We start from the raw sequence: 138,547 nt of genomic DNA, 5'->3' as shown, positions 1-138,547 counted from the left end.
CAAATCCCTGTGAGTCCCAGCCCTGAGAATCAGGTGTGCATCCCTGTCTCAGGGTGAGAAAAGATGATGGAAACATCCCAGCTTGAGCTGCGAGGCAGAGGCAGGCACCGACCGGCTAAGCTCCTCCTTCCCCTACCTTTGGTTCTGATTAGGTCCTGGGTGCCTTGGGTGGTGCCTGCCTACACTGGGGAGGGCCACTGGCTTTAGTCAATCTGCTGAGTCTAACCCAGAATCCATCCCGAGTGTTCTCAAAGACACACCTAGGGATGTCGAGAAGCCAATAACACATCCTTCATCACCATGTAGACACTGGTAGCTCTATGAACACCAGTAGGGAGGCTTTTGTAGCATGTAAGGCAGAGCTCACACCTGGGGCTGGTGCCGTGGGGCAGCACCTTAAGCTGCTGCTCGTGATGCAGGCATCCACATCCAAGCTCTAGTTCAAATCCTGGCTGTTCCGCATGTGACCCAGCTCCCCGTGAATGCTCCTGGGAGGGCGGCAGAAGATGCAAGGACTTGGGTCCTGACCATCCATGTGGGGGACCAGGATGGAGTTTCCGGCCCCTGGGTTCAGTCTGGCCCAGAGTGGCTGCGATGGTCATTTGGGTGGTGAAGCAGCAGACAAAAGGTCTCTCTCTTTCTCTGTTGCTGTACTTAAAAAAAGTATGTATATCTATATCCATATCTATACCTTAATATATATCTTTAAAAAGGTACTAGCCACTTCTATTTCCTCAGCAAGGTGGCGGGTACATATATGCTTTATTAGTTTTTGGTACAGTAGACATATGTTACAAATATTCTTCCATAGAAGAGTGAATAACACTCACTAAAAAGGATATGCGGGTACAACAAAAAGTTCTTGGAAAACGGAATTAAAAGATATTGGGCCTTTCCCCTCTTCAATGAAAGAAAAAAAACTCTTGCCCAAAAATATATGTGTTCTAGGCTGTGGTCCTAGGGTTCGCCTGGAGCCTGGGTGTGTGGCTGCAGTGCCGCCTTCTCTGCCCAGTGATTGCCACCGGCTCCCAGTCTCTCCTTTGGCATGGCTTCCAGGGTCTCAGTTCCTGCCGCTCTGTCCATCCCGGGGTGGGGAGTGAGCTATGACCCCAGTGCCAGGACATGGTGCTTCTTCCCACTTCTGCTTTGCACAGTTTAGTTACTGGGCCAGCCCTACCTGACACTGCCGCAGGTGAGAGCAGTCAGCCGAGTCCTCCTGCTCAGGGCAACGGGGCAGTGATGTGATTGCAAGATAGCCAGACCATCACAGAGAGGCAAGGGGCTATGGCCATTGGGAGCAGAAGGAAGTGGCTACATCAACCCCACTCCCTCCCTCCAGCCAGAAGGAGAGGACTGTCCCTCTGTGACCCCTAGGAGGAGAGGGTGGCCAGCACGGAGGAGGAGCTTGCCTGAGCAGGTGCCAGAACCTGGTTGTTTCAGTTTCACTTGTGGCCTCAGCCTCTCACACAGAAGCTGCTGTTTTGCTAAGAACCTGCAGAAGGTAGGTTGTGAGTTCTGGTTTGCCCATCCATACGCCCTCCACTTGTGGACACAGGGCAGGCTGCCTCTCTGAGTCCTGCCCACCCTTTCCTGTCCACTGGGCCTGGGGGTGTTGGCTGGGATCGGCTATCTGGAGACGAGAACTTATTTGGGGTTTGGGTGAGGGTGCTGTGATTCCGTGCCTTTCAAAAAGCAGCTTCCGCACAGCCACCTGTCCTAGATTTTGACTCTGATTGGCACCTGGGAATGGGAGGTGGGAGAATGGTTCCTGTCTGTCTTCTGGCCAGGCTCACTTGCTTTCCAGTTGCTTGGGTGGGGAGGGGCCAGGGCGGGGACCACACCCGTGTTCTGGTGTCTTCTCTCATGCCATCAGCTTTGCAGTGCATGGCAGTGAGGCAGAAGACGGCTAAGGGAATCCGAGCAAAGCCTGCGGTCTCTGTGTTTCTATGATTCCCTCCCGGCTCTGCCTCCCTTTTCCTGGGCTTGAGGCAGGAGCAGAGAAGGGCTGCTAAAGCTGAGAAAATTTCAGAAATGGTTCAGTTAGAAGCTGTGTCTACACAGCAGGTGGCCCCTCTTCCCCTGTTGTCTCTGGGCCTGGAGGCTCAGCCTGGCTGTGTGATTGTTGGCCCCTGCTGCTCTCTCATGAAGCATACCATCTTTCCCGTATTTGACTTGGGCTGCTCTGCTTGTTGTTCGGACCTTGTCCAAGTCATGACCCCAGGTTCCAAACACCCCAGTCCCTGCCTTCCTACGCTGCATGCCCACGGCAGATGTGCTGGCCTCTGGCTGACTCTGCAGTGGACACTCCCTTGGGAAACTCTCCCTGTGGGCTCCAGGCTCTCCCCCTTGCCCATCCTCTGATCTTGCTCACTCCCCTTTCTTTCCTCTCTATTTGCAACTTGGTGACTTAAAAAAAAAAGATTAAAAAATGTATTTGAAAGATAGAGTTGCAGAGAGAGAGAGAGAATCTTGCAGTAGCTGGTTCACTCCCCAAATGCCTGCAGCAGCCAGGATTAGGTCAGGATGAAGCCAGGAGCCTAAAACTCCGGCCTGTCTCCCACATGGGTGCAGCGACACAAGCTTTGTGTCATTTCTGCTGCCCTTTCAGACACTTGGCAGGGAGTTGCACTGGAAGTGGGGTCCCTGGCACCCGAATCGGTGCTCTGGTCTGGGATGCTGACACTGTCGACTTTGGCTTAACCCACTCCTGACCACACCTGTACCCATTCCTTGGAGTTTCCCTCTTGAACTCTGGTTTCCTCACTCTCCTGCCAGTTTCCATAGCTGCGCCCTGCCCTTGTTTGATGATTAAATGATTTGTGTATGAATCTTGGTCTTTCATTTGGCGTATTTCCATGTTCGAGCAGGTGAAGGAGGGAAAACAAAATTCTTCATCGCCAATAAGAGACTGCGCCTGCGGCCGCTGGACACAGGCCATCTGCCGGACACAGGATGACTTCGGTGAGTCCCCAGACACAGCATCAGAAGGGAGGGGTCGTTCTGTGAGGATACCAGTCTGTTGGGAGCTCTGGCACACGCCAAGCCCTGTGGGCTGGCTCCCTCAGATGCAGTCCGTATAGAACCCTGGCCCTGGAACGAAAGCCCAGAAGGTGTCTTGGTTTCAGCTGCGATGGGGGTCCTGGTTCACAGAGGCAGGGGAGGGGGTGGTGGCACCTGCCAGGTGGTGGCATCTGCTTTTCCAAGTGTCCTCTGGCTGCATTTCTAGTGGCTTCCTGGCTTCTCAGGGTGCAGTGTGGCGGCAGGGTGTGGGGAGCCTGTGTTCAGGATGATGGCCCACAGCTGTGTGGGCAGTGGTGGAGGTCCTGGAAGGAAGCTGAGGATGACAAGGACTAAAACACTTGGTCTGGCACCTGCTGCATCGTGGGGTGTGCAGTAGCAGAAAGCCGGGTAGGTAGCTGAGTAATCAGAATTTAAACCAAGTCCTCCAGTAGGGGAGGCAAATAATTCTAGAAATGATTTCACCTCTGTGGCACTTGTCTGCCATTGGCTTTAAGTTTTGTTGTGTGATTGATTGATGTATTTATTTATTTAAATTGGAAAGGCAGATTTACAGGAAGAAGGAGAGACAGAAAGCTCTTCACTCACTGGTTCACTCTCCAAGTGGCCGCAACGGCTGGAGCTGTGCTGATCAGAAGCCAGGAGCCAGGAGCTTCTTCCGGGTTTCCCATGCAGGTATAGGGTCCCAAAGCTTTAGACCACCCTCCACTGCTTTGCTAGGCCAAGAGTAGGGAGCTGGATGAGAAGTGGGGCAGCTGGGCCATGAACCAGCATTCATTTGGGGTCCTGGGAGTGTATAAGGTGAGGATTAGCCACTGAGCCAGGCCCCGCTGCAGTTTTTAATCTGGTCTCTTGACTATAGTTTATATAGAATATTCTTGATTCTTTTTCCTTATTTCTCAGTTTTTGGGCATAAAATGGTGATTCATTTGCATAATTTGGTGATGCCTTGTGAGTTTTATAAATATTGTTATGGGCCTAGCGTGGTAGCCCAGTGGCTAAAGTCTTTGCCTTGCATGTACCAGGCTCCCACATGGGCACCAGTTTGTGTCCTTGTGGCCCTGCTTCCCATCCAGCTCTCTGCTTGTGGCCTGGAAAACAATAGGGGATGTCCCAAAGCCTTGGGACCCTGCACCAGGTCTTCATGGGAGACCCGGAAGAAGCTCCTGGCGCTTGGCTTTGGATGGGCTCAACTCCGGGCATTATGGCCACTTGGGGAGGGAATCAACAGATGGAACATCTTTCTCTCTGTCTCTCTTCCTCTCTGTATATCTGACTTTCCGATAAAATGAATCTAAAAAAAACATTGTTATGAACACCTGGGTTTCAACATATTTGATAGGATGTAGCCATGTGTGGCCCCAAGCTTCTGATAACTCAGTCTGTCCTTTTGTCAAGCTAATTTTTTGGGAAAAAATAATTTGTTTTTACTTTATTTGTAAACAAGAGGTGGGGAGGAGAGAGCAAGTCTTCCATCTGCTGGTTCACCTCTCCAAATGCCTATTAACCTGGTTGAAGTTAGGATTCCAGAACTCCATTTGGGTCTTTTGTGGTGACACGGATCAGAGTGCTTAAACCATCAACTTCTGGTTCCCAGGAGCTGGAACGGAGAGCAGAGATGAGACCCAAGTCCAGACACCCCCAAAAATGGGATGCTGGTGTCCTGGATGTCTCTTGTCTCCGGTGCCCAAATGCCCACTCCTCCAGGTGGCCCTTGATCTGGCCATCAATGTCTTGCCAGCTGTATCGGATCTCAGCTCCCAGTCAGTGGTCTTTGCATCACCCAGCCATGGTTTAGCTTCCTGATCAGGGTGGACCTGACCTTTGTGGCTTGGCTCAGCCTAGTCAGAGGGTGGAGTGGTAATTGCTGACCTCAGAGTGGTCCAGAAATAGAACGCTTGTGCCAAGGGCAGCATTCCTTCTGCTTGAGCTGAAGCGCACTGCCCCATTAGGAATTGCAAGCACACCTGCCATCTGTCACCCTGCTTCTGGCCTGAGCCCAGATGTCAGCCGTCTCAGGCTTCCTGGGATGGTCTGGATTGCTAAGGGCACAAATATAGAGAGAAGGAGGGGCAGGAGAGAGAGAGAGAGAGAGAGAGAGAAGCTGAGAGAGCAAGTGAGAAGAGAGAGAGATCGCTGGTTCACTTTCCAGATGCTCACAACAGCCATGGCTGGGTCAGGCTGAAGCTGAGAGTCAGGGAGTCTGGCCAGGCCTCCCACACGGGAGGTAGGAACCCAGACACTTGGGCCATCACCTGCTGCCACCCAGGGTGCACATTAGCAAAAGGCTGAGTAGCAAGCAGAGAGCTGGGACTTGAACTAAACCCTCTGATATGGCAGATAGGCATCCTAAGGGGTGGGTTGCCCCACTGCACCACAACGGTTACCTCCACCAAAAGTCATTTAGACTTAACTGTTTGCTCTTCTCTTCCTGAGACCCATTCTGCTCCTCTTGAGGTGGAGCAATGCTCTTCTCCCCCAAAGATGCGATGGGGGACATGAGTTGAGTGTTCCACACTGGGTTTGGTGTCGTGGACTTTGAACATTGGAGCTCTGTGACTCACAGGAATGACCCAGGCTAACATGTGTGACAGGTGGTCATCACTGAGATGTTTCAGGTGTCACCTGCTGACACACATGCTGGGCACTTCAAGTGCGTTCATGCCCAGCTCATATGCACAATTTCTCACACTCCTGATTCCTATTGACCATCATTCCTTTCATTGTCTCCAGGTCCCCTGTGGAACACCATCATGGCCCAGCAGCCTTAGCAAGTGGAGGGATTCTTCCCGGTGTGGGGAGTTCTCCCTTGTCCCTGTAGTCTATGAGCAAAGTGAGACTACAATCTGGGTCAAGAGTTCTTACAGGTCAAGTTCTAGAATGTTCTTTCCAAATCTTCACCCCTACCTGTCTCTGGCTTTTCTATTGTAGGCTTCACAGACACCAAAAATTGGAGATATGATTGAGATTTCTCGCATTGGCTACTCACACTGGGCCATCTATGTGGGAAGTGGCTACGTGGTCCATTTGGCTCCCCCAAGTGAGTAAGGGTTCTCCTCCTAAGTACACTGAGATCAGGAGGGTAAACAGAGTCATAGGAACATGTTTGTCGTTTCTTGCCTGGTGGAGTTGGCACTCATGAAGTCTCGGTTGAATGAATCATGCCTTTCGTTGATGGGTGTATCAGAGGCTGCCTGTTCTTATCTGTCAGTTGGTGGCAAGATGGTTCTGGACCTTTGTTCCCTTTTATGGGAGTAGGAGGGGTTCAGCACTGGACAACCCTTCTCTACCTGCTGAGCATCCCCCATATGCCCCAGAGCCTACATGTTGGTTTTTCAGGAGGTGCAAGTAACAGCCAACAGCAGTCATTTCCTTCAAACAGTTCACCCAGGCTGGCTGTGCTGTGTGATGCAAGCAGAATGCAGGGGGATCCTGGCTGCTCTGCTCACGGACTGACTTGGAGCATGTGGCTGCACTCTGTGGAGCCAGGATAAACTTCCCTTCCTCCCAGGAGCAGGTACAGGTGCAGGGTTGGAGCATGATGGCTTCAAGGAGAATGGTGGACCCTGGAAGCCACTCACCTGCTGAACAGCAAACACTTGAATGAAATAGATCACCCCTGTATCCTCTGGGCTGCTACACGGCAGGTGTGTGTACACACATGTATGTATATTTGAGAGGCTTATTGCAGATTGAAAAGAAGAATTCAGAATTGAGGGGACTTCAAGCTGAAAATGGCAAGAAGCTTGGCTTGGAGCAGACATAGCATGAAAGAGGAAGTATAAGGGATCTTTGAAAGGCCCAGGGAATCCTAGGATAAAAGAAATGAAATCCATGCATAGTTTGTTCATGGTTTGTGTTTCCCATGAACTTTTTTTAAAAAAGATTTGTTTTATTTTTATTGGAAAGTCGGATATACAGAGAGGAGAGCCAGAGAGGAAGATCTTCCGTCCGATGATTCACTCCCCAAGCAGCCACAACGGCTGGAGCTGAGCCAATCCGAAGCCAGGAGCCTCTTCCTGGTCTCCCATGTGGGTGCAGGGTCCCAAGGCATTGGGCCGTCCTCGACTGCTTTCCCAGGCCACAAACAGGGAGCTGGATGGGAAGTGGAGCTGCCGGGATTAGAACCGACGCCCATATGAGACAGTGGCTTGTTCAAGGTGAGGACCTTAGCTGCTAGGCCACTCTACCAGACCCAAATTTAAAGCATTTATTAGAGAAATGTAGATTCAGAGGCTGGAGCATCAGCTATGTTTTTGTTTTTTCATTCAAAAAATTTATTTACTTTTTTATTTTTTCTTTTCCGCTATCTGTAATAAAGGGAGTGGATCTCAGAATTCAATACAAATTATACATTTACTTGAGACGTAAACACACACACACACACATACACACACACACACACACAGAGTTGAGCGCAAAAGTAGTCTCATCTACTGGTTCATATCCCACACGCCTGCTGGGAAAGGGCAAATGCACCTTAGCACCCACGGAGAGCCCAGCTCTCAGCAGGCCTGCTTGGTCTGTGGCCCGTGGTTCATCTGCTCCCCACTGACTTAGTCTCGGTCACTAACCATTGTTTCAGCTCAGCTTCCCAGTAGCTAGGGTGAAACTGAGGAGGTGGGACCTCCCGGGAAAGATGAATCATAAAACTGGAGGCTTGGATGTCACAGCCCTCAGCTATCTTGGACCCTTCCAATTACAAGTCATAGAACAGGGTCCAGGGCCTGGTTGGGGGACGAGTGGGACAGGGCTGGCTAAGGTTGATGGGGAGTGATTATTCTGAGGGTGGGCCTTGGTCATGCTCACACTATTGCAAATGTGCCCTCATTTGCAGGTACTCCCATGGTGCTGGTTCTGGTCCGGGAGCCAGTGACTTTTTCTAGGCTGGTGATGGAGACCTGGCTATCTACCAGCTCAAGCCCTGATTCTTTCAGGGACATGTGAACCTACCTGGTGCTTGAAAACCGGTTTTTTTTTTTTTTGTTTGTTTGTTTTTTTTTTTTTTAAGACTGGAAGAAACCAGAGACCTGGGATCCCTTGAGACTTCCCAAAAAGCCATTTAGGCTTGGGTTTGACCTGTTCTTGAATTTCAGCCTATGCAGATGGACAGGTCCTTGGGGATGGGGCCAAAGGCATTGAGGCTGCCTTAGCTGGAACCTGCTCTCAGCCTCAGCGACCCTGCGCCGGGCTGACGTGATGGTTTCCACAGGTGAATTTGCAGGAGCTGGGGCATCCAGTGTCATGTCTGTCTTGGCTGAGAAAGCCATAGTGAAGATGGAACTGCTATCCAAGGTGGCTGGGAAAGACAAGTACCGGGTCAATAACAAGCATGACGACAGGTACCCACCACAGCCTCCCAACAAGATTGCCCAGCAGGCCATGGAGAAGGTGGGCAGGGAGGTGCCCTACTCGTTGACCCATGACAATTGTGAGCACTTCGTGAATGAGCTGCGCTATGGGATCTCCCGCAGTGACCAAGTGAGTGCTCATTGGGGTTCCCTTGACCCAGGAGCAGACCATGTCGTCAGGACAGGTGCTGGTCACCTGCTGTGTCTGTGCTAGGGGTGCAACAGGGAACATGGACAAGACAGCAGAGAAGGGCTTCTCACCTTTGTGGCTATCACATTTGGTTGGGGAGAGTGACACACGTGTGGATGATCCAGACCAGTGGAGGTGACGGCCATGGAAGGGAGTGGCAGACTTGGCAATTCCATGTTCCCATGACAGGTCATGTCTCTACATTTGTATTAGAGAAGGGCACAGCGGGCTGGATCCTGTCCTGGGGTGTAGCTTACCAACTCCTGTTTTAAAGTCACTTGAAGAACCAATGACTCTTCATCTGTGCGTGGTAGTATTGGATTTTTTTTAAAGCACCTTCTGATATTCTGAACACTTAGCAGAGGTTGGAATCTTTGTCAGTTGCAGATGGCGTGCATGCGTCCCTCATGAGCTCTCTCCACATTCTCGGCTTGCACATTCAGCTCACTCAGCCAGTGAAAAATGTTGCTGTGCAGTTTACACACAATTCACCTCTGGATACTGGGCAGTGGGAGACAGAACGCCAGAGCGAGAGCTGCCAGGTGTGGGAACTGCCCTGTTGTGCCAACAGTGGTCCTTAGGACCTGGCCTCCCTCCCTTGGGGCTGAGCAGGCGCAGCGGTGGTGTGCTTGGTGGGCAGGCTAGCGTTAAATGCACTTCCAGAGGTGGTTGTTAGGTTTGAGTTCAGGTCCAGAACCAGGCAACCACACAGAATAAAGTTCAGCTCAAAGTAAACTTTACTGGGAGTGCTTCCAGGTGAGGTTCATTGGTTCAGCACAGGCAGTGGGCCAGGGAATTTGCACCTGGAGGTTGTGAGGACGATAGAGAGACATAGGCAATGGGAGGGGAGAGAGAATGAGAGAATGAGAGAGAGAGAAACAGGGTCTGATGTACTGCTCCCTGGTGGGAGACAGCTCCTACCATGTCAACATGGCAGGGTGACCCTGTGAAGGAAGTGGCCGCCCAGGGTTTACAGCACTGGGCTTTTGCACATTTTAGGTGTGGGGGATGGGGGCGTTTGCAGCTCCTAGTTTATGCGTGCTTGTGACATGTTGTGATGGTGGATATTGGTCTTATGCACAGACTCAGCATCTGCATCATTTCTGGATGGGAATATCTGCTTGACCTTGGCAAAGATGGCATTGAGGCTAGGAAAGCTCTCTTGTGTTGTTTGTGGCCAGAGGGAGGCAGGAAGGAGAGGGAGCAGTGGAACCCGGCTGGCTACTTGGTGTTCCAAGGTTACTGGGTGTTCCTGGCTTGGGATAAGTTTCCCTGTACTTCAGCAGTTCCTTCTGTTCAGCCTTTCATTCCAGCCTTTTTGTGTTACGGTGCCAGTCGGTGGAAGAGCGGCTGCTGAGAGGGTTAGGCTAGACCATGAGTGAGTGGAGGCTTCTATTGGCCTAGGAAGAGTTGTTTAAAAAAATTGTCTAGTGAGGCCTGAGAAACAGACAGGGTGCAACGAAGAAACAAAGTAGCCTGCATGGTGTGGCAAAGAAAAATGTTTTGATCATATAGTGTGTACATTCTAGAACAGGGCTCTGGTCTGAGATAGTCCAGCCCGCTTCTTCTCCTGAGTGCCCTCATTGCCTCCCTCTGCTTGTGGCAAAGGAGGAACCTGCAGTAAAGCCAGGGCTCCAGCAGAAGGCAGCAGTGAGAGCCACAGCGCCAGCTAGCAGAACTGCCCATCTCTCTGCTGTCTCCTCCCCACAACTTCTGGGTGTGCTGGACCAGTGAACCTCCCCTGGGATGGCTCCCAGTAAAGTTTACTTTGAGTTGAACTTTATTCTGTGTGGCTGCCTGCTTCTAGAACCAAACTCGAACCTAACAGTTGTATTCTTCCCAAGCACTGGCCTTGGAGCTGGGCCTCCTCTGTGCTTCCAAGGGTTACAGCTCAAATTGGTGGGATGCCTTGGGGAGGACCTGTCTTCCACTTCATTCCTGACTTGCCCTGGTGCCTCTGCTCTTGTAGGAAGCTCAGGAGCCTGGCTGTCCCTCTTCCTCTCCCTGCCTTCTCATCAGACTCTGCCGGTCTGCAAGCACCCTTCACTGTCAACCGGTTGCTCTGTCTTTTTCTTATTCTCTCCCTTCAGGAACACAAGGCTGTAGGCACTGTATATCTAAGGACATGCCCAACCCCATGCACAGCCACGCTGGGGCAGCCAAGGCTGCGTCCCTCAGGCCAGCTGCTGAGACAGCCTCGCCTGGCAGGAGGGTGTGCTCCAGACACCTGTCCTGGGCCTCTGACTTCTTCTGCTGATGAGAGGGTTGCCCAGGTGCCACCCACAGTGCTGGCATCTTCCTCAGGGACCTGGGCAGGATCAGCATTAGAAAGGCTGCCGATCGCTCGACCTCATGCCTTGCATTTTCCTGTGTTTCTGACTCTGCTGAGCCCAGGCTGGTCCCCTGCCCCGCCCTGCCTTCTGCCCACGGGCCTCTGCCTCAGTTTCCCCTCTCCCATCACTGGTGACTCAGGTGTCTTTGCAGGTTCTATGAAATGATGTCTGGCCACAATCACGCAGGTCACGGGAGGTGAACTTGGTCTTTGGAAGAAACGGGCTATACTGTGCCTGCTTCCTTGTCCCCGGCCATGCGTGCTTTCGAATTTGTTGACACCTGCTGTCCGTGGGATTTTGTTCTTGACAGGGTTCATCGTCAGGCTTCACCTCTGGAAGGTGGTACTAAAATGCCTGCAGTGCAGAGCGACGGGGCACAGCAAGCAAAGTCCAGGCCTGGGGGAAGTCTGGCATGAGGCTAACCCCAGAAAGCAGCGGTTCTCAAAGGCTCTCCACAGATCTCTCAGAAACAGGGTCCCAAAGGCGCAGGGCAGCTGTGTTTGGGGGTTTTCCTCCAGTCTCTGTGGTTTCTCAGGATGTCTGTTTCCTGTTTTAAAGCGTTTATGTGTTTGGATGGCAAAGGTGGGGAGAGGGAAGGGAGAGGAACAGGTCAGGGGAGAAGAGAAGGGATAGAGAGAGGGAGAGATAATGGGAGAGGGGGAGAAGGAGGGGAGGGGAAAGGGAGAGAAGAGGGAGAGGAGGGGAGTTGAGAAGGGGAAATAGGCGGGGAGAGAAGTGGGAGGAGAAAGGAGAGGAAAAAGGAAGAGGGAAGGGAAGGATGGGGGAAGGATGAGGGGGAAGGGCAGGGGAGACAGAAGGGAAGCGGGGAGGGATGGATGCCCCGTTCTCTGTGCCCTTGTGAGTGGGCACAGTGGACAGGGCTAGGCAGCTGAAGTGTGTTCCCCGTCAGACCCCTGGCACTGACCCATGCCTCTCCTTCTTCCACTGCAGGTCACGGATGCGGTCCAAACATTGGGTGTAGCAGCAGGAGTGATAGCAGGCTTGGGTGTCCTGGGCCTCCTGGGGCTTGCAGTGAGCAGAAACCGGCGGGAGAGACACTAACTCCAAGGCCCTGCCCTCACAGCCTGTCAGGGAAGCCCGCCTGCCTAGCCTGCGCACATGCACGTGGCTTGATTGATTTCACGTGTTTTGTGCTGCTGGAAGCTTTGCCGGCAGCCTTTCTGTGGGAGGAATGCAGCTGAGGATGAAGTCCCGCTGTCAGGTTCCTCACCCTTGTGCCCTTCGCACTCCCTTGCAGTGCACGAAGAAGCAATCCTGGTGTCAAACACACCTGGAGGGAAACCAGCTCCTGTCCCCGGCAGGATAAGCTGTTGGGGTGTGAGTGTGCTGGGGTGCAGCCAGTTGATAACTAGTACCTGCTAACCAGGTTAATTGACAGTGGAGACTGTGAGAACATGGAGGTTTGGCAACTCCACCTTTCCTACTTCCTTTAGGCCATTCAAGGTAATTGACAGCAGGGAAAGGTTCCAGAGGCTCAGCACACTCCTGCCCCCTACCGTGCCGCTTATGTTGGTTGACTACACAGAAATTTTGGCTTCTGGCAACTTGCTTCCTGCCACTTAGCTCACTGAATGCTTAGAACCTGTGTTTGTGCCGTGGGCCACTCAGGATGAGAGCTTACAGACCCCTGACTTTGGCTGTGCTGTGCAGTGGCTCCCGGAGTGTAGCAGGAGCTGTTGTCGCCAAGCTTGGCCAATAAAGACTCCTCCTAACTTCCTACCCTGTGTCCTGTGTGAGCGCTCTCTCTCTGTAACAGCGAGCTTCTGATAAGCTGGGCCCAGAGCCTTGGTCCCTGTCCCTCCATGGTGCACTGTCACCATGGCCTCTTCTGTGTGTCCTTGGGCTCCAGGGCCCTTGTGGGAAGAGCTGGGCCCAGTGGATGCCTGCTTAAGATCTCCAGCAGCTCAGATGACCCTGAAGAATGGAACTTTGGGTTGTAATGAACTTAAACCAAAGGCTTCTGGGAACCTCCCTTCTGCTCAGAGACTGGCTCCAGGGGAAATTTCATGAACCTGTGTGGCTTCCCCAGAGAGCTCATCCACCGGGGAGGGTTGACTCCAATGACTGGCAAGAGACTGAAGCTCCACAGCTCATCCTGCGAGAGTGGGGCATTGCCCAGCACCTGTTCCTGTGAGCGCTGCCACCCGGGAGACTATGTTTGTGCTATCTCCTTCAGTCCCCAGCTCCTCCAGGCCAGGAAGTCTTGAATGCCTAATTCTTTGTGTGTTGGTTTTTAAAATCCACAGTAGAAATTACATATGCTCATGGCATGGCATGCGATGCTCCGATGCATGTAGATTTGGATCATGTTCCAACCAGGAGATGTCTGTGTCTCCTCCAACCTTTGTCATTTCTTTGTGATGAAATACACAGCCTGTAGCTGCCATGTGTAGTCACACTGCCAGGCAATGGCGTTCCAGGACTTTTCCCATCTTGCTGGGACTTCCTACGTGCTGGCCAACTTCTCCACAGTCCCCTGCCCTGGTCTGCCCAGGCTCTGGCAGATGCTGTTCCACCTTTAGCTTTTACAGGTGCAACAGAGGCAAGATGCCAAGCACTTTGGAGTTCCAAGCCTGGCTTCTTTCACTGAGCACAATGGTCTGCTGTCCCATCTTGTCACAGTGGTGAGATTTGTTTTTTCTGATGGCTGACTAGTATTCCAGAGTATTCGGAGTGTCAGGTTTTAAATGCACTTAAAGCAAGAGAGAAGGAAGGGAAAAGTACCTCCTGAGAGAAAGCCAGGCGGTGGGGTGCCTCTCAAAAGGGGAGAGAGACACCAAAGATCTGAGAAAGCGTGTTGGGCATTTTAAGTGCTCCTTGACCCCTCCTTGTTGGGCAGGAGCCTACAGGGAAGATGTCCCCCATTGGTGGTCTCTTATTCAGGAAATGGGTGGGCAATGCTAGTGCCGCCCACCTGGAGGTGTGGCCAAGACCTCAGCAGACCTGGATAGTCTCAGTGTCTCTTCATTGGGACACTGAGTGTCCATTGATAAATAACCTCTAAATAATAATGCAATTGCTGACTAGTTACCTTTATTCCACTTTTCATTTCACTAAAAATTTCTGCACAAGATAGATAAAAGCCTGCATTCTACACTGATTCTGGCCCATTATTCCCACTTACCCATTTCTGTGGGAGTCTCTGTTGCACCTTCTGTTTTTTCAAGTCCCTGCTCAGGGATGCCACTTGTTTGCTGTCCTGCATGCATGTGGACTATTGACTGATAGTCAATAACTGAATTTTGCTAACAGTATGAGACTTTTCAAAGATGGTTGGTCATGAAGGCATGAAGGGGGAGGGTTTGGTACTTTAGAACAGCAAGAGGGAGTCTCCTTTCTTTGGTCTTCTAGTTCCTCAATACCTCTCAATATCTCTCTTTGCTGTGTATATACAATCAATTGTTCTCATTCAAATGACATCCAATCAATTGTTATCATGCAAATGATATCAAATCAATGGACCTCCTGTGACCCTGTCCCCACGAGCTTGAGCTTCCTCAGAACCCCAAATTGAACATTCTCTATAAAGAACTCATTACCCCATCCACAGACCCAGTAACAAAAACAGATACTATTTTGTTTGAAAAGCATTAGTGCCACATGGCTGAGCCCAGCTATACTTCCTGCATGGTGGATATCATTCTCCCCATCCTGTGTGAAGTGGGGCTGTAACTGAATCCTCACTATTTGACTTCAATATTCTATTACTTGAAACAAAGTAAAAATCAAGTATGGTCCAATGTTGACATTGGACAAAACTGAGTGGGGAGGACAGAAATCTCTCTTCCATTCCTCTCTGGGCTCTCCTGTTAACTGTTTCACAAACACCACATGATGGCCATGCATGTCCTTCTGGGGGAGGCTGAGTAATAACTTCCAAAGATGTTGATGTCCTCGTCCCAGAACCTGTGACTGTCACCTTGTGTGCCCTGTGAGACCGTGAGGATCTAATTAAGTTACAGGGTTTGAGATGGGAGAGATTTAGCCTGGATTACTTGGGTGTGCCTGTTGAAATCCCAAGAAGCAGGGATTATTCCAACATTTTACCATGGAGCCTGCGCCATTTCCTCTTCCTCACAATTCATGAAATTCACGCTGGTTCACCTGTCTACCCTTTAAATGTAACCTGGCATTTCACCTGAGAATCCTACCCCCAAATCTCCCAGTCCCTTCCCCAATGCTGCCAATTTACCAATGATCCTTAGGCATTCACTTGCAAGCACCAATCCCCGCCCAATCCCCACCCCCCACAACTTGTGTGCTCACCGGAATGGCATAAAAGAACCCCTGGTGTGGCTCTGCTCTCTCTTCTCCTTCTGGCCTTCCCCCTTTCTTCCCTCTGCCTTTCTCATCTCTCAATGCCTCCGTCTGTTCTGGAATAAACCTCCTAAAGTGCTTCATTGTGTCTGATGTTTTTGGCTCACCTGGTAAAAGAACCAGGCTGCGGGAATTAGCTGTGCCTAATAACATAAAATGTAAGAACTCTAAGTGTGCTAAATAACTAAGAGCAGGCAGAGGGTTCATAGTTAAAGGTGATCTGAAGATGGATGCAAATCATCATGACACGGACACAGTCAGTCCATGTCCAGCGAGGGGTGGCCTCTGGAAGTTGGGGTCAGCTCCCTCTGGAGTCTTCAGAAGGAACATGGCTCTGCTGACTTCTAACTGCCACAGGCCATCGGTCTGCACTGTTGGGGCCACATCTTCATGGCAATTTGTTGCAGCAGCAATGGGCAACCTGCATGAATGAGCAAGCATACTAGGCAATGATGGTGATTTCTAAGCATGGAGCAGTAGGCTCAGGGAAGGTATCCCTAGCCCAGGATGGCAGAAGTGGTATTTCTTTTTTTTTTTTTTTTTTTTTATTATTGTTGCTTACATTGTATTGTGTAGTACAGTTTCATAGGCGCTGGGGATTCCCCCCACCCCTCCCATACCCCTCCCCCCATGGTGGATTCCTCCACCTTGTTGCATAACCATAGTTCAAGTTCGGTTGAGATTCATTGCTTGCAGACACATGCCTAGCATAAAGTTCAGCGTCTTATTGTCCAGATAAGTTCAGTGGCCTCTTGGGGAGACCTTCTATGGTCTGAAAATAGGTCTAACAGAGTAAAGATCCAGTCAGTTAAAAGCCCCAACGAGGCCACAGTATCAATATACAACATTATGGAATTAATTGACATAGTATTGGGTAAACAATATGTTAAAAATAATGCAAGTTCCCTTCTTCGAAACATCTGGGTTGAGACAGTATCAATGACAGGTTCAAAAAAAAAAAAAAAATAACAAACAACCAAACAAAAAATTACAGGTTAAATCAAGGCAAACATGTGGTATCTAATCTTTTGGGATTCGCTCATTTCCCTTAGCATTATAGTTTCCAGTTGTACCCATTTAGCCACAAAGAACTGCATTTTGTTTTTTTTAATAGCTGAGTAGTATTCCATGGAGTAGATGAACCAAAGCTTTCTTATCCAATCTTCTGCTGATGGGCATTTCGGTTGCTTCCATGTTTTTGCAATTACTGATTGTGCTGCAATGAACATAGGGATGCATGTTGGTTTGTCGTAAAACAGGTGTTTTGGATATATTCCTAGGAGTGCTATTGCTGGGTCATATGGTATGCAGATTTTGAGTTGTTTGAGTGTTCTCCAGACTGATTTCCATAAAGGCTGTACCAATTTGCAGCTCCACCAGCAGTGGAGTAGGGTTCCCTTTTCCCCGCATCCTCGCCAGCAAGCGTCGTTGGTGTTCTTGTTTATGTGGGCCAATCTTACTGGTGTTAGGTGGTACCTCATCGATGTTTTAATTTGGATTTCCCTTATTGCTAGGGAGCTGGAACATTTTTTCATATGTTTGTTTGCCATTTGGACTTGTTCCTTTGTGAAATGTTTGCCCATTTCCCGTGCCCATTTCTTGAGTGGCTTGTTTGTTTTGGTTTTTTGGTTGTTTTGAAGTTCTTTATATATCCTGGAAATTAGCCCCCTATCGCCTATATCGTGTGCAAAGATCTTCTCCCACTCTGTGGGTTGCTTTTTTACTTTGTTGATTGTTTCCCTTGCTGTACAGAAGCTTCTTAGTTTGATGAGGTCCCATTTGTTTATTCTGTTCTCAACTGCTATTGCTTTTGGTGTCCTTCTTAGAAAGTCGGGACCTACTCCTAGGTCTTGCAGGGTATTTCCTACATTTTCTTGCAAGAGTTTGAAGGTTTCTGGATGTAGGTTTAGGTCTTTTATCCATGTAGATTGGATCTTAGTGTATGGTGATAGATGTGGGTCTATTTTTTTGTTTCTACAGGCTATCAGCCAGTTGTCCCAACAACATTTACCAAAGAGGCCTTCCCACTTGCTTGAGCTGTCATTGGTCTTTTTGTCAAAGATTAATTGGCTGTATTTGTGTGGGTTCCCTTTTGGTGCTTCTATTCTATTCCATTGATCTTCCTTTCTGTCTTTGTGCCAGTACCAGGCTGTTTTGATAACCACTGCTCTATAGTATGTCCAGAGGTCCGGGATTGTGATTCCCCCTGCTGACTTCTTATTTTTCAGGATGGTTCTAGCTATTCGTGGTTTTTTGTGCTTCCAGATGAACTTTTGAATCATTGTATCCAGTTCCGTGAAGAATGTTTTGGGCAATTTGATTGGAATTGCATTGAAAATGTATATTGCTTGTGGTAGTATAGACATTTTAATGATATTGATTTTGCCTATCCAGGAGCACGGGATGTTATTCCATCTTTTGAGGTTTTGTTCAATTTCCTTTTTAAATAGTTTGTAGTTTTCTTCGAATAGGTCTCCTACGCTTTTGGTTAGATTTATTCCCAAATACTTCATACTTCTCTCTGCTATTTTGAATGGTATCCTGTTGGTTAGATCTTCTTCCATCTTGGTGTTATTTGCGTACACTATGGCTGTTGATTTTCGTTCGTTAATTTTGTACCCCGCCACTCTGCCAAACTCTCGTATAAGTTCTAGCAGTTTCTGTATTGAGTCTCCTGGTTTTTCTATGTATAGGATTATGTCATCTGCATATAGTGAAAGCTTGACTTCTTCGTTTCCTATACGTATGCCTTTGATTTCTTTTTCTTGTCTTATGGCCTCTGCAAGTACCTCTAGGACTATGTTGAATAGCAGTGGTGATAGCGGGCACCCTTGTCTTGTTCCAGATCTCAGTGGGAAGGGTTCTAGCTTTTCTCCATTCAGTATGATACTGGCGTTGGGTTTTTCATAAATTGCTTTGATTATGTTGTGGATTTTCCCATCTATGCCTACTTTGGCTAGAGTTTTTAGCATGAAGAGGTGTTGGATTTTGTCGAAAGCTTTTTCTGCATCTATTGAAACTATTATGTGGTTCTTGTTTTGCTGTTTTTGGATATGGTTTATAACATTTATGGATTTCCGAATGTTGAACCATCCCTGCATCCCAGGGATGAATCCTACTTGATCCGGATGAATGATCTGTCTGATGATTTTTTGAATTCTATTGGCTAGGATTTTGTTGAGAATTTTAGCATCAATGTTCATCAGAGAAATAGGTCTGTAGTTTTCCTTCTCTGATGGTTCTCTGTCCGGTTTTGGGATTAAGGTGATGTTGGCTTCATAGAATGAGTTTGGGAGGGTTGCTTCCTCCTCTATTGTTTTGAAGAGCTTGTAGAGGATTGGGGTTAGTTCTGTTCGGAATGTTTTGTAGAATTCTGTAGTGAAGCCGTCTGGGCCTGGGCTTTTTTTCGTTGGGAGATCCTTGATGACTGTTTCAATCTCTACCTCGGTTATGGGTTTATTTAATTCTGCAGTTGCCTCCGGACTGAGTTTTGGTAAGTGGTGGGAGTCCAAGAACTTTTCTATTTCTTGGTGGTCCTCAAATTTGTGGGAGTACAGTTCTTTGTAGTAATTTCTAATTATTTTCTTAATGATTGCAGTGTCTGTTGTTATGTTGCCTTTTTCATCTTTAATGCTATTAATTCTCACTTTCTCTTGTTTTTTTTTGGTCAATCGGGCCAGTGGAGTGTCTATTTTGTTTATTTTCTCAAAAAACCAACTTTTTGATTTGTTGATTTTATGTATAGTTTTTTTGATTTCTATTTGGTTTATCTCCTCCCTTGTTTTGATGATTTCTTGTTTCCTATTGTGCGTGGGACTCTTCTGCTGCTGTTTTTCCAGATCCTGGAGGTGTGAGGTTAGTTCCTGTATTTGGCGTCTTTCTTGGGCCTTGACATGCGCTCCGATTGCGATGAATCTACCTCGTAGCACTGCTTTGGCGGTTGTCCCACAAGTTTTGGAATGTTGTATCAGAGTTTTCATTGGTTTCCATAAATTTTTTGATCTCATCTTTGATTTCTTCTCTGACCCAATGTTCGTTTAATAGCATATTGTTCAATTTCCAAGAGTGCGTATACTTCTTGGGGAGTTTTGAGTTGTTGATTTCCAGTTTCATCCCATGGTGGTCTGAGAGGGTACATGGTATGATACTAATGTTTTGGAAGTTGTTTAGATTCGCTTTATGTCCTATCATGTGGTCGATTCTGGAGAAGGTGCCATGCACCGCTGAGAAGAATGTATAGTCTGTGGCCTTAGGATAAAAAGTTCTATATATGTCTACTAAGTCCAGTTGTTCTATTGTTTGTGTGAGCTCTGTTGTTTCTTTGTTGAGTTTTTGTTTCGTAGACCGGTCCATTGTTGTTAGAGGTGTGTTGAGATCGCCTACAAGAATTGTGCGGGTGTCTATGTCTTCCCTTAAGTCTGTAAGTAATTGCTTTACGTAACTAGGTGCATTAAGATTCGGTGCATAAACATTAATGATGGTGATTGCTTCTTGATGGATCATTCCTTTCACCAGTATAAAATGGCCTTCCCTGTCTCTTTTGATGTTAGTTAGAATGAAATCTATCTCGTCTGAAATTAGGATAGCTACCCCAGCTTTTTTTTCTCGTCCATTAGCGTGAAATATCTTTTTCCATCCCTTCACTTTCAGTTTCTTTGCATCCTTTCTGGTTAGATGCGTTTCTTGTAGGCAACAGATGGTTGGGTCTTGTTTGATGATCCATTCTATTAATCTCTGTCTTTTGATTGGTGAATTTAGACCATTTGTGTTGAGAGTTAAAATTGAGAGGTTGCAATTTTGCCCTGCCATGTGTTTGTGTTGTGTATGTGTTGTTGCCTATGTAGTTGTCTTGTTTGTGCGGCCTTTAGTTTGGAGACCTTCTTATTTGCCAACTTTGTTTGTGATTTGCCTCCTTTTTGTCCGGGACTAGCGCATTTCTAAGGAGACTTTGCAGGGCTGGTTTTGTGTAGACATATTCTTCTAGTTTTTCTTTGCTATTGAAGTATCTGATTTCGTTCTCAAATACAAATGAGATCTTTGCTGGGTAGATTATTTTTGGTTGACAGTTGTTTTGTTTCAGGACTTGGAAGATCTTTGTCCATTCTCTCCTTGCTTGTAGGGTCTCTTCGGAGAAGTCAGCAGTAATTCTGATGGGTTTTCCCCTGTATGTGATCTTTTCTCTACTTCGTACTTGTCTCAGGATTCCTTCTTTGTCTTCATTGGAGTAGAACTTGAGCACCGTGTGTCTGGGTGAAGATCTCTTTGGATCATGTCTGTTGGGAGTTCTCTGTCCATCCTGTATGCGGGGTGGATTCGTGTTCCAAGTGTTTTGGAAGTTTTCCTGTATAATTTCATCAAGCACTGCTTGCATCCCAGATTCTCTTTCTACTCCCTCGGGGAGGCCGATGATCCGAATATTCAATTTTCTAAGGTAATCCTTCATCTCTTGCATCATTTTATTAGTTTTGCTGAGGTTTGTCTCTAGCTGTTTAATTCGCTGGGCACTTTCATTTTGTGTGTCTTCTGTTTCAGAGATCCTTTCCTCTGCCGCATTTATTCTGTTGATGAGGCTTTCAATTTTATTCTCTTGGGCATCCAGTTTGGTTTTGATTTGTTGTATTTCGGTGATTATGCGGTTCTGGTAGTCTTCCAGCTTTGTGTCCACGTCTCTGAGAAATTTTAGCATTATTTTCATCAATTCCTTTGCTGGTAACACGTCCATGTCTTCATCTCGCATCGCCGATATTGATAATGGCTTTTGGCCCATGTTTGGTGGGGTGCTGGCTCTTTCATCTGGAGCACAGCTCTTTCTAGTGGTTTTTCCCATTGCGTTGGTGTATTCTGGTAAGGCAAATGGACCCGTGTGTTGAGGGGCTGTCAGGTGCTTTCCTGTAGAGATTGGAGCCTGCAAGCGTGGTGTTGCCGGGCGTGGTAATTTTCAAGGCACCGTTGGTGCGTTCTCAGGGCCCGGGGCTGTAGAGCACCACCTTGGGGGCCCAGTGGATTCCAGGCACACTCTGGGCACCTCTTCTACAGGTGTGCCACCGCAGGGCGTGGAGGGATGGAGGCGCTCTCTGGGCGCGCCCCCTGCACGGGAATCCACAGGACGTAGAAGGTTTTATGTGCTTTCTCCCTGCGTTCTCCTTGTCAGGGACTGCAGGGTTTTTCAGAGCCCGCCTGGTGTGTCTCCCACACACAAGACTGTGGTTGAGGCACTTTCTGGGCGTGGCTCTTGTGCAGTGATTCCACCACTCGTGGTGTGTGTGTGGCTCCTCCTCACAGGACCGTAGAGGAGGTGTGACCCAGGCGCCCTGTTAAAATAACTTCTCAGCGGGATCGCACAGTGCCAGTGTGGCACAGGAGATTTCAGAGCTCTCCCGGTGTGTCGCCTACACTCAGGACTGCGGGGTGGGAGGCGAGGAATGGACAGTTCACACTATGGGAGTGGCATCTGCGTGTCAGGGACACACAGCGCTACACTTCCCAGTTCAGCACCCTCCTGACTCCTGCGCTACGGAGGCGGCTGCTGCAGGCGGGACCGCCTAGCCCAGCCCGGCGCGGCGCTCAGAGTCCTCCTGGTGCTGTCGCCCACCCACAGGGTTTCAGGGTGTCGGGGATTCCAGACTCCCACCAGCAGCCTCCGCGCGCTGAGATGCACTGGCCCACTTAGCGCAGGAAGATCTGAGGCGCTTTCCCGGGACCTTTTCAGCCACCAACACGCACCGCTGTTCCCAAGGCACAGACCTGACAGTTTCAGGTTGCGCCCCTTGTGTTCTCAGAGGCTGGAGCCTCAGCAGGGGGTGGGGAATGCGGAGGCTGCCACGTTAATCCCCAGCTCACCAAAGTCCGGCTGCTGCAGTCTGCTTCTGCTGTTGTTGAAGAATTCCGCCGGCGACGATCCCTCCGATTTCCCTGTCTCCAAGCTGGCCGCGTCTCCCGTCAGGCCGCTCTCAAAGGTGACTCAGCAGGTCTGGAGTGGGATGTCGGCTTCTCTACCTTTGCCCTGCTCCGTTCTCGTTGTTCTTCCGAGTTGTGTGGAACTTTTTGGCTCCACACTGTCCCAGGGAGTTTCACGGACCTCTCCCTACGGTTTCCTGCCGCTCCTCTTCGCTGCCTCTGCAGCACTCTAACCTTCTCTCACTGAACTCTCCCTCATAGCCTTTCTCCTACGTCGGCCATCTTCCCTTCCCTCCAGAAGTGGCATTTCTTACTCTGTTTATCAGTCTTGCCTTGGATTAGGGTCTAGACAGCTCTGTGTAACTGCTGGATGAAAGCAGATGTGGAAGTCTTCCAAGACCAAGCATGTAGCCAGAGGCAACACCATAGGATAGTTTCATTTGTCTGTTTTCCACTAACAATATATTCGGGGCTGGGCACTTGTGAAGTTTTGAGTATCTAAGCACATGGTGTCAGTACCTGCTTGGTTCCGATGAAGGTACCCGCCCTTGACTGGGTACCAACATGATAGCTGTAAGGAGTTATTTGAATATCCCACCCCGGACCCTACACCAGTTCCTCTTCCTCACAGCTCACGAAATTCGCGCCAGTCCAGCTATCCACTGATCAGCCATTTCACCTGAGAATCCCAGCTCCAACCTTCCAGCCTCTTCCCCAACCCCGCCCACTTGCCGATCATCCCTAGACATTCACCTGCAGGCACCAATCCCCTGGGACCTGCCCTCAAACCCTCCCAATCCCTGCTCCCCACACCTTGCAGACAAAAAGGCTCCCAGGTGTGGCTCTCTTCTCCTTCAAGCCTCCCTTCTCCCCTCCCCATTTTTTCCTCCTCGCCTCTCCCACCTCCACCCCTTTCCTGCCCCACTGGAATAAACTTCCTAAGATACCTCCTTGCGACTGGTGTTTTTGGCTCACGGTAAAGAACCAGGTTGCAGGAATTAGCTGTGCATAATAATATCATAATATTGTATGAACTACAACTAAACTGTTTTAAATAACTAACAATAGGAATGGGGAAACACAAGTAAAAAGTATCCTTTCCATTAAATGATAATGCCCCGGCCAGTTGAGTGTTAGTGGTACCAACATGAATGTCGATGCTTCTTTACAGAGAAGGCTATATGAGGCCAGAGAAGAGCAGTGGAGACTTTTCAGAACTGGGGCTCCTGCTGTCTCCAAGACCCTCAGAACTGTGCTGGGAGAGGTACTGGGGCATTGCCAGCCACGGGGATGCTGGAAGTGGTGGGGAGTGATATTGAAGTTAGAGGGTATGCTGTCAGAGTTTTGAAGGGGGAAAAAGGACAGACTGAGCAAAAGTCTGAAATTGATAGAATTTACACACCAATCTTGAACCTGGTGATATCCAGGTGCCAGGGTGAAGGAATAGGAAATTAGCTAGGGTTTATTTCTGACAAGTTGAACAGAGGGCTTTGAATTTTGGGATCTAGAAGGCCCAGGAGAGTGGAGGACTCTGTTGGCTGAGCAGTGGGGAGTGCTGATAGCTCAGGTCCCTGTGTGGCACCTCCCCAACCCTCCAGAGTTTTTGTGACAACAGCTCTGTGTTGCTGGTCTAGTTCCAAGGGAAACTCCCAGGACTCAGTTAGCTGCACCTCACCTCACCCAGCGGCTCAGATGATGGAGAGGTTCTCTTTTCTATGAAAAGCATCAGCACCCATGGCTGAGCCCCAGCTACACTTCCTGGGTGCTGGATGTCATTCTCCCCATCCTGTGTGGAGTGGGGCTCTTCTGATACTGCCCTGGTTAGACAGCCAGTCAGCATCACCCAAACCTAGGAAAGATGGAATTAAAGTCCTGGCTAAAGTCCTCGGATGTCAGGGTGTGAGCTAGTCATGCCCCCAGAGAATGACAAAGAGTCTCGCTGGTAATGCAAACAGCAAACAGAGTTTATTGCACCAGCATGCTGGGGTCAGTCCATACATAGGGCATGCAGGTCAGCCAAGCTGTGGACGGACCCCAAACGAGCCCAAGACAGAACATTATATAGGCCTTTTGGGCTGAGAAATACATCAAAAGTAACATTAGAAATGTTAATTTTTATGGCCTCCTGGCATGGCAGACTATTCAGTTCCCATGGCCATTATCTTTATGGCTCATCCCATTCTCACACCCTTATCTTCCTCCTGTTCCTGGGACTGGAGAAGAATTGAGCCCTTGCCCTCCTGCACCTGGGTTCACAAAGTTGCAGGGCAGTAAAGAACAGATTTATCACTAAAGCAGAATCCTCCCAAAGTCCAGGCTCCTCCTGGCCCAGCAAAGTAGCAGTTATTTCAGCACAAAGGAATCTCACACTGCACAACAAAAACATTCCATTCTAGCATTCTAATATACTATTATTCTAACACAGCATTCTATTATTTTAACATTTACCTATACTCTAACACTCCCCGCTTTTTTTGTTATACAGTGAGGAATCTTTCTCAGTGCAGGGCAGCTGCTGGAACTGCTGTCGGAGGACCAGCAACTGGATGGTACTGACATAGTCCTTTACAAATTTTATTAGTCCATTCAGGATACAGGGCCCAATTGTAACTAATAGAAATAGGATGAATATAGGTCCTGCTAAGGAGGACAATAGTGTAGTTAGTCATGGGCTTATGTTGAACCACAACTCAAGCCACCCTTGCTGGGATTCTCGTTCCTTTTTCCTCTGTGCCAGACCTTCCCGGAGCTCAGCCATGGAGAGTCTCTCACTACCCCAGTGTGGTCTGCATAGAAGCAGCACTCTTCTCCCAGGGCAATGCAAAGACCGCCTTGCCTTAGGAACAACAGGTCCAATGCCCTACGATTCTGTAGGACCACTTCAGAGAAGGAGGTGAAGGATTTTTCTAAATGGCTAATGGATTGTTCTGTGCACTACAGGTCTTCATCAATTGCTGTCTATAAGGAGTTGTTCTCTCTGGTCTGGGTGATTAAGGACTCACCCCCTGTTCTTGTGCCCACCAGTCCCAGACTTAACAGGGCAGCTATGGTCAGGACAGTTATGGGATCTCTCTTAAACCTCAGGATAGAGTCAGGTTCCCAGTGTTGGACTACATCATTCTCAGTGTAATACAGGACACGAGGAAGAACAGTCACAATTATACAAAATTCAGTAGTTGCATTAAAAACAGCAGTAGATTGGTGTGGGGTTAATCCAGTGCGAGAGCAAAACCACCAGCCCAGTTTTAACTGAGCCAACAAAGTTTGTTATTGGGACATTCCTCACCAGCTTGTCTCCTGTGGCTCTTGTGGCCGAAGGCCGCTGTCTTCCTCCCCTTTGATGACCTCGGGGTCTGTTGGCAGGTCTAAACCCTGAGAACTGGTGCCATGAACAGGGACCCCAGAACTTCAAGACAAAAAACCTCAGGACTTCAGAACAGGGACATCAGAACTTCAAAACTTTGGGACTTCAGGACCTCAGAGAAGTCAAAGATGGCCGACCAAGGAGGGCAGGCATAGAGGAGGATGCGGTGAAAGAGGGACAAAGTGTAGCTGAGGGGAGAGCTGCAGACTAGAGAACTGCAGGAAAGGGTGCCTGAAGCTCCCTGGACATCAAGCAGCCAAGAAGAACCACACAACTTGGAAGGACGGCCAGAGAAAGAAGTCAGGGAACACGCAACCCGCTCCAAACGTGGTGAGTCGCCCCAGGCAGGAGCACCAGTGGGAAACCTAGCTGACCCAGAGGAGATGGAGAGAGCTGGATGGTTTACCTTTTGCAAATATTCCCACAGGCAGCAGCAATGGTCCGCGGGAGGGCCCCAGTGGAGGGTGAACCAGGGGCTCGCTTCCTGAGAGTGTCACATGGAGCCCGATCCCACTAGTGCCCCTCCCCCGGCAGAATTTCCGGTGATTAAAGCTGTGAGAGTGCCTGACATTGCAGGCAACACAAGCCTCAGGCGGTACTGCTCATGAAGACCCCTTGCACTAGCGCCAATGACGTGGGGCTCCCAGGGTCCCAGTGAGGCAGGGATGGCTGGGGCAAAGGCCCCTCAGATCTCACTTCCTGAGAGAGTCACACAGAGCCTGATCCTACTCGGTGCCCCTCCGCCCCTAGTGGAATTCTTGAAACTGTGTGAGAATCTGACACTCCAGTTGGCATAGGGACTGGACAGAATGTGCCTGTAGGCCCCCCAGCAGCATGGTGCCAGAGGCGTGTGCTGACTCAGGCCCAGAGGAACCTCAGTGCACCAGTGCCTGGGTTTCACTTAAAGACAGGGGCACAGGACCACGCTTGGAGGTTCCTAGGTGGCACGGGGCTGGGAGCGTGTGCTAGCTCAGGATTTGTGCAGGACTGTGCCTAGACGCTCCACAGCACACGGGAACCTGGGTTTCATGTCAAGACAGGGATGCATGGGACCACTACTGGAGGCTCCTGGGCGGCACCTGCGCTTAGGTTTTGCATTAACAATGGGTCTGAGTATACCGTGCCTGGAGGCCTCTCAGTGGCACTGGCGCCTGGGTTTTGCATCAATTCAGGGCTGTGCAGGACTGCACCTAGAGGCTCCTCAGTCATATGGGTGTCTAAAGTCCCCATCAGCATAGGGGATAGGCAGGCTGTGCCAGGAAACCCCTTGGTGACACCAGCAGAGGCAACATGTGGGCGCCCAGGGCCCTGGCAATCACAGGGGCTGGGCAGAAAGAACATGCCTTGAAATTGTAGCTGCGCTAGCATCAGTAACATGAGGGTGCCTAGGGCCCCAGTGAGCATACAGGCCGGGTGGAGGGCGCCTTGAACTATCACGATGGTGGGGGCACCAGGGAAAGTAATCCCCAGCAGAGGCTGCAGAGAAAGACAGTGTGTGTATGTGTGTGTATGTGTGTGTGTGTGTGTGTGTGTGGAGGGGGTTAGAGGCCTTAATTGGCCATGGTTCCAAGGCCTATAGCTAGAGCCGCTGGTGGCCTGATGCATACTCCTTCACGTGAAGGCCTGAGGTGTGCTAAGGGTCTCCCAAATCTGCCCCGACCAGAGACACGGAGTCCTGAAGCTACCAAGTGCTGCTACTGTGCCCTACCCCTGAAGACGCACATGGGATGATACAATAACCAACAGACTGTAGGGAAACCCAGCAACAGAGGGTTATACAAATCCAGGGGTAAACAAAGCTACTCTACCTCCGACCCCTGCCAAACGTTCCCAATAGAACTCAGAGAAATTCTCTTCCATATGCAAACAAAATAGCAATAGCAGACCCACACCTACTCCAGACTACAATACTGAGACCAGAAACAGTGGATAAACAAATCAGAGAATATATCCCCCAAATCAACAAGAAATAATAATACAATGGGAAGAGGTATCAGAAAAAGTAATCATTCAGATGAGCGAGCCAGCTCCCTCCCTCTCCGCCCCCCAAAAAGACCAAAAGCCAATATCTATTTTGAAGTTGCGAGATGAAGACATTGAAGTTCTACCAGACAAAGAATTAAAAAAAAAATAATGATAAAATTCGTCAGACATTGGGGAGACTTCAAGGAATTCAAGAACCACATAGTCGCAGAAATACAAGTCAAAAGTGAAATCCTTGACTTAGAACACAAAGTTGAGAGTCTAACCAACAGAATAAATACAGCAGAAGAGAGGATCTCTGAAACTGAAGACTCTGAATGAAGGTACCCAGCTCATTAAACAGCTGGAGACAAGTCTGAACAAAGCCAACAAGACCATTCAAGAAATGAATGACAACCTCAGAAAATAGAATATCAGGATTATAGGCCTTCCTGAAGGAGTGGAAAGAGTCAGAATGCAAATGGTGCTCAATGAAATTATACAGGAAACCTTCCAAAAACATTTGGAACAGGAACCCAGCCCAAATCCAGGATGGACAGTGAACTCCCAACAGATATGATCCAAAGAGATCTTCACCCAGACATATGGTGTTCGAGTTCCACTCCAACAAATACAAAGAAAGAATCCTGAGACAAGTACAAAGCAGATAAAAGATCACATATAGGGGAAAACCAATCAGAATCATTGCTGACTTCTCTGAAGAGACCCTACAAGCATGGAGAGAATGAACTAAGATCTTCCAAATCCTGAAACAAAACAACTGTCAACCAAGAATAATGTACCCAGCAAAGATCTTATTTGTATTTGAGAATGAAATCAGATACTTCCATAGCAAAGAGAAATTAGAAGAATATGCCAGCACGAAACCAGCTTTACAAAATCTCCTCAGAAATGTGCAATTTCCAGAAAAAAGGAGGCAAGCCACAAAGATGGCAAACAGGAAGGTCTCCCCACTAAAATCCAACAAAGAAGGGCAATTAAACAGATACTAACACCCACCAAAAAACACATGCATGGCAGGGCAAAATCGCAACTGCTCAATATTAACTCTTAATACAAATGGCTTAAACTCACCAATCAAAAGATATAGATCAACAGAATGGATCGTTAAACAGGACCCAATTATCTGTTGCCTACAAGAGACACATCTAACCAGAAAAGATGCTATGAAACTGAAAGTGAAGGGATGGAAAAAGATATTTCATGCCAATGGATGAGAAAAAAAGGCTGGGGTAGCTGTCCTAATTTCAGATGATATAGACTTTAATGTAAAAAACATCAAAAGGGAAAGGGAAGGACATTTTATATTGTTGAAAGGAATGATCCATCAGGAAGTAATTACCATCATAAACGTCCATGTACCAAATTCAAATGCACCTAGCTACATGAAGCAATTACTTCTGGACTTAAGGGGAGACATAGATACACATACAATAATTGTGGGTGACTTCAACACCCCATTAACGTCAACAGACAAATCGAGGAGACAAAAACTCAACAAAGAAATGACACAGCTCACACAAATAATAGAACAACTGGACTTAGTAGACATTTATAGAGCCTTCTATCCTAAGGCCACAGATTATACATTTTTTTCAGCATTGCATGGAACTTTCTCCAGGATTGACCACATGATAGGACACAAAGCAAATCTAAATAACTTTAAAAAAATAGGAATCATATTATGTACCTTCTCTGACGAACATGGAATGAAACTGGAAATCAACAATTCAAAATGCTCCAGGAAATATGGAAACTCTTGGAAGTTGAACAATATGCTATTAAACAAACAATGGGTCAGAGAAGAAATTAAAGATGAGATCAAAAAATTTATGGAAACCAATGAAAACTCTGATACAACATTCCAAAGCTTGTGGGACACCACCAAAGCAGTGCTACGGGGTTAGCTCATCACAATTGAAGCTCATGTCAAGGCCCAAGAAAGGCGCCAAATAAAGGAATTAAGCACACACCTCCAGGAATTGGTTAAGCAGCAGCAGAAGGACCCCATACACAATAGGAAACAAGAAATCATCAAAACAAGGGAGGAGATAAGCCAAATAGAAATAAACAAAAAACTATACACAAAATCAGTGAATCAAAAAGTTGGTTTTTTGAGAAGATAAACAAAATAGACACCCCACTGGCTTGACTGATTAAAAAAAAAAAAAAGCAAGAGAAAGCGAGACTTCACAGCATTAAAGATGAAAAAGGCAACATTATAACAGACACTGCAACCATTAAGAAAATAATTAGAAATTATTACAAACAACTGTACTCCAACAAGTCAGAAGACCACCAGGAATTGGAAAAGTTCTTAGACTTCCACCACCTACCAAAATTTAGCCCAGAGGCAACAAAAGACCTGAACAAACCCATAACCGAAGCAGAGATTGATTCAGCGATGAAAGATTTCCTAAGAAGGAAAAGCCCAGGCCCAGAGAGTTTCACTACAGGATTCTACAAAACATTCCGAACAGAACTAACCCTAATCCTCTACAAACTCTTCAAAACAATAGAAAAGGAAACAACCCTTCCAAACTCATTCTATGAAGCCAACATCACCTTAATTCCAAAACCAGATAGAGAACTAACAGAGAAGGAAAACTACAAACCTATCTCTCTGATGAACATTGATGCTAAGATTCTCAACAAAATCCTAGCCAATAGAATTTAAAAAACCATCAGACAGATCATTTATCTGGATCAAGTAGGATTCATCCCTGGAATGCAGGGATGGTTCAACATTCGGAAATCCATAAATGTGATACACCGCATCCAAAAACTGAAGAATAAATCAATAGTGTCAATATAAGGAGAAAAAGCTTTTTGACAAAATCCAACACCACTTCATGCTAAAAATTCTAACCAAAGTAGGCATAGAAGGAACAATCCACAGCATAATTAAAGCAATATATGAAAACCCAATGCCAGCATCATACTGAATGGAGAAAAACTGGAACCCTTTCCACTGAGATCTGGAACAAGACAAGGATGCCTGCTATCACCACTACTATTCAACACAGTCCTAGAGGTACTCGCAGAGGCCATAAGACAAGAAAAAGAAATCAAAGGAATTCAAATGGGAAGTGAAGAAGTCAAGCTTTCACTATACGCAGATGACATGATTCTTTACATAGAAGAACCAAGAGACTTAATACAGAGACTGCTAGAACTTATACGAGAGTTTGGTAGAGTGGCAGGGTACAAAATAAATGAACAAAAATCAACAGCCATAGTGTATGCAAACAGCTCCAAGATGGAAAAAGATCTAACTAGCAAGGTATCATTCAAAATAACAGAGAAAAGTATGAAGTATCCAGGAATAAATGTAACAAAAAATGTAAGAGACCTCTATGAAGAAAACTACAAAATACTTAAAAAAGAAATCGAGGAATATGTCAAAAGATGGAGAAACAGCCATGTTCCTGGATGGGTAAAATCAATATCATTGCCAGCCCTACCTTCAGACTAGAGATGGTCTCCCCAGGAAACCGTTGAATTTATCTGGACAATAGGATGCTGGACTCTATGCTTGGTATATGTATTCAAAGAAAGAATCTTTTCTTTTAATAATCTTACTTTTTTGATTAGGGTATAAAGGGTCAAGGACTACAGGGTGAAAGTGGGTAATACCATTGTTTCCACACTAATATTATCATTTTCCCCTGTATCTGGGGTCAGGGGAGAAACAAAGGGAAAGCCCTCCCCAACCTCCCATCCATCCCAGATCCCCAAAGGTAGGCACACTCTAAGGGTCTTGCTCAGTTTTGATAGTTCATCAGTTCTGGATTGCTGTCAGTCTCGCAGTTCCAATCTGAATGAAACCTATTCAAGGTCCACTGGCTGACAGTCTCTTCATGGTTGGGGTTCTAAGATCAGCAGTTCAGTTGGAGGGATCTCCAAAGAAACTTCATCTGAGATGATCCCAGACCTGATTATTGCATGAGTTTGCTAGTACAGAGTCTGACACTATCTGTCACACAAATCAGCTTATGTACATGCTAGTTGTTGTGATTGCTGGGTCTGTTCTGTTTCCAGCCCTGTCTTCTGTGTGAACCAACAGGTGTTGTCATCCAGCTGAATCCTACCTACTTCATACTCAGTCCTCACGCAAACCAGTGGGAGCTGCAGCCTAGTTGGGGTGACTCCCCATAAGCCCCACCAGTTCTGCCCCCTACCCTGGTTCCCATGCTTGCCAGTATGTACCGCAGTCTTGTTCAGTCTGTCCCACATCCCATTTAGCTCTCGCACATGTCAATATGCATTGAAGCCTAGTTCAACCCAACCAACCTACTATCCAGCCCATACACCTACTGGCAGGTGCCTTTCTGTCTAGCTACCCCTACCCCATCCTGGTTTTTGTGCTGTCCAGTGAGAGTGGTAACCCACAAGGGAGGTGCCCACTATCTCCCTACTAGGCCACTCCCACTCCCAGATTATGCACTCTCCAGGTGGTTCTGGCATTTGACTTGGCAGAATTAGCTCCCAGTGCCAGCCTCTGCTAGCTAATGCTGCAGCTAAGCTCAACCAACCCTCACCCACTCTAATTTTTGCTTGCACCAGTTGAAACAGTCAGCCCACTGTGGCCCTTCCCTTATCTAGCTCACACGAGGGCCACAGGTATTATAGCCCTGCCTAATCTAATCTGCCCCCAACCTGACTCACACTTTCCAATGGAAGTAGTTGTCCAGCAGGAGAGCCCACATTCCCCTTTTGGCTTTGCCTCCTCCCCCTGATTATCACAGGTGCTGTTTGGGCATTGCAACCACATCTGGCATGGCTCATCTCATCTTGGCATTCGTTAATGTGTACTGGTATATGTCACAACCGAACCTGGCTCAATCTACACTTTGTTCTGGTGCTCAGATTCGCCAGTGTGTGACGTGAACAGGTCAGCCTGGTCTGCCCCCAGTCCATGTCATATGTATGCCAGTGGGATAATTTCCATTGCCTGTTCTGGGCTGTTTCCTACAAAGAAAAAATCTTGACTGGATTTGAACTGTAATACTGCAACAAGGTGGAGGAATCCACCATGGAGGGAGGGTACAGGGAGGGGTTGGGGGAATCCCAGAGCCTATGAAACCATATCACATAATGCAACATAATTAATAAAAAAAAAGAAAGAAAAAATCAATATCATTAAAATGTCCATCCTACCAAAAGCAATATATATATTCAACGCAATCCCAGTCAAATACCCAAAACATTCTTCATTGAACTGGAAACAATGATACAAAGGTTCATCTGGAAACACAAAAAACCATGAACAGCTAGAACCATCCCGAAGAATAGGAAGTTAACAGGGGGAATCACAGTCCCGGACCTCTGGACATACTATAGGGCGGTGGTTATCAAAACAGCCTGGTACTGGCACAAAGATACAGAGGAGGATCATGGAGCAGAATAGAAACAACAGAAGGGAACCCACATAGATACAGCCAAATAATCTTTGACCAAAAGACATATGACAATCCAGCCAAATGGGAAGGTCTCTTCAGCAAATGCTATTGGGACAACTGGTTGATAATCTGCAGAAACAAGAAGATAGACTCACATCTTTTACCATAAACTAAGATCAAATCTAAATGGATTAAAGACCTAAAGCTACATCCAGAAACCTTCAAACTCCTGGAAGAAAATGTTGTAAACACCCTGCAAGATTTAGGGGTGGGGCCTGACTTCCTAAAAAGGACACCAAAAGCAATAGCAATCAAGACCAAAATAAAAAAATGGGACTTCATCAAACTAAGAAGCTTTTGTACAGCAAGGGAAACAATCAACAAAGTAAAAAAAAAAATAACCCACAGAATGGGAGAAGATCTTTGCACACTACATAGGTGATAGGAGGCTAATCTCCAGAATATACAAAGGACTCCAGAACAACCAAAACACAAAACAAACAAGCCATGGGCCCGGCGTAATGGTGTAATGGTTAAGGTCCTTGCCTTGCACATGCCGGGATCCCATATGGGTGCCGTTCTAATCCCGGCAGCTCCACTTCCTTCCAGCTCCCTGCTTGTGGCCTGGGAAAGCAGTCAAGGATGGCCCAAAGCCTTGGGACCCTGCACCTGCTTGGGAGACCTGGAAGAGCTCCTGGCTTTGGATTGGCACAGCTCCAGCCATTGCAGCCACTTGGGGAGTGAAAAGTATATCTGCCTTTCCAATAAAAAAATAAATAAATCTTAAAACAAAAAACAAAAAACAAGCCACTCAAGAAATGGGCAGACATTTCACAAAGGAACAAACCCAAATGGCACACACACACATGAAAAAATGCTGAAGTTTCCTGGTAATAAGGGAAATCCAAATTAAGACATCAATGAGGTACCACCTCACACCAGTAAGAATGGCCCATATACAAAAAACACCAACAACACTTGTTGGCGAGGATGTGGGGAAAAGGGAACCCTACTCCACTGCTGGTGGGACTGCAGGTTGGTACAGCCTTTATGAAAATCAGTATGGAGAACACTCAAATAACTGAAAATCTGCATACCATGTGATCCAGCAATAGCACTCCTAAGAATATATCCAAAACACCTGCTACATGAGAAACCTACATGCACCCCCATGTTCATAGCAGCACAATCAGTAATTGCAAAAAGTTGGAAGCAGCTGAAATGCTTATCAACACAAGACTGGTTAAGAAAGCTATGGTTCATTTACTCCATGGAATACTACTCAGCTATTAAAAAAACCAAAATGCAGTTCTTTGTAGCTAAATGGGCCCAACTGGAAACCATTACATGCTAAGGGAAATGAGCCAATCTCATTGCCTTAATTTAAGATGAAATGCTGTGAATCTGAAAAATAGTACCTGTAAATTATAGTACCTGTAAGCACTCTATTTCACATGCAATAAGATATTGCAATGTAACCAATGAACCAACAATCAATGTGAGTCAGATTGCTTATGATCTACATCAAAGAACTGTAAAACCTAACATAATTTTAAGACACTAAGCTTCTCGGAAATGGGGCGGGAGAGCAGAGAAATCTTCCATCTCCTTAGAATGTGTGAGATAGTCGTGAAGTATAACCTATCAGGAACATAACTGCTAATTCATAGACAACAGACTCAAATCAGCATTAGACAATAGTAAAACTACAAAGGCATATGGGGGAAAACAGGAGTGACTCTGACAACCTCTTAACAGAAGGTCATATGCACAGAGCAGCGCAGGGGGCGGCTGGGGGTGGGGTGGGATGGGGATCCCAGAGTGGAGTAGGTGCACAGGAGGGGGCTTGTATCCCAACCCTGGAGACTCCCAGATCCTCACCAAGGACTATCAGTACGGGCACCAAGGACTACATCCCAACTGCCGAGGAGACCACACGGAATTGGAATGCCTTCGGAGGCCTAGAACTCTGAGGTCACCCACCCCCATTTGGATCTACCACATGGGATGGAAGAAGCCCAGATCCTTCCTTGCAGGATATAAGGTCATCGGAACAACAGCCAGGAACCCTGAGCAGTCTGCAGAAACAGAAGAACAGTAAACTTCCTTCGGGTCTAGGGAGAGGAGCTTTCCCTGGTCCTTGCTTGGTTCCAACTTTGGGTCCCCACCCTTTCTTGCAATGACCATCAGGATCACTCTGGAGACCCCTCAAAAACAAACAAATAAACAAACAAAGAAAAAATTAGAATAGATAGAGAATAACAAGGAAAGCTTAGAATCAGACAGGTAATGGTCAGCGTGGATTCACATATACCTTACTAGGTAGGACACCAAGACTAGTTACTCCTCACTAGGATATTGAAGATTTCTCTGCACACCCCTCCTAAAACTCTTCTGTACCTAAACTGTTGACGTATGCCTTGTTAGAGTTATAAGCCAGTTTAGACTACCCTAAAAACTACCAGGTTCAGCAAAATTATGTTTCAACACTATAAACTGCTAAATACTAAAATGAAAATAGACACGAGACAGCTGAATAGCACCCTATAACCATTTTGAGGTATATAGAACCCGGTTATATATAAACTAAAATTGAAATGTCAATGAAGTAGTCACAGGATGTAGTTAAGAACTTGCATTTTTAAGCATATTTGTTACTCAATACCATGTGAATTAATTCCATAGCATTGTAAATTGTTGTTGATGTTATGTTGGGACTTTTAATTGATTAGGATGACACTGTGCTAGCTCTACCTTCAGACCAGAGATGGTCTCCCCAAGAAACCATTGAATTTATTTGAACAATAAGATGCTGGACTCTATGCTTGGTATATGCTTGCAATGAAAGAATCTTGACTGAATTTGAACTATAATGCTGCAGCAAGGTGGAGGAATCCACCATGGGGGGAGGGCATGGGGAGGGGTTGGGGGAATCCCAGAGCCTATGAAACTGTGTCACATCATGCAATGTAATTAATTTAAAAAAAGGAAAAACCCAATTTCTTAAATTTCAATACTCCTAATTAGACTGTGTGAACACTGACCAGAGCTCTGAAGGTGATTTTCAAAACTGCTGAGGCAGACCAAGTAGTTTACTTGAGAAAGAAAATACTGGAATGTAAAAATCTCCAGCTCATTCTCTCAATTGTTTAAGAAGTTTGGAAATGATTCTCATGATGATTGTTTGTGCTACAGAGTTTTAATAGTTCTATAAAATATTCCAGAGCTGTGAACTGTTGCTCCTCTGACTCAGTTTCAGTGTAGAGTCATTCACAGTATGAAGTAGGAGTTTTCCCTTTTATTGTCTGCATGTGGGTCGTTTGGATTCTTAGAAGGAATGTTTTGTATGTTGAATATTTCCCATGTATACTTTCATTTTGTTTAGTGTTTAGGGGTCCCCAGTTCTAGTAGGTAAACAATAAATTAAGCAAAACAAATGAAAAAAAAGTTTGTTATCGAGGAGCAAAGTCTGTGCTTGTCCTTAGGGATGGTACTAAAGCAGGACCCCCGCCTACTAACTTGGGTCACAGTCAAAGGGTGGCTCCAGTCCATCCAGTTAGTTGGGGCTACTGCTGAGTGACTCCAGGTAGAGTTGACACTGATAGCCTTGCAGAACTGGGGGTAGACACTGTAACATAACCAACATTCTTGGGTAAGGTCAGGACTAGCAACGTTCAGAGTGTCATGCAGTGCCCAGATCAGCTTCCACAGAGGCTCCTTCTTTTCTTGACCCCAGACTGGGATGGGGGGAGCTTCAGACTGCTCCTCTCCTGTAGTGGGAATGTCGGAACGAGGGAGGGTGTTGGTGGAGCTGGGAGAAGAAGGGGGCTGCTGGAAGAAGAAGGGGGAGTAATGGGCTCCACCGCCTGAGACATAAGGAGGATTCCACTGGGGTTGCGGGTATATGCGTGATATAACATGACACCCCAAGTCAATCCCGATATCCACCTCCTATCTCTCTTCCCCAGCTCAGTGAATCTAACTTTGACTAAGTCACATGCGGACTTGTCACAAGAATTCTTAACCCAAGGAGGGGAAAGCCACGTTTCTCGTGTCAATGGGTGAACAAAAGAGTTGGATTAAATCAGACTTAGCAATGGCCCACTTCCGGAGCCCATCATTAGAAGCTACACAGCCCTAAGCCCTACAGTAATAGTCATTCACACCTCCATAGGTACTGTAAGTCTTTCTGGCGGATTCAGGGCAAGCACAGAAACCTGCAATGTGTACACTGTTCGAGGACCAGTTCTTTATGGTCAAGTCTCTTAAGCTAAAGTATAAATCCAGCCACTATGAGTTTAGAGGTTGTAAGGCTGAATTCCAGGGCAGAGCCTCATGAGTGTGGCCGTCTCAGTTTCCAGGTGATGTTGTAAGGCTGATGTGGATTGTCAGCAGTGGTCTCACCGACTAAAGCTGCAAGGACTACGAAGATGAGTCCGAGGGACGCGTAGACTGGGTGCTTGCCTTGGAGTTTCTCACCAGCTTGAGTCTTAGCAGGTTGCTGGGATGCCGTTGTGCTTTCCACGAGGTGCTGGTCTCCCGCTTGGGGGACGGAGCAGCGGCCTTTCGGACATGTGAGTGATGCACACATGGTCCAGCTCCGTCGGCCTTTAGGGCGGATGGAGCAGTAAAAAGCACAACGTAAGTGCCTTTCCACCTTGGCTCGAGAGTTTTGGCTCAATGACATCATACCCAGACCCAGTCCCCCGGGACAACGCCATGCTCCAGGCTCAGATATTCATTCTTTTCATAATAAGCTTGCAGCAGAGGCCAAATCTCTTGCTGCACTGTAAGCAATGCCTGCATACTGGCCAAGTATTTTGGAGCCACCTTGGTCTTGTCCATAGAGAGAGCTTGTTGGACAATAGGGGGCGGAGTCCCATACATAATTTTGAATGGGGTCAATCCATGCATGTAAGGAGAATTCCGTGCTCAGAAGATGGCGAAGGAAGGAGAGTCACCCAATTTCCACCAGTCTCGAAGGCCAATTTAGATAAGGTCTCCTTAATGATTTTGTTCATGCTCTCTACTTGCCCTGAGCTCTGTGGGTTGTATTCACAGTGCAGCTTCCAATCAGTCCCCATGGCTCGGGCCAGCCCTTGTAGGACTTTATTAATGAAAGCCGGGCTGTTGTCCGACCCTAGCATTACTGGAACCCCATATCGAGGTATAATTTCCTCAAGCAATACTTTAGCCACTACCTGACAGGTTTCCTTCTTAGTAGGGAATGCTTCTACTCACCCTGAAAATGTGTCTACAAAGACTAGAAGATACCAGTAGCCGAACTTTCCCGGCCTTACCTCTGTAAAGTCTATTTCCCGATTATGTCCCGATGCCCGCCCCCGAACCCAAGCACCTGTGTGTGGGAATCCCCGCTTGCTAGGTTTCATTGTCTGGCATCCCACACACCATGCCACTATCAATTTGGCTTCAGGGTCTGATGCAGGAACTGGAGGAAGGCAGTGTTGAATAGATCCAGCAGCTTTCTCCACCCCAAGTGGGTGGTTTCATGTAAGTTGGTGATGAAAAATTTCCCCAGTTCTGCGGGCAAAAGCAGTCTTCCCTCTGAGTCCCTATACCAATGGTCTCCTGAAGGTGCTGGAGTTGGATCCACTCCAAATCTTCTGAGGTTTAGCTTGGCTGGGGTGGCAGCGTGGGGAGTTCTGGCATTGGTAAGTCTATTGCTGCTATCTGGACAGCTTCCTCCTCCTCGCCCCTGGAGACTCCAACAGCCATGGCCACCCTTTTTGCTTCTTTATCTGCACTGCGCTTCCCCACCGCCTCAGCAGTGACCGGGAACATGCACTAAGGCAGCCGCCCTGGGTCTCACCATGGCTGCGGGCAGGCATTGTACTCTGCCAGGTTTCACAGCTCCCTCCCCTCTGCTGTCATGAAGCCTCGCTCACAGTAGATGGCGCTGTGAACATGCACAGCATACCGGCTGTCTGTGTAAACAGTCACTCCTTCCGCTGGTTCTAGTGCTTCAGCAGTGCAATCAGCTCTGCCTTCTGCACTGAGGCCCCCAGGGGAAGGGCACGGCTCCAGACCACTTCCCTGTTGTGGTCGACCACTGCTACCCCTGCCCTTTGCACTCCATTCTTCACAAAGCTACTACCGTCCTTGAACCAGGTTAACTCACTGTTCGGCAAGGGCATGTCCAGAAGACTGTGATGAGCTTGAGTGATTTCTGACAGGATCTCATGACAGTCATGACAGGGGGTCTTCATGACGGGGGGCAGCAAGGTGGTGGGGTTCAAGATGGCTGGTTCGAGAAACACAATTCTGGGAGAATCTAGTCAGAGTCCCTGATACGTGTGACCTTGCATTGCTCATCCACTCAGCAGGAGGTTGTCTCCGGTCTCCCTCCACAGCATGAGCAGCTACAATCTTCACGTTCTGGCCGAAGGTCAGCCTGTCTGTGTCCCGCACCGTGAGTGTAATAGCCGCTACGACAGCACGGTGCCAACCAGCAGCTACATGATTAAGCTTCTTTGATAGATAAGCTACTGGTCGTTTCCATGGGCCCAGCTGTTGGGTTAAGACTCCTTTTGCAATTCCCTTTCTTTCATCCACGAAGAGGATAAAAGGCTTTGACGGGTTAGGGAGTGTCAGTGCTGGGGCTTTAAGGAGGGCGGCCCTCAGTTCTTCAAAGGCTTGCTGATGTCCCCCCAGCCAGGTCCAGTCCTTTTGCTCCTTAGCGGCCTTATACAGGGGCCTAGCCAACTCTGCATAACTCGGTATCCAGAATCTGCAATAACCCATCGACCCTAACAATTCTCTCACCTCTTGTGGGGAGGTGGGCACGGGCATTCCGAGAATAGTTTCTTTCATGGCCTCTGTTAGGCATTGAGCCCCCTCCTTAAGTTTATGCCCCAGGTAGGTTACTGACTGACTGCAGATCTGGGCCTTCTTTGCTCTGGCCCGATAACCCAACCTTCCTAGTTCTTCAAGCAAGTCTCTAGTAGCTCTCTGGCAATCTTCCACAGTCGGAGTAGCGAGGAGTAAATCATCCACTTATTGCAGCAAGATCACTGCTGGGTGTGCCTGCCGATATGGTTCTAGGTCTTGGCTAAGTGCCTCATTAAACAGGGTGGGCGAGCTTTTGAACCCTTGTGGGAGCTGAGTTCAGGTCAGCTATTCAGTCTTTTTTGCTTCGCATCACCCAAAAGCGAATATCGGCTGGTTTACCAGGGCCAAGGTTATGCTGAAGAAGGCGTCCTTTAGGTCAAGGGTTGTATATCAAACACGTGAAGGAGGGAGGTGGCGTAGAAGAGTGTGCAGATTTTTTTTTTTTTTTAAAGATTTATTTTTATTATTATTATTATTATTTTTTTTTTTTTATTGGAAAGGCGGATATACAGAGAGGAGATACAGAGAGGAAGATCTTCCATCCGATGATTCACTCCCCAAGTGAGCCGCAACGGGTCGATACTATGCCGATCCGAAGCCAGGAGCCTCTTCCGGGTCTCCCACGCGGGTGCAGGGTCCCAAAGCTTTGGGCCGTCCTCGACTGCTTTCCCAGGCCACAGGCAGGGAGCTGGAAGGGAAGCGGGGCTGCCGGGATTAGAACCGGCGCCCATATGGGATCCCGGGCGTGCAAGGCGAGGACTTAACCACTTGCGCCACCGCGCCGGGCCCCGAGTGTGCAGATTTGGCACCGTGGGATGGATATCTTCCACTCTTTCATTCCTGGACTGGGTGATAGTCATGCCCACTTGGCTTTTTCACCAGGAGCAGTGGCGTGTTCCACAGAGAGGGTCAGGGCTTTAGAATGCTATCAACCGGTGAATGTGGGGTGCAATGCCTTGGTGAGCCTCTTCTGGCATGGGGTACTGCTTTACCCGTATGGGTTGTGCATTGGCCTTAAGTTCTATTATCACCGGGGGTCAGTGGGCTGCCAATCCTACTCCTGTAATCTCGGCCCAGGCCTTTGCCCAGTGGTCCATGTCCTTATCCCAGGCTGCTGGGGGTTTGGAAAAGGGGCAGTGCTCATCAGCCAGAGACACAGTGAGTACAGGGAGCAGCTGTCCCTGACTGTCAGTTACTTCTATTCCATCTGGCTCAAAGTGAATGCGAGCCCCAATCGTAGTGAGCAGGTCTCTGCCCAGTAGTGGTGCCGGGCTCTCTGGAACTACCAGGAATGAATGCGTGACCTGGTCCTTTCCTGGTTCTACCTTTCTATTGCTTGTCCATGAACAAACTTTCTTTCCTGTTGCTCCTTGTACTATGCTAGTCTTATCAGTGAGGGAGCCATGGGCTTGGTTAAGCACAGAGTACTTGGAGTTAGTACACAGAGTTCCCATATCCACCATAAACCCTATTGGTTTCCCCTCCACATATAAAGTTACCCAAGGCTCGGGGAGGGGAGCCGAGCCCTGGCTTCCCTAGCCTTCCCCCGCCAGCGTCACTGGGGCTGTGTTCACTGCCTCTGCCTCTCCCTCTCTCTCTGATTCCTTCTGAGTTGTGGGCAAAACTTCTTCCAATGTCCCGACCCACGGCAGTGGAAGCATTGTTCTCTGTCTATTCTGGACCTGTTCCAGCGGGGGCTCCCTCCCTTCTCCTGGGGTCTTGGAGGCCTGGGTCCATCACTGACCCCAGCCAAAAAGATTATTGCCATTTCCCTCTGCTGTTTTCTGTTTTCTCTGCTTTGGAAATCGCGATCTTCCTTCCTGATTCTTTCTGCCTTCTCTTCGGGGGTTTCTCTGCTATTGAAGACTTTCTCTGCTATCTTCATAACATCCCTAGTACTCATCCCCCCCACCCCAGATACTCCTGCTTGTAAAGTTTCCTTCTGACATCCAGGGCTGCCTGGTGAATAAAGGACATAATCACTGCCGACCGGTTTTCTTCAGCCATGGGATCTAAGGGAGTGTACTGCATATAAGCATCATAAAGGCATTCAAGGAATGCGCCTGGGCTTTCGTTTTCTCCCTGCACAATAGCTTTTACCTTGACCAAATTCATGGGTCTGTGTGCTGCCACCCTGAGACCTGCCTCTAGACTCTGGCGATAAACTTGGAGATACTCCCTACCTTCCAGAGTCCCGAAGTCCCAATTGGGCCGTCGAAAGGGGAAGGCATCCTCAATGAGATTCTGGAGGGTCATGGGTCTGCTGTTCTCTCTGTTAACGTTTTCCAGGCTTCATTCAGGATACGCTGGCTCTCCTCAGTGGTGAACAGCATCTTGGGCAGCTGCTGGCAATCATCCCACATAGCGCAGTGGGTGTTCATAATAGATTACACAAGGCCAGTTAATACTCTGGGGTCTTTGGAAAATGCGGGGTTCTGAGTTTTCTAGTTATAGAGGTCGCTGGAGGAAAAGGGCCAGGACTGTTAAGTTTAGCCCCATCCCACCCTGCCTGCCCAATGGTGCGCATTGGTGAGGGTGAAACGGAATCCCCTGAGGAACTGGGCCACTTGTGGTCTTCCTCTTTCTGGTGGCGAGGTCGCAAACTCCTCCCGGTCTCCAGCAGCAGCACCAGAGGTGGCATGGCCATTCCTGGAGCTGGCTGCACCAGGAGGAGTTCTCGGTTGCTGTCTGCAGCAGCCCACGCCAGGAGTGTGGGTTTGTGGGGGCCCAGACTGAGAAGAGTCACTTCCGGGGCAAGCAGTGGGACTGCATAGAGGGGTGGATTCTCTCCCCCTGGGTGACATTAAAATTCAAATCTATTAGGGAAGGATATAGTCCGGGGTCTTCCTGGAAGACTGGCTTCTTTTGGGCAGCAATCTTTCCCTCCTTCTGCACGTTGACCTGAGAGTTCTGGACAATTGAGGCTGGGAGTGCCAAGGTCGGCACTGCTCCCCCATTTGGGGATCCTAGAAGGAAATATCTAAGCCAATTAGGAGGGTCGTCCAAGAAATCCTGCCACAAGAGGATATACAGAGCTTGGTCCAGATGTCCTGATCTCCCTGGCCTGGTTATGACTGCCTTGACTCTAGAAACCAGGTCTCGGGAGAATGACCCCTGAGGGGGCCAGCCGACCCCAAACGTGGGCCATTCTGTGCAGCTGAGAGTGTTCCAACTTACCCTTCTTGAATCCAAGCCCATGTCGCGAGCCCTCTTCTGAATCTCTGAAAAATGGCTCAGGAGTAGAGACTTTGGGGTGACTAAACACTGCTCCGTATTTTCCCTTAATATAATCCAGACAGGTAGAAAAACATAGAACACAAGAAGCAGCAATACAGCAAGCCCATAAAGTTTCACAACAATCCAACTCTCACTTGGACCGGCCCTTCTCACGCACTCCTCCACACACTCACTGCTCTCCAGAGCCGGATCCTTACTCGGGAGCGCTGCAAACGGTGTTCACTTGCACTGCCGGTGATCCTGCCCTGCAGGTCCTTCTTCTGTTTCTTGCTCGGGATGGCCAAGTCCTGCTGCAGTCACTGAAGCCTCACTCGCTGCCCTGAAGCCTCGTCACTTCCCTGGAGCTTCATGCTCCCCTCCTGGGTGATCAAGCCCCACCACGGTACCCAGGGCCTCACTCGCTCCCCCTTGGGTCTAACCCGAGCCCTCAAGGAATACTTAACTCTGATACCAGTCGACTGTTTGGTCGCTCTAAAAGGGGGTTGAGAATCTCGCTGGGGCCTCCAAATGTTAAAGTCCGGGCTAAAATCCCTGAACGTCAGGGTGCGAGCTAATCGACTCCTAGAGAATGACAGAGTCTCGCTGGTAATGTAAACAGCAAACAGAGTTTATTGCACCAGCATGCTGGGGTCAGTCCATACACAGGGCATGCAGGCCAGCCAAGCTGTGGACGGACCCTGAACAAGCCCAAGACAGAACATTATATAGGCCCTTTTGGGCTGAGAAATACATCAAAAGTAACATTAGAAATGTTAATTTTTATGGCCTCCTGGCGTGGCAGACTATTCAGTTCCCATGGCCATTATCTTTATGGCTCATCCCATTCTCACACCCTTATCTTCCTCCTGTTCCTGGGACTGGAGAAGAATTGTGCCCTTGCCCTCCTGCACCTGGGTTCACAAAGTTGCAGGGCAGTAAAGAACAGATTTATCACTAAAGCAGAATCCGCCCAAAGTCCAGGCGCCTCCTGGCCCAGGAAAGTAGCAGTTATTTCAGCACAAAGGAATCTCACACTGCACCACAAAAACATTCCATTCTAGCATTCTAATATACTATTATTCTAACATAGCATTCTATTATTCTAACATTTACCTATACTCTAACAATGGTCCAGAAGGTAAGCTACCCTCGGTCAAAAGCCAATTCTGTCTCCATCAACACTTGCCTCTGCTTTTCTAAAGGAGAAATCTCGGGAAATTTGGAACAATTTCTGCTTAGAGCTAGGTAGCACAGGACAGCACTAGGATGAACACAAAGGCGTCTATCAAACGTTCTCAGACCGTCTGTGTGGGAACCTTGGAGAGCACCAGGGAATACAGTGCATAGAGCGGAGAAATCAGAGTAGGGAATCTGGGCTGGTTGGTGTTGGAAGGTTGGGAGCTTGGGGGAGACAAAACAGCCTGGGAAAGGCACACACCTTGGGGCCAAAGCTTTCCCTTGAGTCAGGCTACCCGTAGGGCATGGCAGTGAGAGGTGAGGGACAGGGAGGAGCCCCAGGCAGCAGGACCATCACAGGCAGCTGGCTCCCAGTTCACTGGCTCAGTATTTCCTGGCTTCCTGATCCCTGGCTCAAGGTTGTCTTGCTTGTAGTTTGCTGGCTCATCCTTCACTGCCTCCCCATTTGCTTCCTCAGCAGAGCAACAGTGACCAAAGACACCCAGGGTGCTGTCACAGAGAACACCCCTCTGTGCTTTCCATAGAATACTAGTGAACGTTTTGGTTTTATTTTTATTCTAACTTAGAAATGAGCAAAGGAAAAGAACACAGAGCGAGTCCTGGTGTTCATGGGCACAGAGACATCTACAGTCTGTCCAGAGAGGAGAGAGAACTGGGTCCCAGCCCTTCTTTCCCTCCTTTGTCTCTCAGAGTCAAGGACACACAGTGAAAGGATCAAGAGCCAGAAGAGCAGAACTCTGAGAGCTATGGCCTTGCCCTTTGGCCCAGAACCACACAGGTGACTTTAGCTCACCAGATTGTCCATGGGAGGGGACTCAGAGGGAGGCTGCTGGGAAGGACAGCCCAGCAACTAGGGAGTGGGCGTTTAACCACTAGGGGGCACTATGGGCTGCAGAGACCTGCACTGCATTCACAGTCCAACTGTGGACAAACCGGTCTCACTTCCACAAAGACTATTTCTCTTTGAGGGGAGCCCCTCGTTTCTCCCCCTCACTGCACTGGTGAGTGTTAGCCTTTTACTCCACATCCCATACCCGATACAGGAAGTGAGCCACAGGAGAGGTCCTTTATTTGGGTGGGGGTGGTAGCTGTGGGGCAGGGAGAAAATGCAGCACAGAGTGCTTGAGGGTGGAAGAGAGAGAGCGAGCAAAGGAGGTAGGAGAGAAGAGAGACACAGAGCAGAGCAAAGCAGAGAGAGCAAAGGGCAGAGGCATCTTTATAGCCTTGGGTGGGATTGTGGGGATTGAGGGTATGAAGTTCATGTAGGCCAGTGGGACTTAAGGGGGCCCAGACCTAGGGTGAACAGGCATTCAAGGGGACTGAGATCAACGGGATTTAAGGCAGTGCTGGAGAAGCAGGTATTCCACCAGGTGGCACTAGGTCCAGGATGGCAGGTCAGTCTCCAGGGTCATGTTCCACTGTCACCTTAAAGTGAGGAGAGGTGGCAGGGAGAGAGAGGTGTGGAAACCCTGTGTAAATGCTAGCACCATGATGACATGAATGTTTGGTTCAAGTTCTGTTCTCCAAGCCAACCCCCCACCTTAGAAGGGACATTTTACCACATCACTCTTCTCCTCATTCCAGCCTTCACACATCAAGATGGGAAACCCAAGAAGGCTCCAGGTCTCACTCCCCTTCTGCAAAGGTGAGGAACATTCTGCTTGTCTCCTTCTTGCACCTGTTTTAACTCACAGGGCCTGGAACCCCAAGGGTAGGGAGTCCATCAGATAGAAATGGGGAGGGTAGGAGTAGAGATCTCTGAAGACATGGAGGACGGGAGGGGCCATGGCTGCAGGCACCAACCCCTGTCTTGACTGACTGGGTGAATTACTGGCTCTGCCTGTTCCTAGCTTTAGCTGTGCCTCATTCTCCAACAGGCAGCTGGGGAGGCTCCCATGTGGCAATGCCCATGAGGATGAGCAAAAGACAGCACCTGCTCCAGCACAGTGGCCACATGGGGATGAAGATGGTCATGATTACAACACCCTGTCCACATGGGTGCTGACTGCCTGTCCTCCCCTGATGGAACAGGCTCTGCCAGTGGCTTCTACCCTGTCCCTATACCTAATGATCACACCCGATCTCTCACCCCGAGTTCCTCTGCTCACCAGAGCCATTACCACCCCCAAAATACCTTTTGCCCCAGACATCTGTGCTGATTGCTCCCCAACCAGATCCTTCTGATCAGGTGGCCCATCCCCTCCATCCCTTGGACCTCAGCCTGCCTCTCCATCAGTGCAGATCAGAGACTCTCTCACTGGACTCCATGGCACAAGGCTTATCTCCTCCCAGCTCCTGTTGGCCTTCTCCCACCCCAGGGCTCTCAGTCCAGGATCCCATCAGTGCCCCATCTCTACCCTCTCCTGATGGCAGGCAGCTGCCAGTGTTTGGGTCCCCACCATTTCATGTACAGCAACACCCAATGGACAGGGACTGGCAAGTGCTGGTTCATCAACCCCAATGTCCAGAAGGTGCTGGAGACCAATACAGCAGAGGGAAGATGTGGAAGGATGGAGCAGAGGAGGAATCGGTCCACTTCCTGGGGATGCCGTGGGGATCAGTGTAGGGTCCTCAGTGGGCCAGCAGAACACCACCCTTCCTCCCCATTCTGGGTCACGAAAGACAAAACAAAGGAACTGCCTGATCCTCACAGGATTTATTTTTCCAAGGTCTGGGAAGACTATTTCCAGCAGAAATGCAGCCAGCTCTTCTGGGGCCTTGCAGTTCTGCACAGTGAGTCCATTGATTTTGTTTAATGGGCTCCATAATTCCTTACTGCACTGGGGTCAGTCCCCAAATCGTGCACTAATTCAGACCCAATCTCCCCTCTCATCACCCATTCATATGCCTTTAACTCAATCGGTCAACAAACTGTACCTGATGATGGACTAGTGCACTTTTAAGAAATGGGCCTCCCAGGGCCACAGCCCAGCTCTAAAACCTCCAATTGTTTGTCAACAATGGAGCAAAAACTGGAGCAATGGCTACAAAAGAGGCTGACATCACCCTTGTATGGGTCACCCCGCAAGATGAAGCCTACTCTGATGCAAAAGCCAGTGCAGGACCCAGTTCCTGGAACAAGCCAGGCAAAGGCTAAGTTCTAGGATGGCAAAAAGAACATGCAGATAATGCAACCCGGGAGACCTTCAAAGCTTCGCCTTGAGAAGGACTCAGGCAAGGCCCTGGGCTTCTGCCTGGGAAGAGTCCTAGATGACCCACCCAGAGATCCCCAGAGCCCCTTTGCAAAGGTTCTGGGAATGCACCAGCACATACTCAGCAAGTAACCTGAGTCCCTTAGGAAGCCTAGTCAGAAACATTCAATTCGAAAGGAGATTAGAGGATGTCAAGGCAGGAAGTTGGGGTCTGTGGTCAGTCAGGACAAGCTGGGGACCTTCCTTGCTTCAGTTACTCCTCAAGGGACTGACACCAGCAATCCAGTGTTCATAAGTACTGGGGAGTCCTGTGAAGTCCCCTCCATGATCCTTCTAATCAACTCTGAGAGTCACAAATCACTGGAAGGTCACATGAGGAGGATTCACATGAGACACAGGTGGGGCCTCCCCTTCAAGGTTCTCACACCCATCAATCCCCTTAAAGTGAAAAATACACTAGCTTCTCCATTTCTGTGTCCCATTGTCCCCTCTGTGCATTTACTTCTCCAAGTGCTAGTTTGTAGAAGAGGTCAGTTCACCTCACAGCCTCATTTCTCCTTCAGGATTCCTGTTTTGGAAGAGGATGTGCAAACTGGGGTTCCAAAGCTCCCCATCATGATGGGGACTCTGATTCCTCCTCAGTCCACCCAGTAGAGTGCTGCTTGAATTGAACTACACAGCCAAGTCAGCCTTCTGAAGACCCATTTCTGCCACTTAGCTCTTTCCTCTCCCCTGGGAGTTGGGGGCCTTGAGAGCTCTGGTAATACCCAGCCTTTTCAGCCTGTCCACAAAGTTCATCTTGAGCTGGCCCCTGTTGGGAGGGTTTTGGGAAGGCCTCAAGCCATACAGCTCCTGCAGGAATGTTTCAGCTGGTTGAGAGGCCAAAAAGTTCTCTGTGAGATGAGCACAGGGCTCTAAGCACAGAGAGGAGGAACGAGGTGGGTAAGAGGGTGAATTGGGGGTGTTGGAGGGGATGCCAGGGATTTTAGGAGAGGCTGGAGGGGGCATTCTCAGCTTGTGCACTGTGGTGCACTTTATATTTACAATGGCATGTGTTTAATTCACTTCACAAAGACAGGATTACCACTGTTTTTGATAAAGAATTCAAGAAATAATGAGTAGAAAATTTAAAAAAAATGGACTATTCCTCAAGAGTTTAGGAAAAGATTGTAAACAATAATCAAATCTCAAAATGCAATCTCATGTAAGTTGCATTTCTTTTTTAAAAAAAAGGACCACCGAGGCCTGGCGTGATGGTCTAGTGTCTAAAGTCCTCACCTTGAATGTGTTGGGATCCCAAATGGGCACTGGTTCTAATCCTAGAAGACCTGCTTCCCATCCAGTTCCCTGCTTGTGGCCTGGGAAAGTGGTTGAGGACAGCCCAAGGCCTTGGGACACTGCACCCATGTGGGAGACCTTGGGGATGCTCTGGACTCTTGGCTTCGGATTGGTGTAGCTCAAGTTGTTGAGGCTGTTTTGAGAGTGAAATATCCGATGGAAGATCTTCTTTTCTGTATATCTGTCTTTAAAATACAAACAGATAAATCTTTTTTAAGAAAGTCCTGTGGATTAATTACTACACATCAGGGACATCAGCAGAAACATTTTTCTTTGTTATTTCACTAGACAGAATATTTTCCTGTTCTAATCATTTTGCTGCAAAAAGACAGTATTGAATTCCTTTTTATGGCTAAGTAATGTCCCAGACATTTTTGAAATATTACGTTTCTTTGCTTTGTCCTATTTCTAAGTTAGATTCAGTATTCTGAATTGTGTCCATTCACATTTACGGATATTCAGTTGCAACACTCGATAAGCATCTGCTTTATCATAGTTTTGGCAGTCATTTTCATTTTGTTGTATATTATTTATAGTACATTTAATATAGTAGTCACTCCCTTGTGGGTGACAGGGACCCTAGTTATCCATCCAGTACTTGCTGCTTCTTGGTGATGCGACTCGTAGGAAGTTGGAGTCAGACACTGCTCCTCTCTGTGAGTTCCTCTGAGGCCATCACCATCCGGACTGTCCCGGTCTCCTCCTGTGGTTTCATTCTGTGACCATTCTGAGGGCGAATCCAGCTGAAGGAAGGCAGAAAGGCTTCGCTGCATGTGGTTCTCACCTAACTCCAGTCTTTAGCTATCATGCAGTCTTTATTCTCTATGTATGTACGAAAAGATCTAGTTATGTTTTGCAGAATGTCTTGATAGTGTCTGTGTTTTACACCATTTTAATACCCATGCTGAATCCTATCATATACAGCTTGAGGAACAAAGATGTGAAAGAGGCCATGAGAAGAATATTCGGGAATGATGGTGTATGAATAAATTAGCTTAACACTAAATATTAAATCTAAAAACAAAGCTGATTTTTTATGTCTGCATATGAAAAGATTTGATGGAAATGCTTCACTGCAAAGAACATTTCCCCCTGCTCTGAACACTTTAAAATAGAGACCATCACTGATTCTCTGTTTTTCACACCTGTTGTGGGACTGGACCACCTCAGCCACCAACTCTTGTGTAATAATGGAGACCATATGCAGCTATGCAGAAGTGACCAAGGCAGGCAGCTCATCTGATGCAGCAGAGGACCCCGAATGCCTCATCTGAAGACAGAAAACAAGACAGACGGACAACGCTTGAGCTCAGGCTTTAGAATAAGCATACATCCCTGTGGGAAAACTGAGGTAGATATCAAGGCTATTCAAGCAGTACTCTCACAACATTCTTCTCCCCACTGAGGTCTCCAAGGTGACATCAAAAGACCAGCTCTGTCCACAGGATATGAGAGAGTCTGATAGCAAGAACCAGTGCACACACTCAGCCCAATGGACACAGGGGAAAACTGAAACACGTATCTCACTTATCTTCATCCCATCTTGACTCTCTTCACCCTAATCGAACACCCATAGGGCTCAATAAACTCCTCCCCTTAGTAATCAATATCAAAATAATTTGTGAAAAAAAGTAAAATAATTTGTGAAAGAAAAAAAAAATGTTCACCAAACCTAGGAAAGATGGGGTCATCTGGAAGGTAAGCTACCTTCGGCCAAAACCCAATCCTGCCTTCTTCAATGCTTGTTTCTGCTTTTTGATGAGAAATCTCACAAGTTCATATGACATTCTAGCAAGATTTCACAAAGAACTTTATACACTTTACAACAGCGGCAAGTAATCCAAGAGCTCCATAGTTCCAAGAAGCCATATATTGACTGTTGCAGAGCAGACATCTTATGCAGGTGAGCAGAGAAATCCCCAAAAATTTAGCATGTGAGGAAGACCTAAATTCTGCATCAGAGCAGTCAGGGTGTCCTACTCTTGTAAAAGCCAGCAGAAAACATAAAAAGGGGACTTGCAAACATGGGCCTATGGAGAGCCTGACCAGCGGCATGGGCTGAACAGTCATGGACCCACCTTTTACTGGATGCTCCAGTTTTTGGATTAGTCTCCATCAGAGGGAAACATGTAAGAACAAAGGTCCTTATTGGAGCTAATTTTGGGCTGCTGAGTGACCATTAAGGTCACTGTAATGAAGGAAAAGGGGCCAAAGCTAGAGCTAAGGACAGAGAAAGTTGCTCTCCTGTGTCCAGAAGGGAATTTGTAGGCTTCCCTTTCTCTAGGAGAACCGCCCGGGGCTCCTGGGTGCTGATCAGATGTGTCACTGGAGCCCATGGAGGAGCCTGGGCTGCTTCAGTCCCACGTGGAAGATCTACTAGGAAATGGCTGACCCTGGAGTTCTCGGCCTTCGAGGGCAGTCACATTTCCAGTGATCCCCTAGGCAGCTGGGACACGGTCCTGGGTGTCCTTTGTGACAAACCTTCTGAAGTCTTCACTGGTTTTGCAGTGAAAGTACTTGAAGCCGCAGGGGTCTTGCTAGGACCGGGAGAACATACATCCTGTTAGCCCCCTGCTCTACTATGGGATACCCTCCTTACCTGTGATAAAGACCTTGGGGCCACATATGAGAGGATGTCCAGGGTGCTCTCAGGTCCAGCTGCAAGTCTTAGGGGCTTTTTCCTAATGTCCATGACAATTAGAAGCCTGTAATTTATAAATCACTGGTTAGAGTCTTAATAAAGCAAACCTCAAGTCTTCCTCAAACATTCTAACAAAGTGGGAGATTTCTCTAAGGCCCTGACCTGTTAGGGATTTGTTCAAGTTACATGAACCACAAGAATGTTATTTTAGCAATCTTACCCAACTCTGGCATGCATTTCCCTTACTCTCCGGTCCCTGGCATACAGTTCCCTGGCACACCAATCGTTGGTATGCTGATCACTAGCATGAGGTTCACTGACTGCAGATCATTGGCACACAGTTCCCTGGCTGGCCAATCACTTGCATGGTGTGCCATGGCTCGTGGATCGCTGGCACGTGGTTCCATTAATGATCGATCACTAGCACATGGATCCCTGGATGCAGATTGCAGCCATGCGGCTCCCCAGGTTGCAGAAGGCTGGCACACAGTTTCCTGGCTTCAGATCATTGGTAACTGCTTCCCTGGCTTGCAGAGTGCTGGTAAGCTGTATTCTAGCTCACAGATCACTGCTATGTGGTTTCCTGGCTGCAGCTCACCAGCTCACCCTTTCCTGGCTATCCAATCACTGGCATGTGGTTCCCTGGCTCGCTGATCACTGGCAAATGGTTCCCTGGCTGTGGGTCGCTGGCACACAGTTGCCTGGCACACCCACCCACACTGAGCTGGCACAAGGATCACTCGCTCAGGGTTCATGGTGTGTGATTTCATGACTCCAGATCGCTAGCTCGCTAACCAATTACTCACATGCATTTCCCTGGCTCCTCATTTGCTGGGAAGCAGTTCCCTGGCTGCAGATCGCAGACACACTGTACCCTAGCTTAAGCATGGCTGGTGCGCAGTTCCCTGTCTGGCTATCACTGGCATGCAGTTTCCTGGCTGCCGATGCTAGCTCATAGTTCCCTGGCTAACCATTCACCCACGCTAAGTTCCCTGGCTCGTGGAAGGCTTGCACATGCTTCCCGGGCTGCAGATTACTGGCAAGCCGTATACTAGGTTGCGGATCGCTGGCATGCAGGTCCATGAATTTTGGATCTCTTACACATGGTTCCCTTGCTCGCGGATACCTAGCACATGATTCGCTAGCTATAGATTGCTAACATGCAGTTCCCTGGCTAAACAATTACTTACATGTGTTTATCTAGATGGCCAATGACTGGAAATCAGTTTCCTGGCTGGTGGAAGGCTTGCACGCAGTTCCTTGGCTTGCAGATTTCTGCTAAGCAGTTCCCTGGCTGCAGATCATTGGCATGCAGTTACCTTGCATGCAGTACACTGGCTCAGGGCTTGCTGGTTCGCAATTCCCTGCTGCAGATCACCAACTCGCAGTTCCGTGGCTAACCAATTACTTGCAGGCAGTTTCTTGGGTCTCCAGTCGCTGGAAAGCAGTTCCCAGGCTGTAGATTGCAGGCACGTGTTTCCCTAGCCCCTGGACAGCTGGCGCACATTACCCTGGCTGCAGACCCCCAGCTTATAGTTCCCAGGCTAACAAACCACTGGCACTCAGTTCCCTGGCTCTTGGATGGCTCTCAAGTGTTTCCCTGGCTGCAGACTGCTGGTTCGGGTTTCCCTCACTGGCAGATCGCTGGCTGCAGATCACTAGCATGCAGTACCGTGCTGGCCAATCCCTCGCACACGTGCCCTGGCTCATGGATCGCTGGCACGTGGTTTCTTTACTCACCGATCACTGGCACGTGGTTCACTGGCTCACAGATGGCTAGCACACAGTTTTCTGGCTAATCGGTTACTTGCGTGTGTTTTTTTGGCTCGCCAATCACTGGAAAGCAGTTCCCTACCTGCAGATCGCTGGCAAGCAGTACAGTGGCTTTCAATCCCTGGCTCACAGATGGCTGTCATGCGGTTCCCTGGCTTGCAGGTCACTGACACGGTGTTTAGTGGCTGCAAATTTTTGGCAATATGGTTTTCTGGCTTGCAGATCACTGTCATTGTCTCGTTGAAAAGTGCAACACTCTGACGGATTCCCAACACCCAAACCAACAGTGGTTACCAAATAAGACACCCCTACAATCACCTGTTGACCTTAATGTCCTGAAGGAAGATCTGGCCCCTGGTTGGTTTTGCAGTTTCATCACAGGCCCAAGCACTTGGACCATCCTCCACTTCCTCCCTCTCAAGCACAGGTGCATGGAGCTGGTTTGGAAGTAAACTCAACCTGGTACTCATATGGGATGCTGGGGCTGTACGCCAAGTCCTCTGTGCCCCAAACAGAATGTCTGAAGAATCACCATTTATGTAGGGCCACAACTGTATGGAGGGGCTGGAGTATTTACCTGGCATTACTTTCCACCACCCCTTCCTCCCTGACCAATTGCACTACGTTAGGGTGAGAGCAAGGAGCTCACAAGCTTCCATCTGTACAGCAGGTGGCTGATTATGGACACCAGATAACATGACAACTGTGGGCACTCGATGGGCAGAAGGGGCAGAAATCTTTGATCAGCAGAAAGGAAGAATTCTATCTTCATCTTTATACTCCTGTTGTATTTGAATGTTCCTGAAATAGAATGGTAGTCACAGAAACTCAGGGCTGTTTTGGAACCTATGTCCAGCTTATTTTACTCAGTTTAAAGACCTCCAATTCTATTCTGATACAAATGAACGAATAACCTTCTGGGCCCGGAGGCATGGCCTAGCAGCTAAACCTCGCCTTGAACACACCAGGATCCCATATGGGCGCCGGTTCTAATCCCGGCAGCTCTACTTCCCATCCAGCTCCCTGCGTGTGGCCTGGGAAAGCAGTCGAGGACAGCCCAAAGCCTTGGGACCCTGCACCGTGTGGGAGACCCAGAAGAGGTTCCTGGATCCTAGCTTCGGATCGGCATAGCATCGGCTGTTGCGCTCACCTGGGGAGTGAATCATTGGATGGAAGATCTTCCTCTCTGTCTCTCCTCCACTCTGTATATGTGACTTTCCAATAAATAAATAAATCTAAAAAAAAAACAAATGAATGAATAACCTTAATTATAGCTGGATGATATATCCTTGTAGGTAAACAAATGAATTCTGTTTTTTTTTTCCTGTTGGAAAGTCAGATATACAGAGATGAAGAGAGACAGAGAGGAAGATCTTCCATCCAATGATTCACTCCCCAAGTGGCTGCAATGGCCAGAGCTGTGCCGATCTGAAGCCAGGAGCCAGGTGTCTCCTGTGCATCTCCCACATGGGTGCAGGATCCCAAGCCTTTGGGCCATCCTCGACTGCTTTCCCAAACCACAAGCAGGGAGCTTGATGGGAAGCAGGGCCGACAGGTTCAGAACTGGTGCCTGTACGGAATCCCAGCACTTCAAGGTGGAGACTTTAGCTGCTAGGCTACCACACAGGGTCTTGATTGGCATTTTGACACAGAGAGAAGCATTGTGTTTAACCTAATTAATTTACATAGTACAAACTTCTGACATTGATCAATTTGATGATAGGGTTAAATAATCAGAACTTCAGCCCCTGTTAAAGTGGTTGCTGTATTTACAGGAGGAAATGCTTTGCTAGGTACCAGGCCATCAGCAACAGCTTGCTCTATATGGTCAACATGTCCACCAAGACTTGCTTCCAGCTGTTGGCTGGGGTTTACTTTGTGGGAATGATAGATGCATTGACACACACCACACTGACATTTCATTCATGTTTCTGTGGTTCTAATGAGATCTATCACTTCTTCTGTGACGTCCCTCCTCTGCTGTTGCTATCATGCTCAGATACTCAGGTTAATGAGTTGGTGATCTTCACTGTGTTTGGATTCACTGAACTGAGTACTATCTCAGGAGTTCTTGCCTCTTACTGTTGCATCATTTCATCAGGCTTAAAGATGCCCTCTACTGACAGGAGGGGGCTTGTATCCAACCCTGGAGACTCCCAGATCCTCACCAAGGACTATCAGCAAGGGCAGCAAGGACTGCATCCCAACTGCCAAGGAGACCACGGGGCATTGGAGTGCCTTCGGAGGCCGAGAACTCTGAGGTCATCTACTTCCGTTTGGATCTCCCACATGGGATGGAAGAAGTCCAAATCCTTCCTCGCAGGATCCAAGGTCATTGAAACAACAGTCAGGAGCCCTGAGCGGCCCATAGAGACAGAAGATCAGTACACTTCCTTCGGGAATTGGGAGAGGAATTTTCTCTGATCCTTGCTTGGTTCCAACTTAGGATCCCCACCTTCTCTTGCAGTGACCATAAGGATCGCTCCAGAGCACCCCCCCCCCCAAAAAAAAAATTGGATTGGATAGACAGAGAATAACAAGGAAAGCTTAGTACCAGACAGGAAACAGTCAGTGTGGATCCACATATACCTTACCAGGTAGGACATGAACATAAATTACTTCTCACTAAGGTATTACAATTTCTCTGCACACCCCTCCTAAAACTGTTCTGTGCCTTAACTGTTGATATATGCCTTGTTAGAGTTATAAGCCAATAAGGACTATCCCAAAACCACCAAGTTCAGTAAAAATTATGCTTCAACACTATAAACTACTAAATACAAAAAGGAAAATGGACACAAGACAGCTGAATAGTACCCAATAGCCATTTTAAGGTGTATAGCAACCAGTTGTGTATACACTAAAATTGAAATGTCAATGAAATAGTCACAAGATGTGGTTAAGAACTTGCATTTTCCTATTAACATGTTGGTTACTCAGTACCATGTCATTTAACTCCATAAGGTTGTAAACAGTTGTTGATGTTATGTTGTGGCTTTTAATTGGTCAGGATGATATTTTGCCAGCTCTGCCTTCAGACCAGAGATGGTCTGCTCAAGAAATTGTTGAACTTATCTGGACAATAAGTGCAAAGTATATGCTTTCAATGAAAGAATGAGGATTGGATTTGAACTATAATGCTGCAGCAAGGTGGAGGAATCCACCATGGGGGGAGGGGTTGGGGGAATCCCAGGGTCTATGAAACTGTGTTATACAATCAAATGTAATAATAATAAAGAAAAGATGCCCTCTGCTGAGGGGAGGCTCAAAGCTTTCTCTACCTGCACCTCCCACTTAACTGCAGTCGCCATTTTCCAGGGAACTATGCTCTTCATGTACTTCAGACCAAGTTCTTCCTACTCTCTAGATCAAGACAAGATAACTTCATTGTTTTACACCCCAGAGATCCCCATGCTGAACCCTCTAATTTACAGCCTTCGGAACAAGGATGTGAAAGAGGCTCTAAAGAACCTGAAGAATAAAATTTTGTCCTAAGTAATTATCCGTGCACTAAAATAAACGTTTATACATATTTATTCAAATGAAATATTTTAAATATATTTTCATTTTGAATTTTGAATTATGTGGTACAATTTTGTATTGGCTGGGATTCCCCCAGAACTCCCACCCCTGACAGATTTTCCCTGTTACTACAATGGTGTAACCCTTCATATGGAATTATATTTCTATCAGTCTCTTATTTAAATTACCCCAACATTGTTGGTATAGACAGTGTCAAAGAGTCCAGCATCCCATTGTCTACACATGTCCAACAGTTTCATTGGGAATCCATCTTTCATCTGAAAGCAGGGATGTATATTCCATTGTTTCCCCACATCTGTATATGATAGACCCCAGTACTCCTTCACTATGCATTTCCATAATTTAGAAGCCATGAAACAAGGTCAACAACGGGTATGAGTTAGAACAGCCACAACAACAACGTCAACAACAAAAATTTCAAATTAAATATAATTATATAAATTTGTCTCAAATATTTATAATGCAATGAGTCCTCCACATATGAGGGTCTTGAATTCACAGATTCAATCATCCACAACTAGAAAATCTTCAGTCAAAAACACAGCAATGAACATATACAGCTATTTTTCCTCTCTATTGCATAAAGGTGGGGGAATAACAACCCATTACCTAACATTTTTGTTGTATCAGATAATATAAGTGGTCTTGATGTGCTCTGAAGTATACGGAAAGGTTTTATAGGTTATATGCAAATGTGAGCATTGTCGCCATTTATATAATAATACATTCAGTGAAAGTCCTTATATCAAATAAGAACAAAATATGATTCCACATGTTTAAGTCATCAAAACATATCAATATTTTACAGTTTCTGAAAATTACTGTATACTAGGAAATTACTGTATATTAGGAAAAAGTTTCATTTTGTTTCTTTGAAGTCTGTTATTTATTCATTAAAATATTGTTAGGATCATTATGTGTTTTGTGTTTATATGTAAGTATGTTTTTTTGCATTTTATGAGAAATCCACCATTTATGTACTGAAGAACTGTATAAAAGTTCATTGAAATTAATATGTAGCACTTTAAAACATGCAGTGAAAAAACTACATATGAACTAAATAGAGAGTAAACAAGGAAAGATTCTATCAAGCAGAAATATTGATTTTCTGGCCTAAACAGCAATTAAAAATACATAGGGAAGTGTATAACATTAAAAACAAAATGAAATTTAAAAAATTCATATGGATATGGAGACCTTGACTAGCTCTGGAGAGGCTGGAAACAAAATCCTAAGGACCTCAAGACACTGTTCTTTTAGGGGAAACAAAGTCTCTGGTAAGTAAGCTTTGGAGAGCAAACTGAAGAGCACAGTATGTTCCACCGTCCTGAAATTCTCAGCTCTGTTACTCCTATCAGATTTCCCTCAACTCGTCAAATCTCCATTCGTGGAGATCTCAATCCCTTCAAGTTCTTTTTCCACCTGTCCCTCTGTGAGACCACTGCCTCCAAGATGACTGTGACTCCTCCAGCTGAGGATTGCATTCTGTGTGTGCAGCCGTCCTGTGTCAAGCACAAAAACCAAAGAAATAAGTGGAAAAAACCAGTAAAATCAACAGAAGTGATAAAAGAGCTTTGATTCTGTTTTCCTTCTTTCTATAAAACAGCCTTTTCAAGAAAAAGAAATGAATCTCTACAGCAAGCACTCCATTGATAATGGTGTACTTGAATAATACATTTAATGTAGGCACTCTTCTCTCCAATTGTGAGAAAGATTTTTGATATAGACGTTGATACAAAAGCCAGCAGTGTGCTGCTGTGAAGTTTAAAAAAAACCATGCTGAATCACTCTCTATAAGTCACTCTGGGTAAACATTTATGACTGGAGATGAGGAAATCCTGGATTCTGACTCTTCATATAGACCTTTGCAATAACCAACTTCAATGATTTTACAAGCATTGAACATGGGACCTTTTGTTGTGAAATAGAGATTGCTTTCACGGAAACCATATACTGCGAAATAAATGTGTTGTTAGAGTTTACAAGTATCATGAGACAGGCCTGACCTTAAGATTATTTTGCTTTTGACTGTAGTTCTCACTGGTGAGTATGTGATTGAGTCCTGGGTGTTGGTCAGACCAGGCAGGGTGCTCCAGCCATTACCAAGTGTGTGGGTTGGTTTTGTTTTTTTTTTAAGATTTATTTTTATTATTTTTTATTGGAAAGGCGGATATACAGAGAGGAGATACAGAGAGGAAGATCTTCCGTCCGATGATTCACTCCCCAAGTGAGCGCAACGGGTCGATGCTATGCCGATCCGAAGCCAGGAGCCTCTTCCGGGTCTCCCACATGGGTGCAGGGTCCCAAAGCCTTGGGCTGTCCTCGACTGCTTTCCCGGGCCACAGGCAGGGAGCTGGAAGGGAAGCGGGGCTGCCGGGATTAGAACCGGCGCCCATATGGGATCCCGGGCGTGCAAGGCGAGGACTTAACCACTTGCGCCACCGCGCCGGGCCCGTGGGTTGGTTTTGGAAGGGAATGGATTGAGCAGGACCAGGCCAACCTAAGCTCATTGGCAAATGCAGGAGCCTAGCTGGAATGTGGGACATGCCAGCCTCAGCTATCACGTCTACTGGTTTCCACGAGTCGGGGTAGGGGCAGACTGGGCAGGGCCAGCCTATAGCACTCACCAGCAAGTTGGCACTGAGGGAGCAACGGGTCAGTCCAGGCTGTAGCATCTGAGGAAAAAGGTCAACTCAGAGGATGGGCTATGCCAAACAGAGTCAGAGCAACCCCAGGCACATGCAAAATTTGTGCCTAGGAGCAGGCTTGGTTGGGGTACTAAGGGGTCACTGCAGCTGGGCTATGTTTCCCACTGGTAAGTGTGAGAGCCAGAATGGGTGTGATGGTCTGGGCTTGGAATGGCTGCAGTGCTCTTCAGCATGGGGGTAGACTGGGTCTGGAGGGTGCCAGACGAGGCTAGACTGCAGCATCCACTGGTGCTTCTGAGAGCCAGAGAAGATTTTCAACAGAATGAGCTTGTTTGGCTCACCCCACTAGGCCATGTGAGAGATGTGTCAGTATAAGGACTAGGTATGGCTGTGTTGTAACACCCAACAGTAAGAACCAGATTGGGTTAGGGTCAGTTGAGCAAGGCCACCGTTTCTGCCAGGACAGCAAGTAGATGAAGTCAGCCCAGGTCAAGGACCCATTGGTGTGTGCAAGATCTGCCCCAGGGAGGAGACTCAACAAGGAGCTTAGGGAACTCCTTTGTCAGGGTGCAACCTGACAAAGGCAAGGAGCAGTCCAGACAAGACAAGGTTACAGTACCTGTCAACATACATGTGGCTCAAGCCTGGAAGTGGGTCAGGCTGCACCAGTTCATCACATCCACTGGCAGATATGAGAACCAGAATGGGGTGCAGAACAGGCTGGATCTGACCACATCACCAGCCAGTTCATATTTGGGCTGAGACTGGAGGCTGACTGTGCTGGGTGGGTGGCACCTGCCACCAGCACAAGTTGGGTCAGGGGCAAATTGGGCCAGGCCAGGTGCCAAGGTGAGACAGACCATGGCAAACAGGGCCGCAACACACACCAACACACATGAGATGAGGGGAGGTGTGAGAGCCAGGCAGAGGAGTAATGGGGGGTTCTCCTGCAGAACCAATGCTTCTGCTGATGAGTACAAGAGCTGGGACTTGGGGCAGACCAGGCTTTGCAGGGTTACAACATCTATTGGCCATGTGAGAACTAGGTTGGGGGAGATCATGCTGAGCTAACCGATTTTATCCATTGGTACAGGCATGAGCCAGAGTAAGGGCAGGTGGGTTGGGCTTTGCCACAGTGAGCTGGCAAGTGCTAGAATAGGGCAAGTCCTGACAAGCTAGACTGTAGAACTGCCTGTAGTGTGCAAGATCTGGCACAGGGAGTGGGTCCATTGTGGAGACTGTGGGCACATCTCTGATGGGCTGTACCTTCCAATGATGCATGTGAGAACCAGGACTGGAGGTGCTCCTGGCTAGACAACAACGGCACCCACTGGCATGAATGTAGGCTAGATGGTGGAGTCTGCTGGGTAGAGTTAGGCTTCCACTCCAATGATGTGTGCAAGATCTGAAGGGGATGTGGGACAGACCGGACAGTCTACTGCACATGTTGACAGGCACAGGCCCAGAGCTGGGGGCTGATCCACTGAGGGTTATTGGGTGTCACTGTGACTGGGCTTCAGCTCCCCCCAGTGTACCTGAGGGCTTAGCACGTCATGGGCAGGGTTGGGCTGCACCACAGCACCTATTGGTGTGCAGAGAAAGCAGGGCAGAACAAATTAATCCACTACCACAGTGAAACATGACGGCAAACTTTTGGACACATGGAGACTTTGAGGTAGACTATGCCAGCTAATTGACCTTGGCAGGATTTCCTCATCCTTGGAGCAGCAATATCAACAGCATCTCAGAGCTATCGAAACCACTTAAGCAAAACCCTCAGAGCATGCTCCACAACAGGGAGCCTGGGATGTCAACAGGTACTGGGGAGACTGCGTGTAATCTCTTCCACTGTATCCTTCTCTTCCCCAGAAACAAGAAGAAGAAGAAGAAAATGTGTAGACAATGGTCTTGTCCACTTTCCCCGATCCTTGGCCTTTACTACCCTGATCAACTATGTAAACATCATCAAAAACAAAAATTTAAAAAAACAACAAAGCCCAAACCCAAATAGAATGGTCACTAAAACACATACAGAGCAATAAACTATACAAGTGCAAAAAAAAGAACAAAAACTGTGTCTACACAGCAGGTGGCCCCTCTTCCAAGACCCCCATTGTCTCAGGGCCTGGAGGCTAAGCCTGGCTGTGTGATTGCTAGCCCCTGCTGCTCTCTCATGAAGCATACCATCTTTCCCGTATTTGACTTGGGCTTCTCTGCTTGTTGTTCGGACCTTGTCCAAGTCATGGCCCCAGGTTCCAAACACCCTAGTCCCTGCTTTCCTGTGCTGCGTGCCCACAGCAGAGGTGTGGCCTCTGGCTGACTCTGCAGTGGACACTCCCTTGGGAAACTCTCCCTGTGGGCTCCAGGCTCTCCCCCTTGCCCATCCTCTGATCTGTCACTCCTCTTTCTCTCCTCTCTACTTGCAACTTGGCCACTTTTTCAAAATTTCTTTATTTTTAATTTTAGATTATCCCAACATCAGATGGGATAGATCAAAAGTTAGGGGAAAATAGTGTGATCGTGTTTTGCGAATTTTTTATATCTCCTTCTTGTTTGGGGGAAATGGGAGGATAAGGGGAGAGGCCAAACTCAGCCTTCAAACTTCTCCAGTACCCAAGGATGGAGAATGTACATCCAGTATCAAGCCGGGCGACCAACGTGGCACACACTCTGAGGGTTCTACCCGGTGGTTATGGTCGTTCTGAAATGTTGTTGCTCTCACCAGTCCCAGGATGAGGGAACACTGGTGAGGTCCATGCAGTGGGTGTGGATGGCACAAAGGTGTGAAGAGAACAGCTCCCCTGCTTGGCAGGGGCCGGGGGAACTTCCACCTGTTTGGCAGGGCCAGGTGGATTTCTCTCTGGCCACTTTGATCTTGTTTCACCACCTTTTTGCATGGACACTCAACTACCCCACTAAGAAATCTGTAATCTATTGAGGCATTGTTTGCCCCTGTGGGATGGCTTTTGTCACCAATGTGAGCTTGAGAGTTAATGTCACTGATAATGTCTTGGTGAGTGGGCCTTTGACAATTTACACACAGGAGCACAATTAAGCCCATACCATTTTTGGACACCTTATTGGGTACTTAACCATTGTCTTAGAATTTGGCCCAGACACGTAGCACACCTTCTGAGAAGGGGCTTGATATATATCCTAAATATTAATGCAAGTGACGGGAGTGAGAGTTGAAACTGCTATGGCAATAAATATTGTTATTGTTATCTCAAAGGCTGGCTTATCCTAGCAATTTTTTTGGAGCATAGAAAATGCAACTGTTTTAGCCGCTTTTATAATTTTTAGCTAGAGGAATTAAGGATGCTTTTATTGAAGAAAAATGCTTTTGACTATTGTCTCATTGTTTATGGGGTTATAGAGTCTGTAGTTGTAGGGGGATTTTATATTTGAAATATCTGTTTGGATTTTAGGGTTTTTCCCTTGTAACCTATTTTCCCATTAAATGATGGGTAAATTGTAGAAGTAGAAATGTGGTGGGAAAGTACTACTGATTAGCAGGTAATCTCATGTGCCTTGGCCTTGGAGTCCTGGCTGTTGCTCCATGGCTACTGTTGAAAAATGAATAATAGCTTGCTTTGAAGAATATGAATACAGTATTTTGCAGAATTATCTTTAGGGGAACCTGCTTAGCCTTGAAGTGCAGACGGAGTGACCAAAGGTCTGTACATGCCCCCTTAGTCTTAAAGTAAAAATGGAATAGTTGCTTGTGCAGAAGCTTGAGAGGGGTTTTGAGTAAATCAAAAGGACAGGTTTTTCTTGAGCTGTTGTGAGGACGCACCAAGTGTCTGTGTCTGTGTCTTTCTTTATCGCCGACTCCATGCACCCTTCCCGAGCTCTGAACTCGGCTGGAGATGGACTCTGGCAGAACATTTCCAATGTCCATTGGCTGACATGTGATCCTCAGAGTCTGCATTCACCCAGATATTTGCTGTCATTGTTTGGCAGGGGTAGTTGTTTAGTTGGTTTTTTCCTCCTTTCTCTAGGATATTACAGATATCCCAAGCAGGCCTCAATGATCTGCCCTATCTTCCACGTGTATCTGTGCTAGGGAACACTACTTGGTCTTTTCCATTGAGGAGAAACAGTTCTCAAACAGTTCTCAAAGTGCCGAAGAACATCAGTCAGGTTTGGAGGCACTTCTGAGTCCATGCTCACAGTTATGGTCCCTACTGTGCCAGTAGGCCAAGGATATGAGCTATGTGACACGGGTTCACTGGAACTCCCATCCCAGGACACATGGAACCAGCCCACAGCATGCAGGTGTGCCATGGCTCCTGGACAAGTAACCCAAACCCTGCCAGATCCCTTGCCCCTGAAGCTCATGGTACCTACCATCTAGGCAAGCTAAGGACCCTGGCCAGGCAACAAGATCCCATACTCCAGTGGCTCGACAGAGCACCCACAGTGCAGGAGGACCAAGGACCCATACCAGGAGACCACTGCTTCCCCAGATACCCCATTCCCAAAGCTGAAGGTAACCGGGGCCCTGCCAGAATCCTCACAACCGGAGCTCAAAAACCCAACACTCATCACACAAGCATGCTAAAGACCCAGGCTGCAGGATCCCCTACCCCCAGGGCTCTCAGACCCAGTACCCACCTCCCCCTGGCTCTCACGGCTCACATCACCTTAGCATCTACCAGCAGGTGCTGCAGCCTAGCTTGAGTAAGACTGCCCCAAATTCCAGCTTGTGCTGGTGGGTCCTATAGCCCAGCCAGGCCCCAGTCCCAGCCCTAATATGAACTGGTTGTGATCCAATGCCCTCCCCCACCCCCGCCCTGCCCCTGTCACAGTTCTCAGATCTGCCAGCACATGCTATGAACTACACCAGCCTGATCCACCCACAGACCTGACCCACATGCAAGTCAGTGGGTATTATAACCTGGCTTGAAATGGGTCACTCCTTGCCTTGGGTCTTCAGCTCCTGTGCAAGGACTGTGTTCTGACAAAGGAGTTTCCCAAACTCCTCTATCAGGTGTCCTCCCAATGGCAGATGTTGCACACACCAGTGGGTCTTTGACCCAGGTAGACTTTGTCCACCTCTTGTCCTGGCAGGAACAATGGCCTTGTCCAACCAGCCTACACCCATTCTGGTTCTCACCCTTAGGTGTCATAGCCCAGACATACCTGGTCCACACCCAGACACAGCCCTCACATGGTTCAGTGGGAACTGAAACCTAGCCCAGCCCATTGTACACCCATGCTGACTCTCATGAGTACCAGTGGGTGCTGGAGTCTAACCCAATTTGGCACTCCCCAGACCCAGTCCATACGCATACCCAGGGAGACTGCAGCCATGTCCAGCCTAGACTATTACCCTCATACTGGCTCTTGTGCTCACAAGTGGGAACCCCAACCCAGCTGGGATGTGCCCTTAGTACACAAACCAGGCATGTCTGCAGACACAGTTCTTGTGCATGCCAATGGAGATTGTTGTTCCACAGGAGTGAGAACCTGTATACCCCTCAAATTCAGCCTCTAGTCCTGATTCACTCACATGTTGCTCAGTGTCATGGCCCAGCCACACATCACCCATTCCTCCCAACTCTCACTGGTGGGCACCTTGATCCAACCCTATCAAGAGGGCCCCATCCAAGTCTTAGTGTGTGCCTGTGAGTGTTATTTGGTGATGGGTTGATGCTTACTACTCCAGCTCAGGTCTCCCATGTGAACTGACATTTTGGTCTGACCCTTAAAGGTATTCCCATTCCTCACTCCAAACAACTCAGTCTCAGCACTCTTACTTACCTGCAAGAACAGTGGCAATAACCATGGAGTCCGTCGGAGTCATTGTCACCTAGACATGAACCTTCAGGTTCCTACAACCCCTACCTGTGCCATCCACCAGACACCGTATAGGTCCATAACCCAAAGACCCAGAGCTTGCTATTGGATGGCCAGAGGGCTTTGTCTAGCACCCTGGGCACCCTGGGTACTAGTCAGTAACCTCAGGGTGTCTGGCAATGTGAAAGTCCCTGGTCACAGGCCTGGGCTGTCTTCCCTCCCACCAGCTACCTCTATGGGTAGTCAGCGGAATAGACTTGGTAAATATATATTAAGATTTATTTATTTATTTATTTATATATATTAAGATTTATTTATTTTATTGGAATGGCAGATGTACAGAGAGGAGGAGAGACAGAGAGGAAGATCTTCCATCCAATGATTCACTCCCCAAGTGGCCCAAACGACCGGTGCTGTGCCGATCTGAAGCCAGGAGCCAGGAACTTCTTCTCCCAGTCTCCCATGTGGTGCAAGGTCCCAAGACTTTGCCCCGGCTTTCCCAGGTCACAAGCAGGGAGCTGGATGGGAAGTGGAGCTGCCGGGATTAGAACCGGCACCCATATGGGATCCCATTGCGTTTAAAGCGAGAACCTTAACCATTATGCTATCACACAGTGCCTGGTAAAGATTTTTTTTTGTTATTTGGTTCTTTACTTTTTATTTTAAAAATTTGAGTATTGATTTGTTTTACCATATTTGGTGTGATTTGCATATACATTTTTCTTTATTTTTAAAATTTTTATATTTTTGTGATACAATTTTAGATTCAGGGATTTCCCCTTTCACCCTCTCCATCTCCAACAACTCACTAGTTTTTTTTTTTTATTGTTAATAACATTGTATTATGTGATACAGTTTTATAGGCTCTGGGATTTCCCTCGCCCCTCCCAAAACCCTCCCTACATGGTGGATTCCTCCACCTTCTGCATAACCACAGTTCAAGTTCAGTTGAAATTCCTTCATTGCAAGCACATACCCAGCACAGAGTCCAGCATCTTATTGTCCAGATGACTTTAACGACTTCTTGGATAAAGATTTCCTTTTTTTTTTTTTTTAATTTTCTCTTTTTTTTTTGAAAAAAGATATTTATTTTATTTTTATTGGAAAGGTGGATATACAGAGAGGAGAGACAGAGAATATCTTCCGTCCGATGATTCACTCCCCAAGTGAGCGCAATGGCCGATGCTATGCCGATCAGAAGCCAGGATCCAGGAACTTCTTCCGGGTCTCCCACGCGGGTGCAGGGTCCCAAGGCTTTGGGCTGTCCTCGACTGCTTTCTGGGCCACAGGCAGGGAGCTGGATGGGAAGCGAGCTGCCGGGATTAGAACCGGCGCCCATATGGGATCCTGGGCGTGCAAGGCGAGGACCTTAACCATTGCGCCATCGTGCCGGGCCCATAAAGATTTCTTAAAAGAGATTTTTAACGTATTTGAAACGTAGAGTTACAGAGAGAGGATTTTCCACTAGCTGGTTCACTCCCCAAATGACTGGATCAGCAGCCAGGATTAGGTCAGGATAAAGGCAGGAACCTGGAACTCCAGCCTGTCTCCCACATGGGTGCAGGGACACAAGCTCTTGGGTCATTTCGCTGCCCTTGCAGACACTTAGTACTGCATTTGGAGCACCTTTGAACTGAACAAGTGCTCTGGTCTGGGATGCTGGCATTGTCGACCAGGGATTAACCCACTGATGTTCCTGACCACACCTAGGCCCCTCCTGGAGTGTCCCTCTTCAACTCTGGTTTCCTCATTCCTACCAGTTTCTATACCTGTGTCCTGCCCTTGTTTGATGACCAAATGATTTGCATATGAACCTTGGTCTTTGATGTGAAGTATTTCCATGCTTGAGTAGGTGGAGGATGGAAAATGAAACTCCTCATTGCCAATAAAAGGCTGGGCATGCAGGTGGCTGCACACGCATAATCTGCTGGACACAGGATGGCTTCGGTGAGTCCCCAGACATAGTACCAGTGGGGAGAGGGTTGTTCTGTATGGGTCAGAGTCAGCTGGCAGCTATGGCACTCTGAAGCCTGTGACTTGACTTCCTCACATGTAGCATTCGCATAATCCTGGCCCTGGGACATGAGCGCAGAAGCTGTCTTGGCCTCAGCTGCGGTGGGGGTCCTGGTCCACAGAGGCAGGGGAGGGGACGGCAGCACCTGCCAGGGTCTGAATTTGTGCTTTTCCAAGTGTCCTCTGGCTGCATTCCTAGTGGCTTCCTGGCCTCCCAGGGTGCAGTGTGGCGGCGGGGTGTGGGGAGCCTGTGTTCAGGATGTTGGCCCACAGCTGTGTGGGCAGTGGTGGAGGTCCTGGAAGGAAGCTGAGGATGACAGGGACTAAAACACTTGGTCCGTCACCTGCTGCATCGTGGGGTGTGCAGTAGCAGGAAGCTAGGTAGGCAGCTGAGTAACCAGAATTTAAACCAAGTCCTCTGGTAGGGGAAGCCAATGTTTCTAGAAATGACTTAACCACTATGGCATATGTCTGTCCTTGGCTTTGCATTTTGTGTTTTTTTTTTTCCCAAAAATTGGTTCATGTGTAATTGATTGATTTTTATTAGAAAGCAAATTTACAGGAAGAAGGATAGATAGAAAGCTCTTCCATCCTTTGGGTCACTCCCCAAGTGATCTCAATAACCCAAGCTGAGCTGTTCTGAAGTCAGGAGCCAGCAGCTTCCTCTGGGTCTCAAGGCTATGAGTAATCCTCTGCTGCTTTCCCTGGTCACAAATAGGGTGCCAGATGAGACGTGGAGCAGCTGGAACATGAACCAGCATCCACATGGGATCCCAGCACATGTGAGGCAACGATATAGTGTCTGAGCCATTGCACCATGCCCTGTTGTGGTTTTAATCAGGTTTCTTGACTACAGTTGATCTGGAGTGTTCCTGGTTCTTGTCCTTTATTTACCAGCTTTGTGGAATAGCATGGTGATTCCTTAATATCATTCAATGATGCCTCATGGGTTTTAGAAATATCGATATGAACATATGGGTTTCGAAGTATTTGATATGATCCAGCCAATGTGGATCTGTGCGTTTCTGATAACTGAAATCTGTGCCATTATGAACAAACTGACTATGGAAAGGAAAATTATTTTTGTTTGTTTGTGTTACTTGAAAGGGAGAGAGGAGCTGGAGAGTGAGAATGAGAGAGGGCTCTCCCATCTGCTGCTTCACTCCCCGCCCCCAATGCCTACTACAGCCTGGTTGAAGACAGGAGCCCAGAACCCCATCCGAGTCTAGCATCCCATGACATGGATCTGAGTAGTTGAAGAATCACATTCTGGTTCCCAGGAGCTGGAATGGAGACCAGAGCTGAGACTCAAACTCAGACACCTGAAACTGGGATGCCAGTGTCCTGGATGTGTCGTGTCTTCTGTGCCCAAATACCCACTCCTCCAGGTGACTTTTGATCTGGCCATCAATGTCTTGCCAGCTGTATCAGACACCAGTCCCCAATCAATGGTCATTGCACCACTCAGCTGTGGATCAGCTTCCTGATCAGGGTTGTCCCCACCCTTGTGGCCTGGCTCAGCTTAGTCAAAGAGTGGGGTGGCAATTGGTGACCTCAGAGTGGTCCAGAAATAGAACGCTTGTGCCAAGGGCAGCATGCCTTCTGCTTGAGCTGAAGTGCACTGCCCCATTAGGAACTGCAGGCACACCTGCCATCTGTCACCCTGCTTCTGGCCTGAGCCCCGATGTCAGCTGTCTCAGGTTTCCTGGGATGGTCTGGATTGCTAAGGGCACAAATATAGAGAGAAGGAGGGGCAGGAGAGAGAGAGAGAGAGAGAGAGAGAGAGAGAGAGAGAGAGAGAGAGAGAGAGAAGTAGCTGAAAGAGCCAGAAGAGCCAGTGAGAGATCAGTGGTCACCTGCTGACACATACATGCTGAGTACATCAAATGCATTCATGTGCAACTCAGTGTACCATACTCACATTCGTGATCCTACTGATCATCATCCTCTTCACCAACTCATGGTTTCTGTTAAACACGTTCATGGACCATCAGCTGGCAGCAAGTTGAGGGGGTTGTTCCCGGTGTGAGGAGTGCTGCATTGTCCCTGGAGCAATGAGCAGAGTCAGGCTGCAGACTGGGTCAGGAATCCTTGCAGATCAGTTTTTAAAATGTGCTTTTCAAAGCTTTACTCCTACCTGTCTGTGCCTTCTCAATTGTAGGTTTCAGAAACACCAAAAGATGGAGATCTGATTGAGATTTTTTTCCTTGGCTTTCAACACTGGGCCGTGTGCGTGGGACATGGCTATGTGGTTCATGTGGTTCCTTCAGGTAAGTGAGCATTCTCCTTCCAATTACACTAACTGAGATCGGGAGGGTAAACAGAGGCATGGACACATGCCTGTTGCTTCTTGACTGGTGGAGTTGGCACTCAGGAAGACTCAGATGAATTAATCGCCCTTTCCCTGCTGGGTGTGTCAGAGGCTGCCTGTTGTTATCAGTCAGTTGGTGGAGAGATGGCTCTTGATTTTTCTTTTCTATTTTTTTTAAGATTTATTTACTTATTAAAAAAATTTTTTTTATTGGAAAGGCGGATATACAGAGAAGAAGATCCTCCATCCGATGATTTACTCCCCAAGTGAGCACAACGGCCCATGCTTTGCCGGTCCGAAGCCAGGAGCCTCTTCCAGGTCTCCCACGCAGCTGCAGGGTCCCAAAGCTTTGGGCCGTCCTCGACTGCTTGCCCGGGAAACAGGCAGGGAGCAGGATGGGAAGCAGGGCCATCGGGACCAGAACAGACGCCCATATGGGATCCCGGGCGTGCAAGGCGAGGACCTTAACCACTTGCACCATCGCGCCGGGCCCGATTTTTATTTTCTTATGCAGGGGTGTTCAACTCTGAGCAATCCTTCTCTACCTGCTCAACATCCCATCATGTGACTAATAGCCTACGTGTTGGTTGTTCAGGAGGAGTAAGCCACAGCCAACAGCAGTCACTTCCTTCAAACAGTCCACCCTGGCTGGCTGTGCTGTGTGATGGAAGCATAACGCAGGGGGATCCTGGCTGCTCTGCTCACTGACTGACTTGGAGCACGTGGCTGCACTCTCTGTGGAGCCAGGATAAACTTCCCTTCCTCCCAGGAGCCAGGAGCAGGTGCAGGTGCAAGGATGGAGCATCATGGCTTCAAGGAGAGTGGTAGACCCTGGAAGCCACTCACCTACTGAAACAGTAGGGACCCAGATGAAATAGATCACCCCTGTATGTCCTGGGCTGCTACACGGCAGGTGTGTGTACACAAGTGTATGTAGCTTTGAGAGGTTTATTGTAGATTGAAAGAAGAATTCAGGACTGGGAGACTTCAAGCCAAATTAGGCAAGAAGCTTGGGTTGGAGCAGGCATAGCATGAAGGAGGAAGCATAAAGAGTCTTTGAAAGGCTCAGGGAAACCTACTTTTTTTTTAAAAAAAAAAATGAAATCGGGCCCTGCGCGGTGGCACAAGTGGTTAAAGGTCCTCGCCTTGCACGCCCGGGATCCCATATGGGCGCCGGTTCTAATCCTGGCAGCCCCGCTTCCCTTCCAGCTCCCTGCCTGTGGCCTGGGAAAGCAGTCGAGGACGGCCCAGGGCTTTGGGAACCTGCGCCCGCGTGGGAGACCCAGAAGAGGCTCCTGGCTTCGGATCGGCATAGTATCGGCCCTTTGCGCTCACTTGGGGAGTGAATCATCGGACGGAAGATCTTCCTCTCTGTCTCTCCTCTCTGTATATCCGCCTTTCCAATGAAAAAATAATAAAAATAAATCTTTAAAAAAAATGAAATCCATGCAGTTTTTTCATGATTTGTTTCCCACAAACCTTTTTCTCTAAGACTTATTTAACTTTATTGGAATGTCAGATTTACACAGAGAAAGGGAGATGGAAAGATCTTCTGTCTGCTGGTTCACCCCAAGTGGATGCAACAGCCACAGCTGTGCTGATCCGAAGCCAGGAGCCAGGAGCTTCTTCTGGGTCTCCACATGGGTGCAGGGTCCCAAGGCTTCAGGCCATCCTCGACTGCTTTCTCAGGCCTTAAATGAGAACCTGGATGAGAAATGCAGTAGCCAGTACATGAACTGGCTCCCATATGGGATCCCGGCACATGCATGGTGAGAACTTTAGCCACTATGCTACTGTGCTGGGTCTCCCATGAACTTTGTGAAGACTCTGCACGTATGTTGCCTGCTTGTTTTGGGACCACAGACATACAGTCCCCTACGATGGGGAGTGCTGGTCGAGCGTCTTTGTACCTGATTGCCCACAAGCTATGGATGGTCTTATTCATGTGAGAGTAGGTTAGTTCACGCACAAAACCAGCATTTTTGGGTAAAAATTAAGATTAATTTATGTGACTGTGGGAGTGTGGTTTAAGGGCATTTTCAAATGGGGCCTCCCATTTGGTTAACTTTCAGAAATATATATCCAAATGTAGTTTTATTTCTTTTTAAAAAAATTTATTTATTTTAACCAGAGTCAGATTTACAGAGAAAGGTGAGACAGAGAAAAAGATATTCCATTCACTGGTTCATTTCCAAAATGACCACAAAAATTAGAGCAGAACAGAACCAGTCTGAAACCAGGAGTTAGGAGCCTCCTCTGGGTCTCCCACATGGGTGCAGGGTCTCAAGTCTTTGGGCTGTCCTCTGTTGCCTTCTCAGGCCACAAGCAGGGAGCTGGATGGGAAGTATAACAGCTGGGACAAGAACTGGTTCCCATATGGGATGCTGGTGCTTTTAGGCAGAGGATGAGCCATCATATTAGCCATGAGGCTCTTGAATTTACAGCATTTATTAGAAAAACCTACATATGAAGGCTGGAGTATCAGCTATGTCGGTAACAAGCGGGATGTACCACAGATTCCAACACAAATTAATCCTGTATTTGAGGGGCAGTGACACAGAGAGTCAAGAACAAAAGTGCCCTCATGTACTGGTTCATGTCCCACAGGCCTGCGGAGGAAGGGCTGATGGACCCTAGCACCCAGGGAGGGCCCAGCTCTCAGCAGACCTGCTTAGGTTGTGGCCCAGGGTCCATGTGCTCCCTGCTGGTAGCTTCAGGCTTGGTTGATAACCATTGTTTCAGCTCAGCTTAGCAGTAGCCTGGTTGAAACTGAGGAGGTGGGGACCTCTGGGGAAAGATGAATCAGAAAATTGGGGAATTAAGGTCACAGCTCTCAGCTGCCTTGGTACCTTCCATTTACATGTCATAGAACAGGGTCTAGGGCCTGGTTGGGGCATGAGTGGGACAGGGCTGGGTTTAGGGTTCATGGTGAGTGAGCCAAGATTCTGAGGGTGAGCCTCGGTCATGCTCAGGGATCCTCTTTCACACTACTGCAAATGTTCCTTCACCTGCAGGTGCTCCCACAGTGCTGGTCCTGGTTGGGGAGCCCAGTGACTTTTTCTAGGCTGGTGATGGGGACCTGGCTGTCTACTAGCTCAAACCCTGATTCTACTAGGGACATATGGACCCATATGGTCCATAAAGAAACTAGAGACCTGGGACCCTGGTGACTTCCCAAAAAGCCATCCAGGCTTGGGTTTGACCTGTTCCTGAATTTCAGCCCATGCAAGATGGACAGACAGGTCCTTGGGGATGTGGCCAAGGATACTGAGGCTGCCTGAGCTGGAACCTGCTCTCAGCCCCAGTGACCCTACTCTTGGCTGACACAATGTTTTAACATGTCAATTTGCAGGAGCTGGTGTTTCAGGTCTCAAGTGTGCCTTTGCTAAAACAGCCATGGTGAAGAAGGAACTGCTGTCTGAGGTGGCTGGGAAGCACAGGTACCGGGTCAATAACAAGCACGATGACAAGTACAAGCCACGGCCTCCCAACACGATTGTCCAGCTGGCCATGGAGAAAGTGGGAAAGGAGGTGCCTTACTCGCTGATCTTCAAAAACTGCGAACACTTTGTGAACGAGCTGCGCTATGGGGTCTCCCGCAGCGACCAGGTGTTCCAGGTCCCTGCTCATCTGACCCAGGTCAGGTGCTCATGACAGATACTGGTCACCTGATGTGGCTGGGCTAAGGGGGCAACAGGACAAGACAGCAGAGAAGGACTTCTCATCCTTGGAGCTGTCACATTCTGGTGTAAAGAGTGACACACAAGTGGATGACCCAGACCAGTGCAGATGGAGATGGAGGTGATGGCCACGGAAGGGAGTGGCCGATTTGGCAAGGCCATGTTCCCATGACAGGCCGTGTCTCTGCATTTATTTCAGAGATGGGCACAGCGGGCTGGATCCTGTCCCGGGGTATACCTTACTAACTCTTGCTCTAAAGTCACTTGAAAATCCGGGGTACTCCTCATTTGTTTGTCAAATGCATGGGATTTTTTTTTAAATTTCTGATTTTGAAGAATCATCAGAGGTTGGAATTTTTGTCAATTACACATAGTATGTATGCTTCCCTCATGTGCCTTCTTCACATCCTAGGGTTGTACATTCAGCTCACTAATCCAATGACAAATGTCTCTGTGCAGTTTATACAGTATTCATCTCCTGCTTAATAGGCAGTGGTGATGAAAGGGAGAATGCCAGATGAGTGCCTCATTATCTCCAGGTACCATGTGGTACACCTTCACAGCCATCAGCTGGCAGCAAGTTGAGGGGGTTGTTCCCGGTGTGAGGAGTGCTGCATTGTCCCTGGAGCAATGAGCAGAGTCAGGCTGCAGACTGGGTCAGGAATCCTTGCAGATCAGTTTCTAAAATGTGCTTTTCAAAGCTTTACTCCTACCTGTCTGTGCCTTCTCAATTGTAGGTTTCAGAAACACCAAAAGTTGGAGATCTGATTGAGATTTTTTTCCTTGGCTTTCAACACTGGGCCGTGTGCGTGGGACATGGCTATGTGGTTCATGTGGTTCCTTCAGGTAAGTGAGCATTCTCCTTCCAATTACACTAACTGAGATCGGGAGGGTAAACAGAGGCATGGACACATGCCTGTTGCTTCTTGACTGGTGGAGTTGGCACTCAGGAAGACTCAGATGAATTAATCGCCCTTTCCCTGCTGGGTGTGTCAGAGGCTGCCTGTTGTTATCAGTCAGTTGGTGGAGAGATGGCTCTTGATTTTTCTTTTCTATTTTTTAAAGATTTATTTATTTATTAAAAAAATTTTTTTATTGGAAAGGCGGATATACAGAGAGGAAGATCCTCCGTCCGATGATTTACTCCCCAAGTGAGCACAACGGCCCATGCTTTGCCGGTCCGAAGCCAGGAGCCTCTTCCAGGTCTCCCACGCAGCTGCAGGGTCCCAAAGCTTTGGGCCGTCCTCGACTGCTTGCCCGGGAAACAGGCAGGGAGCAGGATGGGAAGCAGGGCCATCGGGACCAGAACAGACGCCCATATGGGATCCCGGGCGTGCAAGGCGAGGACCTTAACCACTTGCACCATCGCGCCGGGCCCGATTTTTATTTTCTTATGCAGGGGTGTTCAACTCTGAGCAATCCTTCTCTACCTGCTCAACATCCCATCATGTGACTAATAGCCTACGTGTTGGTTGTTCAGGAGGAGTAAGCCACAGCCAACAGCAGTCATTTCCTTCAAACAGTCCACCCTGGCTGGCTGTGCTGTGTGATGGAAGCATAACGCAGGGGGATCCTGGCTGCTCTGCTCACTGACTGACTTGGAGCACGTGGCTGCACTCTCTGTGGAGCCAGGATAAACTTCCCTTCCTCCCAGGAGCCAGGAGCAGGTGCAGGTGCAAGGATGGAGCATCATGGCTTCAAGGAGAGTGGTAGACCCTGGAAGCCACTCACCTACTGAAACAGTAGGGACCCAGATGAAATAGATCACCCCTGTATGTCCTGGGCTGCTACATGGCAGGTGTGTGTACACAAGTGTATGTAGCTTTGAGAGGTTTATTGTAGATTGAAAGAAGAATTCAGGACTGGGAGACTTCAAGCCAAATTTGGCAAGAAGCTTGGGTTGGAGCAGGCATAGCATGAAGGAGGAAGCATAAAGAGTCTTTGAAAGGCTCAGGAAACCTACTTTTTTTTTTTTTTTTAAAAAAAAATGAAATCCATGCAGTTTTTTCATGATTTGTTTCCCACAAACTTTTTTCTCTAAGACTTATTTAACTTTATTGGAATGTCAGATTTACACAGAGAAAGGGAGATGGAAAGATCTTCTGTCTGCTGGTTCACCCCAAGTGGATGCAACAGCCACAGCTGTGCTGATCCGAAGCCAGGAGCCAGGAGCTTCTTCTGGGTCTCCACATGGGTGCAGGGTCCCAAGGCTTCAGGCCATCCTCGACTGCTTTCCCAGGCCTTAAATGAGAACCTGGATGAGAAATGCAGTAGCCAGTACATGAACTGGCTCCCATATGGGATCCCGGCACATGCATGGTGAGAACTTTAGCCACTATGCTACTGTGCTGGGTCTCCCATGAACTTTGTGAAGACTCTGCACGTATGTTGCCTGCTTGTTTTGGGACCACAGACATACAGTCCCCTACGATGGGGAGTGCTGGTCGACGCTGACTGATGCCCAAGCTATGGATGGTCTTGTTCATGTGAGAGTAGGTTAGTTCATGCACAAAACCAGCATTTTTGGGTAAAAATTAAGATTAATTTATGTGACTGTGGGAGTGTGGTTTAAGGGCATTTTCAAATGGGGCCTCCCATTTGGTTAATTTTCAGAAATATATATCCAAATGTAGTTTTATTTCTTTTTAAAAAAATTTATTTATTTTAACCAGAGTCAGATTTACAGAGAAAGGTGAGACAGAGAAAAAGATATTCCATTCACTGGTTCATTTCCAAAATGACCACAAAAATTAGAGCAGAACAGAACCAGTCTGAAACCAGGAGTTAGGAGCCTCCCCTGGGTCTCCCACATGGGTGCAGGGTCTCAAGTCTTTGGGCTGTCCTCTGATGCCTTCTCAGGCCACAAGCAGGGAGCTGGATGGGAAGTATAACAGCTGGGACAAGAACTGGTTCCCATATGGGATGCTGGTGCTTTTAGGCAGAGGATGAGCCATCATATTAGCCATGAGGCTCTTGAATTTACAGCATTTATTAGAAAAACCTACATATGAAGGCTGGAGTATCAGCTATGTCGGTAACAAGCAGGATGTACCACAGATTCCAACACAAATTAATCCTGTATTTGAGGGGCAGTGACACAGAGAGTCAAGAACAAAAGTGCCCTCATGTACTGGTTCATGTCCCACAGGCCTGCGGAGGAAGGGCTGATGGACCCTAGCACCCAGGGAGGGCCCAGCTCTCAGCAGACCTGCTTAGGTTGTGGCCCAGGGTCCATGTGCTCCCTGCTGGTAGCTTCAGGCTTGGTTGATAACCATTGTTTCAGCTCAGCTTAGCAGTAGCCTGGTTGAAACTGAGGAGGTGGGGACCTCTGGGGAAAGATGAATCAGAAAATTGGGGAATTAAGGTCACAGCTCTCAGCTGCCTTGGTACCTTCCATTTACATGTCATAGAACAGGGTCTAGGGCCTGGTTGGGGCATGAGTGGGACAGGGCTGGGTTTAGGGTTCATGGTGAGTGAGCCAAGATTCTGAGGGTGAGCCTCGGTCATGCTCAGGAATCCTCTTTCACACTACTGCAAATGTTCCTTCACCTGCAGGTGCTCCCACAGTGCTGGTCCTGGTTGGGGAGCCCAGTGACTTTTTCTAGGCTGGTGATGGGGACCTGGCTGTCTACTAGCTCAAACCCTGATTCTACTAGGGACATATGGACCCATATGGTCCCATAAAGAAACTAGAGACCTGGGACCCTGGTGACTTCCCAAAAAGCCATCCAGGCTTGGGTTTGACCTGTTCCTGAATTTCAGCCCATGCAAGATGGACAGACAGGTCCTTGGGGATGTGGCCAAGGATACTGAGGCTGCCTGAGCTGGAACCTGCTCTCAGCCCCAGTGACCCTACTCTTGGCTGACACAATGTTTTAACATGTCAATTTGCAGGAGCTGGTGTTTCAGGTCTCAAGTGTGCCTTTGCTAAAACAGCCATGGTGAAGAAGGAACTGCTGTCTGAGGTGGCTGGGAAGCACAGGTACCGGGTCAATAACAAGCACGATGACAAGTACAAGCCACGGCCTCCCAACACGATTGTCCAGCTGGCCATGGAGAAAGTGGGAAAGGAGGTGCCTTACTCGCTGATCTTCAAAAACTGCGAACACTTTGTGAACGAGCTGCGCTATGGGGTCTCCCGCAGCGACCAGGTGTTCTAGGTCCCTGCTCATCTGACCCAGGTCAGGTGCTCATGACAGATACTGGTCACCTGATGTGGCTGGGCTAAGGGGGCAACAGGACAAGACAGCAGAGAAGGACTTCTCATCCTTGGAGCTGTCACATTCTGGTGTAAAGAGTGACACACAAGTGGATGACCCAGACCAGTGCAGATGGAGATGGAGGTGATGGCCACGGAAGGGAGTGGCCGATTTGGCAAGGCCATGTTCCCATGACAGGCCGTGTCTCTGCATTTATTTCAGAGATGGGCACAGCGGGCTGGATCCTGTCCCGGGGTATACCTTACTAACTCTTGCTCTAAAGTCACTTGAAAATCCGGGGTACTCCTCATTTGTTTGTCAAATGCATGGGATTTTTTTTTTTAAATTTCTGATTTTGAAGAATCATCAGAGGTTGGAATTTTTGTCAATTACACATAGTATGTATGCTTCCCTCATGTGCCTTCTTCACATCCTAGGGTTGTACATTCAGCTCACTAATCCAATGACAAATGTCTCTGTGCAGTTTATACAGTATTCATCTCCTGCTTAATAGGCAGTGGTGATGAAAGGGAGAATGCCAGATGAGTGCCTCATTATCTCCAGGTACCATGTGGTACACCTTCACAGCCATCAGCTGGCAGCAAGTTGAGGGGGTTGTTCCCGGTGTGAGGAGTGCTGCATTGTCCCTGGAGCAATGAGCAGAGTCAGGCTGCAGACTGGGTCAGGAATCCTTGCAGATCAGTTTCTAAAATGTGCTTTTCAAAGCTTTACTCCTACCTGTCTGTGCCTTCTCAATTGTAGGTTTCAGAAACACCAAAAGATGGAGATCTGATTGAGATTTTTTTCCTTGGCTTTCAACACTGGGCCGTGTGCGTGGGACATGGCTATGTGGTTCATGTGGTTCCTTCAGGTAAGTGAGCATTCTCCTTCCAATTACACTAACTGAGATCGGGAGGGTAAACAGAGGCATGGACACATGCCTGTTGCTTCTTGACTGGTGGAGTTGGCACTCAGGAAGACTCAGATGAATTAATCGCCCTTTCCCTGCTGGGTGTGTCAGAGGCTGCCTGTTGTTATCAGTCAGTTGGTGGAGAGATGGCTCTTGATTTTTCTTTTCTATTTTTTTAAGATTTATTTATTTATTAAAAAATTTTTTTTTATTGGAAAGGCGGATATACAGAGAGGAAGATCCTCCGTCCGATGATTTACTCCCCAAGTGAGCACAACGGCCCATGCTTTGCCGGTCCGAAGCCAGGAGCCTCTTCCAGGTCTCCCACGCAGCTGCAGGGTCCCAAAGCTTTGGGCCGTCCTCGACTGCTTGCCCGGGAAACAGGCAGGGAGCAGGATGGGAAGCAGGGCCATCGGGACCAGAACAGACGCCCATATGGGATCCCGGGCGTGCAAGGCGAGGACCTTAACCACTTGCACCATCGCGCCGGGCCCGATTTTTATTTTCTTATGCAGGGGTGTTCAACTCTGAGCAATCCTTCTCTACCTGCTCAACATCCCATCATGTGACTAATAGCCTACGTGTTGGTTGTTCAGGAGGAGTAAGCCACAGCCAACAGCAGTCATTTCCTTCAAACAGTCCACCCTGGCTGGCTGTGCTGTGTGATGGAAGCATAACGCAGGGGGATCCTGGCTGCTCTGCTCACTGACTGACTTGGAGCACGTGGCTGCACTCTCTGTGGAGCCAGGATAAACTTCCCTTCCTCCCAGGAGCCAGGAGCAGGTGCAGGTGCAAGGATGGAGCATCATGGCTTCAAGGAGAGTGGTAGACCCTGGAAGCCACTCACCTACTGAAACAGTAGGGACCCAGATGAAATAGATCACCCCTGTATGTCCTGGGCTGCTACATGGCAGGTGTGTGTACACAAGTGTATGTAGCTTTGAGAGGTTTATTGTAGATTGAAAGAAGAATTCAGGACTGGGAGACTTCAAGCCAAATTTGGCAAGAAGCTTGGGTTGGAGCAGGCATAGCATGAAGGAGGAAGCATAAAGAGTCTTTGAAAGGCTCAGGGAAACCTACTTTTTTTTTTTTTTTTAAAAAAAAATGAAATCCATGCAGTTTTTTCATGATTTGTTTCCCACAAACTTTTTTCTCTAAGACTTATTTAACTTTATTGGAATGTCAGATTTACACAGAGAAAGGGAGATGGAAAGATCTTCTGTCTGCTGGTTCACCCCAAGTGGATGCAACAGCCACAGCTGTGCTGATCCGAAGCCAGGAGCCAGGAGCTTCTTCTGGGTCTCCACATGGGTGCAGGGTCCCAAGGCTTCAGGCCATCCTCGACTGCTTTCCCAGGCCTTAAATGAGAACCTGGATGAGAAATGCAGTAGCCAGTACATGAACTGGCTCCCATATGGGATCCCGGCACATGCATGGTGAGAACTTTAGCCACTATGCTACTGTGCTGGGTCTCCCATGAACTTTGTGAAGACTCTGCACGTATGTTGCCTGCTTGTTTTGGGACCACAGACATACAGTCCCCTACGATGGGGAGTGCTGGTCAAGCTATGGATGGTCTTATTCATGTGAGAGTAGGTTAGTTCATGCACAAAACCAGCATTTTTGGGTAAAAATTAAGATTAATTTATGTGACTGTGGGAGTGTGGTTTAAGGGCATTTTCAAATGGGGCCTCCCATTTGGTTAATTTTCAGAAATATATATCCAAATGTAGTTTTATTTCTTTTTAAAAAAATTTATTTATTTTAACCAGAGTCAGATTTACAGAGAAAGGTGAGACAGAGAAAAAGATATTCCATTCACTGGTTCATTTCCAAAATGACCACAAAAATTAGAGCAGAACAGAACCAGTCTGAAACCAGGAGTTAGGAGCCTCCCCTGGGTCTCCCACATGGGTGCAGGGTCTCAAGTCTTTGGGCTGTCCTCTGATGCCTTCTCAGGCCACAAGCAGGGAGCTGGATGGGAAGTATAACAGCTGGGACAAGAACTGGTTCCCATATGGGATGCTGGTGCTTTTAGGCAGAGGATGAGCCATCATATTAGCCATGAGGCTCTTGAATTTACAGCATTTATTAGAAAAACCTACATATGAAGGCTGGAGTATCAGCTATGTCGGTAACAAGCAGGATGTACCACAGATTCCAACACAAATTAATCCTGTATTTGAGGGGCAGTGACACAGAGAGTCAAGAACAAAAGTGCCCTCATGTACTGGTTCATGTCCCACAGGCCTGCGGAGGAAGGGCTGATGGACCCTAGCACCCAGGGAGGGCCCAGCTCTCAGCAGACCTGCTTAGGTTGTGGCCCAGGGTCCATGTGCTCCCTGCTGGTAGCTTCAGGCTTGGTTGATAACCATTGTTTCAGCTCAGCTTAGCAGTAGCCTGGTTGAAACTGAGGAGGTGGGGACCTCTGGGGAAAGATGAATCAGAAAATTGGGGAATTAAGGTCACAGCTCTCAGCTGCCTTGGTACCTTCCATTTACATGTCATAGAACAGGGTCTAGGGCCTGGTTGGGGCATGAGTGGGACAGGGCTGGGTTTAGGGTTCATGGTGAGTGAGCCAAGATTCTGAGGGTGAGCCTCGGTCATGCTCAGGAATCCTCTTTCACACTACTGCAAATGTTCCTTCACCTGCAGGTTCTCCCACAGTGCTGGTCCTGGTTGGGGAGCCCAGTGACTTTTTCTAGGCTGGTGATGGGGACCTGGCTGTCTACTAGCTCAAACCCTGATTCTACTAGGGACATATGGACCCATATGGTCCCATAAAGAAACTAGAGACCTGGGACCCTGGTGACTTCCCAAAAAGCCATCCAGGCTTGGGTTTGACCTGTTCCTGAATTTCAGCCCATGCAAGATGGACAGACAGGTCCTTGGGGATGTGGCCAAGGATACTGAGGCTGCCTGAGCTGGAACCTGCTCTCAGCCCCAGTGACCCTACTCTTGGCTGACACAATGTTTTAACATGTCAATTTGCAGGAGCTGGTGTTTCAGGTCTCAAGTGTGCCTTTGCTAAAACAGCCATGGTGAAGAAGGAACTGCTGTCTGAGGTGGCTGGGAAGCACAGGTACCGGGTCAATAACAAGCACGATGACAAGTACAAGCCACGGCCTCCCAACACGATTGTCCAGCTGGCCATGGAGAAAGTGGGAAAGGAGGTGCCTTACTCACTGATCTTCAAAAACTGCGAACACTTTGTGAACGAGCTACGCTATGGGGTCTCCCGCAGCGACCAGGTGTTCCAGGTCCCTGCTCATCTGACCCAGGTCAGGTGCTCATGACAGATACTGGTCACCTGATGTGGCTGGGCTAAGGGGGCAACAGGACAAGACAGCAGAGAAGGACTTCTCATCCTTGGAGCTGTCACATTCTGGTGTAAAGAGTGACACACAAGTGGATGACCCAGACCAGTGCAGATGGAGATGGAGGTGATGGCCACGGAAGGGAGTGGCCGATTTGGCAAGGCCATGTTCCCATGACAGGCCGTGTCTCTGCATTTATTTCAGAGATGGGCACAGCGGGCTGGATCCTGTCCCGGGGTATACCTTACTAACTCTTGCTCTAAAGTCACTTGAAAATCCGGGGTACTCCTCATTTGTTTGTCAAATGCATGGGATTTTTTTTTTTAAATTTCTGATTTTGAAGAATCAGCAGAGGTTGGAATTTTTGTCAATTACACATAGTATGTATGCTTCCCTCATGTGCCTTCTTCACATCCTAGGGTTGTACATTCAGCTTACTAATCCAATGACAAATGTCTCTGTGCAGTTTATACAGTATTCATCTCCTGCTTAATAGGCAGTGGTGATGAAAGGGAGAATGCCAGATGAGTGCCTCATTATCTCCAGGTACCATGTGGTACACCTTCACAGCCATCAGCTGGCAGCAAGTTGAGGGGGTTGTTCCCGGTGTGAGGAGTGCTGCATTGTCCCTGGAGCAATGAGCAGAGTCAGGCTGCAGACTGGGTCAGAAATCCTTGCAGATCAGTTTCTAAAATGTGCTTTTCAAAGCTTTACTCCTACCTGTCTGTGCCTTCTCAATTGTAGGTTTCAGAAACACCAAAAGATGGAGATCTGATTGAGATTTTTTTCCTTGGCTTTCAACACTGGGCCGTGTGCGTGGGACATGGCTATGTGGTTCATGTGGTTCCTTCAGGTAAGTGAGCATTCTCCTTCCAATTACACTAACTGAGATCGGGAGGGTAAACAGAGGCATGGACACATGCCTGTTGCTTCTTGACTGGTGGAGTTGGCACTCAGGAAGACTCAGATGAATTAATCGCCCTTTCCCTGCTGGGTGTGTCAGAGGCTGCCTGTTGTTATCAGTCAGTTGGTGGAGAGATGGCTCTTGATTTTTCTTTTCTATTTTTTTAAGATTTATTTATTTATTAAAAAATTTTTTTTTATTGGAAAGGCGGATATACAGAGAGGAAGATCCTCCGTCCGATGATTTACTCCCCAAGTGAGCACAACGGCCCATGCTTTGCCGGTCCGAAGCCAGGAGCCTCTTCCAGGTCTCCCACGCAGCTGCAGGGTCCCAAAGCTTTGGGCCGTCCTCGACTGCTTGCCCGGGAAACAGGCAGGGAGCAGGATGGGAAGCAGGGCCATCGGGACCAGAACAGACGCCCATATGGGATCCCGGGCGTGCAAGGCGAGGACCTTAACCACTTGCACCATCGCGCCGGGCCCGATTTTTATTTTCTTATGCAGGGGTGTTCAACTCTGAGCAATCCTTCTCTACCTGCTCAACATCCCATCATGTGACTAATAGCCTACGTGTTGGTTGTTCAGGAGGAGTAAGCCACAGCCAACAGCAGTCATTTCCTTCAAACAGTCCACCCTGGCTGGCTGTGCTGTGTGATGGAAGCATAACGCAGGGGGATCCTGGCTGCTCTGCTCACTGACTGACTTGGAGCACGTGGCTGCACTCTCTGTGGAGCCAGGATAAACTTCCCTTCCTCCCAGGAGCCAGGAGCAGGTGCAGGTGCAAGGATGGAGCATCATGGCTTCAAGGAGAGTGGTAGACCCTGGAAGCCACTCACCTACTGAAACAGTAGGGACCCAGATGAAATAGATCACCCCTGTATGTCCTGGGCTGCTACACGGCAGGTGTGTGTACACAAGTGTATGTAGCTTTGAGAGGTTTATTGTAGATTGAAAGAAGAATTCAGGACTGGGAGACTTCAAGCCAAATTTGGCAAGAAGCTTGGGTTGGAGCAGGCATAGCATGAAGGAGGAAGCATAAAGAGTCTTTGAAAGGCTCAGGGAAACCTACCTTTTTTTTTTTTTTAAAAAAAAAATGAAATCCATGCACTTTTTTCATGATTTGTTTCCCACAAACTTTTTCCTCTAAGACTTATTTAACTTTATTGGAATGTCAGATTTACACAGAGAAAGGGAGATGGAAAGATCTTCTGTCTGCTGGTTCACCCCAAGTGGATGCAACAGCCACAGCTGTGCTGATCCGAAGCCAGGAGCCAGGAGCTTCTTCTGGGTCTCCACATGGGTGCAGGGTCCCAAGGCTTCAGGCCATCCTCGACTGCTTTCTCAGGCCTTAAATGAGAACCTGGATGAGAAATGCAGTAGCCAGTACATGAACTGGCTCCCATATGGGATCCCGGCACATGCATGGTGAGAACTTTAGCCACTATGCTACTGTGCTGGGTCTCCCATGAACTTTGTGAAGACTCTGCACGTATGTTGCCTGCTTGTTTTGGGACCACAGACATACAGTCCCCTACGATGGGGAGTGCTGGTCGAGCGTCTTTGTACCTGATTGCCCACAAGCTATGGATGGTCTTGTTCATGTGAGAGTAGGTTAGTTCATGCACAAAACCAGCATTTTTGGGTAAAAATTAAGATTAATTTATGTGACTGTGGGAGTGTGGTTTAAGGGCATTTTCAAATGGGGCCTCCCATTTGGTTAATTTTCAGAAATATATATCCAAATGTAGTTTTATTTCTTTTTAAAAAAATTTATTTATTTTAACCAGAGTCAGATTTACAGAGAAAGGTGAGACAGAGAAAAAGATATTCCATTCACTGGTTCATTTCCAAAATGACCACAAAAATTAGAGCAGAACAGAACCAGTCTGAAACCAGGAGTTAGGAGCCTCCCCTGGGTCTCCCACATGGGTGCAGGGTCTCAAGTCTTTGGGCTGTCCTCTGTTGCCTTCTCAGGCCACAAGCAGGGAGCTGGATGGGAAGTATAACAGCTGGGACAAGAACTGGTTCCCATATGGGATGCTGGTGCTTTTAGGCAGAGGATGAGCCATCATATTAGCCATGAGGCTCTTGAATTTACAGCATTTATTAGAAAAACCTACATATGAAGGCTGGAGTATCAGCTATGTCGGTAACAAGCAGGATGTACCACAGATTCCAACACAAATTAATCCTGTATTTGAGGGGCAGTGACACAGAGAGTCAAGAACAAAAGTGCCCTCATGTACTGGTTCATGTCCCACAGGCCTGCGGAGGAAGGGCTGATGGACCCTAGCACCCAGGGAGGGCCCAGCTCTCAGCAGACCTGCTTAGGTTGTGGCCCAGGGTCCATGTGCTCCCTGCTGGTAGCTTCAGGCTTGGTTGATAACCATTGTTTCAGCTCAGCTTAGCAGTAGCCTGGTTGAAACTGAGGAGGTGGGGACCTCTGGGGAAAGATGAATCAGAAAATTGGGGAATTAAGGTCACAGCTCTCAGCTGCCTTGGTACCTTCCATTTACATGTCATAGAACAGGGTCTAGGGCCTGGTTGGGGCATGAGTGGGACAGGGCTGGGTTTAGGGTTCATGGTGAGTGAGCCAAGATTCTGAGGGTGAGCCTCGGTCATGCTCAGGAATCCTCTTTCACACTACTGCAAATGTTCCTTCACCTGCAGGTTCTCCCACAGTGCTGGTCCTGGTTGGGGAGCCCAGTGACTTTTTCTAGGCTGGTGATGGGGACCTGGCTGTCTACTAGCTCAAACCCTGATTCTACTAGGGACATATGGACCCATATGGTCCCATAAAGAAACTAGAGACCTGGGACCCTGGTGACTTCCCAAAAAGCCATCCAGGCTTGGGTTTGACCTGTTCCTGAATTTCAGCCCATGCAAGATGGACAGACAGGTCCTTGGGGATGTGGCCAAGGATACTGAGGCTGCCTGAGCTGGAACCTGCTCTCAGCCCCAGTGACCCTACTCTTGGCTGACACAATGTTTTAACATGTCAATTTGCAGGAGCTGGTGTTTCAGGTCTCAAGTGTGCCTTTGCTAAAACAGCCATGGTGAAGAAGGAACTGCTGTCTGAGGTGGCTGGGAAGCACAGGTACCGGGTCAATAACAAGCACGATGACAAGTACAAGCCACGGCCTCCCAACACGATTGTCCAGCTGGCCATGGAGAAAGTGGGAAAGGAGGTGCCTTACTCACTGATCTTCAAAAACTGCGAACACTTTGTGAACGAGCTACGCTATGGGGTCTCCCGCAGCGACCAGGTGTTCCAGGTCCCTGCTCATCTGACCCAGGTCAGGTGCTCATGACAGATACTGGTCACCTGATGTGGCTGGGCTAAGGGGGCAACAGGACAAGACAGCAGAGAAGGACTTCTCATCCTTGGAGCTGTCACATTCTGGTGTAAAGAGTGACACACAAGTGGATGACCCAGACCAGTGCAGATGGAGATGGAGGTGATGGCCACGGAAGGGAGTGGCCGATTTGGCAAGGCCATGTTCCCATGACAGGCCGTGTCTCTGCATTTATTTCAGAGATGGGCACAGCGGGCTGGATCCTGTCCCGGGGTATACCTTACTAACTCTTGCTCTAAAGTCACTTGAAAATCCGGGGTACTCCTCATTTGTTTGTCAAATGCATGGGATTTTTTTTTTTAAATTTCTGATTTTGAAGAATCAGCAGAGGTTGGAATTTTTGTCAATTACACATAGTATGTATGCTTCCCTCATGTGCCTTCTTCACATCCTAGGGTTGTACATTCAGCTTACTAATCCAATGACAAATGTCTCTGTGCAGTTTATACAGTATTCATCTCCTGCTTAATAGGCAGTGGTGATGAAAGGGAGAATGCCAGATGAGTGCCTCATTATCTCCAGGTACCATGTGGTACACCTTCACAGCCATCAGCTGGCAGCAAGTTGAGGGGGTTGTTCCCGGTGTGAGGAGTGCTGCATTGTCCCTGGAGCAATGAGCAGAGTCAGGCTGCAGACTGGGTCAGAAATCCTTGCAGATCAGTTTCTAAAATGTGCTTTTCAAAGCTTTACTCCTACCTGTCTGTGCCTTCTCAATTGTAGGTTTCAGAAACACCAAAAGATGGAGATCTGATTGAGATTTTTTTCCTTGGCTTTCAACACTGGGCCGTGTGCGTGGGACATGGCTATGTGGTTCATGTGGTTCCTTCAGGTAAGTGAGCATTCTCCTTCCAATTACACTAACTGAGATCGGGAGGGTAAACAGAGGCATGGACACATGCCTGTTGCTTCTTGACTGGTGGAGTTGGCACTCAGGAAGACTCAGATGAATTAATCGCCCTTTCCCTGCTGGGTGTGTCAGAGGCTGCCTGTTGTTATCAGTCAGTTGGTGGAGAGATGGCTCTTGATTTTTCTTTTCTATTTTTTTAAGATTTATTTATTTATTAAAAAATTTTTTTTTATTGGAAAGGCGGATATACAGAGAGGAAGATCCTCCGTCCGATGATTTACTCCCCAAGTGAGCACAACGGCCCATGCTTTGCCGGTCCGAAGCCAGGAGCCTCTTCCAGGTCTCCCACGCAGCTGCAGGGTCCCAAAGCTTTGGGCCGTCCTCGACTGCTTGCCCGGGAAACAGGCAGGGAGCAGGATGGGAAGCAGGGCCATCGGGACCAGAACAGACGCCCATATGGGATCCCGGGCGTGCAAGGCGAGGACCTTAACCACTTGCACCATCGCGCCGGGCCCGATTTTTATTTTCTTATGCAGGGGTGTTCAACTCTGAGCAATCCTTCTCTACCTGCTCAACATCCCATCATGTGACTAATAGCCTACGTGTTGGTTGTTCAGGAGGAGTAAGCCACAGCCAACAGCAGTCATTTCCTTCAAACAGTCCACCCTGGCTGGCTGTGCTGTGTGATGGAAGCATAACGCAGGGGGATCCTGGCTGCTCTGCTCACTGACTGACTTGGAGCACGTGGCTGCACTCTCTGTGGAGCCAGGATAAACTTCCCTTCCTCCCAGGAGCCAGGAGCAGGTGCAGGTGCAAGGATGGAGCATCATGGCTTCAAGGAGAGTGGTAGACCCTGGAAGCCACTCACCTACTGAAACAGTAGGGACCCAGATGAAATAGATCACCCCTGTATGTCCTGGGCTGCTACACGGCAGGTGTGTGTACACAAGTGTATGTAGCTTTGAGAGGTTTATTGTAGATTGAAAGAAGAATTCAGGACTGGGAGACTTCAAGCCAAATTTGGCAAGAAGCTTGGGTTGGAGCAGGCATAGCATGAAGGAGGAAGCATAAAGAGTCTTTGAAAGGCTCAGGGAAACCTACCTTTTTTTTTTTTTTTAAAAAAAAATGAAATCCATGCACTTTTTTCATGATTTGTTTCCCACAAACTTTTTCCTCTAAGACTTATTTAACTTTATTGGAATGTCAGATTTACACAGAGAAAGGGAGATGGAAAGATCTTCTGTCTGCTGGTTCACCCCAAGTGGATGCAACAGCCACAGCTGTGCTGATCCGAAGCCAGGAGCCAGGAGCTTCTTCTGGGTCTCCACATGGGTGCAGGGTCCCAAGGCTTCAGGCCATCCTCGACTGCTTTCTCAGGCCTTAAATGAGAACCTGGATGAGAAATGCAGTAGCCAGTACATGAACTGGCTCCCATATGGGATCCCGGCACATGCATGGTGAGAACTTTAGCCACTATGCTACTGTGCTGGGTCTCCCATGAACTTTGTGAAGACTCTGCACGTATGTTGCCTGCTTGTTTTGGGACCACAGACATACAGTCCCCTACGATGGGGAGTGCTGGTCGAGCGTCTTTGTACCTGATTGCCCACAAGCTATGGATGGTCTTGTTCATGTGAGAGTAGGTTAGTTCATGCACAAAACCAGCATTTTTGGGTAAAAATTAAGATTAATTTATGTGACTGTGGGAGTGTGGTTTAAGGGCATTTTCAAATGGGGCCTCCCATTTGGTTAATTTTCAGAAATATATATCCAAATGTAGTTTTATTTCTTTTTAAAAAAATTTATTTATTTTAACCAGAGTCAGATTTACAGAGAAAGGTGAGACAGAGAAAAAGATATTCCATTCACTGGTTCATTTCCAAAATGACCACAAAAATTAGAGCAGAACAGAACCAGTCTGAAACCAGGAGTTAGGAGCCTCCCCTGGGTCTCCCACATGGGTGCAGGGTCTCAAGTCTTTGGGCTGTCCTCTGTTGCCTTCTCAGGCCACAAGCAGGGAGCTGGATGGGAAGTATAACAGCTGGGACAAGAACTGGTTCCCATATGGGATGCTGGTGCTTTTAGGCAGAGGATGAGCCATCATATTAGCCATGAGGCTCTTGAATTTACAGCATTTATTAGAAAAACCTACATATGAAGGCTGGAGTATCAGCTATGTCGGTAACAAGCAGGATGTACCACAGATTCCAACACAAATTAATCCTGTATTTGAGGGGCAGTGACACAGAGAGTCAAGAACAAAAGTGCCCTCATGTACTGGTTCATGTCCCACAGGCCTGCGGAGGAAGGGCTGATGGACCCTAGCACCCAGGGAGGGCCCAGCTCTCAGCAGACCTGCTTAGGTTGTGGCCCAGGGTCCATGTGCTCCCTGCTGGTAGCTTCAGGCTTGGTTGATAACCATTGTTTCAGCTCAGCTTAGCAGTAGCCTGGTTGAAACTGAGGAGGTGGGGACCTCTGGGGAAAGATGAATCAGAAAATTGGGGAATTAAGGTCACAGCTCTCAGCTGCCTTGGTACCTTCCATTTACATGTCATAGAACAGGGTCTAGGGCCTGGTTGGGGCATGAGTGGGACAGGGCTGGGTTTAGGGTTCATGGTGAGTGAGCCAAGATTCTGAGGGTGAGCCTCGGTCATGCTCAGGGATCCTCTTTCACACTACTGCAAATGTTCCTTCACCTGCAGGTGCTCCCACAGTGCTGGTCCTGGTTGGGGAGCCCAGTGACTTTTTCTAGGCTGGTGATGGGGACCTGGCTGTCTACTAGCTCAAACCCTGATTCTACTAGGGACATATGGACCCATATGGTCCCATAAAGAAACTAGAGACCTGGGACCCTGGTGACTTCCCAAAAAGCCATCCAGGCTTGGGTTTGACCTGTTCCTGAATTTCAGCCCATGCAAGATGGACAGACAGGTCCTTGGGGATGTGGCCAAGGATACTGAGGCTGCCTGAGCTGGAACCTGCTCTCAGCCCCAGTGACCCTACTCTTGGCTGACACAATGTTTTAACATGTCAATTTGCAGGAGCTGGTGTTTCAGGTCTCAAGTGTGCCTTTGCTAAAACAGCCATGGTGAAGAAGGAACTGCTGTCTGAGGTGGCTGGGAAGCACAGGTACCGGGTCAATAACAAGCACGATGACAAGTACAAGCCACGGCCTCCCAACACGATTGTCCAGCTGGCCATGGAGAAAGTGGGAAAGGAGGTGCCTTACTCACTGATCTTCAAAAACTGCGAACACTTTGTGAACGAGCTACGCTATGGGGTCTCCCGCAGCGACCAGGTGTTCCAGGTCCCTGCTCATCTGACCCAGGTCAGGTGCTCATGACAGATACTGGTCACCTGATGTGGCTGGGCTAAGGGGGCAACAGGACAAGACAGCAGAGAAGGACTTCTCATCCTTGGAGCTGTCACATTCTGGTGTAAAGAGTGACACACAAGTGGATGACCCAGACCAGTGCAGATGGAGATGGAGGTGATGGCCACGGAAGGGAGTGGCCGATTTGGCAAGGCCATGTTCCCATGACAGGCCGTGTCTCTGCATTTATTTCAGAGATGGGCACAGCGGGCTGGATCCTGTCCCGGGGTATACCTTACTAACTCTTGCTCTAAAGTCACTTGAAAATCCGGGGTACTCCTCATTTGTTTGTCAAATGCATGGGATTTTTTTTTTTAAATTTCTGATTTTGAAGAATCAGCAGAGGTTGGAATTTTTGTCAATTACACATAGTATGTATGCTTCCCTCATGTGCCTTCTTCACATCCTAGGGTTGTACATTCAGCTTACTAATCCAATGACAAATGTCTCTGTGCAGTTTATACAGTATTCATCTCCTGCTTAATAGGCAGTGGTGATGAAAGGGAGAATGCCAGATGAGTGCCTCATTATCTCCAGGTACCATGTGGTACACCTTCACAGCCATCAGCTGGCAGCAAGTTGAGGGGGTTGTTCCCGGTGTGAGGAGTGCTGCATTGTCCCTGGAGCAATGAGCAGAGTCAGGCTGCAGACTGGGTCAGAAATCCTTGCAGATCAGTTTCTAAAATGTGCTTTTCAAAGCTTTACTCCTACCTGTCTGTGCCTTCTCAATTGTAGGTTTCAGAAACACCAAAAGATGGAGATCTGATTGAGATTTTTTTCCTTGGCTTTCAACACTGGGCCGTGTGCGTGGGACATGGCTATGTGGTTCATGTGGTTCCTTCAGGTAAGTGAGCATTCTCCTTCCAATTACACTAACTGAGATCGGGAGGGTAAACAGAGGCATGGACACATGCCTGTTGCTTCTTGACTGGTGGAGTTGGCACTCAGGAAGACTCAGATGAATTAATCGCCCTTTCCCTGCTGGGTGTGTCAGAGGCTGCCTGTTGTTATCAGTCAGTTGGTGGAGAGATGGCTCTTGATTTTTCTTTTCTATTTTTTTAAGATTTATTTATTTATTAAAAAATTTTTTTTTATTGGAAAGGCGGATATACAGAGAGGAAGATCCTCCGTCCGATGATTTACTCCCCAAGTGAGCACAACGGCCCATGCTTTGCCGGTCCGAAGCCAGGAGCCTCTTCCAGGTCTCCCACGCAGCTGCAGGGTCCCAAAGCTTTGGGCCGTCCTCGACTGCTTGCCCGGGAAACAGGCAGGGAGCAGGATGGGAAGCAGGGCCATCGGGACCAGAACAGACGCCCATATGGGATCCCGGGCGTGCAAGGCGAGGACCTTAACCACTTGCACCATCGCGCCGGGCCCGATTTTTATTTTCTTATGCAGGGGTGTTCAACTCTGAGCAATCCTTCTCTACCTGCTCAACATCCCATCATGTGACTAATAGCCTACGTGTTGGTTGTTCAGGAGGAGTAAGCCACAGCCAACAGCAGTCATTTCCTTCAAACAGTCCACCCTGGCTGGCTGTGCTGTGTGATGGAAGCATAACGCAGGGGGATCCTGGCTGCTCTGCTCACTGACTGACTTGGAGCACGTGGCTGCACTCTCTGTGGAGCCAGGATAAACTTCCCTTCCTCCCAGGAGCCAGGAGCAGGTGCAGGTGCAAGGATGGAGCATCATGGCTTCAAGGAGAGTGGTAGACCCTGGAAGCCACTCACCTACTGAAACAGTAGGGACCCAGATGAAATAGATCACCCCTGTATGTCCTGGGCTGCTACACGGCAGGTGTGTGTACACAAGTGTATGTAGCTTTGAGAGGTTTATTGTAGATTGAAAGAAGAATTCAGGACTGGGAGACTTCAAGCCAAATTTGGCAAGAAGCTTGGGTTGGAGCAGGCATAGCATGAAGGAGGAAGCATAAAGAGTCTTTGAAAGGCTCAGGGAAACCTACCTTTTTTTTTTTTTTTAAAAAAAAAATGAAATCCATGCACTTTTTTCATGATTTGTTTCCCACAAACTTTTTCCTCTAAGACTTATTTAACTTTATTGGAATGTCAGATTTACACAGAGAAAGGGAGATGGAAAGATCTTCTGTCTGCTGGTTCACCCCAAGTGGATGCAACAGCCACAGCTGTGCTGATCCGAAGCCAGGAGCCAGGAGCTTCTTCTGGGTCTCCACATGGGTGCAGGGTCCCAAGGCTTCAGGCCATCCTCGACTGCTTTCTCAGGCCTTAAATGAGAACCTGGATGAGAAATGCAGTAGCCAGTACATGAACTGGCTCCCATATGGGATCCCGGCACATGCATGGTGAGAACTTTAGCCACTATGCTACTGTGCTGGGTCTCCCATGAACTTTGTGAAGACTCTGCACGTATGTTGCCTGCTTGTTTTGGGACCACAGACATACAGTCCCCTACGATGGGGAGTGCTGGTCGAGCGTCTTTGACCTGATTGCCCACAAGCTATGGATGGTCTTGTTCATGTGAGAGTAGGTTAGTTCATGCACAAAACCAGCATTTTTGGGTAAAAATTAAGATTAATTTATGTGACTGTGGGAGTGTGGTTTAAGGGCATTTTCAAATGGGGCCTCCCATTTGGTTAATTTTCAGAAATATATATCCAAATGTAGTTTTATTTCTTTTTAAAAAAATTTATTTATTTTAACCAGAGTCAGATTTACAGAGAAAGGTGAGACAGAGAAAAAGATATTCCATTCACTGGTTCATTTCCAAAATGACCACAAAAATTAGAGCAGAACAGAACCAGTCTGAAACCAGGAGTTAGGAGCCTCCCCTGGGTCTCCCACATGGGTGCAGGGTCTCAAGTCTTTGGGCTGTCCTCTGTTGCCTTCTCAGGCCACAAGCAGGGAGCTGGATGGGAAGTATAACAGCTGGGACAAGAACTGGTTCCCATATGGGATGCTGGTGCTTTTAGGCAGAGGATGAGCCATCATATTAGCCATGAGGCTCTTGAATTTACAGCATTTATTAGAAAAACCTACATATGAAGGCTGGAGTATCAGCTATGTCGGTAACAAGCAGGATGTACCACAGATTCCAACACAAATTAATCCTGTATTTGAGGGGCAGTGACACAGAGAGTCAAGAACAAAAGTGCCCTCATGTACTGGTTCATGTCCCACAGGCCTGCGGAGGAAGGGCTGATGGACCCTAGCACCCAGGGAGGGCCCAGCTCTCAGCAGACCTGCTTAGGTTGTGGCCCAGGGTCCATGTGCTCCCTGCTGGTAGCTTCAGGCTTGGTTGATAACCATTGTTTCAGCTCAGCTTAGCAGTAGCCTGGTTGAAACTGAGGAGGTGGGGACCTCTGGGGAAAGATGAATCAGAAAATTGGGGAATTAAGGTCACAGCTCTCAGCTGCCTTGGTACCTTCCATTTACATGTCATAGAACAGGGTCTAGGGCCTGGTTGGGGCATGAGTGGGACAGGGCTGGGTTTAGGGTTCATGGTGAGTGAGCCAAGATTCTGAGGGTGAGCCTCGGTCATGCTCAGGGATCCTCTTTCACACTACTGCAAATGTTCCTTCACCTGCAGGTGCTCCCACAGTGCTGGTCCTGGTTGGGGAGCCCAGTGACTTTTTCTAGGCTGGTGATGGGGACCTGGCTGTCTACTAGCTCAAACCCTGATTCTACTAGGGACATATGGACCCATATGGTCCCATAAAGAAACTAGAGACCTGGGACCCTGGTGACTTCCCAAAAAGCCATCCAGGCTTGGGTTTGACCTGTTCCTGAATTTCAGCCCATGCAAGATGGACAGACAGGTCCTTGGGGATGTGGCCAAGGATACTGAGGCTGCCTGAGCTGGAACCTGCTCTCAGCCCCAGTGACCCTACTCTTGGCTGACACAATGTTTTAACATGTCAATTTGCAGGAGCTGGTGTTTCAGGTCTCAAGTGTGCCTTTGCTAAAACAGCCATGGTGAAGAAGGAACTGCTGTCTGAGGTGGCTGGGAAGCACAGGTACCGGGTCAATAACAAGCACGATGACAAGTACAAGCCACGGCCTCCCAACACGATTGTCCAGCTGGCCATGGAGAAAGTGGGAAAGGAGGTGCCTTACTCACTGATCTTCAAAAACTGCGAACACTTTGTGAACGAGCTACGCTATGGGGTCTCCCGCAGCGACCAGGTGTTCCAGGTCCCTGCTCATCTGACCCAGGTCAGGTGCTCATGACAGATACTGGTCACCTGATGTGGCTGGGCTAAGGGGGCAACAGGACAAGACAGCAGAGAAGGACTTCTCATCCTTGGAGCTGTCACATTCTGGTGTAAAGAGTGACACACAAGTGGATGACCCAGACCAGTGCAGATGGAGATGGAGGTGATGGCCACGGAAGGGAGTGGCCGATTTGGCAAGGCCATGTTCCCATGACAGGCCGTGTCTCTGCATTTATTTCAGAGATGGGCACAGCGGGCTGGATCCTGTCCCGGGGTATACCTTACTAACTCTTGCTCTAAAGTCACTTGAAAATCCGGGGTACTCCTCATTTGTTTGTCAAATGCATGGGATTTTTTTTTTTAAATTTCTGATTTTGAAGAATCAGCAGAGGTTGGAATTTTTGTCAATTACACATAGTATGTATGCTTCCCTCATGTGCCTTCTTCACATCCTAGGGTTGTACATTCAGCTTACTAATCCAATGACAAATGTCTCTGTGCAGTTTATACAGTATTCATCTCCTGCTTAATAGGCAGTGGTGATGAAAGGGAGAATGCCAGATGAGTGCCTCATTATCTCCAGGTACCATGTGGTACACCTTCACAGCCATCAGCTGGCAGCAAGTTGAGGGGGTTGTTCCCGGTGTGAGGAGTGCTGCATTGTCCCTGGAGCAATGAGCAGAGTCAGGCTGCAGACTGGGTCAGAAATCCTTGCAGATCAGTTTCTAAAATGTGCTTTTCAAAGCTTTACTCCTACCTGTCTGTGCCTTCTCAATTGTAGGTTTCAGAAACACCAAAAGATGGAGATCTGATTGAGATTTTTTTCCTTGGCTTTCAACACTGGGCCGTGTGCGTGGGACATGGCTATGTGGTTCATGTGGTTCCTTCAGGTAAGTGAGCATTCTCCTTCCAATTACACTAACTGAGATCGGGAGGGTAAACAGAGGCATGGACACATGCCTGTTGCTTCTTGACTGGTGGAGTTGGCACTCAGGAAGACTCAGATGAATTAATCGCCCTTTCCCTGCTGGGTGTGTCAGAGGCTGCCTGTTGTTATCAGTCAGTTGGTGGAGAGATGGCTCTTGATTTTTCTTTTCTATTTTTTTAAGATTTATTTATTTATTAAAAAATTTTTTTTTATTGGAAAGGCGGATATACAGAGAGGAAGATCCTCCGTCCGATGATTTACTCCCCAAGTGAGCACAACGGCCCATGCTTTGCCGGTCCGAAGCCAGGAGCCTCTTCCAGGTCTCCCACGCAGCTGCAGGGTCCCAAAGCTTTGGGCCGTCCTCGACTGCTTGCCCGGGAAACAGGCAGGGAGCAGGATGGGAAGCAGGGCCATCGGGACCAGAACAGACGCCCATATGGGATCCCGGGCGTGCAAGGCGAGGACCTTAACCACTTGCACCATCGCGCCGGGCCCGATTTTTATTTTCTTATGCAGGGGTGTTCAACTCTGAGCAATCCTTCTCTACCTGCTCAACATCCCATCATGTGACTAATAGCCTACGTGTTGGTTGTTCAGGAGGAGTAAGCCACAGCCAACAGCAGTCATTTCCTTCAAACAGTCCACCCTGGCTGGCTGTGCTGTGTGATGGAAGCATAACGCAGGGGGATCCTGGCTGCTCTGCTCACTGACTGACTTGGAGCACGTGGCTGCACTCTCTGTGGAGCCAGGATAAACTTCCCTTCCTCCCAGGAGCCAGGAGCAGGTGCAGGTGCAAGGATGGAGCATCATGGCTTCAAGGAGAGTGGTAGACCCTGGAAGCCACTCACCTACTGAAACAGTAGGGACCCAGATGAAATAGATCACCCCTGTATGTCCTGGGCTGCTACACGGCAGGTGTGTGTACACAAGTGTATGTAGCTTTGAGAGGTTTATTGTAGATTGAAAGAAGAATTCAGGACTGGGAGACTTCAAGCCAAATTTGGCAAGAAGCTTGGGTTGGAGCAGGCATAGCATGAAGGAGGAAGCATAAAGAGTCTTTGAAAGGCTCAGGGAAACCTACCTTTTTTTTTTTTTTTAAAAAAAAAATGAAATCCATGCACTTTTTTCATGATTTGTTTCCCACAAACTTTTTCCTCTAAGACTTATTTAACTTTATTGGAATGTCAGATTTACACAGAGAAAGGGAGATGGAAAGATCTTCTGTCTGCTGGTTCACCCCAAGTGGATGCAACAGCCACAGCTGTGCTGATCCGAAGCCAGGAGCCAGGAGCTTCTTCTGGGTCTCCACATGGGTGCAGGGTCCCAAGGCTTCAGGCCATCCTCGACTGCTTTCTCAGGCCTTAAATGAGAACCTGGATGAGAAATGCAGTAGCCAGTACATGAACTGGCTCCCATATGGGATCCCGGCACATGCATGGTGAGAACTTTAGCCACTATGCTACTGTGCTGGGTCTCCCATGAACTTTGTGAAGACTCTGCACGTATGTTGCCTGCTTGTTTTGGGACCACAGACATACAGTCCCCTACGATGGGGAGTGCTGGTCGAGCGTCTTGTACCTGATTGCCCACAAGCTATGGATGGTCTTGTTCATGTGAGAGTAGGTTAGTTCATGCACAAAACCAGCATTTTTGGGTAAAAATTAAGATTAATTTATGTGACTGTGGGAGTGTGGTTTAAGGGCATTTTCAAATGGGGCCTCCCATTTGGTTAATTTTCAGAAATATATATCCAAATGTAGTTTTATTTCTTTTTAAAAAAATTTATTTATTTTAACCAGAGTCAGATTTACAGAGAAAGGTGAGACAGAGAAAAAGATATTCCATTCACTGGTTCATTTCCAAAATGACCACAAAAATTAGAGCAGAACAGAACCAGTCTGAAACCAGGAGTTAGGAGCCTCCCCTGGGTCTCCCACATGGGTGCAGGGTCTCAAGTCTTTGGGCTGTCCTCTGTTGCCTTCTCAGGCCACAAGCAGGGAGCTGGATGGGAAGTATAACAGCTGGGACAAGAACTGGTTCCCATATGGGATGCTGGTGCTTTTAGGCAGAGGATGAGCCATCATATTAGCCATGAGGCTCTTGAATTTACAGCATTTATTAGAAAAACCTACATATGAAGGCTGGAGTATCAGCTATGTCGGTAACAAGCAGGATGTACCACAGATTCCAACACAAATTAATCCTGTATTTGAGGGGCAGTGACACAGAGAGTCAAGAACAAAAGTGCCCTCATGTACTGGTTCATGTCCCACAGGCCTGCGGAGGAAGGGCTGATGGACCCTAGCACCCAGGGAGGGCCCAGCTCTCAGCAGACCTGCTTAGGTTGTGGCCCAGGGTCCATGTGCTCCCTGCTGGTAGCTTCAGGCTTGGTTGATAACCATTGTTTCAGCTCAGCTTAGCAGTAGCCTGGTTGAAACTGAGGAGGTGGGGACCTCTGGGGAAAGATGAATCAGAAAATTGGGGAATTAAGGTCACAGCTCTCAGCTGCCTTGGTACCTTCCATTTACATGTCATAGAACAGGGTCTAGGGCCTGGTTGGGGCATGAGTGGGACAGGGCTGGGTTTAGGGTTCATGGTGAGTGAGCCAAGATTCTGAGGGTGAGCCTCGGTCATGCTCAGGAATCCTCTTTCACACTACTGCAAATGTTCCTTCACCTGCAGGTTCTCCCACAGTGCTGGTCCTGGTTGGGGAGCCCAGTGACTTTTTCTAGGCTGGTGATGGGGACCTGGCTGTCTACTAGCTCAAACCCTGATTCTACTAGGGACATATGGACCCATATGGTCCCATAAAGAAACTAGAGACCTGGGACCCTGGTGACTTCCCAAAAAGCCATCCAGGCTTGGGTTTGACCTGTTCCTGAATTTCAGCCCATGCAAGATGGACAGACAGGTCCTTGGGGATGTGGCCAAGGATACTGAGGCTGCCTGAGCTGGAACCTGCTCTCAGCCCCAGTGACCCTACTCTTGGCTGACACAATGTTTTAACATGTCAATTTGCAGGAGCTGGTGTTTCAGGTCTCAAGTGTGCCTTTGCTAAAACAGCCATGGTGAAGAAGGAACTGCTGTCTGAGGTGGCTGGGAAGCACAGGTACCGGGTCAATAACAAGCACGATGACAAGTACAAGCCACGGCCTCCCAACACGATTGTCCAGCTGGCCATGGAGAAAGTGGGAAAGGAGGTGCCTTACTCACTGATCTTCAAAAACTGCGAACACTTTGTGAACGAGCTACGCTATGGGGTCTCCCGCAGCGACCAGGTGTTCCAGGTCCCTGCTCATCTGACCCAGGTCAGGTGCTCATGACAGATACTGGTCACCTGATGTGGCTGGGCTAAGGGGGCAACAGGACAAGACAGCAGAGAAGGACTTCTCATCCTTGGAGCTGTCACATTCTGGTGTAAAGAGTGACACACAAGTGGATGACCCAGACCAGTGCAGATGGAGATGGAGGTGATGGCCACGGAAGGGAGTGGCCGATTTGGCAAGGCCATGTTCCCATGACAGGCCGTGTCTCTGCATTTATTTCAGAGATGGGCACAGCGGGCTGGATCCTGTCCCGGGGTATACCTTACTAACTCTTGCTCTAAAGTCACTTGAAAATCCGGGGTACTCCTCATTTGTTTGTCAAATGCATGGGATTTTTTTTTTTAAATTTCTGATTTTGAAGAATCAGCAGAGGTTGGAATTTTTGTCAATTACACATAGTATGTATGCTTCCCTCATGTGCCTTCTTCACATCCTAGGGTTGTACATTCAGCTTACTAATCCAATGACAAATGTCTCTGTGCAGTTTATACAGTATTCATCTCCTGCTTAATAGGCAGTGGTGATGAAAGGGAGAATGCCAGATGAGTGCCTCATTATCTCCAGGTACCATGTGGTACACCTTCACAGCCATCAGCTGGCAGCAAGTTGAGGGGGTTGTTCCCGGTGTGAGGAGTGCTGCATTGTCCCTGGAGCAATGAGCAGAGTCAGGCTGCAGACTGGGTCAGAAATCCTTGCAGATCAGTTTCTAAAATGTGCTTTTCAAAGCTTTACTCCTACCTGTCTGTGCCTTCTCAATTGTAGGTTTCAGAAACACCAAAAGATGGAGATCTGATTGAGATTTTTTTCCTTGGCTTTCAACACTGGGCCGTGTGCGTGGGACATGGCTATGTGGTTCATGTGGTTCCTTCAGGTAAGTGAGCATTCTCCTTCCAATTACACTAACTGAGATCGGGAGGGTAAACAGAGGCATGGACACATGCCTGTTGCTTCTTGACTGGTGGAGTTGGCACTCAGGAAGACTCAGATGAATTAATCGCCCTTTCCCTGCTGGGTGTGTCAGAGGCTGCCTGTTGTTATCAGTCAGTTGGTGGAGAGATGGCTCTTGATTTTTCTTTTCTATTTTTTTAAGATTTATTTATTTATTAAAAAATTTTTTTTTATTGGAAAGGCGGATATACAGAGAGGAAGATCCTCCGTCCGATGATTTACTCCCCAAGTGAGCACAACGGCCCATGCTTTGCCGGTCCGAAGCCAGGAGCCTCTTCCAGGTCTCCCACGCAGCTGCAGGGTCCCAAAGCTTTGGGCCGTCCTCGACTGCTTGCCCGGGAAACAGGCAGGGAGCAGGATGGGAAGCAGGGCCATCGGGACCAGAACAGACGCCCATATGGGATCCCGGGCGTGCAAGGCGAGGACCTTAACCACTTGCACCATCGCGCCGGGCCCGATTTTTATTTTCTTATGCAGGGGTGTTCAACTCTGAGCAATCCTTCTCTACCTGCTCAACATCCCATCATGTGACTAATAGCCTACGTGTTGGTTGTTCAGGAGGAGTAAGCCACAGCCAACAGCAGTCATTTCCTTCAAACAGTCCACCCTGGCTGGCTGTGCTGTGTGATGGAAGCATAACGCAGGGGGATCCTGGCTGCTCTGCTCACTGACTGACTTGGAGCACGTGGCTGCACTCTCTGTGGAGCCAGGATAAACTTCCCTTCCTCCCAGGAGCCAGGAGCAGGTGCAGGTGCAAGGATGGAGCATCATGGCTTCAAGGAGAGTGGTAGACCCTGGAAGCCACTCACCTACTGAAACAGTAGGGACCCAGATGAAATAGATCACCCCTGTATGTCCTGGGCTGCTACACGGCAGGTGTGTGTACACAAGTGTATGTAGCTTTGAGAGGTTTATTGTAGATTGAAAGAAGAATTCAGGACTGGGAGACTTCAAGCCAAATTTGGCAAGAAGCTTGGGTTGGAGCAGGCATAGCATGAAGGAGGAAGCATAAAGAGTCTTTGAAAGGCTCAGGGAAACCTACCTTTTTTTTTTTTTTTAAAAAAAAAATGAAATCCATGCACTTTTTTCATGATTTGTTTCCCACAAACTTTTTCCTCTAAGACTTATTTAACTTTATTGGAATGTCAGATTTACACAGAGAAAGGGAGATGGAAAGATCTTCTGTCTGCTGGTTCACCCCAAGTGGATGCAACAGCCACAGCTGTGCTGATCCGAAGCCAGGAGCCAGGAGCTTCTTCTGGGTCTCCACATGGGTGCAGGGTCCCAAGGCTTCAGGCCATCCTCGACTGCTTTCTCAGGCCTTAAATGAGAACCTGGATGAGAAATGCAGTAGCCAGTACATGAACTGGCTCCCATATGGGATCCCGGCACATGCATGGTGAGAACTTTAGCCACTATGCTACTGTGCTGGGTCTCCCATGAACTTTGTGAAGACTCTGCACGTATGTTGCCTGCTTGTTTTGGGACCACAGACATACAGTCCCCTACGATGGGGAGTGCTGGTCGAGCGTCTTTGTACCTGATTGCCCACAAGCTATGGATGGTCTTGTTCATGTGAGAGTAGGTTAGTTCATGCACAAAACCAGCATTTTTGGGTAAAAATTAAGATTAATTTATGTGACTGTGGGAGTGTGGTTTAAGGGCATTTTCAAATGGGGCCTCCCATTTGGTTAATTTTCAGAAATATATATCCAAATGTAGTTTTATTTCTTTTTAAAAAAATTTATTTATTTTAACCAGAGTCAGATTTACAGAGAAAGGTGAGACAGAGAAAAAGATATTCCATTCACTGGTTCATTTCCAAAATGACCACAAAAATTAGAGCAGAACAGAACCAGTCTGAAACCAGGAGTTAGGAGCCTCCCCTGGGTCTCCCACATGGGTGCAGGGTCTCAAGTCTTTGGGCTGTCCTCTGTTGCCTTCTCAGGCCACAAGCAGGGAGCTGGATGGGAAGTATAACAGCTGGGACAAGAACTGGTTCCCATATGGGATGCTGGTGCTTTTAGGCAGAGGATGAGCCATCATATTAGCCATGAGGCTCTTGAATTTACAGCATTTATTAGAAAAACCTACATATGAAGGCTGGAGTATCAGCTATGTCGGTAACAAGCAGGATGTACCACAGATTCCAACACAAATTAATCCTGTATTTGAGGGGCAGTGACACAGAGAGTCAAGAACAAAAGTGCCCTCATGTACTGGTTCATGTCCCACAGGCCTGCGGAGGAAGGGCTGATGGACCCTAGCACCCAGGGAGGGCCCAGCTCTCAGCAGACCTGCTTAGGTTGTGGCCCAGGGTCCATGTGCTCCCTGCTGGTAGCTTCAGGCTTGGTTGATAACCATTGTTTCAGCTCAGCTTAGCAGTAGCCTGGTTGAAACTGAGGAGGTGGGGACCTCTGGGGAAAGATGAATCAGAAAATTGGGGAATTAAGGTCACAGCTCTCAGCTGCCTTGGTACCTTCCATTTACATGTCATAGAACAGGGTCTAGGGCCTGGTTGGGGCATGAGTGGGACAGGGCTGGGTTTAGGGTTCATGGTGAGTGAGCCAAGATTCTGAGGGTGAGCCTCGGTCATGCTCAGGAATCCTCTTTCACACTACTGCAAATGTTCCTTCACCTGCAGGTTCTCCCACAGTGCTGGTCCTGGTTGGGGAGCCCAGTGACTTTTTCTAGGCTGGTGATGGGGACCTGGCTGTCTACTAGCTCAAACCCTGATTCTACTAGGGACATATGGACCCATATGGTCCCATAAAGAAACTAGAGACCTGGGACCCTGGTGACTTCCCAAAAAGCCATCCAGGCTTGGGTTTGACCTGTTCCTGAATTTCAGCCCATGCAAGATGGACAGACAGGTCCTTGGGGATGTGGCCAAGGATACTGAGGCTGCCTGAGCTGGAACCTGCTCTCAGCCCCAGTGACCCTACTCTTGGCTGACACAATGTTTTAACATGTCAATTTGCAGGAGCTGGTGTTTCAGGTCTCAAGTGTGCCTTTGCTAAAACAGCCATGGTGAAGAAGGAACTGCTGTCTGAGGTGGCTGGGAAGCACAGGTACCGGGTCAATAACAAGCACGATGACAAGTACAAGCCACGGCCTCCCAACACGATTGTCCAGCTGGCCATGGAGAAAGTGGGAAAGGAGGTGCCTTACTCACTGATCTTCAAAAACTGCGAACACTTTGTGAACGAGCTACGCTATGGGGTCTCCCGCAGCGACCAGGTGTTCCAGGTCCCTGCTCATCTGACCCAGGTCAGGTGCTCATGACAGATACTGGTCACCTGATGTGGCTGGGCTAAGGGGGCAACAGGACAAGACAGCAGAGAAGGACTTCTCATCCTTGGAGCTGTCACATTCTGGTGTAAAGAGTGACACACAAGTGGATGACCCAGACCAGTGCAGATGGAGATGGAGGTGATGGCCACGGAAGGGAGTGGCCGATTTGGCAAGGCCATGTTCCCATGACAGGCCGTGTCTCTGCATTTATTTCAGAGATGGGCACAGCGGGCTGGATCCTGTCCCGGGGTATACCTTACTAACTCTTGCTCTAAAGTCACTTGAAAATCCGGGGTACTCCTCATTTGTTTGTCAAATGCATGGGATTTTTTTTTTTAAATTTCTGATTTTGAAGAATCAGCAGAGGTTGGAATTTTTGTCAATTACACATAGTATGTATGCTTCCCTCATGTGCCTTCTTCACATCCTAGGGTTGTACATTCAGCTTACTAATCCAATGACAAATGTCTCTGTGCAGTTTATACAGTATTCATCTCCTGCTTAATAGGCAGTGGTGATGAAAGGGAGAATGCCAGATGAGTGCCTCATTATCTCCAGGTACCATGTGGTACACCTTCACAGCCATCAGCTGGCAGCAAGTTGAGGGGGTTGTTCCCGGTGTGAGGAGTGCTGCATTGTCCCTGGAGCAATGAGCAGAGTCAGGCTGCAGACTGGGTCAGAAATCCTTGCAGATCAGTTTCTAAAATGTGCTTTTCAAAGCTTTACTCCTACCTGTCTGTGCCTTCTCAATTGTAGGTTTCAGAAACACCAAAAGATGGAGATCTGATTGAGATTTTTTTCCTTGGCTTTCAACACTGGGCCGTGTGCGTGGGACATGGCTATGTGGTTCATGTGGTTCCTTCAGGTAAGTGAGCATTCTCCTTCCAATTACACTAACTGAGATCGGGAGGGTAAACAGAGGCATGGACACATGCCTGTTGCTTCTTGACTGGTGGAGTTGGCACTCAGGAAGACTCAGATGAATTAATCGCCCTTTCCCTGCTGGGTGTGTCAGAGGCTGCCTGTTGTTATCAGTCAGTTGGTGGAGAGATGGCTCTTGATTTTTCTTTTCTATTTTTTTAAGATTTATTTATTTATTAAAAAATTTTTTTTTATTGGAAAGGCGGATATACAGAGAGGAAGATCCTCCGTCCGATGATTTACTCCCCAAGTGAGCACAACGGCCCATGCTTTGCCGGTCCGAAGCCAGGAGCCTCTTCCAGGTCTCCCACGCAGCTGCAGGGTCCCAAAGCTTTGGGCCGTCCTCGACTGCTTGCCCGGGAAACAGGCAGGGAGCAGGATGGGAAGCAGGGCCATCGGGACCAGAACAGACGCCCATATGGGATCCCGGGCGTGCAAGGCGAGGACCTTAACCACTTGCACCATCGCGCCGGGCCCGATTTTTATTTTCTTATGCAGGGGTGTTCAACTCTGAGCAATCCTTCTCTACCTGCTCAACATCCCATCATGTGACTAATAGCCTACGTGTTGGTTGTTCAGGAGGAGTAAGCCACAGCCAACAGCAGTCATTTCCTTCAAACAGTCCACCCTGGCTGGCTGTGCTGTGTGATGGAAGCATAACGCAGGGGGATCCTGGCTGCTCTGCTCACTGACTGACTTGGAGCACGTGGCTGCACTCTCTGTGGAGCCAGGATAAACTTCCCTTCCTCCCAGGAGCCAGGAGCAGGTGCAGGTGCAAGGATGGAGCATCATGGCTTCAAGGAGAGTGGTAGACCCTGGAAGCCACTCACCTACTGAAACAGTAGGGACCCAGATGAAATAGATCACCCCTGTATGTCCTGGGCTGCTACACGGCAGGTGTGTGTACACAAGTGTATGTAGCTTTGAGAGGTTTATTGTAGATTGAAAGAAGAATTCAGGACTGGGAGACTTCAAGCCAAATTTGGCAAGAAGCTTGGGTTGGAGCAGGCATAGCATGAAGGAGGAAGCATAAAGAGTCTTTGAAAGGCTCAGGGAAACCTACCTTTTTTTTTTTTTTTAAAAAAAAAATGAAATCCATGCACTTTTTTCATGATTTGTTTCCCACAAACTTTTTCCTCTAAGACTTATTTAACTTTATTGGAATGTCAGATTTACACAGAGAAAGGGAGATGGAAAGATCTTCTGTCTGCTGGTTCACCCCAAGTGGATGCAACAGCCACAGCTGTGCTGATCCGAAGCCAGGAGCCAGGAGCTTCTTCTGGGTCTCCACATGGGTGCAGGGTCCCAAGGCTTCAGGCCATCCTCGACTGCTTTCTCAGGCCTTAAATGAGAACCTGGATGAGAAATGCAGTAGCCAGTACATGAACTGGCTCCCATATGGGATCCCGGCACATGCATGGTGAGAACTTTAGCCACTATGCTACTGTGCTGGGTCTCCCATGAACTTTGTGAAGACTCTGCACGTATGTTGCCTGCTTGTTTTGGGACCACAGACATACAGTCCCCTACGATGGGGAGTGCTGGTCGAGCGTCTTTGTACCTGATTGCCCACAAGCTATGGATGGTCTTGTTCATGTGAGAGTAGGTTAGTTCATGCACAAAACCAGCATTTTTGGGTAAAAATTAAGATTAATTTATGTGACTGTGGGAGTGTGGTTTAAGGGCATTTTCAAATGGGGCCTCCCATTTGGTTAATTTTCAGAAATATATATCCAAATGTAGTTTTATTTCTTTTTAAAAAAATTTATTTATTTTAACCAGAGTCAGATTTACAGAGAAAGGTGAGACAGAGAAAAAGATATTCCATTCACTGGTTCATTTCCAAAATGACCACAAAAATTAGAGCAGAACAGAACCAGTCTGAAACCAGGAGTTAGGAGCCTCCCCTGGGTCTCCCACATGGGTGCAGGGTCTCAAGTCTTTGGGCTGTCCTCTGTTGCCTTCTCAGGCCACAAGCAGGGAGCTGGATGGGAAGTATAACAGCTGGGACAAGAACTGGTTCCCATATGGGATGCTGGTGCTTTTAGGCAGAGGATGAGCCATCATATTAGCCATGAGGCTCTTGAATTTACAGCATTTATTAGAAAAACCTACATATGAAGGCTGGAGTATCAGCTATGTCGGTAACAAGCAGGATGTACCACAGATTCCAACACAAATTAATCCTGTATTTGAGGGGCAGTGACACAGAGAGTCAAGAACAAAAGTGCCCTCATGTACTGGTTCATGTCCCACAGGCCTGCGGAGGAAGGGCTGATGGACCCTAGCACCCAGGGAGGGCCCAGCTCTCAGCAGACCTGCTTAGGTTGTGGCCCAGGGTCCATGTGCTCCCTGCTGGTAGCTTCAGGCTTGGTTGATAACCATTGTTTCAGCTCAGCTTAGCAGTAGCCTGGTTGAAACTGAGGAGGTGGGGACCTCTGGGGAAAGATGAATCAGAAAATTGGGGAATTAAGGTCACAGCTCTCAGCTGCCTTGGTACCTTCCATTTACATGTCATAGAACAGGGTCTAGGGCCTGGTTGGGGCATGAGTGGGACAGGGCTGGGTTTAGGGTTCATGGTGAGTGAGCCAAGATTCTGAGGGTGAGCCTCGGTCATGCTCAGGAATCCTCTTTCACACTACTGCAAATGTTCCTTCACCTGCAGGTTCTCCCACAGTGCTGGTCCTGGTTGGGGAGCCCAGTGACTTTTTCTAGGCTGGTGATGGGGACCTGGCTGTCTACTAGCTCAAACCCTGATTCTACTAGGGACATATGGACCCATATGGTCCCATAAAGAAACTAGAGACCTGGGACCCTGGTGACTTCCCAAAAAGCCATCCAGGCTTGGGTTTGACCTGTTCCTGAATTTCAGCCCATGCAAGATGGACAGACAGGTCCTTGGGGATGTGGCCAAGGATACTGAGGCTGCCTGAGCTGGAACCTGCTCTCAGCCCCAGTGACCCTACTCTTGGCTGACACAATGTTTTAACATGTCAATTTGCAGGAGCTGGTGTTTCAGGTCTCAAGTGTGCCTTTGCTAAAACAGCCATGGTGAAGAAGGAACTGCTGTCTGAGGTGGCTGGGAAGCACAGGTACCGGGTCAATAACAAGCACGATGACAAGTACAAGCCACGGCCTCCCAACACGATTGTCCAGCTGGCCATGGAGAAAGTGGGAAAGGAGGTGCCTTACTCACTGATCTTCAAAAACTGCGAACACTTTGTGAACGAGCTACGCTATGGGGTCTCCCGCAGCGACCAGGTGTTCCAGGTCCCTGCTCATCTGACCCAGGTCAGGTGCTCATGACAGATACTGGTCACCTGATGTGGCTGGGCTAAGGGGGCAACAGGACAAGACAGCAGAGAAGGACTTCTCATCCTTGGAGCTGTCACATTCTGGTGTAAAGAGTGACACACAAGTGGATGACCCAGACCAGTGCAGATGGAGATGGAGGTGATGGCCACGGAAGGGAGTGGCCGATTTGGCAAGGCCATGTTCCCATGACAGGCCGTGTCTCTGCATTTATTTCAGAGATGGGCACAGCGGGCTGGATCCTGTCCCGGGGTATACCTTACTAACTCTTGCTCTAAAGTCACTTGAAAATCCGGGGTACTCCTCATTTGTTTGTCAAATGCATGGGATTTTTTTTTTTAAATTTCTGATTTTGAAGAATCAGCAGAGGTTGGAATTTTTGTCAATTACACATAGTATGTATGCTTCCCTCATGTGCCTTCTTCACATCCTAGGGTTGTACATTCAGCTTACTAATCCAATGACAAATGTCTCTGTGCAGTTTATACAGTATTCATCTCCTGCTTAATAGGCAGTGGTGATGAAAGGGAGAATGCCAGATGAGTGCCTCATTATCTCCAGGTACCATGTGGTACACCTTCACAGCCATCAGCTGGCAGCAAGTTGAGGGGGTTGTTCCCGGTGTGAGGAGTGCTGCATTGTCCCTGGAGCAATGAGCAGAGTCAGGCTGCAGACTGGGTCAGAAATCCTTGCAGATCAGTTTCTAAAATGTGCTTTTCAAAGCTTTACTCCTACCTGTCTGTGCCTTCTCAATTGTAGGTTTCAGAAACACCAAAAGATGGAGATCTGATTGAGATTTTTTTCCTTGGCTTTCAACACTGGGCCGTGTGCGTGGGACATGGCTATGTGGTTCATGTGGTTCCTTCAGGTAAGTGAGCATTCTCCTTCCAATTACACTAACTGAGATCGGGAGGGTAAACAGAGGCATGGACACATGCCTGTTGCTTCTTGACTGGTGGAGTTGGCACTCAGGAAGACTCAGATGAATTAATCGCCCTTTCCCTGCTGGGTGTGTCAGAGGCTGCCTGTTGTTATCAGTCAGTTGGTGGAGAGATGGCTCTTGATTTTTCTTTTCTATTTTTTTAAGATTTATTTATTTATTAAAAAATTTTTTTTTATTGGAAAGGCGGATATACAGAGAGGAAGATCCTCCGTCCGATGATTTACTCCCCAAGTGAGCACAACGGCCCATGCTTTGCCGGTCCGAAGCCAGGAGCCTCTTCCAGGTCTCCCACGCAGCTGCAGGGTCCCAAAGCTTTGGGCCGTCCTCGACTGCTTGCCCGGGAAACAGGCAGGGAGCAGGATGGGAAGCAGGGCCATCGGGACCAGAACAGACGCCCATATGGGATCCCGGGCGTGCAAGGCGAGGACCTTAACCACTTGCACCATCGCGCCGGGCCCGATTTTTATTTTCTTATGCAGGGGTGTTCAACTCTGAGCAATCCTTCTCTACCTGCTCAACATCCCATCATGTGACTAATAGCCTACGTGTTGGTTGTTCAGGAGGAGTAAGCCACAGCCAACAGCAGTCATTTCCTTCAAACAGTCCACCCTGGCTGGCTGTGCTGTGTGATGGAAGCATAACGCAGGGGGATCCTGGCTGCTCTGCTCACTGACTGACTTGGAGCACGTGGCTGCACTCTCTGTGGAGCCAGGATAAACTTCCCTTCCTCCCAGGAGCCAGGAGCAGGTGCAGGTGCAAGGATGGAGCATCATGGCTTCAAGGAGAGTGGTAGACCCTGGAAGCCACTCACCTACTGAAACAGTAGGGACCCAGATGAAATAGATCACCCCTGTATGTCCTGGGCTGCTACACGGCAGGTGTGTGTACACAAGTGTATGTAGCTTTGAGAGGTTTATTGTAGATTGAAAGAAGAATTCAGGACTGGGAGACTTCAAGCCAAATTTGGCAAGAAGCTTGGGTTGGAGCAGGCATAGCATGAAGGAGGAAGCATAAAGAGTCTTTGAAAGGCTCAGGGAAACCTACCTTTTTTTTTTTTTTAAAAAAAAAATGAAATCCATGCACTTTTTTCATGATTTGTTTCCCACAAACTTTTTCCTCTAAGACTTATTTAACTTTATTGGAATGTCAGATTTACACAGAGAAAGGGAGATGGAAAGATCTTCTGTCTGCTGGTTCACCCCAAGTGGATGCAACAGCCACAGCTGTGCTGATCCGAAGCCAGGAGCCAGGAGCTTCTTCTGGGTCTCCACATGGGTGCAGGGTCCCAAGGCTTCAGGCCATCCTCGACTGCTTTCTCAGGCCTTAAATGAGAACCTGGATGAGAAATGCAGTAGCCAGTACATGAACTGGCTCCCATATGGGATCCCGGCACATGCATGGTGAGAACTTTAGCCACTATGCTACTGTGCTGGGTCTCCCATGAACTTTGTGAAGACTCTGCACGTATGTTGCCTGCTTGTTTTGGGACCACAGACATACAGTCCCCTACGATGGGGAGTGCTGGTCGAGCGTCTTTGTACCTGATTGCCCACAAGCTATGGATGGTCTTGTTCATGTGAGAGTAGGTTAGTTCATGCACAAAACCAGCATTTTTGGGTAAAAATTAAGATTAATTTATGTGACTGTGGGAGTGTGGTTTAAGGGCATTTTCAAATGGGGCCTCCCATTTGGTTAATTTTCAGAAATATATATCCAAATGTAGTTTTATTTCTTTTTAAAAAAATTTATTTATTTTAACCAGAGTCAGATTTACAGAGAAAGGTGAGACAGAGAAAAAGATATTCCATTCACTGGTTCATTTCCAAAATGACCACAAAAATTAGAGCAGAACAGAACCAGTCTGAAACCAGGAGTTAGGAGCCTCCCCTGGGTCTCCCACATGGGTGCAGGGTCTCAAGTCTTTGGGCTGTCCTCTGTTGCCTTCTCAGGCCACAAGCAGGGAGCTGGATGGGAAGTATAACAGCTGGGACAAGAACTGGTTCCCATATGGGATGCTGGTGCTTTTAGGCAGAGGATGAGCCATCATATTAGCCATGAGGCTCTTGAATTTACAGCATTTATTAGAAAAACCTACATATGAAGGCTGGAGTATCAGCTATGTCGGTAACAAGCAGGATGTACCACAGATTCCAACACAAATTAATCCTGTATTTGAGGGGCAGTGACACAGAGAGTCAAGAACAAAAGTGCCCTCATGTACTGGTTCATGTCCCACAGGCCTGCGGAGGAAGGGCTGATGGACCCTAGCACCCAGGGAGGGCCCAGCTCTCAGCAGACCTGCTTAGGTTGTGGCCCAGGGTCCATGTGCTCCCTGCTGGTAGCTTCAGGCTTGGTTGATAACCATTGTTTCAGCTCAGCTTAGCAGTAGCCTGGTTGAAACTGAGGAGGTGGGGACCTCTGGGGAAAGATGAATCAGAAAATTGGGGAATTAAGGTCACAGCTCTCAGCTGCCTTGGTACCTTCCATTTACATGTCATAGAACAGGGTCTAGGGCCTGGTTGGGGCATGAGTGGGACAGGGCTGGGTTTAGGGTTCATGGTGAGTGAGCCAAGATTCTGAGGGTGAGCCTCGGTCATGCTCAGGAATCCTCTTTCACACTACTGCAAATGTTCCTTCACCTGCAGGTTCTCCCACAGTGCTGGTCCTGGTTGGGGAGCCCAGTGACTTTTTCTAGGCTGGTGATGGGGACCTGGCTGTCTACTAGCTCAAACCCTGATTCTACTAGGGACATATGGACCCATATGGTCCCATAAAGAAACTAGAGACCTGGGACCCTGGTGACTTCCCAAAAAGCCATCCAGGCTTGGGTTTGACCTGTTCCTGAATTTCAGCCCATGCAAGATGGACAGACAGGTCCTTGGGGATGTGGCCAAGGATACTGAGGCTGCCTGAGCTGGAACCTGCTCTCAGCCCCAGTGACCCTACTCTTGGCTGACACAATGTTTTAACATGTCAATTTGCAGGAGCTGGTGTTTCAGGTCTCAAGTGTGCCTTTGCTAAAACAGCCATGGTGAAGAAGGAACTGCTGTCTGAGGTGGCTGGGAAGCACAGGTACCGGGTCAATAACAAGCACGATGACAAGTACAAGCCACGGCCTCCCAACACGATTGTCCAGCTGGCCATGGAGAAAGTGGGAAAGGAGGTGCCTTACTCACTGATCTTCAAAAACTGCGAACACTTTGTGAACGAGCTACGCTATGGGGTCTCCCGCAGCGACCAGGTGTTCCAGGTCCCTGCTCATCTGACCCAGGTCAGGTGCTCATGACAGATACTGGTCACCTGATGTGGCTGGGCTAAGGGGGCAACAGGACAAGACAGCAGAGAAGGACTTCTCATCCTTGGAGCTGTCACATTCTGGTGTAAAGAGTGACACACAAGTGGATGACCCAGACCAGTGCAGATGGAGATGGAGGTGATGGCCACGGAAGGGAGTGGCCGATTTGGCAAGGCCATGTTCCCATGACAGGCCGTGTCTCTGCATTTATTTCAGAGATGGGCACAGCGGGCTGGATCCTGTCCCGGGGTATACCTTACTAACTCTTGCTCTAAAGTCACTTGAAAATCCGGGGTACTCCTCATTTGTTTGTCAAATGCATGGGATTTTTTTTTTTAAATTTCTGATTTTGAAGAATCAGCAGAGGTTGGAATTTTTGTCAATTACACATAGTATGTATGCTTCCCTCATGTGCCTTCTTCACATCCTAGGGTTGTACATTCAGCTTACTAATCCAATGACAAATGTCTCTGTGCAGTTTATACAGTATTCATCTCCTGCTTAATAGGCAGTGGTGATGAAAGGGAGAATGCCAGATGAGTGCCTCATTATCTCCAGGTACCATGTGGTACACCTTCACAGCCATCAGCTGGCAGCAAGTTGAGGGGGTTGTTCCCGGTGTGAGGAGTGCTGCATTGTCCCTGGAGCAATGAGCAGAGTCAGGCTGCAGACTGGGTCAGAAATCCTTGCAGATCAGTTTCTAAAATGTGCTTTTCAAAGCTTTACTCCTACCTGTCTGTGCCTTCTCAATTGTAGGTTTCAGAAACACCAAAAGATGGAGATCTGATTGAGATTTTTTTCCTTGGCTTTCAACACTGGGCCGTGTGCGTGGGACATGGCTATGTGGTTCATGTGGTTCCTTCAGGTAAGTGAGCATTCTCCTTCCAATTACACTAACTGAGATCGGGAGGGTAAACAGAGGCATGGACACATGCCTGTTGCTTCTTGACTGGTGGAGTTGGCACTCAGGAAGACTCAGATGAATTAATCGCCCTTTCCCTGCTGGGTGTGTCAGAGGCTGCCTGTTGTTATCAGTCAGTTGGTGGAGAGATGGCTCTTGATTTTTCTTTTCTATTTTTTTAAGATTTATTTATTTATTAAAAAATTTTTTTTTATTGGAAAGGCGGATATACAGAGAGGAAGATCCTCCGTCCGATGATTTACTCCCCAAGTGAGCACAACGGCCCATGCTTTGCCGGTCCGAAGCCAGGAGCCTCTTCCAGGTCTCCCACGCAGCTGCAGGGTCCCAAAGCTTTGGGCCGTCCTCGACTGCTTGCCCGGGAAACAGGCAGGGAGCAGGATGGGAAGCAGGGCCATCGGGACCAGAACAGACGCCCATATGGGATCCCGGGCGTGCAAGGCGAGGACCTTAACCACTTGCACCATCGCGCCGGGCCCGATTTTTATTTTCTTATGCAGGGGTGTTCAACTCTGAGCAATCCTTCTCTACCTGCTCAACATCCCATCATGTGACTAATAGCCTACGTGTTGGTTGTTCAGGAGGAGTAAGCCACAGCCAACAGCAGTCATTTCCTTCAAACAGTCCACCCTGGCTGGCTGTGCTGTGTGATGGAAGCATAACGCAGGGGGATCCTGGCTGCTCTGCTCACTGACTGACTTGGAGCACGTGGCTGCACTCTCTGTGGAGCCAGGATAAACTTCCCTTCCTCCCAGGAGCCAGGAGCAGGTGCAGGTGCAAGGATGGAGCATCATGGCTTCAAGGAGAGTGGTAGACCCTGGAAGCCACTCACCTACTGAAACAGTAGGGACCCAGATGAAATAGATCACCCCTGTATGTCCTGGGCTGCTACACGGCAGGTGTGTGTACACAAGTGTATGTAGCTTTGAGAGGTTTATTGTAGATTGAAAGAAGAATTCAGGACTGGGAGACTTCAAGCCAAATTTGGCAAGAAGCTTGGGTTGGAGCAGGCATAGCATGAAGGAGGAAGCATAAAGAGTCTTTGAAAGGCTCAGGGAAACCTACCTTTTTTTTTTTTTAAAAAAAAAATGAAATCCATGCACTTTTTTCATGATTTGTTTCCCACAAACTTTTTCCTCTAAGACTTATTTAACTTTATTGGAATGTCAGATTTACACAGAGAAAGGGAGATGGAAAGATCTTCTGTCTGCTGGTTCACCCCAAGTGGATGCAACAGCCACAGCTGTGCTGATCCGAAGCCAGGAGCCAGGAGCTTCTTCTGGGTCTCCACATGGGTGCAGGGTCCCAAGGCTTCAGGCCATCCTCGACTGCTTTCTCAGGCCTTAAATGAGAACCTGGATGAGAAATGCAGTAGCCAGTACATGAACTGGCTCCCATATGGGATCCCGGCACATGCATGGTGAGAACTTTAGCCACTATGCTACTGTGCTGGGTCTCCCATGAACTTTGTGAAGACTCTGCACGTATGTTGCCTGCTTGTTTTGGGACCACAGACATACAGTCCCCTACGATGGGGAGTGCTGGTCGAGCGTCTTTGTACCTGATTGCCCACAAGCTATGGATGGTCTTGTTCATGTGAGAGTAGGTTAGTTCATGCACAAAACCAGCATTTTTGGGTAAAAATTAAGATTAATTTATGTGACTGTGGGAGTGTGGTTTAAGGGCATTTTCAAATGGGGCCTCCCATTTGGTTAATTTTCAGAAATATATATCCAAATGTAGTTTTATTTCTTTTTAAAAAAATTTATTTATTTTAACCAGAGTCAGATTTACAGAGAAAGGTGAGACAGAGAAAAAGATATTCCATTCACTGGTTCATTTCCAAAATGACCACAAAAATTAGAGCAGAACAGAACCAGTCTGAAACCAGGAGTTAGGAGCCTCCCCTGGGTCTCCCACATGGGTGCAGGGTCTCAAGTCTTTGGGCTGTCCTCTGTTGCCTTCTCAGGCCACAAGCAGGGAGCTGGATGGGAAGTATAACAGCTGGGACAAGAACTGGTTCCCATATGGGATGCTGGTGCTTTTAGGCAGAGGATGAGCCATCATATTAGCCATGAGGCTCTTGAATTTACAGCATTTATTAGAAAAACCTACATATGAAGGCTGGAGTATCAGCTATGTCGGTAACAAGCAGGATGTACCACAGATTCCAACACAAATTAATCCTGTATTTGAGGGGCAGTGACACAGAGAGTCAAGAACAAAAGTGCCCTCATGTACTGGTTCATGTCCCACAGGCCTGCGGAGGAAGGGCTGATGGACCCTAGCACCCAGGGAGGGCCCAGCTCTCAGCAGACCTGCTTAGGTTGTGGCCCAGGGTCCATGTGCTCCCTGCTGGTAGCTTCAGGCTTGGTTGATAACCATTGTTTCAGCTCAGCTTAGCAGTAGCCTGGTTGAAACTGAGGAGGTGGGGACCTCTGGGGAAAGATGAATCAGAAAATTGGGGAATTAAGGTCACAGCTCTCAGCTGCCTTGGTACCTTCCATTTACATGTCATAGAACAGGGTCTAGGGCCTGGTTGGGGCATGAGTGGGACAGGGCTGGGTTTAGGGTTCATGGTGAGTGAGCCAAGATTCTGAGGGTGAGCCTCGGTCATGCTCAGGGATCCTCTTTCACACTACTGCAAATGTTCCTTCACCTGCAGGTGCTCCCACAGTGCTGGTCCTGGTTGGGGAGCCCAGTGACTTTTTCTAGGCTGGTGATGGGGACCTGGCTGTCTACTAGCTCAAACCCTGATTCTACTAGGGACATATGGACCCATATGGTCCCATAAAGAAACTAGAGACCTGGGACCCTGGTGACTTCCCAAAAAGCCATCCAGGCTTGGGTTTGACCTGTTCCTGAATTTCAGCCCATGCAAGATGGACAGACAGGTCCTTGGGGATGTGGCCAAGGATACTGAGGCTGCCTGAGCTGGAACCTGCTCTCAGCCCCAGTGACCCTACTCTTGGCTGACACAATGTTTTAACATGTCAATTTGCAGGAGCTGGTGTTTCAGGTCTCAAGTGTGCCTTTGCTAAAACAGCCATGGTGAAGAAGGAACTGCTGTCTGAGGTGGCTGGGAAGCACAGGTACCGGGTCAATAACAAGCACGATGACAAGTACAAGCCACGGCCTCCCAACACGATTGTCCAGCTGGCCATGGAGAAAGTGGGAAAGGAGGTGCCTTACTCACTGATCTTCAAAAACTGCGAACACTTTGTGAACGAGCTACGCTATGGGGTCTCCCGCAGCGACCAGGTGTTCCAGGTCCCTGCTCATCTGACCCAGGTCAGGTGCTCATGACAGATACTGGTCACCTGATGTGGCTGGGCTAAGGGGGCAACAGGACAAGACAGCAGAGAAGGACTTCTCATCCTTGGAGCTGTCACATTCTGGTGTAAAGAGTGACACACAAGTGGATGACCCAGACCAGTGCAGATGGAGATGGAGGTGATGGCCACGGAAGGGAGTGGCCGATTTGGCAAGGCCATGTTCCCATGACAGGCCGTGTCTCTGCATTTATTTCAGAGATGGGCACAGCGGGCTGGATCCTGTCCCGGGGTATACCTTACTAACTCTTGCTCTAAAGTCACTTGAAAATCCGGGGTACTCCTCATTTGTTTGTCAAATGCATGGGATTTTTTTTTTTTAAATTTCTGATTTTGAAGAATCAGCAGAGGTTGGAATTTTTGTCAATTACACATAGTATGTATGCTTCCCTCATGTGCCTTCTTCACATCCTAGGGTTGTACATTCAGCTTACTAATCCAATGACAAATGTCTCTGTGCAGTTTATACAGTATTCATCTCCTGCTTAATAGGCAGTGGTGATGAAAGGGAGAATGCCAGATGAGTGCCTCATTATCTCCAGGTACCATGTGGTACACCTTCACAGCCATCAGCTGGCAGCAGAAGAAATAACCTAGCGGGAGAGATAAATGAGAGGGTCTGGCATAGCCTGGAAAGAAGCGAATGGATTGAAAAGAGAGACAGGAAAAGAGAGTGGGAGAGCAACATGAGAGTGAAAATGGGAAAAGCAAAAGAAAATGGAGGGAGAGAGAGAGGAGTGTAGGAAGGGAGGAAAAATGGTATATTAAGAGAAATAGAAAGAGAAAGGGAAGAGACAGATTAAATCAAGGGGAAAGAAAGTCAAGGGAGGAGAGAAAGGCAAGAATGAAGAGGAAGGTTAGAGGAAGAACAAAGAGGAGATGGAGGAGGAAGGGACGTTCCATTCCCTTTCTGGTTCCTATGTAAGTGGGTACTGAGGACAGGGCCTGGCTGGTCCTGGTTGTAGGGCAGGCTGCTGGAGTGTTTTCCCAATCAGACCCCTGCCATTGAGCATTCCCATATCTTCTACTGCAGGTCAGTAACATGCTCAAAAATTCAGCATAACCGCATCCTGTGTGCCCTTGAGTGCTTCCAGTGTCCAGACTCCGGCGAGAAAAGCACTGAAACAAAGGCTTGCTCTCACAGCCAGGCCGGTTGTTGGGGAAGACTTCGAGATTTTTGCTCTCAAATTACTTTTACTTATACTTTTACTAGACCAATAAACACAGATCTCTCATCAGTGGATTCATTGTCTTGGATCCCTCCACACCCAGGAAGGAGCAGCACAAATCCAGGTGCCAAGAACTCAAATAATTTTCCCCCATGTAGATTCAAGGACTCAAGTATAAGTTTGTTGTCATCCACTGCCTCTCAGGTTGCAAATTATAAGAAGTTGGAGAGAGATATGAAACTAAGATGTAAAGCCAGCAGGGTGAGATTGGATACACTTATCCCAAGCACTCTGTTCACCACTGAACCAAACAACTACTTCTTACTTAATTTCTAAATGCTTTTTTCCATAGGCTTTTGGTGATCCCTTCTGTGTGTGTGTAACTTAGGTGCATTCATAAAGCAAAATTCAGTAACCTAGAACACGATGACTACTACACCTCTATCTGAATAATTGGTTCTTGGGTCAAATACACTCTTGTGGAGTTAAATGACTGATAAGGGAAAGCATGGCGCCCTGATGGGGGTAAGGCAGGTAGCCGAGCTGGAGGTCACAATCCACAGAGCCCCGCCCTGTGTGATCCTCCTGGCTTATCAGAAACTCTCCTTTTCAGGATGCTTTGCTGGCATCTGGGGTCTGGGGAGAAGTCTCCAGATCCATATGGATGTTAAGGTATTATAAAGCTTCCGGGTAAGCACATCACCTCATAGCAGGTGGTGCTGGGAGAGCTTCCCTCAGAGACAGACAACAGGAGGTCCTAAGCTGGGGCTCCGTGATGGCTTCCCTTCTCCTGGTCCTCAGTTATGCCCACTCTGTGTGTGTGTGTGTGTGTGTGTTTGCCTTCCCAAACAAATTCCACCACTTTGTGTGCCTTCCAAGTGCATGTGCTTAGAATGCTCCTTAATTAAAAGGCAAAAACCGCTCCAACCGGCAAACACAGGCACAAATCTATGTTGACAACTTTGAAAATATATATATCTCTTGAAAAAAAAAGCAAATTTAAAAGACCAATATTACAATGCAAAGAGTAAAGCCACCACCTGCAATATCAAAATCCCACATGGGTAGCATTTCATACAGGCACAGATATGAGTCCCTGGATGCTCCGTACCTGACCTAGGTTCCTGCCAATGGCTTGGGAAAAGCAGTGGATGATGGCCCAAGTGTTTGGGCCCCTGCCACTCATATTAGAAGCCAAAATGAAGCTCCTTATTCCTAATCTCAGCCTGGACCAACCCTAGTCATTACAGCCAACTGAAAACTGACATAGCAGATGGAAGATCTCTCCCTCGCTGTAAAAGTGCCTTTCAAATAAATGAATTTTTTAAAAAAAATCAAATTAAAAAAATCAAAATCCACAGAAGTCATATAAATCAACAGACATTTGTGTTACCATAATTTTTCCAAACCACTCTGTATTGGTTCACTTTGGCATAACAGCGTGAAAATTTGTATATATGGAATATGTAACAATTCTAAGTGAAAATAGTGACATAAACCATAAATCGGTTAGATGGCCATTTCCCATTTTATCTCAGGACATCCTCAGACCAAGAGTTTTCATCTACAAGTTTAAACTAAAATTTCTAAATTTCGCAAAATACATCCTGAATGTTATAAAAATAGGGCTCTGACCATACATTGGTATTTTGGCCTGACCCACTGAACTCCCACTCATGGTTCAGAGAACCAGCTTCCTTCCTCCCCTGTACAGCAGCCAAAGGCCTGGAGTTAACACGCCATAATCCACTTGAGCAGTGCCCTCAGAGCATCAGGGACCCTCGGATGGTTGGGTCGGTGGGTGTGACTTCTCCCTTTGTCTCTCCCTTTCCCCCAGATACAGGAAGCAAAAAAAGAGAATGTGAAAACCCACTTACCCACTTTCCTGTAGCCCTTAACCCTTTGAGCCCTAACCAACTATGTAAAGATCATCAAAATTAAAAAAAAAAATACAAAAAATTTAAAGTGGATGCTGAGAACATAAGTATGGATGGATGTTGTAAATGCAAAAGAAGCCAGCAGTGGCATGAGATTACCAAATCAGAGACAAACTGGTGCATGCCACCATCACCTGCAATGTTCCTGGTCACCAAGCATTTGCACTGCTAATTGACAAACACCACTGCATCTTTGTCAGCACAGTACCTTCTTCATCTTACTGGTCTTTTCTGCTCATCTCCCTTAGGAGAGCTATAAAAATGTCTTCTCTCAGGGGTCTTCTGTCCAGCAGAACACATGACCACTGGTGGGTGAGTTACAGTGTTCTTCTGCAGCAGAAACACTGGTGACAAACTGGTGGTGAGGGATGTCCATTTATTTAAGAGAATTCATAAGCTTATATGGAATAGGAAAGAGGGCAGGCAGAAGGCGGTCCCAAGAGTATTTTCACCCAACCACGACACTATGACAGGTTAGTAGGTATGTCTATCTCTCTGGACCCTCCGATGAAGTTAAAGCTCAGGAAGCACAGGAAGCTGTGTCTCAGGGCAAATCCATTACCTTCTGAAAAGCAGGATGAATGCAACATTCGACTTCTTAGGGTTGTTTACCAAGGAAATCCCAGCATGTTTTATTCAAGATCAGTGCAGAGAGACTGGGGTGCAGGCCATCGCTCTTGCTGCACACCCAGTGAACAGGCCATGTTGGGGTCTCAGAAAGCCAAGACTCAGGCTGGGCTGAAACATCCAACAGTAAGAACTGGAATGGATTGAAGGCCAGCAAGGAAAGGCCATTGTTAACTGCCAGGACAGGAGGTGGATTAAGTAGGGCTGGCCCATGGACCCACCAGTCTGTGTAAGGTCTGGCATAGGGAGAGGTTCTGATGGAGGAGCTTGGGAAACAGTCCCTACAGGTGAGTGCAAGAACCATGATAGGGAGCAACCCAGACCAGGCCAGAAAAAGATACCCACTTGCATACATTTGTTACAGGTCAGGGACAGACCAGGCTTAAGTAGTTCACATCACCTGCTTGCGAATCTGAGCACCAGAATAGAGTGTGGGTTGGGCCAGGTTCAGTCGCGACACAAACCAGTGCACATTACGGAATGCCAAGGTGAGGTGAACCATAACAGATGTGGCCGCAGCACCCAAAAGCACACATGAGAACCAGGGAGGAAGGGGGCAAAGCTGGTGGTGGTGGGGGGAATGTGGAGGGCTCCCCTGCTAGATAGCCATTCTCACTGAAGAGCATGGATTGGAATGGGGGCAGACCAGACCAGGCAGGGCTACAACACCTGTGGGCTCCATGTGAGCTAGATAAGGGAAACACCAGGCTGGCCTGACTGTTCCTACTGGTGCAAGCAAAAATTAGAGTGGGTGAGGGTTGGTTGGGCTTTGCCACAGCATCAGCTGGCAGAGGCTGGCACTGGGGGCTAATTCTGTCAAGTTAATCCGCAGAACCACCTGGAGAGTGCATAATCTGGGAGTGGGAGTGGCCTAGGAGGGAAATAATGGGCACCTCTCTCTTGGGTTACCACTCCCACTGGAGAGCACAAAAACCAGGACAGGGGTGGGGGTGGCTAGACAGAAAGGCTCCTGCCAGCATGTGTGTGGCAGGTTGGGTTGCACAGGGCTTCAATGCCCATTGACATGTACAAGAGCTAAATGGGATGTGAGACAGACTGGACAAATCTGTGGTACATACTGGCAAGCATGGGAACCAGGGTAAGGGGCAGACCTGGTGGGAGTCATGGGGAGTCGCCCCAACTAGGCTGCAGCTCTCACTGGTTTGCGTGAGGACCAAGTATGAAGTGAGCAGGATTGGGCTGGACTAAAACACCCACTGGTTCACATGGAAGACAGGGCTGGAAACAGAACTGAACCAGCAATTACAACCATCAGCATGTGCATAAGCTGACTGGGGTGATGGACTGAGCCTGACCCTCTACTGGCTAGCACACCCAAGAATCAGGTCTGGGATCACCTCAGATGAAGTTTCTTTGGAGATCCCTCCAACTGAACTGCTGATCTTAGAACCCCAACCATGAAGAGACTATGTCAGCCAGTGGATTCTGAATAGATTTTGTCATGCTTGGGACAGTGAGATTGGCAGCAATTCAGAAATGTTGAACTATCAAAACTGCTTGAGCAAGACCCTTGGAGAGTGCCCCACATCAGGGACCTGGAATGGGTGGGAGGCTGGGTGGGGCTTCTCCCTTTGTTTCTCCCCTGATCCCAGACACAGGGGAAAAAATAATATTGGTCTTACCCACTTTTCTGTAGCCTTTTACCCTTTGTACCCTAATCAACTTTGCAAGATTGTAAAAATACTTACTTAATTGATTAATTAAAAAAACAAAAACAAAAGAAAGCCAAGATTCCTGTCAGGGCTTCCCTGGGGGACACAGTATGCGATTTGCTTACTGCCTCGTACATAGGCTAGGCAGACAAAGATCCAGAGGCGATCTCCCATAGTCTGTATTAGTAGTAATGTGTCCAATATGTCCACTTGATCCAGATGACCACTGGGTACTGTGAAGACAAAGTGCAATGGTAAGGACACCTGGGCCTTTTGTGGGCAGCTGACATGGCATTCGCAGGTTTGGTTTGGTTTGGTTTGGTTTTGGAAGATTTTCTTAAGGAAGTTCAGAGAGCCAACATCAACCCTAAGGTTACAAATGTGAGGGAGAAGAAATTCTGCCTCATGTGTGTGTGTGTTCATTAGCTACTGCTCATCTTAGCACTCCCTTTCAAATGGGGTTTTTCTCTGCCACTGCACAGCTCTCTAAACCCATCCATGGGCACCAGGTCAGCAGACAGAAGGCAAAGATCCCCTAAGACAATGGAAGGCACCTGGGTTTATAGCTGGAGAGAAGCAGAAACCTTGTGCTTCTCGGGCCTCTGGTGTGGCAGCTGAGTCCAAGGCTGCACCTCTGGGCTCAGCAGGGCACGTTAAAAGGAGATGATAAAACTCCGTGAAAGTTACAGCCAAGGAGCAGGCTTTGTGGCCTAGTGGGTAAAGCCAGCACCTGTGACAACAGCATCCCCTACTGGAGCACTGCTTTGAGTCCCAACTACTTAGCTTCTGATCCAGCTCCCTGATAACTCACCTGGGAAGTAGCAGAAGCTGATCCAAGTGCTTGCTTGGGCATATGCCACCTGCATGGAAGAAGTGAATGAGGTGCCTGGCTTCTGATGATTGCAGCCATTTGGTGAGTGAAACAGCTGATGGAAGATTTCTGTCAACCTCCCCCTCCATGCCTTTCCAAATCATAACAAGTCTTTCAAAGGAAAACACGAAAGGCTTCACATTGAGTTCCTGCTGCTTTCTTCTCATGCTGTGCTCTTGTCTGTCTCCCCTCAGTCTCTGATTGCAGATGAGTACCCCAGGTTGGCTACTCCGGCATGCTCTCAGAGGTTCTAGGGAGCCTGGGAGACATCATGGGGGTTGGCACCACCAGGACAATGACTGGGTCTGGGAGACACCATGGGGGCTGGCACACCAGGATGACTGCCAGGATCACATGCACCATGGCTGCTGGCACACAGTGTTTTTGTCAGTGACCTGAGGCAGGGCAGCACCAACTCCACATGGCCCCTCTCACACCAGAAGGTCTGCCTGAAGCAGGACTGAGCAGACTGTGAGGCCACGGGGTGGGGCACTCACCATGGATGACGCAAAGGTGGCCTCTTGGGGCTCAAATCCCAGATCTGCTTCTGATACATGGGGGCCTTTGACAGGGTGCCTTTGGCCCGCTGAGACTTGGCTTCCTCTGGTCAGAAGGGCTCAATGGAGAGCTGTTTTTTTGGTTTGGTCTGGTTTTTAAACTGTTGTCCTATGAGCTGTCACTCCCAAGTGCCTGGTGTGGCCAAGGCTAAACCAAGGCTGAAATGGAGGCTGGAACTCAACCTAAGTCTGCCATCCCTCACCTGCTGTCTCTTGGGGTGCATGTTGGCAGGGTTCTGGAGTTGAGACTAGGACCAGGATATCACTGGGGACCTCTGAGCTGCCAGACTAAGGGCACACCCCAGCGTGAAGACACTTTTTTTTTTTTTGGTCTTGACTAAATTTATTTTGTTTTTGTTGATTTTTACAAGTTAAGAAGGATGTATGACCATGTGGTCCATTGATTCGAATGGGAAGAATTAAGGATGGGAGAAAGTGGATGAAACAGTTGTTTAATTTTTTTCCCCCACTATCTGGGAATAGGAAGAGAAGAAGGAGAGAGGGCTGCTCTGAGAGGTCTAACCACATCAGTACTCAGAGATACGGGATAGCCCTCCCTGAAAATTACTGTATATTAGGAAAAAGTTTCCTAGTCTTGGTGTTTCCATGCACTCATTTTGTTTCTTTGAAATCTGTTATTTATTCATTAAAATATTGTTAGGATCATTATAGATTTTGTGTTTATATGTAAGTATGTTTTTTTGCATTTTATGAGAAATCCACTATTTATATACTGAAGAACTGTATAAAAGTCCACTGAAATTATACCTTTAAAATATCATGGGTTGAGACCGTATTAGTTTCAGGTTCATCTGAGGAAGACTTTCTGTCATTAGAAATCTTTAGGATTGTTTCACGTCCCCAAAACACCGAGGGTTCAGCATGGAGCTATCTAAGCAGCAATCAAAGAACCAAAATCCCAGAGCTCCCTGGCTGGGCGGCTAGCAGTCGGAGCCTAGTGCCAAATGGCGCACTGGCTGCCCAGGGCAGCTCCCCATGTGGGCGTGAGATGCCACCGTCCACGGGGCCCCCGGCTGCCATGCCGCGGCTGGAGGTCTAGCCCCCCAGCCAGGCTATTTTTTAAAATCTAAATTGATTCAGCTATCAGACTTTTTTCTGTTTCTGTATTTAAAGTATTGACATTTGCATTTCCATGAATAAGTGTTCACTTTTTTCTATTTTTGTGAACAAAGATATTTGAATTTTGACCAAGGTTTTTCCAAATTTTTAAATTACTTTGTGTAACATAGATATTTAGTAACACTGATTTTTCCAGTCCAATAACATGTGGCATATTTCCATCTATTTGATTCATTGTCAGTTTTCTTCAACAATGTCTTGTAATTATCAGTAAGGTTTGAAATCAATCCAAATGCCCATCAATGAATGATTGGATAAAGAAAATATTGTACGTGCACATGCATATACACATACTATAGAATAATATTAAACCACAGTAAAGAATGAAATCACATAGTTTGCAACAAAATGGATGCAACTGGAGATTGCTGTGCTTATTGAAATAAGCCGGTCCTCAAAAGAAAAACTATTGTTAAGTTCTCCCTGTTCAGTGGTAACTAAAACACAGAATACAAAGAAATGCAATCCATATGAACAAGGTTACATTTTGATATCTGATTTTCATTATTTACAATCCAGTTTTTAAAAAAAGATTTATTTATTTTTATTGGAAAGGCAGGTATAAGATAGGGAGATCTTCCTAAATGGCTGCAACGACCAGATCTGAGCCAAACCAAAGCCAGGAGCCAGGGGTTTTCTCTGGGTCTCCCAGTGGGTGCAGGGTCCCACTTTGGCTTTGGGCCATGCTCTACTACTTTCTCAGGCCACAAGCCTGAATCACCCAGGACACAAATCCATGCCCATATGGAATCCTGGTGCTTGCAACAGGAGGATTAGCCCTTTGAGTTGCTTTTGAGGAATAGTAGTTCCTTGTCCCTCCTTACCATCAGCTGGGTTCTTTATGTAATGGGTCACTTGAACAGTTTGTCGACTGAAAATCAAAAGAAAAAAGCAATAAAGAAGCTGGGGCCAATTTAAATGTTTATGAATAAACGAGTGAAATAATCAACCCTCTCAGAGGAGTCAGTCTTCTCAGGATTTAGACAAAATCCTGTTTTTTTTTTAAATTTTTTAGTTTTTAAAAATTTATTTGTTTTTAAAATAATCTTAGTTGATTAGGGTACAAAGGATCAAGGGCTACAGGGTGAAAGTCGGTAATACCATTGTTTCCACACTAATATTATCATTTTCCCTTGTATCTGGGGTCAGGGGAGAAACAAAGGGAACCAACCCACCCAACCGACCACCCATCCCAGTCCTCAACAGGAGGCGCGCTTCAAGGGTCCTGCTGAAAGAGTTTTGATAGTTCAGCAGTTCTGAATTGCTGCCAATCTCACAGTTCCAATTGCAATGAAACCTATTCAGAGTCCACTGGCTGACAGTCTCTTCATGGTTGGGTTCTAAGATCAGCAGTTCAGTTGGAGAGATATCCAAAGAAACTTCATCTGAGATAATCCCAGATCTGATTCTTAAGTGAGTTTGCTAGTACAGACTCCAACACCGTCCATCCACCATTCAACTTATGCACATGCTGGTCGTTGCGATTGCTGGGTCCGTTCGGCTTCCAGCCCTGTCTTCCTCATGGACCAATGGGTGTTGTAATCCAGCTCGAACCTACCCACTTCATACTTAGTCCTCACATAAACCAGTTGGAGCTGCAGCCTAGTTGGGGTGACTCCCCATAACCCCCACCAGTTCTTCCCCCTACCCTGGTCCCCATGCTTGCCAGTATGTACTGCAGGCTTGTCCAGTCTGTCCCACATCCCATTCAGCTCTCATACATGTCAATGGGCATTGAAGCCCTGTGCAACCCAACCAACCTATTGTCTAGCCCATACACCTACTGGCAGGTGCCTTTCTGTCTAGCCACCCCTACCCCTGTCCTGGTTTTTGTGCTGTCCAGTGAGAGTGGTAACCCCGAGGGAGGTGCCCACTATCTCCCTACTAGGCCACACCCACTCCCAGATTATGAACTCTCGAGGTGGTTCTGGCATTTGCCTTGACAGAATTAGCTCCCAGTGCCAGCCTCTGCTAGTTAATGCTGTGGCTAAGCCCAACCAACCCTCACCCACTCTAATTTTTGCTTGCACCAGTTGAAACAGTCAGCCCACTGTGGCCCTTCCCTCATCTAGCTCACATGAGGCCCACAGGTGTTGTAGCCCTGCCTAGTCTGATCTGCCCTCATCCCTATTCATGCTTTCCAACGGAAGTAATTGTCCGCAGGGGAACCCACATTCCCCTGCCAGCTTTGCTTCCTCCCCCTGGTTTTCGTATGTGCTGTTTGGGTGCTGGAACCACATCTGGTATGGCTCCATCTCACCTTGGCATTCCTTATTGTATACTGGTATGTGTCACAACCGAACCTGGCTCGACCCACACTCTGTTCTGGTGCTCAGATTCACCAGTGGGTAATGTGAACAGGTTCAGCCTGGTCTGCTCCCAACCCATGCCATGTGTATGCCAGTAGGATAATTTCCATTGCCTGTTCTGGGCTGTTTCGTATTGTGCTTCTTGTGCTTACCTGCAGGGACTGTGTCCTGCCAGAGAAGTTGTTTAGGCTCCTCCATCAGAAACTCTCCCAGTAATAGATTTTGCGCATACCAGTGGGTTCATGAGCCAGCCCTACTCAGTTCACCTCCTGTCCTAGCAGGAACAGTGGGTTTTCCTGACTGGCCTTCAACCCAATCTTGTTCTTACTGTTGGCTGTTTCAACCCAGCCATGGCTCTTCCATACCCCCATACAGCTCACACATGGTTCAGTAAGGGCTGAGACCTAACCTAGTCTGTCACACATCTCCCCTTGGTCCTCCAGAGCACCAGATGGTGTTGGAGTCTGGTCCAGCTTGGTGCTTCCAGTCCCAGTCCACACTTGTGCCAAGTGAGATTACAGTCATATCCTGATCAGAACACAGCCCCAATTCCAGCCCATGCGCTCCTTGGCGGGAACCTCAACCCAGCTAGGGTGTCAGCTTAGCTCCCGATTGGGCCTATTCCCAGCCTTAGATCATGTGCAGGCTGGTGGTTGCTATGACTCAGCTTGGCAGAGACCCTCACCTATCCTGGCCCCTTGGATGCTGTGGCTTAGTGTCCCTGCCTCACGCAGATCAGTAGGTGCAAGGACCTACATGGCATAACCTGTGCTCCAACCTGATTTCTGTTATTTCTTGTGAGTTAAGGTTTGTTCAGTCCTGCCCATTCTGCCCCCTTCCAGTGGCAGCCTGGCCCACCCCACATCCTGTTTAAGGATGTACATTCAGGTGCTGCTGCCTTGACCTACTCTGACTATTGTGGGTTCCTTTACCTGTGAGTGATGGCAGGTGGCATGGTCACACCTAGCTTAGACCATTGCAACCCCAGCTTGCAAGCTAACCAGGGGGCTTGTATTCTAGAGAGTTGGGCCCACACAACCCCACAAAGTCTACCCTCAGACTAAATTTTCTTGCATGCTGGATAGTGTCTTGATCCTGCCAAATGTGACCACTCCACCATTCTACCACCCAGTTGGGTAATGGTACCTAACACTGCCAAAGAGGCCCCCATCCATAGCTTTGGTGTGGGCTTGAGTGTGGTGATCAGTGATTTTCTAAGCTAACAAATCATGTCTGTATTCCTAATTGAGCTGGTGAATCTGTCTAACCCAAATTATCTTCTGGATACTTCCCTCCAAACCACCAGGTCTATCTTATGGCTGGGCGAGTTTGGGAAGGGTTCAGGCCTTGGGGATGGGGGCATCTGCCGCTCCCTGCAGTGTGGCGACTGTGGGGGTGCCCCTGCTGGGTCTGACCCAATGCTGGGGACTCTCATCAAAGACACTGGCGGAAGGCGGTGAACGAGTCCTTGGTGTCCCCCAGGACACAAGAGAGCTCTTCCCTCAGGGTAAGTCCGCCATGAGGGAACTTGGGAACCGAGTTAAAATTCCTAAGACCTTAGCGGTAGGGCCCCACACTCCGCAGGGTGGAGCTAGGATGTTTAACCCAGTTTCCAAACATTTTGCCAGAAGAATAGCCTCACAAGCCTTGTCCCTGGACACGACACAAGTTTTTAGTTGGCCTGGACAGTTGTTAGTACTGATCAATAATGCAGCAAATGAGAGGTTTACTATGTTAAATCCAGAGGTAGGGCATTTAAAATTTTCTGGACAGCTTTTCTCTGGAAATATGTGGTAAATTGTTTTGATAATGATTCAAGAATTTGGACCAAAACCCCTCTTGTGGAGACAAGCGTGCTCTTAAATACCAATAACTGTCTGACTTCAATGAAAACCATTAGGGTACAGATGTTTGTCCTTGTTTTGAGTCACTTGTCTCTGAAAGTCTGAACTCTCCCTTGTCTTATTCCTCCAGGTTTAAAGATAATGCGTTATTAGGAAATTAGTGAAATTTTACTGATGTATTACACAGCTATCTGAATTCTGATATGAACCAAGATTGTAAGCTATAGTAACAGGGTTTTAGGAACAGCTATGTGTAAAGTTAGAGTTTGCATTCAGTACAGAATGTAACCTGAGGAAACCTGGCTTCCCTAAGGCAAATAAGCACCAGAAGGAAAATAAGATTTGTCAGGTTTCAGGAGAATATACCCAATGGTAACTCCAGAGATTCTGACAACCTTTTGGGTAATAAAAGTATTATGTTTTTGAGTTTACCTGATGGAAAACTATTGTCAATTAACTTAGATGGTTTGACCTTTGCTTCCAAATTATCTCTGAAAGGTGTACATCTGACATTTTAGGGTTGGATTCAACATAGTTGTTAATGAAATATGAAAAATGCATTCATGTTGCAAGTAAGAATCATTTTCCCAAAATTAAGACTGTAGAAATGTCACTGAATTTCATCAGATGAGTATGTGGCCTTACAGACATCAAGGGAAATCTCATTAACAGCAAACAAGATAAACAAAAAATAATAAAGACCATAAGCAAAATTGTATTGCCCGGAGAATGTCCAAAAGAAACCTGAAAATTCCTGAAGCAGCAAATACATAAATAAGTGCATACTTTACAATCCTTAGTGGCTTCTTAATTAAATCTTTATTGTTTCAACAGATGAGATATATATATATATATATATAGAGAGAGAGAGAGAGAGAGAGATATATATATATGAGATATATGAGATATATATATATATATATATATTGAGAGAGAGAGAGAGAGAGAGAGAGAGAGAGAAACACTATCCATCCACTGGTTCACACTTCAGGTAGCAGGTAGCTCCAACGGCCAGGACTAAGTTGATCCAAAGCCTGGAGATAGGATCTTCTTTGGGGTTTCCCACTTGTGTGCAGGGTCCCAAGGCTTTGTGCCAGCCTCTCCTGTCTGATATCATCTCTACTAGCAATGTGAGGGTACACTTAAATAACAACTGACAGAATTATGACTCCTTATGAAGGACTATACTGTTGTCATAACATGGGGAAAATCTGTCAGGGGGTGGGAGTTTTGGGGGGAATCCCAGTCTGCAAAATTATATGATAAAACTAAAAACTTCAAAATAAAAAGTTTACAAAAAACAAATGGTGTTTTTATTGATTGATTGACAACATTGCATTATGTGACACAGTTGTAGGCACTGGGATTCGCCCCGCCCCTTCCCCCTTGGTGGATTCCTCCACCTTGCTGCATTGCCACAGTTCAACTTCAGTTGGGGTTCTTTCATTGTAAGCATATACCAAGCATAGAGTCCAGCATCTTATTGTCCAGATAAGTTCAACGGCTTCTTGTGGAGAACATCTCTGGTCCGAAGGTAGAGCCAGCAGAGTATCACCCCGACCAATCAAAAGCCCCAACATAACATCAGCAACAATCCACAACATTATGGAATTAGTGGCCATAGTATTGAGTAACCCATAAGTTTAAAAAATTACATTTTACAGGTACTCTTTTTCATATTGACATCCTTTCATCTTAAATTCTTAAATTAAGGCAAATATGTGATATCTAACCTTTTGGGATTGGCTCATTTCCCTTAGCATTATGGTTTCCAGCTGGGCCCATTTGACCACAAAGAACTGCATTTTGGTTTTTTTTAATAGCTGAGTAGTATTATATGGAGTAAATGAACCATAGCTTTCTTATCCAGTCTTCTGTTGATGGGCATTTCAGTTGCTTCCAAATTTTTGCAATTATTGATTGTGCTGCTATGAACATAGGGGTGCATGTTGGTTTCTCGTGAAACAGGTGTTTTGGATATATTCCTAGGAGAGCTATTGCTGGATCATATGGTATGCAGATTTTGAGTTGATTGAGTGTTCATACTAATTTTCATAGAAGCTGTACCAGCCTGCAGCCCCACCAGCAGTGGAGTAGGGTTCCCTGTCCCCCGCATCCTCGCCCACATGTGTTGTTGGTGTTTTTTTTTTTTTTTTAATGTGGGCCAATCTTACTGGTGTTAGGTGGTACCTCATCGATGTCTTAATTTGGATTTCTCTTATTGCCAGGGAACTGGAGCATTTTTTCATATGTTTGTTTGCCATTTGGGTTTGTTCCTTTGTGAAATGTCTGCCCATTTTCCATGCCCATTTCTTGAGTGGCTTGTTTGTTTTGGTGTTTTGGTTGTTTTGTCAAATGGTGCTTTTTAAAAAAAGATTTACTTATTTTAGCTGCAAAGCAGATATACAGACAGGAGGAGAGACAGAGAGGAAGATCTTCTTCCGTCCAATGATTCACTCCCCAAGTGGCCACAGTAGCTGATGCTGTGCTGATCTGGAGTCAGGAACTTCCTCCAGGTCTCTCACACAGGTGCAGGGTCCCACACACCAGCAGGGAGCTGGACAGGAAGTAAAGCTGCCAGGATTAGAACCAGTGCCCACATGGGATCCTGACACATTCAAGGCAAGGACTTTAGCCACTAGGCCACCATGCTGGGCCCCATGCTGGGTATTAAAATGGTGTAAAACACAGACACTATCAAGACATTCTGCAAAACATAACTAGATCTTTTCGTACATAATGAAGAATAAAGACTGCATGATAGCTAAAGACTGCAGTTAGGTGAGACCACATGCAGAGAAGCCTTTCTGCCTTCCTTCAGCTGGATTCACCCTCAGAATGGTCACAGAATGAAACCACAGGAGGAGACCGGGACAGTCCGGATGGTGATGGCTCAGAGGAACTCACAGAGAGGAGCAGCGTCTGACTCCAACTTCCTACGAGTCGCATCACCAAGAAGCAGCAAGTAAAGGATGGATAACTAGGGTCCCTGTCACCCACAAGGGAGTGACTACTATATTAAATGTACTATAAATAATATACAACAAAATGAAAATGACTGCCAAAACTATGATAAAGCAGATGCTTACCGAGTGTTGCAACTGAATATCCGTAAACGTTAATGGACACAATTCAGAATACTGAATCTAACTTAGAAATAGGACAAAGCAAAGAAACGTAATATTTCAAAAATGTCTGGGACATTACTTAGCCATAAAAAGGAATTCAATACTGTCTTTTTGCAGCAAAATGATTAGAACAGGAAAATATTTTGTCTAGTGAAATAACAAAGAAAAATGTTTCTGCTGATGTCCCTGATGTGTAGTAATTAATCCACAGGACTTAAAAAAAATTTTTTTTTTAAAGATTTATTTTTTTATTGGAAAGGCAGATATACAGAGAGGAGAGACAGAGAGGAAGATCTTCCGTCCGATGATTCACTCCCCAAGTGAGCGCAATGGCCGATACTACGCCGATCCGAAGCCAGGAGCCTCTTCCGGGTCTCCCACGTGGGTGCAGGTTCCCAAAGCTCTGGGCCGTCCTCGACTGCTTTCCTGGGCCACAGGCAGGGAGCTGGAAGGGAAGCGGGGCTGCCGGGATAGAACCGGCGCCCATATGGGATCCCGGGCGTGCAAGGCGAGGACCTTTAACCACTGCACCACCGCACTGGGCCCTGCATGGACATTTAAGGTGAAACAGCACTCTTCCCTCAGGGCAAGTACATCATGAGGGAAACTTGGGAACTGGATTAAGGCCCTAACTCCGCCCTGCAACTAACAGCTTGCGGCAGGATGAGTTTGGGAGGGGTTCGGGCCTTAGGGTTGGGGGCAACTGCAGCTCCCTGCAGTGTGGCAGCTGTGGGGGGTGCCCCTGCTGGGCGGACCCAATGCTGGAGACTCAAGCCAAAGCCATTGCTGGAAGGCAGGGACCAGTCCTTGGCTTTCTTCAGACCCAAGAGAGCTCTTCCCAGTCAACAGAGTGATTCATTAAATTCTCCTTTTGTCTCCTCTTAGGTGAGAGGCCCTACATCATGCTGAGGGGCAATCACTCAGTGACCGAGTTCATCCTGCTGGGCTTCACAACAAATCCCGTGATGCAGCTGGTCCTCTTTGTGCTGTTCCTGGGAGTCTACTCCATGACGTTGGTAGGAAACACCGCCCTCATCGTGTTGATCTGCCATGACTCCCGGCTACACACACCCATGTATTTTTTTCATTGGAAATTTGTTTTTTCTGGATCTCTGGTTGTCCTCTGTCTACACTCCCAAGATCCTAATGACCTGCATGTCTGACAAAAGCATCTCTTTTGCTGGCTGCCTGTGTCAGTTCTTCTCTGCTGGGCTGGACTACAATGAGTGTTACCCTCTGGCTGCCATGGCTTGTGACTGCTATATGACCATCTTCAAGCCACTGCTTTAAGCTCAAGTCATGTCCATAAAGCTGTGTGCATTTTTACTAATATCTTTGTATCTTGGTGACTTTATTAATTCTTCTATCTTCACCAAAAAAACATTTTGATTTGACTTCTGTGGTTTGATGACTTTTTCTGTGACTTGCTTCCCCTGGTGGAGCTGGCCTGTGGCAGAATGGAAGGTTACCAGACTCTGATGTACTTTCTCCTGACCTCCAGTGTCCTCACCCCCGTTGTGTTCATCCTCGCCTCCTACCTCTTTATCATTGCCACCATCCTGAGAATACGCTCCACCCAGGGCCGCCTCAAGGCCTTCTCCACTTGCTCTTCCCACCTCCTCTCTGTCACCTTATACTATGGCTCCATTCTCTACATCTACTCTCGCCCTCAGTCTAGCTACTCTTTGTCTAGGGACAAAATTGTGTCTGCCTTTTACACTGTGGTGTTCCCCATGCTGAATCCTGTAATCTACAGCCTGAGGAGTAAAAATGTGAAAGGGTTCTGAACAAACTCTGCAGGTAAAACAGATGTTTTTGTTCTAGTTAGAAGACTATTTAATCAGTCATTTATATTCTTTATAAAGCAGAGCTGTCAATGTGCTACATCAGAATCAATGCTCATAAAATGAGGTTGAGGCAGCTCTTTTAACATCAGACAGTTCATTAAATGTAAGACAGACAAGTTATTGGACCCCAGAAGATAAAATTTGAATGTAAATTATAAGGATGTGTATTGAATGTCATGTTACTTTGGATTGAAAGCAATGACCATGAACCAAAAAATAATCTCTTGAAAAAAAAGGAGCTATATAATCTATGCTCACTAGCTGACGATTTGGTGAATTGATATGCAGAGAGCAGGGCATCTGAGTCTGCTAACTGACATGGCTGACATGGGACAGGAGACAGGGACCTGTTCTTTTTTTTTTTTTTAAAGATTTATTTTTATTATTTTTTATTGGAAAGGCGGATATACAGATATACAGAGAGGAGAGACAGAGAGGAAGATCTTCCGTCCGATGATTCACTCCCCAAGTGAGCGCAACGGGCCAATGCTATGCCGATCCGAAGCCAGGAGCCTCTTCTGGGTCTCCCACGTGGGTGCAGGTTCCCAAGGCTTTGGGCCGTCCTCGACTGCTTTCCCAGGCCACAGGCAGGGAGCTGGAAGGGAAGCGGGGCTGCCGGGATTAGAACCGGCGCCCATATGGGATCCCGGGCGTGCAAGGCGAGGACCTTTAACCACTTGCGCCACCGCGCCGGGCCCAGGGACCTGTTCTTAATTGTTACATTTCCAAAGGGCAGATTTTAGGTTCTTTGAGAAAAACATTTCTGGATAGTGGAAGAGACATTTCACAGGAAGAGAGAAGGACCTTACTACTGCTGGTTTTCTAAAGTAAATATCCTAAGAAAAGGAAGACTGATCCAGCCAGTTTTGCCTAGGACAAAAAGAACACTTTTTTTTTGGCAATAGTCAGTTTTCTCAGACAGGAACTTCTAGGAGATTGGAGTTCTCCCGGAGACAGAGTCTAGAGCTATTAGAGACTGTTCCAGTGTTTGCTGAAGTTTTTGGTGGGTGTCAGTTGGAGGGTGAAAGAAGTGGATTTGTGCCCAGAGTTTGCTGTCCCCATAGGCCAAGTTGGAGGCCTAGTTGAGAAAAGGGCTCAGAGGACCCGACTACACTTTGATCAAGTGGAGAATCTTTACCAAAAGCCAAAGCACTGTAATATTTCTTTATGTGCTCTCAGAAGCCTTGACGATGCTGTGGAAGGAGCAGGTGAATGACTGACCTAGAACTGAGCACACCATCACTGTTTCCACAACCTCAGCATACTGTGCTAGAGCCCAAGCCCCAGCACCTGGGGAGACTGAAGGCTTTTAAAGACTTAACAAGTTGTAAAAGTTCTTCAAGGATGTCAAAATCAAAAATAATTCAAGTCTTCGAAGCTTCCCTAGCCTTTTTGAGGCAGCTAGAACCTAGAGCTAGTTCAGTCTCTCAGGTGTGAAAAGTCCAAGGAAGTTCAGCATGTGGTTCTGTATTGCCACTCTGCATTTTGTTCAGGATGATCACTCCAGGAGTGGCATGTTAAGGACACAGCCTCCTGATGACTTGCACTGGGGGTGGGGGGTGCCACTCTGATCATTTGCTTATATTGTTTGTCGTTGTTGGTGTTGTTTCTGTTTTACAGTTGGGCTCCCCTTCCTCACGCCTGTATGTTTCAGCCTGCAATGCATGCGAGTGATGTACCTTCAGAGCTATGGGAGGCGAGCGACACGGCTCAGCCCTGAGACTAAACCAGGTACGAGAGAGAGACTGAACGTGCTTGGCGAACTCCAGATGTTGTTTCTTGGAGTAACAGTACAAGATGCAAACAGAACATGAAGGAACCCCAGCTTAGTGAAAAAAAAAATTATATTCAGGACATCTAAGTGTTTTTGTTGCAGGACATTGCCTGGGTCAGCAGCTTTTACATCCGACATTTCATCGCATTTTACCCTTTCTATGGAATTTTTGGAAGCTTTCTGCTCATATATTTGGTCAAGTAAGAATATTTTTATGCCCATCACCCAAATGATCCTTTTTCCTTCCTTGTCAGGATATTTGTGATTAGCAGAAGTCACGTCCCGTTTCCTAAAACTGAGATATTTTCCAGCAAATATGTAAAGGTGACATAAAGCTATTATCTACCTGGACATTGCAACACCTTGACAGGGCAGGAATTTTACTGTTTTTTTCTAAGTAAAGATTTTTCCCAAAACCAAATAATTATTTTTTTTTTACTTATTTTTTATTATTATCATTTTATGAAACAGTTCCATATGCCCTGGGATTTCCCTTACCTCCACCCACCCACTGAGTTCCCCTATATTATTACTATAGTATAGTTAGTCAGGTCATGAAGAACTTTACCAAATAATCATTTTTTACCTTGATTTTAATAAATTACATTCTTCAACTGCCTCTTTGTTCCCCTCTCATTCTATTGCACCCTTACTCTAAACCCTAAGTAATTAGAAAGATAATGGTAGCTGTTATGCATCAGACATGTTGTTGAAAGCTTTCAATGCATTATCTTGCTTGCTTAATCCTGTACAGCCCTACAATGTAGATGGTATCATTTTTATTGTCCTGATAAGGGAATTGAAGCTCTTAGAGATGAAACTACTTAATTTCATAGAACAAGTAAGGGCAAGGCCACTGCCAAGAAAGGACTTTAATTCTCTTCGATGACAAAACCCAGACTGTCAACTACTTACCAGTTATTGGAACATTTGAACCTTCTTTATTTCCTCTAATGTTGAGCTGTCTCTATCAGTGGTTATGCAAGCCCAATGATTGGAATGCCTCAAACAGTCATCTTTCCTTCTTTCCACTTCCTGAAAGGTTTCTGGAAAGTCCCTGGATTGCTTATGTTTCCCAGATGAGCCACATACCGATGAAAATGAGCAAAGAGGAGAACCGGGACTGGCTCAACACTCAGGTAGTGATGGGAGAATCCTTCAAATATCGCCTTGAATATCAACAACTCATTCTATTAGAATACTTGTCTGAGGCCAATGCTTTGCGTGCCACTGTGTGAGGTAGGTACTCTAATACTGCTGACTTTACGTATGGTAAAACTGAGGCATGAGGCATGCAAAGATTCAATCACATCAGACCAAAATTAGGAAATGTTTATCTATGAAGTTTGACTATACAGCCTTCTTCTGCTTTAAACCAAGGACTAGTCAAGTGAAATCCAGAGGTCAGATCTGGCCTACATTATTGTGATTCTTCCCAAAGTCACTTTACTAGATTTAGTTAAAAGAATATATAATAGGGCCCGGTGCGGTGGCACAAGTGGTTAAGGTCCTCGCCTAGCACACCCGGGATCCCATATGGGTGCCGGTTCTAATCCCGGCAGCCCCGCTTCCTTTCCAGCTCCCTGCCTGTGGCCTGGGAAAGCAGTCGAGGACGGCCCAAAGCTTTGGGACCCTGCACCTGCGTGGGAGACCCGGAAGAGGCTCCTGGCTTCGGATCGGCGTAGTATCGGCCATTGCGCTCACTTGGGGAGTGAATCATTGGACAGAAGATCTTCCTCTCTGTCTCTCCTCTCTGTATATCCGCCTTTCCAATGAAAAAAAAAATCTTTAAAAAAAAAAAGAATATATAATAATACTGTGACTATTGTGTAAAGTTATGGAAGACTCCAGAAGCCTGCCAGATTGCTGGTGTGTCCAATGTCTCAGTCAACAATAACTAAAACAACACAATGACTTTATACTCCCAAACGTTTTTGATAAACTCTAAAAAATTTTTGTTGCATTTTAACCCATTTACCACTGATGCTTACTGTATTTGAAGTGAAAATGAATATTTAAACATCTCAATATGAACTCCTTTATTCATTAATGTTAAAATAACAAGAACGAATCTCAGACATGTTAACATCAGAGTGGTGATGTCATCCCAAGTTTAATAATATCTGGAAAATTTCATGATCCAAGCAAGAAGGAGTGACAAAAAAAAAAAGGCACGGAATGTCTTAGAAGTACTATAGTGGTCTTACACATCTCATCAAAGTGTCCTTGCCACCTCCAGATTCTGTAAATTATGACAACTAACAGTCACACACAACATTCAAAATAGCAACAAGCCCAGCTAGAATGAAACCTCAAGAAAGGTTTAATTGAATAAAATGCCATTCTTATGAACTCCTTCTCAAGATAATTTTTTAAATGCTGGAGAGAAAGTACATAAGAATACAAAAGAAAACTTTTTATGTTGAAACTCCTGTGCACAGACATCTTGACTAGAACTTGAACGTGGCACTCATTTAGAACTCCTTTAAGTCCACTCCATGGACACGGCATTCAGACCTGGCAAGATGCACCACAACCCTGCCATCCCACCTTCAGCTGCCAAAGTCCTCATCACAACACCAAGGTCAAAGGTCTGAGGCCAATGCTGAGGTCTGAGGTCTGAGGTCAAAGGTGATGTTCTCCCTCAAACCCTGTGTTGTTTTTCATATCTGTAGCCTTATATGCACCTCGCAGAAATTTGCACAGCCTTTTTAAAAGTCTAAGTTCCTGAAACAAAACCAAATATCATTTATACTCCTTATAGTTTCTTGCAAGAAACAGGTATAGAATAAATACTTGTAAGAATGTTTGGCTAAATGAAAAAACAAGTGAACATTTGCTTTGTGTTCTTTGACACTTGGGCTCATTTATATCTAGTGTAAACTTTTCCTTTGCAGGTCTTGACAACTTGTAATATTGCACATTGCTTTTCAATGATTGGTTTACTGGGCACCTTAGCTTTCAAATTGAACACCAGTGAGTGATAAAAAAAATTTTTTTTGTGTGTTAGGGCAGAAGCAGTCACTCAGCCCCAGATAGAGTTCAGAGCAGAGATCCAAGTGCAGAATTACAGAGACAAAAATGAATATTTTCTCTAAAGGCTGCTGTCTATGTCAGCATCAGTAGAGGGAGGGAAGGAGGGAGGGAAGGAGGGAGGGAAAGGGGGAGGGAAGGAGGAAGGGAGATAGAAAAGGAAAACAGCAAATGTGAGACGGTGCAGCAGAATCTCGCAACAATATTCAAGGAAGAAATTCTTTATCTGGAATAATCAGAAAGATTTTGCACTTCTCATTCTTTCTGTTACATTAGTCCCTTAAAACCTCGGCATAACAGGAAATGATTATCATTCATATTTTATTGCAAGGAAGATTAAAACCCAAGTCATTTACTTGGCTGATTACTGAGCCAAAATAAACATGTTCAAGGGAGCTACTCCCAAACATTTACCTTCTCCACGGCTCACCCACATGGTTTACGTGTTAAGAGATAAGGAAATGGGCCTGGGTCAGTGGCCTAGTGGTTAAAGTCCTTGCCTTGCACACACCAGGATCCCATATGGGCGCCGGTTCTAATCCTATTCAGCTCCTTGCTTGTGGCCTGGGAAAGCAGTCGAGGATGGCCCAAAGCCTTGGGACCCTGCACTCATATGGGAGAACCCAGAGGAAGCTCCTGGCTTCGGACCAGCTCAGCTCTGGCCATTCAGCCTCTTCTCTGTCTCTCCTCCTCTCTGTATATCTAACTTTCCAATAAAAATAAATAAATGTAAAAAAAAAAAAAGAGAGAGAGAGAGAAAGAGAAGGGGAGAGTATTTTGCCAATGGTTTTTTAAATCCCCTGAACAGAGGAGGAACGTCAAGATTGGTCAAGGGTCAATTGGTGGTAACAGAAGACGTCAACATCAAGGGTCTTCATTGGTGGTAACAGAAGAAAGAGAACTCCTTTGGGTTTCTCTTTGATGCCAGTGTCACTTCTCTTGGTTGTTTCGCCAGTCTCTTCCTTACAATGCCTCGCCATAATTACTACAAAGTAGTGGGAACTATGAAGTCACCTGGTCCAGTGTTGTATCCTTAGATGTCTGCAGGTCCAAGGGGACACAAATGTGCAAATAGTGCTGGGGTTAGAGTAGTGAGGTTTGCTGAAACTGAAAACTCCATATGCACCCATATTAGTGTGTAGTATTTATAAATATATATATATACACAACACAAATATAACATAAACAAAATAAAATTAATAAAAATAATAGTTTAATAAAATAATAAAATCAATAAACAACAATATATAGTATATAAAAAACATACTATGTATGAGTGTTTTATAT

General features: G+C 47.6%; 13 protein-coding genes and 1 pseudogene across 15 annotated transcripts in view; all 14 read left to right on the top strand.

Annotated features, from left to right (window-relative positions):
• Positions 1–12,629, top strand: part of LOC121150054 (phospholipase A and acyltransferase 2-like) — a 16,115-nt gene extending 3,486 nt beyond the window's left edge. Inside the window, exons 1-5 of one of the 3 annotated variants that reach the window (XM_040970709.1) lie at positions 1,342–1,501; positions 2,868–2,961; positions 5,950–6,058; positions 8,231–8,499; positions 11,844–12,629. In XM_040970709.1, the coding sequence (XP_040826643.1) occupies positions 2,953–2,961; positions 5,950–6,058; positions 8,231–8,499; positions 11,844–11,954 (498 nt within the window). In that variant the 5' untranslated portion in view covers positions 1,342–1,501; positions 2,868–2,952 and the 3' untranslated portion in view covers positions 11,955–12,629. Of the gene's footprint in view, positions 1–1,341; positions 1,502–2,867; positions 2,962–5,949; positions 6,059–8,230; positions 8,500–11,843 lie in introns of those variants that run through there. The other 2 variants (XM_040970708.1, XM_040970710.1) reach the window with 2 other exon arrangements.
• Positions 12,630–50,309: 37,680 nt separating this feature from the next.
• On the top strand, positions 50,310–56,537 carry LOC121150110 (olfactory receptor 5W2-like). The gene is made up of 3 exons (XM_040970790.1): positions 50,310–50,326; positions 54,818–55,178; positions 56,286–56,537. Exons 1-3 carry the CDS (start codon positions 50,310–50,312, stop codon positions 56,535–56,537), a joined length of 630 nt encoding a protein of 209 aa, XP_040826724.1.
• A 10,436-nt stretch (positions 56,538–66,973) lies between these two features.
• On the top strand, positions 66,974–73,013 carry LOC121150109 (phospholipase A and acyltransferase 2-like). The gene is made up of 3 exons (XM_040970789.1): positions 66,974–66,982; positions 69,210–69,318; positions 72,712–73,013. The coding sequence occupies exons 1-3, from the start codon at positions 66,974–66,976 to the stop codon at positions 73,011–73,013; spliced, it is 420 nt and encodes a 139-aa protein (XP_040826723.1).
• Positions 73,014–73,583: 570 nt separating this feature from the next.
• LOC121150108 (phospholipase A and acyltransferase 2-like) lies at positions 73,584–77,199 on the top strand. The gene is made up of 3 exons (XM_040970788.1): positions 73,584–73,640; positions 73,777–73,885; positions 76,922–77,199. Exons 1-3 carry the CDS (start codon positions 73,584–73,586, stop codon positions 77,197–77,199), a joined length of 444 nt encoding a protein of 147 aa, XP_040826722.1.
• A 608-nt stretch (positions 77,200–77,807) lies between these two features.
• Positions 77,808–81,444, top strand: LOC121150107 (phospholipase A and acyltransferase 2-like). The gene is made up of 3 exons (XM_040970787.1): positions 77,808–77,864; positions 78,001–78,109; positions 81,131–81,444. The coding sequence occupies exons 1-3, from the start codon at positions 77,808–77,810 to the stop codon at positions 81,442–81,444; spliced, it is 480 nt and encodes a 159-aa protein (XP_040826721.1).
• A 572-nt stretch (positions 81,445–82,016) lies between these two features.
• LOC121150106 (phospholipase A and acyltransferase 2-like) lies at positions 82,017–85,679 on the top strand. Its single transcript, XM_040970786.1, has 3 exons — positions 82,017–82,073; positions 82,210–82,318; positions 85,366–85,679. Exons 1-3 carry the CDS (start codon positions 82,017–82,019, stop codon positions 85,677–85,679), a joined length of 480 nt encoding a protein of 159 aa, XP_040826720.1.
• Positions 85,680–86,251: 572 nt separating this feature from the next.
• Positions 86,252–89,914, top strand: LOC121150105 (phospholipase A and acyltransferase 2-like). Its single transcript, XM_040970785.1, has 3 exons — positions 86,252–86,308; positions 86,445–86,553; positions 89,601–89,914. Exons 1-3 carry the CDS (start codon positions 86,252–86,254, stop codon positions 89,912–89,914), a joined length of 480 nt encoding a protein of 159 aa, XP_040826719.1.
• Positions 89,915–90,486: 572 nt separating this feature from the next.
• On the top strand, positions 90,487–94,149 carry LOC121150104 (phospholipase A and acyltransferase 2-like). Its single transcript, XM_040970784.1, has 3 exons — positions 90,487–90,543; positions 90,680–90,788; positions 93,836–94,149. Exons 1-3 carry the CDS (start codon positions 90,487–90,489, stop codon positions 94,147–94,149), a joined length of 480 nt encoding a protein of 159 aa, XP_040826718.1.
• A 572-nt stretch (positions 94,150–94,721) lies between these two features.
• On the top strand, positions 94,722–98,384 carry LOC121150103 (phospholipase A and acyltransferase 2-like). Its single transcript, XM_040970783.1, has 3 exons — positions 94,722–94,778; positions 94,915–95,023; positions 98,071–98,384. Exons 1-3 carry the CDS (start codon positions 94,722–94,724, stop codon positions 98,382–98,384), a joined length of 480 nt encoding a protein of 159 aa, XP_040826717.1.
• A 572-nt stretch (positions 98,385–98,956) lies between these two features.
• On the top strand, positions 98,957–102,620 carry LOC121150101 (phospholipase A and acyltransferase 2-like). The gene is made up of 3 exons (XM_040970782.1): positions 98,957–99,013; positions 99,150–99,258; positions 102,307–102,620. The coding sequence occupies exons 1-3, from the start codon at positions 98,957–98,959 to the stop codon at positions 102,618–102,620; spliced, it is 480 nt and encodes a 159-aa protein (XP_040826716.1).
• Positions 102,621–103,192: 572 nt separating this feature from the next.
• On the top strand, positions 103,193–106,856 carry LOC121150100 (phospholipase A and acyltransferase 2-like). Its single transcript, XM_040970781.1, has 3 exons — positions 103,193–103,249; positions 103,386–103,494; positions 106,543–106,856. Exons 1-3 carry the CDS (start codon positions 103,193–103,195, stop codon positions 106,854–106,856), a joined length of 480 nt encoding a protein of 159 aa, XP_040826715.1.
• A 572-nt stretch (positions 106,857–107,428) lies between these two features.
• Positions 107,429–111,091, top strand: LOC121150099 (phospholipase A and acyltransferase 2-like). Its single transcript, XM_040970780.1, has 3 exons — positions 107,429–107,485; positions 107,622–107,730; positions 110,778–111,091. The coding sequence occupies exons 1-3, from the start codon at positions 107,429–107,431 to the stop codon at positions 111,089–111,091; spliced, it is 480 nt and encodes a 159-aa protein (XP_040826714.1).
• A 572-nt stretch (positions 111,092–111,663) lies between these two features.
• Positions 111,664–127,639, top strand: LOC121150098 (phospholipase A and acyltransferase 2-like). The gene is made up of 5 exons (XM_040970779.1): positions 111,664–111,720; positions 111,857–111,965; positions 115,012–115,289; positions 117,134–117,210; positions 127,609–127,639. Exons 1-5 carry the CDS (start codon positions 111,664–111,666, stop codon positions 127,637–127,639), a joined length of 552 nt encoding a protein of 183 aa, XP_040826713.1.
• A 3,869-nt stretch (positions 127,640–131,508) lies between these two features.
• LOC121150097 lies at positions 131,509–132,393 on the top strand (annotated as a pseudogene).
• Positions 132,394–138,547: the final 6,154 nt, after the last annotated feature.

The sequence above is a fragment of the Ochotona curzoniae genome, unplaced genomic scaffold, assembly GCF_017591425.1.
Source record: "Ochotona curzoniae isolate NIBS_2020 unplaced genomic scaffold, NIBS_Ocur_1.0 scaffold_4937, whole genome shotgun sequence".
Lineage (NCBI taxonomy): Eukaryota > Metazoa > Chordata > Mammalia > Lagomorpha > Ochotonidae > Ochotona > Ochotona curzoniae.
Note: the sequence above shows the minus strand (reverse complement) of the source record. Positions and strands in the feature narration are given on the sequence as shown.

Coding starts and splice junctions, on each gene's coding strand:
- LOC121150109 (XM_040970789.1), top strand. Junction 69,319..72,711: donor GGTTCATGTGGTTCCTTCAG/GTAAGTGAGCAT, acceptor GTCAATTTGCAG/GAGCTGGTGTTTCAGGTCTC.
- LOC121150108 (XM_040970788.1), top strand. CDS start 73,584: ATGTGGTACACCTTCACAGCCATCAGCTGGCAGCAAGTTGAGGGGGTT. Junction 73,641..73,776: donor TTGAGGGGGTTGTTCCCGGT/GTGAGGAGTGCT, acceptor TCTCAATTGTAG/GTTTCAGAAACACCAAAAGT. Junction 73,886..76,921: donor GGTTCATGTGGTTCCTTCAG/GTAAGTGAGCAT, acceptor ATGTTTTAACAT/GTCAATTTGCAGGAGCTGGT.
- LOC121150099 (XM_040970780.1), top strand. CDS start 107,429: ATGTGGTACACCTTCACAGCCATCAGCTGGCAGCAAGTTGAGGGGGTT. Junction 107,486..107,621: donor TTGAGGGGGTTGTTCCCGGT/GTGAGGAGTGCT, acceptor TCTCAATTGTAG/GTTTCAGAAACACCAAAAGA. Junction 107,731..110,777: donor GGTTCATGTGGTTCCTTCAG/GTAAGTGAGCAT, acceptor ATGTTTTAACAT/GTCAATTTGCAGGAGCTGGT.
- LOC121150110 (XM_040970790.1), top strand. Junction 55,179..56,285: donor CTACTGACAGGAGGGGGCTT/GTATCCAACCCT, acceptor AATAAAGAAAAG/ATGCCCTCTGCTGAGGGGAG.
- LOC121150104 (XM_040970784.1), top strand. CDS start 90,487: ATGTGGTACACCTTCACAGCCATCAGCTGGCAGCAAGTTGAGGGGGTT. Junction 90,544..90,679: donor TTGAGGGGGTTGTTCCCGGT/GTGAGGAGTGCT, acceptor TCTCAATTGTAG/GTTTCAGAAACACCAAAAGA. Junction 90,789..93,835: donor GGTTCATGTGGTTCCTTCAG/GTAAGTGAGCAT, acceptor ATGTTTTAACAT/GTCAATTTGCAGGAGCTGGT.
- LOC121150100 (XM_040970781.1), top strand. CDS start 103,193: ATGTGGTACACCTTCACAGCCATCAGCTGGCAGCAAGTTGAGGGGGTT. Junction 103,250..103,385: donor TTGAGGGGGTTGTTCCCGGT/GTGAGGAGTGCT, acceptor TCTCAATTGTAG/GTTTCAGAAACACCAAAAGA. Junction 103,495..106,542: donor GGTTCATGTGGTTCCTTCAG/GTAAGTGAGCAT, acceptor ATGTTTTAACAT/GTCAATTTGCAGGAGCTGGT.
- LOC121150105 (XM_040970785.1), top strand. CDS start 86,252: ATGTGGTACACCTTCACAGCCATCAGCTGGCAGCAAGTTGAGGGGGTT. Junction 86,309..86,444: donor TTGAGGGGGTTGTTCCCGGT/GTGAGGAGTGCT, acceptor TCTCAATTGTAG/GTTTCAGAAACACCAAAAGA. Junction 86,554..89,600: donor GGTTCATGTGGTTCCTTCAG/GTAAGTGAGCAT, acceptor ATGTTTTAACAT/GTCAATTTGCAGGAGCTGGT.
- LOC121150101 (XM_040970782.1), top strand. CDS start 98,957: ATGTGGTACACCTTCACAGCCATCAGCTGGCAGCAAGTTGAGGGGGTT. Junction 99,014..99,149: donor TTGAGGGGGTTGTTCCCGGT/GTGAGGAGTGCT, acceptor TCTCAATTGTAG/GTTTCAGAAACACCAAAAGA. Junction 99,259..102,306: donor GGTTCATGTGGTTCCTTCAG/GTAAGTGAGCAT, acceptor ATGTTTTAACAT/GTCAATTTGCAGGAGCTGGT.
- LOC121150103 (XM_040970783.1), top strand. CDS start 94,722: ATGTGGTACACCTTCACAGCCATCAGCTGGCAGCAAGTTGAGGGGGTT. Junction 94,779..94,914: donor TTGAGGGGGTTGTTCCCGGT/GTGAGGAGTGCT, acceptor TCTCAATTGTAG/GTTTCAGAAACACCAAAAGA. Junction 95,024..98,070: donor GGTTCATGTGGTTCCTTCAG/GTAAGTGAGCAT, acceptor ATGTTTTAACAT/GTCAATTTGCAGGAGCTGGT.
- LOC121150098 (XM_040970779.1), top strand. CDS start 111,664: ATGTGGTACACCTTCACAGCCATCAGCTGGCAGCAAGTTGAGGGGGTT. Junction 111,721..111,856: donor TTGAGGGGGTTGTTCCCGGT/GTGAGGAGTGCT, acceptor TCTCAATTGTAG/GTTTCAGAAACACCAAAAGA. Junction 117,211..127,608: donor AGGTATTATAAAGCTTCCGG/GTAAGCACATCA, acceptor TTATTCCTCCAG/GTTTAAAGATAATGCGTTAT.
- LOC121150107 (XM_040970787.1), top strand. CDS start 77,808: ATGTGGTACACCTTCACAGCCATCAGCTGGCAGCAAGTTGAGGGGGTT. Junction 77,865..78,000: donor TTGAGGGGGTTGTTCCCGGT/GTGAGGAGTGCT, acceptor TCTCAATTGTAG/GTTTCAGAAACACCAAAAGA. Junction 78,110..81,130: donor GGTTCATGTGGTTCCTTCAG/GTAAGTGAGCAT, acceptor ATGTTTTAACAT/GTCAATTTGCAGGAGCTGGT.
- LOC121150106 (XM_040970786.1), top strand. CDS start 82,017: ATGTGGTACACCTTCACAGCCATCAGCTGGCAGCAAGTTGAGGGGGTT. Junction 82,074..82,209: donor TTGAGGGGGTTGTTCCCGGT/GTGAGGAGTGCT, acceptor TCTCAATTGTAG/GTTTCAGAAACACCAAAAGA. Junction 82,319..85,365: donor GGTTCATGTGGTTCCTTCAG/GTAAGTGAGCAT, acceptor ATGTTTTAACAT/GTCAATTTGCAGGAGCTGGT.